This window comes from Oryzias melastigma, linkage group LG14, assembly GCF_002922805.2.
Source record: "Oryzias melastigma strain HK-1 linkage group LG14, ASM292280v2, whole genome shotgun sequence".
Lineage (NCBI taxonomy): Eukaryota > Metazoa > Chordata > Actinopteri > Beloniformes > Adrianichthyidae > Oryzias > Oryzias melastigma.
In genome coordinates this window covers 12,593,526-12,737,704 of record NC_050525.1, presented here as the reverse complement: position 1 = coordinate 12,737,704, position 144,179 = coordinate 12,593,526, and the positions used below count along the sequence as shown (strand labels likewise).

The window sequence follows — 144,179 nt, the reverse complement described above, 5'->3', positions numbered from 1 at the left end:
CTACCACTCTGGAGTTGCCCATGGTGAGAGGCGGCAGGCTGGGGCGGGCTCACTTGTGAGCCCCCAGCTCAGCCACCAAGTGTTGGAGTTCACACCGGTGGACAAGAGGGTTGTGTCCCTTTGCCTTTGGGTGGGGGACAGGTCTCTGACTGTAGACTGACAGGCCAAACAACAGTTCGGAGCACCCGGCCTTCTTGGTGTCTCTTAAAGGGGTACTGGAAGGTGCCCCAACGGGGACTCCGTCGTCCTCCTGGGGGACTTCAATGCCCACGTGGGCAATGACAGTGGCACCTGGAGGGGCATGATTGTTAGGAATGGCCTCCCTGACCTGAACCCGAGCGGTGTTTTGTTGTTGGACTTCTGTGTACGTCATAGTTTGTCCATAACAAACACCATGTTCAAACACAAAGGTGTCCATCATTACACCTGGCTTCAGGACACCCTAGGTAGGAGATTGATGATCGAATTTGTAGTCGTTTCAGGCGATCTCCGGCTGTGTGTTTTGGACACTCGGGTAAAGAGAGGGGCAGAGCTGTCCACTGATCACTACCTGGTGGTGAGTTGGATTCGCTGGCGGGGGAGGAGGCCGGAAAGACTCGGCAGACCTAAACGTACTGTAAGGGTCTTCTGGGAACGTCTGGCTGAGTCCTCCGTCAGGGAGGTCTTTAACTCCCACATCAGGGAAAATTTCAAGCAGGTACCGAGGGAGATTGGTGACATTGAGTCCGAGTGGACCACGTTCTCCACCTCTATTGTCTCTGCTTCTTTCTGGAGCTGCGGTCGCAGGGTCTCTGGTGCCTGTCGTGGTGGCAACCCCTGAACCTAGTGGTAGACACCGGATGTAAGGGATCCCGTCAAGCTGAAGAAGGAGTCCTATCAGGCCTGGTTGGCTTGTGGGATCCCAGAGGCAGCTGACGGGCACCGGCAGTCTAAGCGAGCAGCAGCCCGGGCTGTTTTGGAGGCAAAAACTCGGTCCTGGGAGGAGTTTGGTGAGGCCATGGAGATGGACTATCGGTTGGCATCAAAGAGATTCTGGCAAATCATCCAGCGCCTCAGGAGGGGAAAGCAGGTTTCTGCAGCCACCGTTTTCAGTGCGGGTGGGTTCTGCTGACCTCAACTGGGGACATTGTCGGGCGGTGGAAGGAATACTTTGAGGATCTCCTCAACCCTGCTGACAGGCCTTCCGTTGAGGAAGCAGAGGCTGAGGAAACTGGAGTGGAACTGTCAATCACCCAAGCTGAGGTCACTGAGGTTGTCAATGAGCTCCTCGGTGGTGAGGCTCCGAGGTGGATGAGGTTCACCCTGAATACCTCAAGTCTCTGGATGTTGTGGGAGTGTCTTGGTTGACACGTCTCTGCAGCATTGCGTAGCAGACAGGAACAGTACCACTGGACTGGCAGACTGGGGTGGTGGTTCCCCTTTTCAAGAAGGGGGACCGGAGGGTGTGTTCCAACTACCAGGGAATCACACTCCTCAGCCTTCCTGGGAAAGTCTATGCCAGGGTACTGGAGAGGAGAGTCCATCCGATAGTCGAACCTCAGTTTCAAAAACAACAGTGCGGTTTCCGTTTTGGTCGTTGAACAGTGGACCAGCTCTACACCCTCTTCAGGGGGCTGGAGGGTTCGTGGGAGTTTGCTCATCCAGTCCATATGTGTTTTGTGAATTTGGAGAAGGCGTTTGACTGCGTTCCCCGTGGTGTCCTGTGGAGGGTGCTTTGGGAGTTAGGGCTATCCCATCTCTGTACGACCGGAGCAGGAGCTTGGTTTGCATGGCCGGCAGTAAGTCAGACCTGATCCCGGTGCATGTTGGACTCCGGCAGGGCTGCCCTTTATCACCGGTTCTGTTCATAGTCTTTATGGACAGAATTTCTAGGCACAGCCAGGGGCTGGAGGGGATCTGGTTTGGGGACCACAGGATTTCCTCTCTGCTCTTTGCAGATGATGCTGTTCTGTTGGCTCCATTGAGCCAGGACCTCCAGCATGCATTGGAGCGGTTTGCAGCCGAGTGTGAAGCGTCTGGGATGAGGGTCAGCACCGCTAAATCTGAGATCATGCTTCTTGTCCGGAGAAAGATAGTTTGTCCTCTCTCGGTGGGTGGAGTGCTCCTGCCTCAGGTGGAGGAGTTTAAATATCTTGGGGTCTTGTTCACGAGTGAGGGAAGATCGGAGCGTGAGATCGACAGGCGGATTGGAGCGGCGTCCGCCATTTTGCGGTCGCTGTACTGATCCATTGTGGTGAAAAGAGAGCTGAGCCAGAAGCAAAGCTATCGATTTACCGGTCAGTCTTCGTTCCAGTACTCACCTATGAACATGAGCTCTGGGTCATGACCGAAAGAATGAGATCCCGACTACAAGCGGCTGAAATTAGTTTTCCCCGCGGGTTTCCTGGGCGCTCCCTTAGAGATAGGGTGAGGAGCTCAGTCACCCGGAGAGAGCTCGGAGTAGAGCCGCTTCTCCTCCACATTGAGAGGAGCCAGTTACGGTGGCTTGGGCATCTGGTCCGGATGCCTCCTGGACGCCTCCCTGGAGAGGTGTTCCGGGCATGTCCAACTGGGCGGAGGACCCGAGGAAGACCCAGGACATGCTGGAGAGACTTTGTTTCTCAGCTGGCCTGGGAACGCCTCGGGGTCCCCCAAGAGGAGCTGGAGGGAGTGGCCGGGGAGAGGGAAGTCTTGGCATCTTTGCTTAGACTGCTGCCCCCGCGACCCAGTCCCGGATGAAGCGGAAGAAAATGGATGGATGGATGGATGGAGAGGAACGTTTTTCCAAAATGAAAAGTACAGAAAGTGTTAATCAAATGTATCACTTCAAATGTAAATTCTGGTTTAAATTCTGTTTGAAAGCTGCTTGCTCGTGGGATCCAACAGAGAGGATGGTGTTTAGTTTAAATATTGTTGAAAATGCTCCAATGGAAACAGGGTTCCCATCTCAAAAAGAAATATATTCAGAGCTAAAGTCTCTGTTATGATTTAACGCTGACGATATTGGGCAACCAAAAGGAACAAAATCGAATTCTACTGTTTATTTCTGAACTCTGCTTAGCAACTGCTGACACGTGACAAACCTGTCACCACAGAGCAGAAACTTCAGTGCCGAGGTCATAAAGCACAGAAAAATAAAAGTCTGAAACACATTACTAGAAAAATATGTTTTTTTTTCTTTAGATGATTTCATCTTTTAATTCAGTTTCACTGACACCCATGAGAAAATCTGTAAAAATGTGTAAAACTCACATTAATACCAAATCAGATGATTATAAATATTAGATGAAAATGTTGGAAATGAAAGCTTTGATTGCCTATAAAGCTTAGAAATTTAATTCTAGAGAAGATAAATACATGTCACATAGTTCCATGGATCAGAAGATTTTACAGCCATACTGTAATGGAAGCAACTACTGGCCAATTTGGAGCAATATTGTGTTTTATTATTTCAGTATGTTCAAAATTGAACCAACGTGTTGGCCAAAGTGTAGGTTTATGTGTCAAGAAGTATTTAGTAAGAAATAAAAATGTCTGTGAATCTTTGTACATTAGTTTGGTGAAACCGTTTTTTAAAATTCTGACTCTGCTGTTTGATTCAAGCAAAATTATCAAATATCACTTTTTCTACAAAGAGAATTTGTACTTTAAAGGGATTTCAAAGAAAGCCAAAATCCACTACATGTCTTGATATAAAAAATAACTAACATGGTACATGTATACGTATATATGCACATATAAACCCAGACTTGTAAATAGTTAATGTTGTTACAACAGTAAAAGAAAATTATTAAAATATGTCTTAAAAATCTTTACAACCATCTCCTACTTATCTGACCATGACTCAGTGATTATAGCTGAACACTGTCCCTCTCTGTGTCTTTAGTGAGGCTCTGCAGCAGAGACCTCTGCAGAGCCTCGTCACAGGACTCAGGAATCAGAAACTCCAGCAGCAGGTCACAGATGCAGAAGATCAAATGCCTGCAGATGACAACACGAACAAGAGAGTAGTATTAGGAGTTTAGTTTTAATGAAACTGTACAGGATCTGCATGAAAGAGTGGATAGTTTTTGAGCTCTGATTGTCGATGCTGTTTAAACTCTGACTCACTTGTTGATCTGATGGTCCTGTAAAGATCCTAGCATGGTCTCCAGGCTCATTTTATACTTTTCGTAGCCCAACATTTCAGCGATGAACTCTGCTCAAACAAAAAAAGAGCAAAAAATTAAAGTAAATCTGATTTAAAAACCACCAAGCTAGACTCAATCTAGAGTCTGCGTACCGGGAAGCAGCTGCATCAGACAGTGCAGACACTGTTCTTTGGTTTCCTCTCTTTCGGCAGCACTTCGCTCGGGCTGGGGTTGGGCGGGCAGCATACCACCTGGCCACACAGCTTCCTGCAGCACTTGCAGGTAAATCACCCAGCAGTGTGCACTGGTGAGGTGTGCAGCGCCAACCTCCAACCATCTGGAAAAAAACAGCATTTGAGATCGTGAAAGCCATTTGTTGTAATCTTTGCTATAATCAGCAATGTTTATTGTGCAAATTTTAAAGCTTTTGTTGTGAGCATAAAATATCGAACAAAATTGATTCAGTTTGGAAAAAAAGGGCTCAGTATTGTTAGAGAAAATTTAATTCTGTAAATATTTCCTTGTATTAAATATAATCTGATATCTATGAGCTCTGACATGCTTCCAGTTATTTTTGCAGCAAACATGCATTAGATCTTACTTTTTTCTTTTGTTGTAGGAATAGCTGCAGTAACGTGTGATGTTTATTAGAGAAAAATATGGACTAAGAACTTTTATTAATTAAAAAAACACTAAGAACTATCATACTAATTATAATAGCAGGATATATTGATCCCACTTCCATGTGGGCCCCTTGTTTCCTGTGGAGTGGGTGCTATCAGCTGAGATGAACTCTCACCTCTCAATAAAAGTCCCAAAGAGAAGCCTGATGGCTTTCTGAATGTTCTCAGTACACAGCCAGCTCCACTGGTCCTTCATGAGCAGACACAAGATGTTCAAAGCAACATCTGCCACAGCTGTGTCTGCAGAACAAAAAGAAAATCCATCATTCAGGCTTAGCATGAAGACTAAACACACTAATAGAGGGATAGAATGACTAGCTAACTGGAGTTCTGCTGCCACCAAGTGGTAAAGCTGGGAAACTGCATGTTGTTTTTAAGAGCTGCTACAGTGACACATGATGGTGCTAACACTAATGGTATCAACCTGTCCCATGAGTTCTCCCTGTCAGCTTGCTCTCTTTGCCATGCAGATCCCTGCTCTGCCTGCTTGTTTCTGTCCCACTCAGCCCACAAAGAAGCCTTTCCTGCTCACTGACAAAGCTCTCCAGGCCGGAAAGGGACATGCCGTTCAGAACCTGAACCGGTCACAACGAGGGTCAGATCTGGGGTGAAACTGTCAGTCCTGTCCCGTGTATTTGAACAAGCACTTACAGAGCTGCCATCACTGTAACAGTACGTCACTTTAGGATGGAGGTCAGGGATGTTGAGGGATGGGGAAACTTTGCTTGGGAAGAGTCTCCTGGAGCAAAAACAACGATCGACAAATATTCAGTGATAGAATTTGTTTGTTAACTGTCTCGTGATTTGCTTCATGTGTTTGAGCTATAACACATTTTAGTTGCAGGAAAATGCAAGAACAAAGCTTTCACCTGTACTTCCTGTTATCCATTGTTCTCCCCTCACTGTCGCCTTCAACGTCTTCTACTGGACTGAGGAGTTCAGGGTGGGGGAAAGCCGTCCTCAGAGTGTCTAAAGCATTCTCCATCATCTTTTTTGGGGGGGAAATCGTGAGACAAGCAGAAGAATGGAGTTTGCCTTATTCTGAAGATTATTCCTCCATTTTTCTAACTCAAACAAAACATCTTCACCTTGTCAATCCTTGACTTGCTGAAAGGTTTCCTTTCAAAATATGTGCAAACATCCGAGTTGATGCTCAGAAACTCCTGCATGTCTTCACTGTTGGCAGTCTCGGGAATGCTGCTTAATTGCTAGGAAGAGACAAAACTAGATCTCACAAGAAGACATTGTTTGACAATACAGACAGGATTTATAGTCCGGATACATACTTTGAGAAAAGCATCCAGCTGACTTTTACGAGCTTCTACTTTGTCGCTGTCTGGACTGCCAAACTGGAGGTCAGGAAACATCTTCTTTGGTCCTCTGATATCTGAGATCAACAAAAGAGGCTGAGAATGGCGCAATTTGTCCTGTAGACATATGTTGGGGGGGACATGTTTATTACTCTTGATTATTTTCTTCATTTCAGGCTTTTCCTCTAGACGCGTCTGCAAGTTGAGGAACTCGCTGTATCTGCGGTTGACAGTGTGACATGCTGCAGTTTGTCCGTTTCCATCCGGTAATGTCTCAAACTGTAAATCAGACAGATGGGGTCAATATTTCACATTGAAGAATGAATCGAGTGATGACTAGAGAGGGAGGACGGTGTTACCTTCACAGTGTAGAGGGTATAGGGGTGTGTGCCTGTGCTGCGCTGCTCGCTCGCACTGACAGTTCCAGATATCTGTATGGTCTGGATGTTCAGGGGGGTTGCTGGGTTGCTGGTGGCCTCAAAATTGAAGGGTGCTGGACAAAGCTTTTTCCCGGGACAAGCAGGGCTTTTCTCTTGTGCTATACCTGCTGGCCACTGGGAATCTTCTGGCACAACTGCCTTTGGACCGAGATTTCTAAGAGGAGCGAGGCAACCCAAGAGTTCGTCCTCCTTCATGAGGAACAGGCTGCACAAGTTGGTAGGAGGACTGCATTCACAAAAACCCCCACTGGGGTCGTCTTCTGAGTCTGAAGGAATGAGTGAGTCCATTGAGACTACTTTAGACATGGTGGCGTTGGAGCAGCAGCTCACGTTTAAAGGTGGCCGCAGTCTGGCACGGCAACTGAGAACTTTGTCAGTAGAGTTCAGACTACTCTGGGACAAGTCCATGACGGAGAGGGAACTCTGACTATTTAGATCATCTGCATCCGAAAAGTTTTTGTTGAAGAAACCAGCTTGATCATCAGAAGACAGAGACCTGCAGGTGGTCCAGGACTCCTGCTGCTTCTGGCATTTGTAGAACGCATTGGCAGGGAGGTCCTCCTTGATTTCTTGAGGCTCTTTAGATTTGGTGAACAAATCTACAATGGTCTGGTTGAGCCAGTCTGGATCGGATATTCTGCTTATAAGTGTTAAAAACACGTTGGAGGTGATAAGCTCTGTAACCATGTAACCCCCAGTCCTGGTTTCCATCTGTGGGTACGGAACAAGAACGTGCAACACAAGGTTAACCAGAGCTCTGGAGTAGTTGAGCTCTGCGTCTGCACTGCTCACAGCTGGATGAGGAGACTCCACTTCACTGTAGAGCTGCCAAAGAGCGGTGCTCTCCCTCTGTGTCGACTGGATCTGCCTTACTGCCATGTAGCTCTGCAGGTGACACCCGTAGAGCTCCAGCAGCCGCTGAACCAAAGCCTTTCGGTCCACTCTCTGTGCTCGTTCCTTTAGTTCCATCACTGAGTCCAGCAAGGAATTGCGCACCGCGCGCTCAAACTCTCCCTCCACCTCTGGCAGCAGAGTGCGATACCACGACGACACAAAGTCTCGCACTGCTTTGTGAACGGCGCTGTGGATCTCGTGGTTTAGCCTCCACTCCTGCTCAGGCGAATGCACAGGAGGGTTAATTTTACCCAGGGGCAAAAAGTGCTCCAAGTGGAGAAGGCTGTTTGTGTCCAGAGCGGCCCGGGACCCAAGCCAGCCGCCAAAAACCACCAAGAGACTCGTGAAGATGCAAAGGAGCCAAACGTTGACCAGGAGATGGAAGAGGACGACCCATGCCAGCAGAGCTCCAAGCCCCAGCAGCTTCCGCTGCCCAAACAACTCTGTCACAGACCAATGAACCAAGCCCCTCGAGCAAGGCATTACAGATGCTGGGAGGATTCAATCCTGTAAAAGAAAGCATATGTGGATTCATGACACAATTTTTGAAATGCATAACATATTTTTTCTACAATTTTGTGACAAAAAACAGCAGAAAAATGTAATTTTGTGAAACCTCTATATCTGAAACCCCTGAATCACTGCCCAATAAATACATTTAAAAAAAATAATCATTCTGGGAAATTTTTCAACACAGAGATTGAAATAACTACAGCTAATAATGAAAGGCTACACACAGTATTGATTGAAGGAAACTAAAAAAGTTCCAGCTGACCACATCCAGCAAACAGTGGAGCTCTGCTGGAGCTCAGTGGTAGTTCTGCTATACTGCATGCTGCTTCTAGGGGCTAAAATGACTCTATGTTAGGACTTGAGACTAACAATTAACAAAAACCAAAAAAAAAGAAAAATTTGAATTGTCACTGACCCGAGCTACTATTTTTGCTAACCTTCTGTATTTGATTCACAGGCCCAGTTAAGCAGAATTAACTACCAAACGGCATCTCTGTGAATGGTTAAAATGGAAAAACTCAAAAGAAAACTATTTGCTCTAATTTTGCAAACACGAGAAGCATTAAAACGACTGTTTAAATGCAAGGATATGCAATGTCACAGAAACCTCTAATCACCTACTAAAAAGACAGACTCACAAATAAGAACATACAAATTTCCTGCTGCAAATATTCTAGTTGTCCTTTTTTAGACTTCATAGCTCACACACCTAACTGTAAGAAAACAATATTTGATTGGAGTTGTAATTCAGAAAAATATTAATTAACTTTCAGGGCTTTTCACTTTTACATTTGATTAATATGAACATTCGGATGGTAATTATTCGTTCCCACCTTTTTTTCTGTTATTATAAGAGCTACACAGGTCTTATAATGTGTAGTGGTTCCATCGTGTTATGTACTGCTTGCAAAAGAGTTACAATGTCTTTTGATCAAGAGTAATAATTGAAATATTTTTACAAATTTATGTGAATATATTGATATTTACCTATCAATTTTATGACTAGTTAGGCTTATTTTGATATATATCTCCATATAGAGATATGTTTCTGTTGTTTGTCATGTTTTGCATTATTTTTGTTTCGATTGCTTGAAATTTCCAAATCCAAAATAATTTAAAACGTGCTTCATCTGAAAAATCCTTTAAATTCTCCACAAAAATACATTGTACGTTCTACATAGATAATTATCCAAAACAATCTATTAAAAGTTTGATAAAAACACATAAGCTTCTCCTTCTAAGCTGTATTCCAAATTGCATTTCTTACTTTGAGTAAAAAAAAAAAAAACTAACAAACAAAAATTATTGATATTCCGACATATAGCATGATTAGCATTATCATGCTAACATGAGCCCTCAATGATCCAACACTACTTCTTTACTGCAGCTTATCTAACAATAATAAGCTAGATCAACATGGGTCATCAACAACAGCTCATTTATTACATATTTATCTGTGATATAACTTTGTATATAACATGAAGCATACGGTACCTGGAAGACTTCAGTAGCATATTAGCTTGAATCTAATGTTGTCCTGCACAGGAACAGGCTTTAATCCTCCAGCAAAGATTATCAGGATAGACAAACATGCCCATATGGACAGCTCTCTGCAAGACATGCCTCAATTAACCCGCAGCAGCTACTTAACAGAACAGAACAGAACAGAACAGAATAGAATAGAATAGAATAGAATAGAATAGAATAGAATAGAATAGAATAGAACACCATAAATAAAACATCAAACACGCAGAAAAATTAAATACAAGTGCATCATCAATCTTAAATTTAAAGACTTAGAGCTTTAAAAAATGTGTCCATACATCAAACTATAAATGAGAATTATTAAGAGAGCTTAGAGAAACATCTGCATCGCTGTAGTCTTTTTCATAACCTTTTTAGGGCATCATTATTAAATGTCACCTGCACTAGGTGTACTGTGATAAGTCCATATAAGTGTGCAGTAAAAAGAGTTGAGCAGTGAGATTTAAATTAAAATAATCTTGAACATGAATAAAACTGTGTGCATGAGTGTAGGCCTGCAGTCTGCGATTGTCAAAAGTCATTTTGTTATTAAGTATTTTACTTTTCCACTAAGTAAATTTCATAATTGCAAGAAATGTATTGTCGTATTAAAGTGCTTCACATGCAATTATTTTCAGTTAAGACACTCCCAGGACTGCAAATGTTTAATCAATGAAACGAAAGCTTAAATGTTCCTGTTTTTCTAGACTATAATCATTCACCCCTTTGAGTATTTGTAGATCAAATATAAATATAATGAAATAAAATCAATAGAATACCAAGATCCCAAATTACCTAAATTTATTGGGGAAACAGCAAAGATTTGGTATATTTTACCATTTAAAAATATATTATAATAAAGTGTTAGTAACACTACAGTCCTTTACAAATACAGCTCAAATAGTAGAGAAAACTCCACATTTAAAGTATAAAACGATACCAATTTTACAATAAAACTTCCATAAAACATTGCAGCCTGGGATTTGGGCGTTTGCCCTCTGACTCCAGTAGATTGTGATCAAGTGAACAGGAAGTGAGCAGCCCTCCATCTGTCAGTGTACCGTGAAGGTCTGCCCAGAAAAGAGTTAACGCGTTTGTGTGGTTATATAACAGCTGAGCTCTGCAGTGACGCCCCGTCCCGTCAATGCTGGAAACGTTTGCGCGCTTGTGGTTCCAAACGTGAGCGCAGCACGCGCATCCATCCATCCACCGTCATGCCACCTGAGAAGCAGCAGAGTCCAGGTAAGCTGCTGATTTTTGAACTTAAGTTATTAATCATGGAATCTCAGATATATTTACGCAACATTTGGAGAAGACAGAAAAAACTTAATTAAAGTGTTAATTTATATAGTTCCGCTTGCTCTGTGTCTATACATGTATGTGTACGTGCATGCGCAGCGAAAGCTTTAATGATGAGCTGCTATGACAGTAAGGGGACAAAATGTTCCACGCGCTGCAGACGAAAGGATCAGGTTTCAATTTCACTGCCTGCGATATAAACGGCGCGGGTTTGGGTTCAATGATGGATCAACATCAGCAGTAAAACGTGGATGTCAAATAACCTCTAGTGCGTTCACTCCAATAATAATGTTATACAGTCAGGAATGGGTGGAGGGCTTCATTTCTCTAATGCCATGCTCATTTACAGTAAACTGCATTTTCCAGTCCTTTTACGCAACAGTTGCGCACGCATGGAGTCTGTTTGAAAGCTGCTGTCTTAGAAACTTCCTGCAGCCATGCCTTCATGCGCACTGCTGCACCTGCGCAAACCAACGGAAACCGAAAGCGATGTGGAATGTGTTTAAAAATGTTTGACTCTAAAACTTGAGCTACACTAATACAAAAATAAACTTTGATGGTGTGACTGCGTGCATACTTTCAATAAAGTGTTGATTTTAGAGCTTTGTCTGCTGAAACCACAGCTGCACTTTTTTTTTTGTTTTGCTCCACCTTCTGCCTAAAACTGGATCTGCTTCAAGCCACATGATGCTCTTGGCAGGCCGTTGAGGCAAACCTTTTTTTCCAGAACAATCTTGTGTAAGCTGAAGGAATAAAATCTGTTTTTTATAAAGAAGACATAGAAAAAAAGACCAGTCAGACAGGATAAAGTAAAAGAAGGACCACTTAACAAGTTTGTGTAATATGCCTATGACCAGGGGACGGGGAGGAGAGTCGTGTGACCAGTTGTATGACCAGGTGTTTCTTTGAGTGTTGGGTGACAAGGGAACATCCAGTTCTGTATATAAACCCCTGAGTTTGAACACACGGTGTGGTCACTGCAGTGATGATGACACCACCCAGAGCTCTGTGCAACATTGATCCAATCCTTTATTAAAAGGGTAATTTTGACCTGTGTTTGTTTGCTCTTTTCCTCATCAACCAACTCAAGGAGGTGTTCAGGAGAACCACCTCAACAAAGCTCAGGCCTTTTTCTTATCCTCCAAACTGATTGTCTGATACATAAATGCTTTTATGAGAAATGGAAGAAGCTTGTAGTTTAGATGAGCCCTTTAAAGCTTCAGTTAAACTAAACAGAAACCTTGCATTTTTAGTTAACAAAAGACTATAAATTTAGAACATTGTAGAAACTTTTATCACAAAAACAAACTAAAATGTAACGGTGGAAACTTCACACAGAACTTTCCATAAAAGGCTGTCCCAGTGTGAGAGCTCTGTTTGGACAGGACAAGATTTGTTTAAATTTGTTGTTGGTTAGCGTTTAACTCACTATGGACAGTGGATAAATATTACAGTTTATGTAAGATGTGGGCCGTCCATGGCGGATTTGTGGGAGCAAGGTTACTGCTGACCTGACGGTTTGCAGCTCGTGTACACAATGTGTTGGTCTTTCCCCCCTTTCACAGAATGACACATTTTTAAACCGCTGCAGCTTAGCAAGTGCACAATCTTCACAGCAGTCCACCAACAGTTTTCTTATCTGCTTTTTTTATTTGTTAAATTTGAGATAATTGTGTTTTGTACACATATTTCATGACATGAACGGGTTAAAAGTTATGCACACAAACAGTTTAGCGTCCCAATATGTCATCTACGTAATAAAAAAATTGTTGCACAACTTTTAGCTTGGGAATACATGTTTTAATCAAAATATATAAAAAAAGGACATAATGTTTTCCATGTGTCCGTGGTTAACTCTGGACAGATGTTCAGGAAAATGTTGTATCAGGGTCACGTTCCTCTCAAAGCTGTTGTTCTAAAGTTGAAATGATTTAGCCGTTAATTCTGCTGAGGGAGATGGAAATAGTTTTTAACAAGTTTGCTATCAAAGCATCATTAGATCAGTTCACAAAAAGGAGGAAAGTTGTTTTAATTTGCTTATTGTATCACTTGGAAAAACAAACATTATCTTTGTACTCCTTGTACCCACTTTTATTAAGACTTTTTAGTGTGAATAAATGGTTTAATTTTCAGGATTATCTTAAAATGTGTCAAAAGTGGGTAAATGCTTTATTAATTTCAAAAAAGTTAAAACTATGAAGACTTTTACATTGGAGCTTTAGCTCCAGACCAGTGTTTACATTTGACCGCAGTTAATTATTCTGGCTTTGCACCAGAATATAACACTAGTTAGTGTTGCCGGTTATGTTGGTGCCAGTGTTCGGCAGCAGAGCCACCATCATTGTGTGACTGTGTGTGCGTGGGCGGATTGGACTGTGACTGTAAAGCTCTTTGGTCTCGGAATGCACTTTAGTTTTCAAAGACAACAAAACTATGAAAACAAAGCTAGATTGCTTTAAAGAAAAATAGCATCCTGCCTATAGTCGAATTCATTTAAGTGATGCATGATCACATTGGATGGTGTGGAGTAAAGAAGGAAGGACACCACAACCCCAGAAATAAAGAAAATCCCAGTTTTCCTTAAAGAAAGTGTACAGGTGTTATCTAAAATGCTGTGGGAAAAGTTCAAAACCTCATTTGACTTTTATTTTAGCAATTGTAGATACATATCCAGTCACCGGAACATGTTTAAATCTGTTTGATAAAATAGTTGAAAGCAATAATAATCTAAGTATATCGTGTTAGAAGTCTGCCTATGATTTAATCTTTACACCCCATGTGTTTGTTGCAGATCAAGCTGAAACTGCTGACAATGAAAAAACAAAGGAGCGGAGCCCTACAGCACTGAAGGGACTAGAGACAATCGCGCCTCTTGTTCGCACTGTTGAAGAAACCCCTGAGCCGATCCCTACCACCATAGAAGGAACCATCCCCTCCTGGATCAATGGCTTGTTCCTTCGCAATGGGCCCGGAAAGTTCGAGTTTGGAAATTCACAGTAAGTCTTTCGTGGCACTAACATAAAATGTATCCCAGTCCAAACAAATTGAAGCTGAAAGTTTGTATTTCCTGGCAGCTACAACCACTGGTTTGATGGGATGGCAATGCTTCACCAGTTTAAGATCCTGAAGGGCGAGGTGACGTACATGAGTCGGTTTCTGCAGAGTGACGCCTACAAGAAAAACAGTGAAAAGGACCGGATAGTGATGTCAGAATTTGGTACCCTGGCCATGCCTGATCCATGCAAAAACTTCTTCCAGAGGTTCCTGTCTCGCTTTGAAATGATAGGTAAGTTGGAAAAACGTGACTGTATCTTAAAAAATAACAGGCTACACATTCAAGCCAACGACTTTAAAGAGAGAAATCTTGAAAAAGCGCAAAGTGTCAGAATACTGTTAACACTTTGAAAAGCATTTCTTCTTTTTGTTGCTACAGAACCAACAGACAATGCAAGTGTGAATTTTGTGAAGTACAAAGGGGACTTCTATGTCAGCACGGAGACCAACTTCATGCACAAAGTGAACCTGGAGAACCTGGATACTCTAGAAAAGGTATTACTTTAGCAATCTTTAAAAGTGCTTCTACTAAAATGAGCACAACTATTGTTTCTATTAGGCAAAATTCATACTAAGCAGCCAATTCCTTTAAATCAGGGGTCTGTAACCTGCAGCTCCAGAGCCACATGTGGCTCTTTTATCTCTCTGTGGTGGCTCCTTGTTCTTAGTGCTACATCTCCATTCCACAACAATGCTGATGTTAATGTGGTCTTGTAAGCCTTCCTTTGAACTCTGGCACATACTTTTGAACCACAGAGAAAAGCTGACATTTTCATCCGCTCTGCTAGTTCACTTTTTTTTACTTCTGCTACTTTAACTTTTTTATCACCATTTCTCAACTTTTTCTACTGCTTGAAACTTAACCGTTTTCCTGCTGTCTCTTTCATTTACAGACACACTATGTCTTAATCCCTCTGGTTTTAAATTCTGTCCTCCTTTCCTATGTTTCAAAATAAATCCTAATGTCATCCACAAATGTGATTGTCCAGAGAGATTCCTAATGGATTCATGTTCTGAATAAACTACAAATAAGACCATCTTTACGAACACTTAAGGAGGTTTTGTAAAGAATTTTGCTGCTACCAAATTCCAAATCATCTTATGTATATATTTTAAATGGTAACAAGTGTGAATAAAGCTTTGAGCTATTATTCCTTTCTGTTTTGCAGGTTGATTGGAGCAAGTTCATCGCTGTAAATGGAGCCACTGCTCATCCACACTATGATCCTGATGGAACTTCCTACAATATGGGCAACTCCTATGGAAGAAAAGGTTAAAAAACATACTTAGTATCTCTGAACAATTGTTCCATCTTTGTTCAGACCCTGTTTTAGAGCAACATTTGGTAGAACTCTTACGGTGTTGTGCTGGTTGTTTCAGGAGCCTTGTACAACATCACTAAAGTGCCTTCTGAGAAAGCAGACACCAAAGAGACTCTGCAAGGAGCTGAAGTCCTCTGTTCCATAGCCCCGGCTAACAAGTCCCATCCTTCTTACTACCACAGCTTTGGTAAGACACAATTCCTACAAATCACTTGTTATTTTCGTGAACGAGCTTGCCTCTGCAACTGAAATACTCCACGTTACTCTGTGTCCAGCCATGTCGGAGAACTATGTTGTGTTCATCGAGCAACCAATTAAGATGGACCTGCTGAAGATAGTCACCTGCAACATCAGAGGGAAAGCTCTGAGTCAGGGCATCTACTGGGATCCCAAGCAGGAAACGGTCTTCCACCTCGTTGACAAGCACACAGGCAAGGTGAGATGTGGTTCACAGGGTCAGCGATGAATTAAAACTCTCTCTCTAACAAGACAAAGACAGGGCAGCTCATTTTTGTTTTCTATCCTGCAGGTCAGCCCAGTGAAGTACCACACCAAAGCCCTATCCTCCTTTCATCAGATCAACGCCTTTGAAGAGGACGGATTCCTGATGATTGACATGTGCTGTGCAGATGGCGGCCAAGCTATCAGCAACTACCTCATCCAGAACCTACGCAAGTCAGGAGAAGCCCTGGATGAAGTCAGTAACTTTAAGTCAGGGCTGTGAATAAAACATCCTGTTTGACTTTACTTTCAAAAGATGCAGAAATCCTGATGTGATGATTCTATTTTAGGTGTACAACACCACAGAAAGGTCGTTCCCTCGCCGCTTTGTCCTTCCTCTAAATTTGACCAGCGAAACACCAAACAACCAGAACTTGAACACCCGACCATCCAGTACAGCCTCCTGCACCAAAATCAGCCAAGATACGGTAAATCTGCTTCAGCCTGAAAAAAAAACATTCAGTGGTTTGTATCATTTCAAAACCAGAATAGATGGAGGCCTCTCATTTCATTGCTATCTGGTCCAGAAATGAATTCAAAAGCTACATGATGTACTCCAGGGCTCCATTAGAATCTGTTGCTAGGACATCAAACAGTTGGTTTTGGAGACACCTCTACATTATGTTCAAGGGTTAGAAAATGAGAACACCAGTTCTTGAGAATGTATGTGATTTAAAGTGTTTTCTCCAACTTAACCTGAAGCTGCATTTCTGTAGATTTTCTAACCATTTCCACTTTAATACTTTTTCATGGCCTGTTTGTCTTCAGGTTTTCTGTGAGCATGAGGATCTCCATGGTGACGACTTACATGACTACGGTGGCCTGGAGTTCCCGCAGATCAACTACGGTCGATGTAACACCAAACCGTATCGGTACTTCTATGGATGCGGCTTCAGACACATGGTGGGCGACTCTCTGCTTAAGGTGGACCTGCAGGACAAAAGTTTGAAGGTTTGTGCTTGTGTGGTTTGGGTAATTCCTAGGAGAATTGTCATGTGTGAGATTTGTTTATAACTATATGCAGTCTATGTCACATAAAAGCTACACAGATAACAGACTTTATAGCTAAAAATGTGGTGTAGTTTAGAATAAAGACTAGAAATGGGAAGAAAAATTTAGATTTTCGTCATCTTATATTTGCATAGAAGCTTGGAGATATTTTATCTAACTTTTTGTGTTTTTTTTTAAGTTGTAATTTATTCATTTGTTAGCACTTGTTTGATATTGGAAACCCAGATTATGAATACTTAAATTCACAGTGACATTTGCTGCAAACAGTGACGTTGCGAACCCACATCAGCGCCAACCAATTAAAATGGTGCTTTAGTCTGGCCTGGATCAACCATAAACGCAGCCTGATCACATGACCAGGATTCGTCAGTGTCAAAGGCTCCAAATTATTCCAATTAAAACATGTAAGGAGATACGAAGAGTGCAATCTAACACAAATGAGCTAATTTAACATTTCAGGCATGATTAAATCTGTCCACCTTAAGGATGTGTTCCTGCTTTTACGCTTAAATTTCTTCCAAGAGTTTATATTATTGTTTTTTTTTTTATCTCTTGCCATATATTATGTCAACATCTACAACAGATCATTAGAGCTGCCATGAAATAAAAAAAAATAATTAACATATTAAAATAAAGTTGTAAAATTATGAGAAGAAGGTCACAATTTTATATATATATATATATATATAAATAAAAAAATTAAATAAAATTGGTTGTGTAAGCCTCCATCTGTATAGCGTGCTGACTAAATCCATAAAAACAGCCATTTATGCCAACGCCATAAGGTTTTATTTTATCTTTGGAATCTATAATGCATTTGGACCTCTGCTTATACTGTCCACAGCGTAAACGCTGCGCCTGCAGGAAATCCTTTCCTTGTGTGTCAAGACTCTTCTTCTGAAGAGGGCCAGTTTCCTGCAAATTCTTTTCAATGTCCTTAAACTGACAATAAAACAATGTTGACTCGCTAAGACTTTATTTGTGAAAATATATCTTTCTTATTGTAAAATATTGACTCTTTTGCATGAGTCTACGACTTTTTCTCAGTCTTTTGTCTCTTCTCTTGTAATTTTTTTCCTTTCATATTACTTTGTAAACATAATCTGGAGTGGATGAAGAAAAATATTTTTTAAGAAATATTTTTAGCAACATCTGAAAAGTCTGGGGTTACTTTTGTCTAAATTTAGCTCTGAAAGAGCTTCAATCAAAGAAACAAGCCTCTGAGAAGTTTAGTGACATGTGCTGTCCTGTATATCCTTTTTAATAAGACTTTTTTTCTTGAATGATGAATTTACATGAGTGTCACAACTGCACCTGTTAAATTAGCTGAAGGTTCAATAACTTAAACGATGAGCTGTAATTTGTTAATGTGGAAAATTGCAGGTCTGGCAGCAGAAGGGATTCTATCCGTCGGAGCCCGTTTTTGTGCCAGCACCCGAGGCAGTGGAAGAGGACGAGGGAGTCATCCTGTCTGTGGTTCTCACACCCTCACAGGTATTTATAATAATCCTAATGTCAATGAGAAAGTGACAGTAAAATAAAAAGCTCGCTGACTTGTTTCTGTTTCCAAACTCAGTGGTTTTTAATATTTTCCCTGCAGGATAAAGGAAGTTTCCTCCTGGTGTTGGATGCAAAAACCTTCCAGGAAGTGGGAAGAGCCAATGTGCCTGTTAACATCCCTTATGGCTTCCATGGTATCTTCACCGCCACATCATGAACCTGTTCATGCATTTCTGAAAGTACCCTAATAAAGAACACAGTATTTAATCTTGAAGAAAGAACCACTATATTTCGGTACATGTTTACTTTCTGCAGCATTTCAAGCTAAATCTAACGCAGAAATCAGCTGCTGCTTTTTAATAACTTCATTCAAGAATAGCCTTTGTGTTATTTTAATTTGACAAGTCGTCCATGACGACAATTTAAGGAGCTTTTGCCAAGAACTGAGCTTTCAAAATAAGTATTTTTATGACTAATACTCTTGCATTGAATTTTGTAATTTTTTTTACAAGTTTGTTGTATTTTTATATTCACAATAAAATGTTATCAAAACTTGAAATACTTTTTACTAATTTTCTCAAATATTCAGTCTTTTGTATCTTTTAATAAAAAATATAAAGGGATAAAAACTTTTACTGTATGAAGTACTTAATAAAGATTTGAGATTTAAGTCCTGACATCTTTTAGTTATTTTGTTTGGATATTTGCATTTTAGATGTAAGAATTTGTGTATTCAAAGAGGAAATTTAACGTTCAAATAGGAAAATTAATCAGGACCTTTTTTCCTTAGAAAGGAATGATAAAATAAACTTCATGCAAGTACTATCTTTGCGTAGTTATACCAAAGTAAAATTAACCAAGACATTAATAAATGTGTCTGTCATTTTTAATGCTACTACTACAGCTTTAGTAAACCCTTTTTACTTGGTACAGAATGGAGTTGGTAAGTTGTTATTTTATTAGCATTTGAAAAACAGTCAAAAATGATTCAGATTTACTCTTATATATTTTTAAGATAATAATTGATAAGTATAGATTTTTGAAACCTAATAGCTGTTTTCTGATTTTGGGCCAGTCTCCCAGACAATCACATGTTTAAACATTTTCACAGCTGCAAGAAAGTACAAAAAAATGCACGGGGTCAGGTGAGTTCCACTCAGTAGCCTACTAATTTGATCCTAAAAGACAAGAAAACCGAAGCCAGCAGATTTGCTTCAATCGTATTTTGTTTTATTTATTTATTTTATTTCAGCCACGACCAGGAAGAGTCTTCCAAACAGGAAACAGGAAGAGACCTACAATAAAATAGAAAATCCCACAAACAAATATTGAAATATATATATTTTTAAGCTGTTTTGTTTTGTTTTTTATTTTTTTCACTAATACTAAATATGATGAAGTGCTGGTTTAATTTGTGTCTTTATTGCGTATTTGTTTCCCTATATATCCACTAGAGGTCAGTGTTCAACAGTTTTTTTGTCTTGTGGACTTTTCAGTCTGGTTGGCATCTAAATTAGCTTCCAAATAAATACAAATAATTTAACAAATAAATACATTCGAATATATATGCATTTTAAAATACAAATGTAAAATACAAAAATAATAATTAATAAAAGCTACATGTGCACTGCTGCAGTCCTTTTGGGATCAGGAGTGCTGTTCTGATCCTTTCATATAACTGAACAAAGAGTTTGAAGCAAGGGGGGCATCTTTAAAAGAGGCACACTCTAAAAGGGGCAACCCGGCTAAAAGAGGCATCAAACCATGTGATCCTCCGACAAGGGGACCACCTGAAACCATGGGCCCACCCTGCCTCCCAAAAACACTCAGCAAACACTGGAGGGACCTGGAGCTCAACCTCAGATGTGTTTTTCCGTTGTATGTGACCTTAAGAACAACATTTTTGGGGACACTTAAGACAACTTAAAGAAAAAAAAAAGGTAAGATGGAGAATAAAAAGGTAAAAATATAATGCCAATGTTTAGAAAACAAAAGGATAGGAAAAAAGGAAAATAAAAAGAGGTATAAATGAAATGTAATTTGGAAGAATGTAAGAAGGAATGAAAGAAAGAAGCAGCTCCTCTTGCACTTATTATTTGGGCTGCGTGTGTGGCCAGAAAATAGATGCGAGTTTCTATGGTCTGGTGAACAAAAGACAGAAAGAAAACAAAACTGTGTGTGTGTTTCCCAAAGGCAGTTAAAGCAACACAAACTCAACTTTTTGAAAAGGACACCAAATGAAACAGTTCTTTTCTGGGACAATTCAGAGCAAGCTGATGCTTTCAGCTGCAGCTGCAGGTGATGCTTCAGGACCAGTTTTTCTTCTAAATAAAATAATAAAGGAATTTCAATGTTGCTGCTGACTAACTTTTTTAATAAATCTGACATTTTCAGTCTCCTATTGAGTTCCCATCGATGGCGTGGAATTTTTGACCACTAAACTGCTGCAGAACATGTTAGCAAATCTAGCATCATTACAGAAAAACAAATGCAAACGGCAAAAGTGAATGAAAAAAAAAAACAGCTTTGTTAAATTTGTTTAGATTTTTAAGGGGGTAATGCGACTTAAACAACAAGCTTAAACCTTTAAAGCCGTTTAAGTTAAAAACCTTATCTGATCAGTTTTGCAATTTTTTTTATATCTAGTTGATGCCTCAGTTCACTTGTAATGAATTTGTTTATTCTCTTAAACCCAAAATTAAACTAAACAACAGAGCGTGTTGCAGTATTTAGCTCCAATAATTAGAGATTTCCCTACTGATTTATTGATCTTCTCATATTTAAGATCAAATTACGTCTAAACCTAATGCCTGAATAAAAACAACAACATCGACCTGCAGGCCACAAACAGTGAGATTATTTGAGAAGCTGTTTTAATATACGTATAGAATTAAATGGTGCAAGTAGTGTTTTAGTACTCGCCTTTCTCTCTAATAAAAACTAAAAATTTGTTTTAAATATAGAAATAAGGTACGCGTCAACTTTGCCGCAGAATTTATCTATACAGATTTTTTGATGAATAAATCAGCTTCACAGCTTTTACTCAGGAGAGGTAAGATTCACTTCTTTGCAGCACTAATAAACATTTTTTCGATTGTTAAATAACATTATATCGTGATTAAATGTGGATAAATCTAGTTTGTGCATATTTTAAAAACTGAAAGCATGTTGGAGGTTTTTATTTGATTAGTTTTGGGTTATAGCTCTGTTTTTTTTGGAGGTCTCACAGTCAAGGTGTTGGTTTCTGAAGGTCTGAAGTGAAGACATTTTAAAATGTTTTTTAGAAAAGATGATTTGCGTTTTTCTCTGTTATGGCCTGATATTTCCATTTTTAAAGTAAAAGTAACAAATAACTCTTGAAGTAATTAATAGAGCATGTAAGCCCATGTTAGTGATAGTGCATTAATGTACAATGAACATTTATTCTGAAGTACTTTAGTTTTAAAAAAAAGGTAAAAACCTAAATTTTATCACAGGAAATGCTGAAATTATTGTTTTTTTTGTAAAAGCAATAGGACTTTTTTGATGAACAGTATTATAAAAACTGATGCAATAGCTGTAGTAGTAGTAGTAACAGTAGTAGTGATAGTGGTGTGTTGTACTATGATCAGCAGTCTCCTTAATAGACTTTAGCAATTAAGTTTTTCCCCAGATGTTTGCTCTGGATGTTGCTGTTCCTCATGCTGCCTGTACATCAATGTACAGTAGTGTTGTGTGTGAACACTGAGGAGCATCATTTTCCCTCCGTGCACGGCCTCCCCCAACCCCTGGCACGGCATATCAACACCGCACAAAAAAATCTGCTGCAGCCTTTTCAATATATCCATCCTGATTCATGTTAACCCATAAAACATGTCTGACATATTAATCAGGTCTGCTTGTGGGGGTAGCTCTACTATCGCTGCTGTTCAGGGGAGGCCTCTCATTGGGCCATCTTATGCATCCGAGCGGCCAATAAGAGAAGACTGAATCTTTCCTCTCCTAGCAACAGGACTCGTTTTCCCCTCTGAGACGCACAATCAGCTAACTGAGAGTCTTAATTTTACAATATTAATAAATACATGTTTGCTGCTTTGCAAAACAAAAAAAAATCCTACTCATTCTTCTTCACAATCAGGGAATCACTTAGTGATTCTCTGCTGGCTCCCCCCCCTCCATCTTGTCTGCGAGCTATGTCTCCAAGTGTATTCAGTGGGCTCCTGTATGACCATCTTAAAGGAACAGACCTGCATATTTAAGTTTTTGTGGCTGCGCGTTCACAGACAGTGGGTAATGGTCTGTACTGGCGGGGCAGGGGGGCCTCTCTCAGGAGGGAAAAAGGAATACCTTGGCACAGAAACGTCCTACCAACCCACATCTATGAGCTTCCAAGTCTCTGGGCATATTTTAGGCACAAGGATTAAAATAAAATAAAATACAGGGTTATGTTTCTGAAGGATGCTCCAAACCTTTAAGTGATGAGAAAGAATTTTCCAATTAATTTAAATATAGAAAAATGCACTTGATTGATGTTTTACTCTAACCTTTCATAACTCGTCTCTCACACAACACCTGTAACCAAAAGCGGCTTGTCCGACCCCTGAATCTGAATGCATTCCTTCGCCGTTTGAAAGTTGTGGAGCACATGTTGCATGTCAGACACAGCGTCCACAAATATTCTATTTCTTTTGTTTCACAGTCTTCATACTATCCATCAGAAGCTAAGGTCAAACCCATTCTAATACCCATTCTAAAATATATAAACGTTACTTGTATTTCTTTTCTGTGACCTGCTAAGCAAACGATGCCAAAAGGTCTCCCTGGATGTATTAAAATTAGTCAAGGAAGCAGTGGGAGAGAACATCTGAGGACAGGTTCCCGCTCTCTAAATGAAGAAGTGTCTCGTGGGTCTGTGGAATTTGACATGTGGCATTTTTAGGATCAGCCGAAATTGTGTTTCACTCGCCAGACTCCTGGAATACAGCCCAACGGTGTTTGATGGCCTTCATGGGTCAATTAAAGAGGGATGCAGAAAGCATCTGGCAGGTTGAGATGCAAATAATTAACCACCCACGTGACCTCCTGTCCTTTTCAACGTCTTCTGCTGGGCTTCTGAACAGTCCAACAGCAGGAAGAGAAATCCCCCACAAAGCTCGTTTAGCCCGTTTTCAATAAAGATGGACAAGGAGAAAGTGCTCTCCCTTTGAAGCCTGTTCCCTCCATCCTGGTTCTGCCCCACCTCCTGTCCACCGGATTAAACCGTTACAGTAAGAGCAGCTTTTACACAAAACCGTTGTTCAACCTTAAGCGACCCTTACGCTCGTCGGACTTGCCCTCCTGTGGAAGAATGCCGCTCATGGTAGTTTTCAATATTCCCTGGCCTTGTGTGCCCTCAGATTAGGTGATGCGGTGTTAACACAAGCTGACACCGCAGATTAGCCACAGACACGAGGAATGCCGCGGCCTTTTTGTGCCACGTGGACTCTAGCCAAAATGGCCTTTGGTTCCAATGGCCACAGAGAGCTGTGATAAACGGCTCCATGACAGGGAGGCTGCTCCTCATGGCTGTCTTTGTGTTTAGCAAGCTACTCTTTGACAAGAAAGCACCTCTGTTCATTATACAATTTGATATGAGAACTTAATCTCTAACCCAAGCTTTGACCCCCAGATGTTATGTATTCCAAACTTTTATAGAGAATCTGAGTTACTAAATGTTTACTGATTCCACGCATACAATTTTATTTTTTAATGAACAGAGTTAGCATCTTTGTAAATGTAGAATATAAGTTAGTATCATGTTTAAAAACAAACTATAAACTGCAAAATAAAAATACATTCATGTCCAAAAAAAACAGATTGATGACAACATAAGCATGAGACAACATGACAAAAGTAAAAATGTCTGGGCAAATTCAAAACTATCAAGCACGGTGGTATAGGTATGATAATTTGGACTTTTTCTTAAAATACAGATATTAAAGTATTTTCTTTAGTCTGCTGTAAATGATCCATGAGCTCATCCATCTATTTATAAGGTGGCAAATTCAGGCAGTTATACTGTATGCTTTAACTAAAGTATCTACATAAACTGCAGTAAATATTTAACATTTGTATTAACAGGCTTAATCAGTTCGTATGTTTTACAATTTTATAATTCATTTTTTAGTTTTAAAGATTAAAGTGAATCTGGCTTGGGTGATGCTGAAAAAACATAACAATTTTATAGAGTTTAAATCAGGATTTCTATATTTTAACCTTTTTATGGTGTTTTTATAGATAATATTTTTAGATTACACGTAATATTTTCAACGGTATTCCTATGAATTAACACTGGGTTATAAGAGAGACTTTTTGGACTCTGATACAGTAAAATGAGAGTTGATTCCCATTTTCACATGGACTGGTCTTTATCCCAGTTTCTGCTCATCACTTTTATGGATGGAATTTTTAGGTGCAGCCAGGAGGCGGAGAATCTCCAGTTTGGTCAACAAAAGATTTGATTTAGGATTTTTGCACAGTGAGGTCCTGTTTGCTTCATTGAGCGGGAACCACAGGCAGCCAGTGGGCAGTTTAGAAACAGAGAACAATACGGGCAGGATGAAGATTAGGGGCTCAATTTTGGAGATCATGGTTCCCAGTCAGACAAAGGTTCTGGTGCTTGGGTTAGTAATGAGCTTAAATGAATGAGTTTATGTGTATCAGGGTCATTTTACCAGTAAATGTAAAATCAAGAGACATCGACAAGTGGAGAAGACGTGAGGAACAGCCACCAAGCAGCCACTTTCATACAAAGTCAATGGTTACGCACATAAACTGTCATTTTGGGCTTCCATTTTCAGAACTCTCGCATTACGCAGATTTTTAAGTGTGTTCTCCAGCTCTACGTACAAAACGGACGTCCACTGAATGCATGCTAGAAGTTCAACCAGTTTAACTTCTGATCTCTGAATTGCAAATATGCCAAATTTTAGTCACAGACTTGAATTTTTTCAAAACACGGAAGTGCTGACCGTTGTAAACATGATCATGGAGGAGAAAATAATCATTCCGGTTGGTGCCCAGTCGTTAGTATATGACACCAAGTCTCACATTTACTGGAGTGGAGCAGTAGAAGAAAAATCTTGGAGCAACATTTGCATGATTTGCACCACTTTGACTTGTTGCACCAAAACGAGAGAAAGCCCCTCCCTGCTGCTTCCTTGCTTATATCCGGTGCTGGTGGGCACTACCAGCTGAATGTGTGTTCATGAAACCATGTAGCTCGTTTCTTGAACGTTGCTGAATGTAGCTTGATGCTACATTCACACCAGCTTTGATAACACTTGTTCAAGCGACCGCTACCAATCAAAAGTTTACGCAAATGCATGTTTGGTCCAAACTCTCGCATTCACGCATCTCTATGTAATTTTTTCAGTGTTTGATCTTTATGTATAAAACGCCATTGAACTAAAGTTGAAAGTTAAACCTGTTGAAATTTTTACCGGCCGTTTGAAAAGTGATCATGGAGGAGAAATGAATAATTCCAGAATTATATGACACCAAGTTTATCAGAATAGAGCTGTGAAAGAAAAAGCCTGGAGCAAGATTGTATAGATTTGCACCACATTTTGCACCAAGACTCTTCTAACTGTAGGTACATTGATTACTAACGGGTACTAGCGACAGTCCAGTGTGAACACCGTATGCTAAAATCACATTAAAGAACCCGTGTCCAGTGCTCACTTAAATGTTCAATACATGCCAGGTGTGATAGTAGCATGACAGTCTACTAACCAGTCCAAGAACATACTCTTCTCCATGATTTTGAGTTTTGAATAAGATAAGGTACAAAATAACAAAAATGTCTTAAAATCTGGGCTCATTTTATTGATAAGATAGAGGATAAAGTTTTCACTTCTGCAATAAAGTAACCTAACTGACAACGTTTTACCTACATGCAGGAGTAATCCCTGTAGATTGATAGACTGTAACTCCAAATATTTTAGAAAATGTGCAAATTGTATTTTTAGCTGTGTCTTTTACATGAGTTGCTTGCTAAAAAAAATATCAAAAGAACTTGAGTACATAGAAATGGCAAAAATAGCTGTTATGTTCTCATGTAAATGGATCCCATCACTGAAGACTGAAGAGCCTTAAAACACATGAAACAGCTGAAAAAGAGAAAAAGACTTTGGAGTCTTCTGTCTTTATGCTTCAAAAAAGTCACATGCAGTGCCCTGGTCTCATTTCTATGGCAACCTGAATGCTATTATCATACCTTGCCATTCATTATGAAAGGAGTTCTGTTGATTGGTGCAAGAAGAGGGTGAAGAGAGAATGCAGCTTCTTCTGTGGTCAAAGCTGAAAAACAGGAGGAAAAAGAAATCTCAACCACACACCAAAGTGCAAGTCAGTTTGCTGACATCCACAAGGCAAGAGCTTGTTAAACTTAGTGATTTTCTGTTGACAGTTTCTAAGAAGCAGGAGCCAAGAGATAAAAGTATGGTTTGATATTTGAAATAATAATTGCACTTGTTCGCTACAGGAAACCTGTTGGAAAATAGATGTTTTTTTTTCTTTGCTTCACTGGCCTGTTAAGAAGCACAAATTGCAGCAAGTAGAACATCGTCCACTTGTGATGTTAGGTGATAAAATCCTTTCCTAAAAACGGTGTGATTCAGAACAATAACCAAAATGTTCCTTTTGTGTTTGCATGTGGTAAAAAGTGACCAAACAAGAGGAGAATTATTAATCTATAAAAGAGGTAGAAAATATGAATCTGGTTTACTTTATATTCAAGATCAATTGGAGCAAGATGATGCATCTGAAAACAGTAAAAATAGCTTCTATTTGTTAATAGGTTAAGAGAATTTATACCACAGCGTCATAAACTGTAGTCTTAAGATGGTGATAAAAATGTTGACAGGAAGAGAAGAATGAACTCTGACACCTAATGGACTCCAGCTTTGTCTTGTGTCATGAGCGCAGGCTAAATTATTGATCTGCTTTGTTTCAAAATCTTTTGACGTCACTAATGTTGTCATCACTTCACTTTTAGGAGTGAAAAATCTGTTCCTTAAGTTAAAAACTTTAAGCACAGCCTGACCTAGAGACGATCTGTAAGAGAAAAAAAAGAAACACAAGATGTTTGGCCAGAATAACCCTTAAGCTACATTTACTCTGAGCATGTGTTGCACATTCAGGAATGTCACTGAAGGTGAGTTTTTGAATGCACTTTTAGAATAATTTGTTGCTACCCAACACTGGTGTATGCACCTAATGTTGGCTTGATGTCAAATGTCAAAGTGGGTAAAATCTCAAAAACCTTGCTCAAAATTTTGCTCTATTCCAATGTACGAACGTCTGTAATTCCAGCCAAGCACAAACCTTCTGTGAATTAAAAACATGATTTAAAAGGTTATTACCAAATCCAAGGCCTTGATTGGTCAAAATGTATCTGGTTTAAGTTGTAACGCACATTCATGGACGAAGCTTTTTGTAAGTAGACCCCAAAAACAGACTTGAAAAGTTGCACAGCGATACAAGAGCATGAACGTTTAGAAGCCCAGAAAGTGCATATGCATTGATTGTTCATTGGAATCAAACCACCTGTTAGAACAAACAAACTCCACTGCATCTCCACAAGGGGGGTGCAGTTATAAAATAATTGTTGGGAAGATATTCAGGAATATGAACCTAATTTTAAAAAGTGGTATCATGATCAAAGACAAGATTTCTTCTTCTTTTTTTATTTTTTTTTTAGCTTAAAGTCAATTTGACGACCACACAGTCACACAAGGGATGAGTGTTAGATTCCCAGAGAGTTTATTCCTAAAGTCAAGATTTGCTGTGCAGACTCAAAAGACGACTGGATTGAAACTCTTACAGGTATTGCTGGTTTGAAGCATATGTTTTTAAAAAGAAAAACTAGTTAAAAACCCACTCCAATGAAAATCCTGTTTTTGGTGTTTTAACATATTCTTGTTGCATTTTTCTCATAATGGAGGACATATCAAAATTTAAGACGGCATCTTTGAGTATTTCTTTATTCAAATAAGAATGTATCGGGAGTACATAAAAACTCAGATTGAGAAAGATCGGGTTAGTGAAGCAGCAACTGCCATGGGCGGTCTCCCTACTCTGCTCCAATTCCGATCCATCACTTGCAGACAAATGGATCCATTAACCTCTTCATTTTCCTCGTCTAAACTTCCATCTGGTTCAAAACTGTAAAGCTGCATATCTCTGATAGTTATTATTTTTTTTTTTTGTTACACTAATGTTTGTTTGAGGTTGTGAGGAGCTATAAGCTAACAAGAGAGTGTGTAAACGAAGGAATTCTGGGGTTTTAGGATTTTCAGTGGCGGACTTAGCAGTTTCAAGGCCCCGGCTGGATGATAACATGGCTCCTCTGCAACGATTTTATTACTTTTCTTTTTTAAATCCTTATTGAGGATACAACCTAACTGGTCTTCTTCTAGACAGCATCAGTGTCAAGAATCTAAATGTTTGATAAGCAAAAGCTGAAATCGCACTTAAATGTTCAAAGAAAGTATTTTATATTCATTAATTTTACTTGGAAAAAAACCTTTAATTTATTTAATGCGCTAATTGATCAGTTGCTCTCTTATGGTTGGAAGAAATGGCTAATAGAATTCTTGTACTGACAATACTCTGGAGTCTCTCTGGAGTGTTCCATTGCTGCAGAGGGATGGGGGGAGGGGGGACAAAACACTTTCAGATGATTGTCTTATGCCATCTCAGTGCTTTGAGGTGCTTTTTAATGATATAATATAATTATAATGGTTTTAACATTTATTTGACAAACTTTTATTGTGTTCATTTCGGGGCCCTAGAGTGTTGGGGGGCCTCAGACGATCGCCTACCTTCACCTAAAGGTAAATCCGCCCCTGGGTTTACTTCTGCACCAACAGACCCATCCACAAACCAGCTCCTGCAGCACTGCAGAAAACTTAAAGAAAACACAGACTTTTTGGTTCTTGCTAAAACCTGTGAAATCAAAATTAAAAGACCACTGGGAATGATTTTACAACAGAAAAAAAATTTAGTAGGTAATGACTTTAAATACTTTAGAACCCAGATTACTAAACTTCACTGCTCTTGTTCCTAACTACATCAGAACTACTATTAGTGTGTGTTTAATCCCAGATGGAAGAGAGGGCTCATCTTCCTAAAAAATACATTTTGTTTTCCTTTTCCCCTAATTTACTTGAAATTCCCGTCTGTAATAACCCTGTTCAATAGCTTGCTGTTAGGTTTCATAATTGCACTTTCTAAATACATGACATCATGTGCCCAGATAACCAAGGAGGAGTTTGGTCTTTTCTTCTGCTTTTAAGCAAATTGAGAATTCGGCAGCTTCCACTTCAGTCAGACTTTTCACTTTGGTGATTCCTGCTCCAGAGGTCGCTAAAAGGAAGGATGCAGGGATACATAATGTTTCCAAATGGCCCAAAGGCTTTCAAAGACATTGGGTTTTTTTTTTTTTAGACAATTTTACACTGCTCCCATTTTTCAGGCATAGCTTTTTATAGACATCAAAAAAGAAGACAGTGGCTGTCAGGCAGAGATCACTTCAAAAAGAACCCCTTCTGCTGTGTAAGGACATAATGTTTTCAAATAAATATTTGATCTTTGAGTTGAGCAAATAGAGTTTATATTTTTATGGTATTTTACTTAAGCAAAACCAAATCACAGGAAGTATGAAGGACAATGTGGTCCAGCCTTACTGTTCTTTTTAAAAGGAGGAAGGTAAGGAACAGATGAATCATTGAGCATCTTCAGAGTGAAATCCTCAACGATCTTGAAAGATCGTAAAATTTACTCATCAAGGTCAATTTTGGAGTTTGTTTATATGAGGCCAAAGCAGAAAGACGTCAGCAATGATCTGGTGAAGGAATAAACTGGGAGGTGCTGTTGGAAGCTGCTTTTAAAGCAAGATAAGCCAGAGTTATCAGTAAACCACAATTCACATATCTAGTTATCGCAAAGATCTATGAAATTCATTGACCCAAAGGGTCACAGTGAGAGCAGTTCCAACAGAAACACAGGGATGGAAGGCTTTAGGATTTAGTAAGGAAACGGCTAAAAACCCACTCCACTAAAAATAGAGTTTTTGGTGTTTTTTACATGTTCTTGTGGCATTTTTCAGATGATGGAGGACATATATAAAGTAAATTAAGCTTAAAATTGCATGTCTGAGAATGTATTTATTCAAATCATTTTGAATCAGGGGCAAACGAAAAAGAGCTTATTTGTAATACAGAAAATATGATGTGCGGACCGTAAGCTCCCAACTCTGATTCATTCATCCACTTGTGGCCGAATAGAATCACGAGCGTCTTTGTTTTCCTCGTCTGAGCTGGTATTTACCTCAAAACTCTACGGTTGGTTCGCTCTAAAATTCTTTACGATGCTAATTTTAGGTTGTGGTTGTGAGGGGCTGTAAACTAGCGGGAGAGAGAGTGTAGGCAGATGGGTGATGGGAAATGGGGGTGGACTTGCTCCGATTTTACATTCGTGTAATGTTTTACAATTACAGCTTTACTTTAAGGTACACAACTTTAACTTACAGTTAAGATTAACAACATTCTGACTTTTAAAAATGTCTTATTGTTTGTTTTAAACTACAACTATTGTAAAATATTTTATAAATTACAGGAACAGGATGAAATAAGATTTAATCAGAAGAGATTCTCTAATATTGCTGTTCTAAAAATGTGAACATTTATTATTAGATCTGTTATTTTACACCTGAGATAACAATGAAAAATAGGATTCTGAGGGAAACACTTTATAGGATATACATACATATACGTGGAAATTATTATTAATAAATAGATTTGTATTTTTTGTTGCGATTAAAGCCTCATTTAACCAATATCATTGTTGTTTATTTTGTTCTATATACCCGTCTGTTCAACATGATCAGTAGATTGGACAGTTTACCAGCGCAGTAGTTGCAAAACTTATTTCAAATCAACAAGCTAAATATTGTATAATCCACTTCATTGTAAACTTTTACTCAAATATAAATTGAAAAAAGAAGTAAACAAATAAATAAATAAATTGTGAAATTTATGAAAGCTAGCATAGTGAATTTGTTGAATCTAATTGTCTTTGGTTTACAAAAACCTTTTGAATGTTGGTGTTGTGCAAAAATGAAAAAATTTTTGTCCTAAAAACATTCACAATGGCTTAACATTATTATAAAGCCTATTAAACTGATATTAGTGAAAATACTTATAGTAAAATGTTGACATGATAAACAGAAATCCAGAATATAATTAAATAATTCTTGCAGGTAATTCAAGCTCACATTAAGAATGGTGCTGAGTTTAACGCAGTACCTCCAGTGACCACCAGAGGGACGTTTCAGCAGGTAACAATTCTCTATTAACCCCTTCATGCCATACAGTGCTAATTCTCGAAGAAAGATACTTTTAGGACTCCATTCAATTGTGGCATCACAGATAATATATATTATTGGGAATGAATTCAAGCCTGATGGGGTTAATTAATGCTAAACTTGACACCTAAAACAAACGCATCAGTCTAGTTTCAGTAGCGTTTGTGGTGTTTTGATACTTTACTTAATATTCATGAAAACCTTTCGGGGAGTGATTTATTTTTTTAACATTGTACTGGTTTCCTATTATTAGAGCTCACTGTCAGGGTCTTATTTTGATTGACAGATGGGCAGACACATGGATGAACCCAACAGAAGCTCAAACCGTATTTTGTTCGATACCATTTCCAGAATGTTGCTGAGTTGAGCAACAGAAATTCCAGTCGATGGGCTCATCCCACTTTAGGTTTTGTTTTTTGTTTTTTGTGAAAAATGTAAAGATGTCAGACGTTAATGACCCAGTGTACATACAGGGATGCAAACAAGCATATCTCCAAAAAACAACATTTTTGTTAATAAAGTGTTTTCTGTTAATCAATTCACAAAGTGAAATGTATTTAATAAACAATTGCTAAATGTAGAGTGACACTTCAAGTCTTTATTCTCGCTGTCTGATTGTTATGACTTACAGGTAACAAAAAGCCTAAAAGAATATCAGAAAATGTAAATGTAGTGGACAATACTTTCTTGTTGAGTCATAGAGTGAAACTGAATGGCTAAATATATATTTTTTTTAAATTCTAGGATTTGAAATGGTCTCTCAGTTTAGGCCAGTGAAGAAAATTACTGACTTGACAGATATCCAAAAGACAGTCATCAACACTCTACAAGGAGGATAAACTAAAGGTTAAACTTGTCGTTCAGATTGCTGTATCCAAGTACATGTGGAAGAAAAAAGTAAAAAGAAGGAAAAAAGGTGCCCCAGCAACAGGGATAATTGCAGCATTTAGAAAACTGTCAAGAGAAATTCATTCAAGAATTGGGAATGAATCAGTGCACCAAAAGCAGCCACACACACAGGTTCTCGACAGATTTCATATTCATTGTGTCAAACTGCTCCTGAACCAGAGACGATGGCTAAAGGGTCTCAATGGTCCAACATCCACTTTTCAGATTAAAGTAAATTCTGTGTTTCGTTTGGAAATCAAGCTGTAAAAGTCTTTAAGAAGAACTAAAAGGAGCAGAATCCATGTTGAAGTTCCTCAAGTCAGTGATGGTTTGTAGCTCCATGCCATCTCCCAGTGTTGGTTCACTGTACTTCTTTCTGAGTACAATTTTTACGGGAAAATCCTGCCCTTTCCTCACAAACTGCAAAGAGATGCAGATTTGATTTTCCTGTAGGAATTAGCCCCTGCCTACACAACCACAACTACTAAAAGCTGGTTCAACAACCATGATGATACTATGTTAGATTACCCAGCAGACACACCTGACCTGAACCCAATAGATCTATGGGCTGTTGTCAAAATAAGAGACATTAGACCCAACAATGTAAATGACCTGAAGGTAGCTGCTTCCATTACACCTACACAGTACCACAGGTGGATCGCCTCCATGCCATGGCACATCGATGCAGTAATATGTTCGAAAGGAGGCTCAGCCAACTACTGTGAGTAAAAAATGGAACAGCTTTTAGAAGCTTGACATTTGCACTAAAAACACCTTTTTTTGGTTAGATGGGATTCAAATTCACGATTTAGATTTTAATTTTCCACCGACCATAATAATCAACAACAGAAGAAACAAATGCTTGAAAGATTTATGTAATAATTCTAAATAAAATACAAGTTTCTCTTGTGAACTTGACTGGCAAAAGACATTGGACTTTTTAGTGATAATCTCATTTTTCTGCATGTCTATTGACTAAATATGACATCAAAATTATGGAGCATTAAAACATTTTGAAGTACTTCCAATAAAAGTTAAGATAACCATGAACATCTGCTGATCAAAGAACCTTAATAATCTAGCTAAGGGTTTTGAATTTATACATTTTATGGTCTCTATGGTCCACTCTGCTTCTAGAAAGATTAATATTATAAAGTGGAAAATGTTAAATCTTCCAAAGAGCAGAAAAAAAAACTATTTGTCTATGTGAGGGTGAGCAGAGTCAGATGTGATGGACAATTAGTGAAGGTTTATTAGCTTTACAATCGCAAAAAAATAAGAAAAGGAAGCAGACTGGAACCAAGACAGGACCGAACTGAAAGGAAATAACCTGGTAGGTTGGAGGAGCCAGGGAGAGGCTTTTGAAGGTGCAAAATTTAAAGATGTGAAGCAGGTGTGCAAGGCCACCAGGTAGAGAAGGCCACGCCTCCTGCCCCACGCCACCCTGTAGAAGCACACACAGAAAGAAAAACAACAACTCCAAAACCAATAAAGGAAAACATCAAACCATAACACTCTAGGAGGAATAAGGCAATACTGCGTGGATCTGAAAAAAATAAATAAATTATATTTTCCTATATCAATAAGCTTAATTTATTTTGAAATGATTTCATTCGATTAATAACTTGCCTCAGACACATCAATCTGGATCAGAGGATTATAAATCGATCAATCGATAAATCGATTAATCGTCACATCCCTAATATGAGACCAAACTAAAGAGATATTTTTGGAATTCACATCCCAAACATTGTTTATCTTTCAACAATCACAGGGGGACAGGAATTATGAAAGAACGGACTGTTCACAGTCATTGTCAGTCATGACTTTTTAGCGCACGGAAGTCTTCCAGACTCAAGAATGTATCTGACCACTGACGCTGGGATGAACTTGTGGACCAGAAGGAGGATCCTAACAGATTTCTACACACTTTTTATTTTTAAATTTGTGCATAAGCAAAAACAGTGTTACACATAATTTATTGTTGTCTGTGAAATTTTACAACAAGTTTTGTTATGTCTTCAGAGATTAACCTTAGACTTTACAGTGCATTCATTCTTTATTACTAGTTTGGGATAACAGTTAAAATCATTAAATAAGAGAGTGGTACCTTTAGGTCTTTTTAGGATATCTCTGAATGTGCTAACTGCATGAGAGGAGTTACGGTTGTGCTAGCAGCCACAGTCCATTCTGTGTGTACTCTAGAAGACCAGAGCGGCCATATTAACATTCTACTCTGAACGGCCACAGAATCTGTCTTCAATGCTGTCTGACTCCAAACAAAAGATGGTGTGATTGTGTGTGTGTGCACGTGTGAGACAGTGGGTGTGTAACTGCACAATGGGTAAAAAAAGGGAAGAAAAAAAAAAAGCACGGAAACGGATCAAGGGGAAACAGCCTGAAGTGGGAAGAGATGAGCAGCTCCAGTATGTTTGGCTGCTGGCATGTTTACACACATCTGAACTCGGGGAGACTTTGTCTCTGCAGCAGACTTCTATTGCTATATTCAGACTATGCAGATTTATAGGGTCGCCAGTTCAAAATCAAAGCAAGCTTTCTTGTATTTGTTGTTGGTTAAGTCCTCTTAGTAATATGATTATGAGCTGAAAGATGTAACAACTGAAGTGAAAGCCTCGTTTTGCAGGAACTGAATAATAAATGTAATCAAACTTTTCAACAAGCTGTGATGTTGATGGTTTATTTGTTTTCTTGTGCTAATTTTGAGGTGTTATATTGTTTAGAAAATCTTCATTTGCAAATACCCTTCTTTGTGTTTGCTCTATAAAGCCCAAAATTAAGCTGTCACGTGAACAGACTGTGTTGTGTCGGTTTGTTGCCAGGCGCAAGTCTGAGTCGCTGTTTATAACACAGACTTTGATATCTAAAAGAGATTATCATCAGAAATACTTTCTTGTTACTGTGAATTTTATTTTCATCACCTTAAGCAGAATAATTGACATTTGGGACCAGATTTGTTAGATAGATTCTGAAAAAGTGCACACAAAAGGGTTTGAATGACAGCTAACGGTAACCATCCTCATCTGTGACCCGTTTACCTGTATTCAACGTGTGTCCACAAAAGGTCTTGGAGTTTCTCCCAACAGACCCTTGAATCCTTCATCCAGTAACCCACTGACTTCTCTGAATCCTGAGTCATGGGTAATGCTAAAGGAGCTGTCAAAAGATCTACGGGAAAAGGTAACTGTACAAAACAGAAAAGGGATTCTAGGATATCCAAGAAAGTGAGAATGCCGGTTCACAGTGTTCCAACTTTTACCAAGAAGTGGAAAGAGAGGAGTTTTGTTGAAACCAAGCCACTGTCACAAAAATGTCTTCCACAAGTGCCAGAAAAATCATTAGGGAAGCAAAAAAAAAACACAAATATTTTCAGCTGTGATCCAGGACTCTGAAAATCCACAAAAATGAGGCACCTGAAGAAAAACGGGTTGCATGATTGAGTGACCAGAAGAAAATCATCTTTTTTGCACAAAATGGCTTTCTTGCGATACCCCAAACAGCACAGAGACAAGCCTAAAAACTTCTGGACCAAAGTCATTCGGAACGATGAGACCAAGATTGAACTTTTTGACCACAACCATAAACATTTGGAGAGGAGTCAACAAGGAGGATGATGAAAATAACACTATGTTAAGAACTGGGATTTGTCAACTTTGGAGCAAAGTCATTTGTGAAGTTTCTGTTGTCATTATGATTTAAAAAGTGTTAACACTGTTGCTTGACAATAAATGGCTTAATCCAACCACTATGACTGGGGGAAAAACTGTCTTATCATTCATATTCAAAACTTGAGCATAAGTGTAAAATAACAGAACACTTTAAAAGGGGTTGAAGAAACCATAGTTGTGTCTAAATTCCTTCATTTCTCGTTAGTTCATTATAGTGAGGTTTAAAATTTTGTTGAGCTGTTCGAATCTAACTCCAAAATCAGCGGACAAGAAGTTTCAGAGAAATCTCTACAAAAAATACATCGATGCTCACTAGATTGGTGAATATGGACCACAATTCACTAGATTTGAACAACTTTTAATGAAAAAAAAGTATTTAAATTATTTTTTTATAAATCATACAAGTTTTCATCACCAGAATCCACCGGTTTCAATAATAGTCTTCATAAAATGTTTATGCTTATTAGCTTTTTTTATTTTTTATTTTAAGAAGTTGGTGACTTCTTTTTTGCGCAAAAAAAAGAAAATGTCTGAATTACTTTTAAAAAATTGAAAAATTAATTTCTTTTTAAGTACTCAGAGTATTCAAAACAGAAAGTAAATATTTTTTATTTGTTTAATTTCTTTTAAATTATTATTATGTTTTTAGTACTTTTTATATTTTCAGTTTAAGATCAAATTCTTAATTTTTTTGCATTTAAGCACAAAAATGTGGCATTTTTAGGTTTATAAATGTATTGTTTACTTTCTAATGTGCTACAAACAAACAAAAAAAAGCTTTTTTTAACCCCCTCAAATATAATAAAATATGAAAATGAAATAAAAAAAAGAAAAGCAGGATGTTGGACTTTGAAATTTCAGCTAACAAAAGCAAGCAACAATGGACACAAATTTGATCTTGATGATATTCATCAACACCATTGTAAACTTCACAGTTTGACTGTTTTCTTTATTAAACACTGTGATAGTTGCCATGCAAACTGTAGCCAGGTGACTGATAAGAAAACTCTGCATAACCCCTCCTACTCATAAGCGGTTTCTATTTTTATTTGTGAACTGCTTTTCAGCTGATTCTCTCTGATGACTTTTTCTCAGGGCTGACACACGTGTTGGCTCGATCCAGTCTGAACATGTGAGCCAGCTCTCTAAACTTTGATTGTCAAAACTTGAGCATAGTTTGTTGCTGCATCATTTTGTGCTTTACTCAGTAATAACCATACAGATTTGACTTCAATGGCATAACTCAAGCATCTGGCCTTCATCACAGAGGAGCTGAAATCTTGATGTTTTATGTGCAAACTGCACCATCTCATGCAATCTGTGCCTACTGTGATGCCCTCAGGATCACTGCAGTAAAGTCCTCTTTTTCTTGAACACAGTGCAGCAACAATATAGCGACTGACTTCACAGGGTGTACAAATAACAGTGTGTTCTGATTTAGTTCTGATTTTTAAGTGTGTGAAAATTGAACATTTCATCGGGACAATGTCTACATTCAGATGAAGGCCAGAGAGCGCATGAGGACAAATGTCTGACTTTTATCTCCATGTCTCCAGGTTAAAGAGACTAGCTGAGTGACAGAGTCTCCACATGCACAAAATCACATTTCTTCAGTTAAGCTATGATATAAGCAACACATTATTTCTTAACTAATTCTTCACGTACTAAACATTTTGGTAAAACTTCATAATAGGGGGTCCCTTTCCTAATTTTAGTTGATACATAATTAAGCATCATGCAGCTATTTAAGTGTTAACAGACACTTTTATGCTTTACTTTGTTTTACTAAGTGTAGCCTTGAAAACGTTTGAAGTAATAATTAACAGCGGTTGTTTGTTTAGAGTTAGGAGCAAAAGGTAAGTAAGATTTTACTGAATGTTTCAAGGCTGACATAATCCTTAGTAATTGTAAAACCATAGTTAATAATTACAAAATGATTTTTTATCCCATTGTAGAGTGCAAACAGTTATCACTTTGGAAACACTTAGAGAGTCATTCAAAGGAAAACTGTGTTTTTACCAAGTTCTTGTAGCATTTTTCTCATGATGGAGGACATATAAAAGATAATGTAAGATTAAGACTGTCTTTTTGAGCATTTCTTTATTCAAATCCTGAGGGATCAGGAGCACATGAAAAACTTGCAGTTTAAGAAAACTCAGGTTTGTGATGCAGCAGCTGTAAGAGGAGGGTAAAGTCTACTTGCTCCGCTACAATTCTGAATCATCCACTTGCAGACAGTAGATCCATTAACGTCTTCATTTTCCTCATCTGAACTGCCATCTGGCTCAAAACTGTACAGCAGGATAGCTTCGATATTGCTCGCCATTTTTTTAAAACCCTAATGTTAGCATAAGTTTGTGAGATGCTATGAGCTATTGGGAGAGATTGTAAAGAAAGGGTTGATGGGAAATTAGCTGAGGCTAAGTTCTTCACCAGGACGACTCTGAAGAAAATTTCTGATGAACTCTGCGATGCAGAAAGTATACCCTAAAAGTGACAGGTTTCTTGATGTAGGCTGAAAACAGCATAATCATAATTACAAGACCTCTGGGAATTATTTTAAAATAAAATTTAAAAAAAACATAGCTGGAGTGGACACCTCTGTTATTGTTATAGTATATATTTTTTTGTTTTTTTAAATAGGAGTTTTATTTTAAAGTGTTACCAACTTCCTTTTTGTTTAGTCTTAAGTAGAAGGCCAAAGAAATGTGCAGATCCTCCAAGATTTTATTATAGTGTAAAACATGAAGCAGTAGCTGTATTGCAGCATTTTTGCTGTGTTATAAAGCTGGCAATTCCCAACACAATGAAAATAGAAAAATCATTAATAGAAAAAAAGAAGTTTAAGTCCATAGTTAATACGACAGTCACAAACTGATAGAAGTTGAACAATGGACTCTAATGTGCTAGTGGACATCTGATCAGTACATCTACCCACTTTTCAAATAGTTGTTTTCATGAAATCAGGCTTGATATCATTGTTTTCCTGCAGCAGCAAGGTAAAGCAGATAGGAAGGGTTATTGTGGGCGTCGCATGGGGCTAAATGAAAACACTCTTTCAAGTTTGATTTTGATCTAATTCAAAAGCATGTGCATTTTAAATACAGAAAGTAAAGAGGTGAAAAATTGTGATGCAAATTCTGACAAAGTGAAATGTATTTATTCATTTATGACTCTGTGGGTCTTTTACATTTTTGCAAATAGTGCTTCTGTGTGAAAGAGCAAATAATCCTATCTTTATCTCCTCTTTAAAGCAGAATCTTTAGGAATAACATCAAACAATCTGATTTAGGAGTAAACTCACTTTCTTTTCAACACTTGAAGGAGTTTAAATGCTTCATCCGTTTTATCCAAGAACTGAGCATATTTGTTTTTTATGTTACCGTGTTTCAGATTATTGAGTGCTAGAGAATCTCTGCTCGTCTGCATGCTCACTATACATCTCCATGGTCTGGAGCAGAACACCATGGATCCTCCACCAGTCGATGCAGCAAACAGAGGCCCAGGAAAAATGAACTGAGATCAAACCCTCCAGGGAGGCAAAGACAAGAGGAAGAAAACCATGCACCTCTTCAAACAGCAAAAGATCTGTGGCCGATGAGAACAGACCCAAACCCCCCTGCGATACCAGGAGAAAGGGTTCTGAGAGGGGCTAGCAGAAGCTGGTAACTGCTGGTTTATTCTGTCAAGATCGGCCTTTTAAACATGGATGGAACCTTCAAAAACAGATTTACTGTCACTCCCAGCTAGTGAGCAGACCTCCAGTTCACGTCCAACCAAAACTTAGACCTGAACTGGTGCACACAATGTTCATAAGCAGTGGAGCCAGAAACAATTCTGCAGAAGGATCTTTGTGGTGTCTTTGGCAGAGGGCAGCTACGGCAAGGGAATGAAAGTTATCCTCTGGACAACTGACAAAGCCCCCCTTTGTCCTGGAGGGCAGAGGAGGCAGGAAGCATGGAACCAAGCAATAACTCTCGACCACAGAGCAGCAGGTATAATCAACCAACTTGGGGGACTTCAAGAGGAAGGGGGCATTGAACAGGCTTTGGTATTTAGAATGAATCCGTAATAGTTGAGGTCACAACAGTTACGATAAGACGGATAATCAGCTTTGACATACTTACCTCCTGATTCATACAACAAGGAAAAATAGAAATCGTTAAAATATAAAGACCACCCAGACTGTCTGGTGAACCTTCAACCTCTTAATATAGATTCTCATTTTTCGTGAGCTGAGTAGACCAGAAATGAAGACTTTTTCACCACTTCTCAACGCTCAGTCACTTGCAAGAAGCTCTCAATAGAACCACTGGTAGAAGAATTTCCTTTTCAGAATCAGAACTTTGGGATAGTTTTACTTCAACTTCTTGGTTTGAGGTGTCCTCCACTATAATGAAAGGTTAAGTTTCATTCGGTAGGAGGACATGAGCAGCAGAGGTAAATATGTTTGAGTTTGGTGAATGAGGCCAAGGACGCAGCAGCAGAGAAGCTCACACAACCAAATCCTCCAAATACTAAACCTTTGTAAGAACTTTTATTAATCTGTGAAGTGTTATGTGTTAGCTACTCCATTAAAGTATGATATCAAAGTAAAGATTGGTCCATTGATTGATTGATTCATCTTTGCCTATTTTAAAACAGTGTTGACAGATTATAAATTGTGGCACCAAGGAAGAGCAGGTGTATAGATAAAGATACACTATAAGGATAGTCACATGACCCATTAGTTTACATTAGGATGGTTTAACCCTTTAACTCTAAAGACGTCACTGGCTACACCTTAAAACCAAAAGCTCTTTAACATACCATAACTCTTTGACCATTTACGTGATCAACTTGAATCAGAGGATTACTAACATAAGGTATTCCATATCAGCACAAGTAATTCTCTGGAATTTCTGTGGTGGAAAGAATGTCAACACTGAAGATAAAGCTCTGGTGTAAAAGGGTTAAAGCTTTTCTTTAATTCTTTTCTGGAGCCAGCTATGACATCAACAAACCCCCAACTTTCTATACTGGCCAAAATGTGAGATAAACGAGGCTGACTGTTGTTGGAACACACCCATTAAGGAGCTGAGGCTTCTGTTCCACCTGACATCCAAAGACAACACCCATTTTTGCACGACTTTAGTAGACTTTTAAGTTTGCAATATGTAGCATTTTATTTGTATTTTTTTGCATTTGTTTTGTTCTGCTAAATTTGTGTGGTTGTGAACTGCAATGTTCAGAACTTTGCTTTTTTTATATAAATTGTTTCTTGTGTATTAAAAATAAAACATTGAGGTTCAGGAATGTCAAACCTGGTGGAGTATACATTCTCACTCCTAACTCGTCATCTGTGGACATATGATTTGGGCCCCCTCCCTGTCACTTTTTAATGTTTTGGGTGTCCCCAACTCATCATTTTTTTACATGCTGGCTGTTCATATTAAATCATAGGTCTCCAACCCTTGGGATGTGTTACTGAACATGGTACTGAATGGGGTACGGACATAGAACCGATACTGGGTTAGGGTATCGAGTCCCTGTACCTGTCCATGTCCCGAGGGTTGGGGACCCCTGATTAGTGTCTGTATTTTTCCCTGTCTGTGGCCCGGTACTGGTTCACAGCCTGGAAGTTGGGGATCAGCTTATTTAATGGGAACAACCAGCGCATAAAAAAAAAAAAAAAAAAAAGGAGTTAGGGACACCCAAAATTTAAAAAAAAAAGTGATGGAGAGGGGCCCTATCAGTACATCCATATATAATGAGTTGGAAGTGAGAATGCATTTGATGGGACAACACATTTGGCAACAATAGAGAGAACAACTTTTGGGAGCAGCTGTAATTTCTGTTGTATTTTTTTATTTTGATTACTTTACATTAGAGTGAATAGGAGACGGCAAAAGTCACCAAGCTGTTTCTTTCTGAACTATTGCGGCTCCAAGTCATTTAGTTTTACTGTCTGTTTTAAAGTAAAACGTAGTAGTTTAGCAAATTTAAAATGCTTGTACGTCAAGTATTTCAGATATTGTTTGTGTTATAACAAACTATAAATAATTAACTGTTATTAAAATAACTAACAAATATGCTACTTTTTCTATTAATTAAACATGTTATGCATATGTATATCATGTTACAACAACATTAACGTTAATTATCAACATTTTTCTTACTAACTTAGTGATTTTCTATTTTGTAATGGCTATACTCAAACACTAACAGAAACTTGAAAAGGTAAACAGATAAAAGCTGCTCGATTAAAATACAGCCTTCTTTAACCTTGTCAGTAAAGCGTCTAAGTGGAGCTCCAGTGTCTGTACATTCACACACACAGCACAAATATGAAGCAGCCAACCTCAGATGCAAGGATGTATTGTATAAGGACAGCTTGTTCTTTACAGTCTTTATGATTTCATTAGTATGGTGTCTTCTTGGTGTGGTGTCTGAGAGGATTGAAGACCTCTTGAACTTTCTGCCTTATCATTCTGGCCTCCACCTACTCATATATACGCTTTTACAAAAGCTCAATTCAGTAAAGCTGTTCCATAAGCTGCGATATGCTTTTTTAATCTGTAGCATTTACTTGAATCAAGGGTTTTGTTGCAAAAGAAAAAGAGAAATCATCATTTTTCTGACATAAATGCATCAAAAGTAGCATTCATTATCACTCATGGACTAAAGTGTCTGAAGGTTCATGTAAAAAATCATGTATAGCCAAAAACAAGTATGTGTGTGGTTGTTTTTTCTAAATAATTTATCTTTTTTAAAGTCACAGAAAGTTAAAGTATGCTCCTCTGCTTGTTTTTTCAAACGTAAAATGACTTTTTAAGCTTAAAAAATGTATTGAAATGACCATAGACCACAGGTCTGCAACCTCTAACACTAAAAGAACTATCTGGAACAGTTTCTTGCTGACAAAACCCCAGCAAGAGCTGTATAGTCGCACTTCAGCATTTAGAAAAATAAACTTTAGGTGTCTTTGAGTGTTAGCAATTCATTTGTGACGATTTGTGCTCTAATGCAATTTACAAAAAAAAAAGTGTTACATTTTTTTATACTATTTTAACTTCTTTCATTTTTGACAGCAGAACACACAAGTTCATTTCACAATAAAATACAGTGTTTCAATTAAAATCCTCCTGCTGCAGCAGATTTACTTGAATTAAAGATTCAAGAAAGTGGCATTTTCTATTATTATTATGGCTTTGGTGCATGTTCATCTTTTATTTTCCTTCAATATTAACATGATAGCGTTGGCATAGAATTCCTAAAGAAATCTACACATGTAATTAAAATCATTTAGCCTCTGTGCAACAAAATATAAGAATATATGCTTTAAACTTTTATTCAAATAAAAAAAAAAAACACTGACAAACTTTTTTCTGGCATTTTACAGTTTTAAAAATAAATGACAAATATCAATTAACCAAAACAAATTAATCACAACTACAAAACTCATTATTTAGTCAAATTGTTTGCATTTTTTTAAACCAAAGAGCCACAATGAAGATAGAGAGCTTCATGGACCTCAGGAGCTTCAGGTTGCAGATTCCTGCCATAGACATACAGTATAATCTCTAAAGCATTCACAGGATTCTGAATGGTGAAAAAGTTACCAGAGGTGGGATGGACTCATTGACTGTAGTTAACTCTGCTCAACCCAACAATGTACTGAAAAATGCCAATAAGGTGGGACAAAGTAAAGTTAAGAAATCGTCTCCACAACTCAAATGCAGTAAATCAGGAATCAGATAAGATAATTGGGTTGGGAAAAGAAGAAGAAAGTCAAGCCTTAAATACGTAAAACAATGTATACCATAACAAAAAAATATATACATTTTTTTTTTTTTTTTAAAAAGGAAATATTTTAACTTTTTTCACGTCCACAATTATAATTTTCTGCTCTAGGGGATTTATTAAACTTACAAGAACATTAATGTGAAATATATTTAGAAAGAGAAGAACTGCATTTTCTGAATTATGTTCTACTTGATTTATTATGAAATTAGGAATTTGTTTAACCATGTCATTATTTACTGTCGAAATGGATCAATTCCAATTTTCTCTGGAAATAACTGCAAAAATTTACAACAACTCAATATATAACAGGAATAATCTGAAATCAAACTTGACCAAGGAAACTGGTTCAACCACGAAAAACAACAAAAAAACATAAAAAAAGCAGTTTTATTACAAATATACAACAAATCCATTGGACCAAGCAGGTTAGAAATTGGCAAAAGGGGGACTGGCTTTATCCGCATGATATTATGAAACTTTGAGGGGAAATAGTCAAGATGAACACATCAGATACTATTTTAACTTTCTTCTTAAACAAAAAACCAAGCTGCACAGCCCGGCTCTTATTTAGCAAGTCAGTTAAAGCCATCCCAAGCACTAATTGGCAAATTTGTTAACGCAACCGGAGAAACCGTTGTTACTCACAACCGTCTAATAGGATTCAGGAGATTTGCTTAATTGGGAGAACAATAGTTAATTTTAATGTTCTTTCCACACATTACTTGTTATTTTTTTATCTTTAGATAGAAAAACAAAATAAATGTCCTACTTTTTTGCTTATTTAAAGAAGATTTTCAGACTAATTTCCCATTTGGTCTAAATGCACCATCGATAGCGATAAGAGTTTTACCAGTTAATTATTGGTAGAAACCATAAAAGCTGTGAGTTAAGCACAGTTTATTCTAAGAAGAGCTTCTTACAGTGTATTTGTGCTCATACAGTAAACATGAGCCTCATCATTTGAACCCCTGCAGAGACAGAGGATGGGGAATATTTGTTTAATACACCACTTTAAAAGGGAAATTCTAATTTAATTCTGTTGTGTCATGGTTTGTTCTGTGTATTCAAGTCTAAGATCTGGACATTTGTGCAAGATTTCATTAACTCAGTCAGCTCGAGTGAATTGGAGCTGCACACGCAGTACCCAACCGCCACCGCTCAACACAAAAGTAGAAATTTGTTGTGAGATCTTGACGGGCTGGTCTGCAGCTTTCACTTCAAATTTGCAAGTGTGACCGTTGGCTCTTGTGCAGCAAAGGATGGTGACAAAGTTGTGCAGAAGACAAGAGGAAGAATGAGTGTAAAACGCTGGGTGAGGTGGTTTGAGTGCAGCAGAGGCGGGCAGACTGGCAGCGCAGGCAGTAACAAGATGGCGGCGGTCTGCAGCAGAGAGTGTAGCGAGCTTTGTCTATGGACAAATGGCACACAAAGCCACAAGTGTAACCTGCCCAGGACGCCAAAGTGCCAAGTGTCAGAGTGATTTGGAGCCAGTCCCTTCCACAGGGTGGAGCGAGTTAGAACGACGCCAGCAGCCCCACGAGCGCCGATAGGTGAAGGGGGTGCGAGAACAATGGAATGGCTGCCTCCCAGACAGAGCTGCCGTACTGCAGAGATAAGGGAGCAGGAAAGAGGGGAGGAGGGGCTGCACAGGAGGTAGGTACACCTGCTCCTGCTGCTGGAGCAACAGCAGCGGCTGAGCAGGAAGGAGCTGAAGAGAAACACTGAAGGACAAGAGAGGTCAGAGTTTATCTCAGGACAGTTTAAGTGAGGTCATGGGGAGGGCTTTAAAAACAACAGGTGAAGGAACATTTGGAGCCACAGAGGGATGTAAGGTCATACATCACCAGAAACACCTTAACACTAGAGACAATCATATCATTTCTGGAAAAAAGATATAATGAACTCATCAAAATGTAATAAGCAACCAGGTACTTATTAAAGATAATAACACTAGAATTAATAATTGCCTTTAACTATTAGTTTATGTTGTGATTTTAATAATCTATTCGATTAAATTACTTACTTTTTAGAAAAAAAAATAATTCCACATTAATATTATTATTACCATTTGCAGAATTAGAATTGGAAAGGGCTGGATGGGGATAATGCTGCCTGCTGGGCTGTTATGCATTCACCTCTTTGGTGTTCATTTTTAAAGTCACAGGAAACAGTATAACCATGTTTTATATACATGAAAGCAGCAGGGAATAAAACTATTTATAAATGTTTCCTAATTGGAAGCTCTTGTGAGACTCATTATGGGAGCAGATATGGGCAAATATGAACAAAACTACCCAAACTCAAAAAAACGAGCACTGAAACTGAGCACAAACTAAGACCGGAGGTATTACGTGTGACTAACGCATGATGAGGATTTGGCAGCGGAAGGCGGAAACGAGAGCCATGTTTGCACTGACGGCTAATCAAAGCGAGACGCAGCAGCTGAGTTCATTGGAAGAGAAACCAGGTGTGACCAGTAACAGGAGGGAAACAATACACCACCACAAAAACGTGGAACACAAAAACTAGTGTGAAATATCCAATCATAAAAATAAAGACAAAAAAAAGAAAAAAAACTGCCTAAAGAATAAAATAATTGAAAATAAAACCATCACTGTTAGATGTTTATGCCAATCCAAATGAGGAGAACTTTCATAAAAGTTTTTAGTCATGATTACAAATGTTTAATTTTTGTAATATTTTTAAGTTAAATTAGTGCAGTCCTAATATTCAAAAAAGCTGCAGGCCTTTTCTCTTAAAAAGAAGCATGGATGCAAAACTAATTGGTGACAAAAAAGGAACTAATTTGTTAATAATTGGTGAGCTCAGAGAATTATTGTTCCATTCTTTAATTGATCTTTTAAGTGGTAATTAAGTGTAAGTAATCCACATACCATAAATTATGGAATTATTCCAATATCCTGCATTAATCAATGCACTAAATCCCTATTAGTGAAGCAATAACTAGAGATGTGATTTAGAATGTTAAAGTCAGCCATAAAAAATGGGGTTAGGAGTCACTTAGTACCAGCAATCAAATGCATTAAGTCTGCTTTAAGACTTGGTTTACTAAATTGATGAAAAATAGCATTTTATGATTACATTTCTGATCATGTGCATAAAGAATGATTCAAAAAGAAAAGCATCTTTTTAATTTTTGATTGGTGAAATCATCAAGACTGAACTGGAACACACTGATCTACTCTGAGTTCTTCCAACACTTACACAAAATACAAATATTAGTCTTTTTTCCTGCTTTTCTTGTCCCGCTGCACACAGCTTGCTATTCGATGATAATATTTGGTTTTCTTTTATATCAGTCATTCCCCCCTCCGCTGATGTGAGTACATACCTGACAGTAAATGAGAGGTCGGAATTATGTTTTTATTTAAGTATCACTTTTTATTTTCTTCTTCTTTTTTCCCTTGATTGCCTTTTTCCATTGGTTGTAGCAAACACCTGCAAGGCCTAAAGAAAAAAGCTGAATCTAATAACACTGCATTTGCATGTTAGGTCACGTATAATTAAGAAATCCTAGAATTTGATTTAGGAATGGCGTTTTCTACTCGTAGTTTTCCAGAAGATGTCAAAAATAGAATGAATTACATCTTTAGGAAATACTTACAATTTGGCTTATGGAACATTATTTCAATTCATTTTATGTAATAAACATAACCGGGTTTAAGTGAGTTAAGGTCATGCTTTTGGAGTGTTTTGATTTTATATATTTAAATTCCAAATAAGGAAGGTGAATTTATATCCAGCGATGCTCAAAAAGTCTGTAAATCAAAGTGTAAAAGAACCTGTTCTGGAATCAGACAATCACATTCCATGGAAGCTAATAAAAGAACGAGGACGTCAAACAGCTGTTCCCTGAAAAGATGAGAGAAGATGAAGCCAAAGGAGGAGACAGTGAGACGGGAATGAAGCTGTTTGTCACTGTGATCACAGGCCACCAGGCAGTGAAAGAGGCAGACGTTTGTCTCCATGCACTTTTCAGCGGGGGTGCTTGCAGAGCTCTTGTGATTATGGCAGAGCTCCATAGTGGTACCTTGTCGATGAAGACCTGACATGACCCCGCATGCGGGGCTGCATCAAAAACTTCCACCGCATCCATTAAAGCCCACAGAACTGCCCCCACGAATACAGCAGCTTCGATCTAAAGGTAACAGAAGTACTTGATAAACAGGAAAGATGTTTATTTGATGAGGTCAAACACAAGTGTACTGAGCTGTCAGTGTCACGCTCTAACCAGTACTTTGTGCTGCTCTCAAGATAAAGCCTGAAGATCTGTTGAGAGACTTTTTTTTTTTTAATCAGGGAGATGGCAGATACTAAAGCACCAGCTGTCATTCTTTTATTCTGAGATGTGATTTGGCGCCGTCAGCTGAAGAGTGTATTCCAGACATGCTTCTGCAGAGGCATCACTGCTCACTACAATACTGTCTGACTGAGTTTGTGTGCGACATTACTCACTGTGGGTGTAACCTCGATCATACACTCCCTGGATCGAACCAAAAAACGGATACTGTTGTGCATCATTTTGAAATTAAACAAACCCTTGTGCCTTTTCTATAATGCTAAGCATTTTTGTTTGCATTTTTGGGGGATGAGAGATGTGTGAGTGCCCCTCGCAGCTCCCAAGAACCCAACCCGTGCACATCAGAGCAAAACGTCACAAGTTAGGGTCTCAGGGAATGAGAGAGGTACAGGTTGCTTTACGTCTGGCCTTTCCTATGCAGCATCCAGCAGGGGATTCACTTGCTCAAGAGCTGCTTCCAGGGCTGAGCATTAGTAAGAGCTTCCTCTCTTCCTGGCTTTGTGCTGCTGCCACCACGTCCACTTTTATATGAGTCGATGCACAGTCGGTATTCAGCTCATGAGTCAAATGCTAATGCATTTTGAACATCTGACCCCGTCATGCATGAAGCCTGCAACACCCAATCTGACCGTATAATGTATAATCCTATTGTGAGCATCTATGCAGGTGCTGTAAACACTGCACGGCCATGCACGCTCAGACGTACGGCCATTTACACATGATGTTCAGGGAAACGGCTCACACTCAGCAGATTTCTCTCCACTTAAAATCTTCCAAATCGTGCGCCGTACAGTCACACGAGGACAACAGCAGAGATCAAAAATGGGCCATCGGGGTCTCACGCTGATAAAAATCTCCCCACATACCAAAAAATCTCAAAGCTTTTCCACCCCTCACACCCTCTGAGGCAATGAGATGAGCTAACGCACACTGCGTGCGAGGCCAGCATCTGTCAATCACTCAGCTTTGACTTTACAGAGGGAAAGCTCATTCGTCAGGTCGACGGGACAAAATCTGACTGAGATGATAAAGGGGAGGATTAGGAGGAGTGGTGAGGTGAGATGAAAGGAAAAAAGCAAACTCACCCAGTTGCTGCTGGTGGTGGGGGATGCTGCCGCAGTCCTGTGTGTGTGTCTGCCGCTCAGCCGAGCAGAGAAACAGAGAGGGTGGCCAGGCAAAATGGAAAGAGGGATCTGCAAGGAAACACAAAGAAGGCTAGAGAGGAGAGCAGAAGATTTCAGAGCTGCTTCTCCCGGGCTTTGTTTAGTGAACGCAGTGCACGAGGCTGCTCTGGCAGATTGCTGCTGTCTCGCCGTCTGCTGCTCAGACATGCAAGACTGTACCATGTGCAGCCGGAGAGACGGAAGGAAGGACAGAGAAAGAAGGGAGAGACAGAGTGAGACAGGGAGAGATGAAAGGGAGGGCAGGTGCAGGGATAAAGGGATAAAGTAGGTGAACAAACAACAAAGAAAGGCAGCTAAGAATGAGTGACACAGCGGTGAAAGTAAAAAGAACAAAGGCACAAAGCGCCGGCGTCAGACAGGAAAAGCAAAAACCTACTGTAAGATGGGAAATGCAGAGACACGAAGTTCTTCCAGGTTCTCGGAGGAATAAAAGAGCAGATGAATGGGCCTGTATCGCTGCTGCCTAAACATGCTGACTGCAACAGGAGAGGCAGAGCAACTACTAGAGACTGCAAGAATGAACAGAACAAAAGCTGCATTCACCTGTACTTAAGACCAGTCATTAAAAAAAAGTGCAAATTCTCACCGTGCAAGTTTGGCAAAGATCCATTCTGCAGAAAAAAAAAAAAAAAGCTGTGCCACTAAAGTGAACAGTGCAAATCCCTGCTCGACAGTAAACGAAACTATAATCCTTTTTTTTCTAACAGAAAAGCTTTAAAAATGCAGGATGTCAAATGAACTGCAGGAGTGAATAATAAGAGAATGCTGAACGCCTGTTGCTGTAGTGCTGCAACTCACTCCTCTGTCTCCATGTGCCACTACTGTCTGTCTGTCTGTCTGTCTGTCTGTCTCACATTTTCTTTCTGCCCTTTCTCTTTCTTTTATTCCCACTTTATCACACCTCTCAGCCTGAGTCTGTGCCTCCATAATAGCTTTCCCTTCTCTGTCCTGCATGCTTCACGGTTTGCAGGCTTTAGTCCCCCCCCCCACCCCTCCCTCCCCACAGGCTGACAAACTGTGGAGCTTTTACTTTCTTTCTGTCTTTCTTTCTTTCTTTCTTTCTTTCTTTCTCCGACAACATCGAAACAGAAACAAACCGGTGATACAGAAGCAAACACGTCCCGCTACGGCTGCAATCACATACAAGGCCTGAGATATTCGGGGAAAAGAAAGAGGGAAAGAATGAGAGGAGGAGTGGTGAAGCGAAGACTGCCGTACAGCACGAGCGGAAGGAAGAAGACAAAGCAAGTAACAGATTCGTCTCACAATGTCTGTTTTTCAAGCTCCTCTGATGAGACAAAAACAACAAAAAAACAGAAAAAAACAGAATTCCTCCTCCAGTCGGCAAGTCCAGTTCCTGTCTCCCTCGCCCTCTGTGTCTGAGAGTGACTCTGTATTACAGCGTGCATTTCATGAAGTAAAAAGGAGGGTGGGAACAAGAGAAAAGGAGGGAGCAAGGGAGAGAAAAATGCACCAGTTCAGGGAGCTGTAAGGGAAAATGTAACTGAAGCCCGGTCGTTGGGTTCTTCTGTGTTTTATCGGGTTATAGTGACTGTAAAGAAGCAGCAAAGGCTTGAGAGGAAAGATTAGGTGGAATGAAAGTGAGACAAATGTGTAAGAGAGGGGATTTCTGGAGTAGGGTTTCTCTGACGGACAGTACGCAACAAGCTGAGATCAGTGACAGCAGAGATCACTGCCCAAATCACACTGAAAAATCTTCTTTTAATCACTTTGTAAAGTCTTTTTTTGTTGTGTGTATTTCATGTAAACTGCACAATAAATCAGAACTATGTATAAAAATGATCACTAGGTAGTCTACAGATAAGAGTCAGAGAATTCCTCTCACACAAAAACAAAAAACACCGATAAATCCTCAGTATGTGAATAATTTGCATCCACCAAAGGCCTCTATGCTCATTCTGAGCTAAAGAGTTCCTTCGCACACCTCTGTGAAACCCGGCGGCCTTGGGACAGAGACCAGAGACTTTAAGTGGAAGCAGACTTTATCACTATTCCACTTCCTGCACCACAGAATCATTCGCCCCCATCCAGCACCCTGTACTGTCCAAAAGACTTGGAAAGCACAAAGGAGAGATGAAGATGCTGGAGAAGCAAATGCTTAGTTTCACATGTGTGTTCCCAGCTCGTGGGTGTGCACAAGTGAAACTTTGACGCAGACTTTCACTTGTGTTTGTGACATCTATTCACCCATAGCTGACATTCCAGCATCTGAGAGTGGGAGTTTAAAAAATGTAGTCCCCAGCAGAGATCAAAACTGTGCAGCTTAAATGCATCTGTGATGAGGAGGTAATAGCCACCGGGGTCTGAGACCAAGAACAGGAAATGAATCTGAACGCGGCCCAAATCAAGCATTAAATCTGAGTTTTTTGGGAACACTGCATGATTCTGGAGGTCTGTGGCTTTGTTGGTCCGCAGCGGTGAGAGTTGTGACTGCCTGTTTTATTCACAGCAGAGCCTGCGCCGCACAGCAGAGGAAATATACCGTTTTGATTAAGTAAAAGTGAACTTTGTACATAATTGGCTGCCAGGACCGTGCTCTTCCCCTTGCGGCTGTTTGGTGTTTCCCTTCAGTGGCATCTCTTTCATTACAGCGTCCCACAAACCTCACTGCTCACAGCTCGTTGGGTTTTTTTTTAATTTTTCTTTACCTCCAAAACTGAAAGATTTCTCTCCTCCACCATACTTTCAATTCCTGCTTCAAATAAAGCTGGATAAGAGGTTGTTTTTCATGTTCAAGCTGCATTTTATCTCTGTTTTTTTTAAATCTCCAGTGCTGTATAAACATGTCAAACCTTGCAGGGGGAAAGAAAAAAAATTCTACAATATTAGTTTATGGAAAGATACGAAAACCACCTGATATGAAGACACAACATTTACAGCCGAGAGATAAAACCTCTTATTGTATTGAAGCCGGTGTTTGAAATAGTCCATCAGGGAGTTGTGTTTCCTCAGGGAAAGCTAGGAGGCTGTACAGTTATCTCCTGTGGTGTCACTCTGAACTATACAACCTACTACCTCAACCTGCGGAACACCGGAGGAAGATGCAGATCAAATCTGCCTCTGCAGACATGCTCTCAACGCTGATCCACTATTTTGATAAAGGATGCTGGGAAAAATATATATAAACCTTATTTTTTTTTTTTAAATAAATCCAAAAATTTCCATAAATGTCTAATCAATAGCCTGAAGGACTGTAACTGTTTGTTCGAAGCAGCCCTGGTCGCTGATCTGAAACAATGTCACATCATGCCATCAAACAGCCCAACCCTCCTTCCTCTGGGTGGGGTCATACAGAAAGACTCCTCCCAAATGTTCAATTGTTGTAACACAGAAGACAGACCAGATCTCGTGATCTTAAAATTACTTTTAGTTTAAAAAGAAAAAAAAAAAATGGAAGCATTTTTTTTCACCACAAACATCAGTTAGAAGCTGTATTTGCCAGGAAGACACATACCTATAGATACGAGCTTGCGCAGCCAGTCACCACAAGTTCGGATCTACGGGTTTGTGGCAGCTGGCGTTACCCGTTTCAGAGCAAAACGAAACCCACATTTTGTTAAAAAAAATATATTTTTTCCATTTCCTTTTCACTGAGCATTCCTTTCCCACTAAGAGCTGAAAGCAGGATTTGGTCTTAAAACAGATAACAACTGTAGTCTTATGCATGATAGCGTTCAAACAGTGACATAAAATCTTATTTTTTTTTCTAATGTTTTTATTACGACTACTTCATGTGGTTACAAGCAATCCAACAGATAGGAGCACTAAAGTTACACCATGGTACAGTGAACAGGCCAGAACACATGACTGAGGTGTTTGTGCAACCCACTGATCACATTCTTCTGAGGTCAACATTCATTTTCAAATGTCACACAGGGTAATCTATTGTACATTGTTTAAAATCCTGAAATGCCAGCTAACAAATCACTGTACAAATTATTTTCACAAAACCTCATTTCGTTTAAGTTAATTTTGAAATTGAAATAAAAAAATATGAAAGAATTGCTATAAGATATTTTGAAAAATTGCATTGGAAAAGAAATTAGTGCAAATAAAAACAAATAGCAGAGCAAATCCTTGTAAAGATATTATTTTAGCGCATTTTGGAAAATGAATATTTTCTTCGTATTTAAAAAGTATTTTTCAAAACACAATTCACTCTTAAATTAAAGCGGTAATTTGAATGACATATTTTGCCGTTTATTCAAATAAATCTAAACATTATTAGCGAAATTATCAAAATTTAAATAAAACATAAAAGCAAAAAATGTTTCGTTAAAAAAAAATAAAAATAAAAAATACATGCACTGACATTAAATTAATCAGGTTTGTGTTCTAAAAGAAAAGAGTTTAACACACAGAGAACTGTTAGTATTCCAAATGGCCAACATACCAGTGTGGCACAGGCTGGACCTGGTGGTCCAGGGTCCTCTAGATTTGGATGAAGTCAGGCATGAGGAGGACTGCAGGCCGGGGCTTTCAGCGCAAATCAACAAACCTACAAAAGAAAAGGTGTAAATGATCATAAAGGGACTGTAAACAGAGCAGCGTTCTCTGACATTCAATAGGAAGACGTCCATTTACGGGCTAATCCACACACTTCCAAACACGTGGTCGTCCAAACACACCCTTACAGTAAAACACACAAGCAAACAAATTCTACAATCAACAAACAGTTCAGAAATAGTAGCAGCATTAAAAAAAAAATAAAAAAAAGTAAAAATAAAATCCACAAATAACCCGAAAGTATGAAGATAACATCTCCTTGTTCGTTTCTGTTAACTCCTTGTTCAGTCCCCTTTTTCCAGCTTACAAAAACCTCAATTCGGCTTTAAAAAAAGGTACGGCAAGAGAGAAATGGCAAAAGGTTGAATGCGGTAAGATGTGGATGAGGAGGAGGCGTAGCGCAGGGCTGGCTACAGAGGAAAGTGGAATTTGTGACCAAGCAAAGGAAAGGGTGGTGGTTTTTTTTTCTTTTTTTTTCGGTGCTTCTTTCTGCTTGGCTTTTTGGGATCACAGCAGGATCCTTGGCTGCAGCTCAGTCTTTTCTTAACGCTGCCTAAATTTGGACATATTCGTTTGTCTTTAACTCTATAGAGAGAAATGAAATATAGAGATAAGAAAAGATATGGCTTAACAGAGACAAGATCTGAAGAACTGTAAAACAAATTGGAGCAAAAGTTGTGTAAGAAAAGAGAGGAGGCAACTTCCGTAGCTTATTACAAAGAAAACAAAAAAATCATGTAAAAAAATCAAGATAAAAGCAGTTTTTCAGGTTAGAATTTTTCCCATGAATACATATAATTTCCGATGTGCTAGCAGCAAAGTGAGCCTTCTCTGCTGCTACAACACAGCAGCCGAAACCTTTTCAATCTCTGCCACGTAGTGAGAGAGGGAGAGAGCACAGCCACTTTTTCCTCCCTCCAAAATGGCTGAGGGCCGGGAGAAAGCAGCTCCGAGCAGAGAGAGGTGCTCCCTGTCCCGCTACGGCGAGCACCCTTCCCCTCAATTCACCCCGACTCTTTCGAGCCTCCTTTTTTTCCCCCCGTAAGCCGTCTTTTTCGAATGGACGAATGGCGTACAGCTGCGGGTCTATTCGACACGACTCGGCCCACCGTGCAGAAGAAAGAAGGGTACACAAGGCTCTCGCCGCTTATTCTGTGACAAACAAATGCTTACAACTTAATGCTCTGAACACCCCGCATTGTCCTGTTTTACTTTTTAATTCTTGGTGTTTGTATGACATTTTTTACTGTTTTTTACCTTTTTTTCAAATTTTAAAGAGTTATAACTAAATTTCCACTGTAAAATGTTTTTTCTCTGTGAAATTATGAGATATAGAATTTTTTTTCATCAATCTTTAACAATGTATTTGCGTAAAGCAGATCTTGATAATAATATCCACATTTCGTTTGTGATGCCAAGCAGTCGTCATCTAAAATAATAAAATATTGATCAGGACCATAGATTTTACTTGAATGGACTTGTTTCTATTCCTGTCCACTGTACAACTTCTGACGTCACAGCCGTGTGCGTATTTAAAGGGATATTTCATTTTTTTCTAAGTGGGCTGGTCTGAGTAGGCAGTATCTCACCTGCTGCTCATAGTAGTAAAACCTGAAATATTTAGGAAAATCTGAGGCAGTTTATATTTTGCACCATGAAAAACACTTATTTCACCATCCAGATAAAAAATGTAACCTGAAACATGCCATTGTAAGAGAAGAGAATCCCAAATTTGAAAGCTATTTTTGCAGCAGTTATAAAATAAAGTAGCACTTAGTTGATGTTTTTAATTCGTATTCTTTTAAATTGTGATAATATGAAATCAGACATTAGGAAAAAATCTCCTTGTTCTGATTTTAACACAAAAAAATAGTAGCAGCATTTTTGCATTGGTATTTTTAAAGGGAGGTACCCCAGGGCTCTTTCCTTGAGCCCTGTTTTGTTTAATTTAGGAATTATATATTAATCTGTAAATTTATGAACAAAACAAATGGTCTCAAGACTTTTTTTTTTTTCACAGACTCTTCTTGACAAAAAAGCTAAGCTTTATATTTTAACTTATCTTAGTATTAGTATTTATGCAAATATCTTAATATTCTTCACACTTTAGAAACCCAATTTTGGTTCAATTTACACTAAAACAACATGAAATGACAAAAATAAATCTTCCTGTCTTCAATTTATTGCCACAAGCACACCACAACCTTATTTTACTGTACTATCTTTGCATATCTCATGTATTTCGTTTTTTTTTCTGTTTTAAAAGCTAAAATAAAAGGCTGTTCTTCAGAATGGTTGTTGTTCAGCTTTTGCTTAGACTCGTCACCGGTAAACAGCTGCTCTTCATGAGTGCTGCTAAGAAAGACAAATGACGTACAGCAGCTTGATTTGGCCTTGACATGTAGCTGCAAAGGAAAAACTAAAATATGCAAACGATTCTTACAAATTAAAAATATGGGGGAAAGAAAATCACCTCTTAGATCCAAGACCGTCATATCAGCTTGTTGGTGTTATTAAAAGGGAGACAAATGCTAGGGTTCAGGATATTAAGCACCCTGGATACCAGCTTTACCACAGCATGCCAATGGGCTGCTGTCTGCTCCATGGTCACCACTTGAATCTAAATGAACAGATTTGACTTTCAGGATATTGCCAAGAACTCTGTCACGATGCCGACACAGAGATGGGCCTCTCCAGAAACAGAAGGTTGAAGAAAGCACATGGGCATGACCCGAAAAACCTCAAACAAGGTAACCCCCTTAAAGCTGCCCTAAGAGCCTGGGAAAACACTGAAGATAAAGATCACTGCCAACAGCAGGCAAAAATCATTACAGGGATTTTTTTTAACCGGGGGATGCAGAAAACACAGAGCTAAAGAGCCCGGGACTGACAAACAAACATCTTTTATAGTTTTTTTCTTTTAAGAAATCTATGTTATATCTTTCTACATACATCCACCAAGTTGTTCTTTGATTTTCCAACAAGTTTAAGCAGAAACTTGGAAGTTTTCAAGAGTTGATCTACAAAAAGATTTTTTTCTAGCAGTCAATTTATATCGCAACTTATTTTAACACCTGTTTATCTAGTAGCATTGTCCTGCAGGAGTCCTGTTAAGGACTATTAAAGCAGAACAGGTTAGCCATGGATTTTAATTTTATAGCAAACACAGGAATGGTCAAAAAAGATTTGATTTTATTAAAAAATACATAAAAAAGCATGCTGTGACTCAATTAATGTGTGGAGTTAAAATATAAAAGGAACACATTTTTAAAAATAGTGCAAATACAACTGAAGGACTTATAAAAGCCAGTAAAACTAAAGATGTACAGCAATGCTTGCAACTATCAAAACTAAGTGTGTTGTAAGTAAATTATTGTCATATTTGATTTTATTTTATTAACCTTTACAATATTTTTATAAACATTTATTGAAGTTCTTTTGAAACCCTTCAGCTTAATAGCTTTAGGAATTTACATAAAAAACATTTATCTGTTTCTGAAAAGAATCACAAATTCACACTTTAGGGCTACAAAGTATCAGGTTGTCGTAAAATACTCGACTTTGTGTCCTCCCGAGAAAAAAAGTTTTAAAAAATTTGTATTTTTTGCCAGTGAAAAAATACCTGTACATGTAAACCGTTTATGCAGCTGGAGTCAAGAACACTCCAGATGATGAGTTATGAGTCTGAGATTTTGTCTGCTGTGAATGAGTGATACAAAATTATACACTAAGATAATATTTTTTCAGCCCTTTTTTGCCAACTGTTGAAATGCTTTTGCCACAGTGGAAATACCCCAGAAATATCAGGCATTTAAGAAATGTGTCAGAGTTAAAAAAGCCGTCATTGAGGCATTCACATGTTGGGACTCTTTTATGCCAAATCTGGGGTTTTTTGAGGGCAAATTTCCAAATGAGTTAGCAATTTAAAAATTGGGCCAAACTTGTGACCCAGTGCTTGAAAACGACAGCAGACTATACAACTTTGAAAACTGTCTGTTTTGCATGTAAAATGCCCGTCTGTTCACAACAAGTGACCTCTTGAAGCAGTGTCAGCTTGTTGCATTTCATCTGTTTCTTGATTGGTTCAGGGTTTATGATGTAGGGCTACTTCAGCTTGATGAGGACGACAGTCAAAAAGATTTCACCTTGACTGCGTCTGTGTGAGATCACCCCTGTTGAATTCATGTTCTCTTGAGGGTCTGGGCTCTTGTTAGGACACACACTGAACATCCACAGTACAGCATGAACCCAGTGAAATGTGTTTTCTGAGTTTGTCATAAGATGATTTTGTCACTTGTGACACATAGTTAGTAAGCCTTTATCTGTTCTTATAAACTCATTTTTAAGAAGATTTTTTACTTGAAATTGAAATTCCACTTGATCAAAAAAAAAAATAAAGTTTTTATTTAAAAAAAAAAATAATGAATGCAGCACTACTTTCCCTTTTTTCTGTGATAAACACATATTTGTGTTTCTTCAAATGTTGAAGTGGATTTTGTCCTTTAGGGCTGGATTTCACTACTTAAAAGTTTATGGTTTGATATTGATTTATTTGTCAGATTTTCCTTAATTTTATTTGGACACTTTTTTATTATTAACTCAACAAGGGCGGAGGTTTTTCTCAAAAGTAAGAATTTTAAGTTAAAAAAACTACTGAGAAACAGTTTTGTGCATAAAAAAAATACAAGAATGAACATGTCTTTTCCTCATTTAGATTTTTGAATAGTGAACTCTTGATGCATGGTGCTGCTGTTATGGTCAAGCAATTCCAGGAAGGATTTTTGTCTGCTGGGAGTTTTTTTTTTTTTTTTAAACCTTCCTCATTACTACTAGAAGTGCTGCAGATGACAGGCCCTGCAAGTGGCAGATTTTAATTGTTTGGCTCCATCAGTCAAGACATGAAATCACCACCCACTGTTCAGCCTGTCTGCATTACGTCTCTGGAACACGCACAAATAACTTAACCCAACAGTAACATCTGTGAAATCCCACTGAGCGCACAAGCTTAAAAAACCCACGTACACATGAAAAGTATCTTTACTTCTTGTGAAGTACAAGAGGCAAACTCAGTAGGAGCTGCAAGGATCCTAAAAAGGAAGAAAAAAAAAATCCAAAATATTGAAGCTACAATATCACTGAAGTGATTTAGCTCACATTCCGATCCTTGAATAAAAACAACCAAAACTGAAATCTTTCAACAACATTTTTCAACTGAAATGCTTTTGCTGCTTAATAATACACAGCTAAGTTCAACAAAGCAGACCGTCCATTTAGTAGACGAGCTGAGATATGAAAAAAACGACAAAAGAATATTAAAAACAAACTTTTTTTTGTTACAGAATTGCCTGAATCTCCAAGGAAATCTTATCTGATGAGTTGAAAATGGGACTAAATGCACACCATCAATTAAGACTGATGCACACTAAACGGCTTTGTTGTGATTCCTTTTGGCTCCATTGGGTATTATATATCCATGATCATATCTCAGTTGTTTGTAAATAAGTCAAAACTGTTTTTTTTGTGAATAATCAGCCTTGTTCGTCCAGACAGACAGGAGTAATTACTTTACATTTTCATTCACAATCATACATCTTTACTATTTGATGTTTCAGTCTATTCTCACCCCCCCACCCCCCAAGCTCTCATCAAACTCATCTCTCGATCTTGCTTGTCCCTCACTGTTCCCTCCTCTGGCTTCCTCCATCAAATATTCAGCTCACGCACAACTGCGGCACCCTTTCTCCAGTCCTCCCCATTAATCCACACCACAGACATTTTGGCCCACTGTTTCGTCTCTGTGTTTGTGTGCACTCTGTAGCCTTAAAGTCCAGACCGTTTCAGAAGAGACAGTCTGAAGATTTTTCCAGGCCAATGCTACTCAACATGCCTTTCACACACACGCACACATAAAACACAACGTAGAGGCTGAAGAACTCCGTATGACGACGTATGACTGACAATGACCCCTCTCCTCTAAAGAAAAATCTAACTAATCATGTGACGTGACTATTCAAAATTTCTTAACATTTCCAAGCATATTTTTTTTCACAATATATAATAAAAGTTGAGTATCCCAGATTTGAGTATCCCAAAACGGTCATAGAAAATGTCATTTAAAAAAATTTTTTTTTTTCTTTTGAAAACCTCTGGAATTGACTTTTTTGCTCCAGAAGTTATTGCTTGATTTAAACAAAAAAGTTCCATTATGGCACGTGGCTTAAAAAAAAATAAATAAAAATTAGTAGAAAGTCCTGCAAAGACAACATCATAGTTGCTACTGTAAGACAGAAAAAACGAGATCTAATTATAATATTGATTATTTCACTTCTTATGTGAAGCATCCATTGGATGGCACTAATCACCTCAAGAATGCAGGCAAATGCTCAGTATTAACACATCTTCCATGACAGGAGGTACAGAGTAGGGTCGAGGAGGAGGGAAAGGAAATTTACAAATGTGGGCATCAAACAGGAAAAACAGGGAGTCAAATTTTTCTTCCTTTGACATGAGTTCTTCTGCTTTCCTTAAATGCCCCCCTATTAACTGGTTATGTACAGTAACAAACTGGGGATGGAAATAGTAGTTTCAGAGATTCACTGTGGATGAATCTTGGCTCACCCCCTCCATTTTCCTTTTTCTCAAATGAGGGCTCAAGTTCCATTTTACAGCACAGCTTAGAAATAGTCCACAGAGCCTCATCAACCACCCTCCTCTTTTTCTTTCTTTTTTTTTCTTCTCACCCTCCACTCATGCAGACCCTTATTTCCCTGCCCTCCTTCCCCTGCCTCCTTTCTCTCTCATTCATTCAGTTTAATTTTGAACTCTGCACTTGTAGACGGGCAAAGAGGGTAGCTCCATGGTTACCTGGCACAAGGCCATCTCATTACACTGCCAATTGATTCTGGCCTGCCGCCATGTCCGCTGCCCCCCCTCACCCCCCACCCCACCTTCCCCGTCTTTGCACCCCAAACTGTCTGCAGCAAAGCAGATTTCAGAACACACAGGATGGAGGCAAACAACTTCCTATAAGTACATCTAACTTTGTGTGTCTCCATGCACCGCTGCATAAGCCCCATATATGTGGCTATATATATTTTCTCTTATTACGTTATTTCATCCTTGTGCAATAATCGACATCTGCATTAGATGCTCTTCATTGTGTATCACATTGATACTTCTTTCATATTCATACTATAATTCTGCACTTTAACAGTTGGTCTTGGACCAGAGATGCAAATTTTATTCCATTCCTGTAGTGAAATGGAAATAAAGAATCCTTGAATCCTTGAAAGAAACCAGCTTCAAGAGTATAAATCCACAAATATATTCAATATTTTTTTTTTATCATCATAGACACTCTAAGTGTCAAAGTACCACCAAGGTGTAAAAATTCATCTAATTTTTTACTCTTATTTGTTTAAAAAACAAGAAAACACACTTTAAGATTAAAAAAATAAGTCAAATTTATCATAAATAGATTAATTCAAGACCTACGTATGAGATGGGAGATTTTCATTAGTCACATAAACATAATATGTATGCATTCACCTGAATCTCTTGGCAAGTTCTCCATACAATACATGTTTTGTTTATTTTAAGAAATGGCCAAAATCTGAGCAAAAATGATGCTTCAGAGCATTTGTAAAGCCTGGAGCCAGCTTCCTTACTCACTATTCAGTTTTGAATTTTTCAAGGTTTCATGCAGAGAGTTGCATTTTTAAAGTCCTGCTGCACAAAGCCTGGAGTTCTCCTCCTTCCATTGGTGACACGCGTCAGCTACATTTTATTGTCTCCACTTTAATATTGAGGCCAAAAGAGGCAAAATCCACAAATCACATCACAAGCTCCGAAATCAGAACAAACACTGTGGTGTGTTTGTAGTCCTGACAGGGAGTGAAGACCATAAGATGTGCTTCCAGGTCCTGGATTGGTCTCAGTGACACCATTTTGATATCTGGACAGATTTCTGTTGCTACCTCAATTCAAAATTAGGCTTTAAACTCCTTCTAAAAAAAAAAAAAAAAACCTTTAACACCAGAGCTCCAGTGTCTATGTTCTTTGATTTGCTGTAACTTTTCAACCATTAACACAATCAACATTCCAGCAGATTCTGAAGGAGAAAAGCGTCTCGAACGGCTGAAAAGTTACAGTATGTTAAAGAATTTGTGTTTAACCGTCACAGACGATGCCTCATGTGTTTAAGGGTTAATATAGACAACATCTTTAAATTTAGCAATTTCAATCGATAATTAAGATTTTAACTTTGTGGTGAGGATTCCTTTTCTTCTATATATTTGCCTCATGTTTTATGTCCTTTATTAGGTTCATTTCTGACTTTCTTTAATTTATGGCATCATTGTTCATGTCTGATCTTAGCAACACAACCCAACTACTTCTATAACTGACCACCTCCAGTTACTCATCAAACCTGAACAGAGTCAAGTTCTTTTGCTTCTCCGTGTGGGCCGTCTGATGTCAAGAGGAAATCTTTTACGATTGAAATGAATAATACTTAAAATTACTACTAGATAAACACGCTAAACTTATCAGAACCTTTCCAATCTTCATTGCCACGTCCCACCTTGGTTACACATTCCATAAAAAGAAGCAGGCCAAATCTAATCAGGTCAGCACACCCAAAACAACTGAAATAAAACCCAAACAAATGTTGTTTTTTCTTTGCTTTAAAAAGTTCACACACATAATTTGCTACGTAGCCTTGAGAGGTGATTCAACCATTGTTTTAAGTCTAGTTGTGCTGAATGAGAGAATCCTGTGATATCATGATCTGGATGACACTTTAATGACAGACAGGAATATATGGTGCAATTGAAAAGGTTATTTAAAATTAAAATTCAGGTCCTTTCTCTAAACTATTCTCTTACAAAAAAGAATAACAAAACCCATACAAAATCCAAAGACATGCAGCTAAACATGCAGCTAAACGTCTTTTAAGTTCATCATATAAGTTTCAAGGTCAAACCAGCAGAATGACCTTGGTTATTTACTCCCTTGCTTTAACCTTTCAAAGGTTTATTAATTTCAAAGGCCCATAGAAATTCATTAAGTAAAGACGAATAAAGGTATCTCACTGACACAGAGCTAAAACTAATGCTGTGCATTTCAGCAGAACTTAAAGCTTCAGATGAAACTTTCAGACTCCAATTGGAAAACGCAACAGGATTTATGCAGACAATAATTATATGGCAAATACATACAGAAGAGGAAAAAAAAAGGGGAACAGAGGAGGAAAATTGATCATTACAAACAAAAAAATGTGGTTTTCTGTCTACAGATGAAACATAAACTGGTGAAAAAATATTTTTCAGTCACATAGTTCTGGGATATGTGTGCAAAACCTGTGTATAGTGAATCAAAGATTACTAGAAGTCACATCTGTGGGAGGATCAGACTTCATTTTGTGACCCAAGAAAAAGAAAATGTAATCTTCTCTACTTATTAAAAAAAGGACGGCATATAATTAACATCCACATGTTTAAATTTAATTGTAAACCATTGTTTAACCCGATGGCTTATTGTTTATTTAATGGGGACACTAATTAGCTGTTAGACATTCTGTGTATAACCACATGTATTCCGGGAGATTAAATCATTATGGAGGAGAACTAAAACCCTTAAGTAAGTTATCTAAAACGAAGTCAGAACAGAGACTGCTCAGTGCGAGTTTCTCTTAAAAAACGGAGGATTAGAGATGGGCCTCCCCGCGGTGGGGCCCCTTTTCCTGTACATGCAGAAGGGTTGTTTGAGGACACAGTGAACCGGGCTACCCGATCTGGGGAAGGGGCCGTTCAGGGGGAACAGTGACAGGACGGCCAAGTGGAATAAACTCTCACAGAATTCTAAGGGATCCAGCTGCTGGCTTAAAGCAGGGCGAAGATAGAGGAGGGCGCGGATTGGCTGGTGTAAAGGGGGAGGGCGGGGACTGTTCTCCAGGAGGAGAGAGTGAGCCGGATTTATGGCCTCTGTCGGCAGCAAGAAAAAAAAAGAACAAAGGTGGAGATTAGGGCGGGTTGTGCGAGTGTTTTTTCGATGTGAAAGTTTTTTACAGTGAAGTTATAATTTAAAACATAACAATGAAAGAGATAACAGTTGGTTTTATCACAAACCTCAACGGCGTAGATTTGATTCGTTTTCAATGACAACCTGCCACACCTGCACTCTGCAGCAGCGGCGCATTCTACCCTCACCCCCTCCGGCCCCTTCTCCTTTTTTCTCTCCCCTTGTTACCTTTCTCCTTCTCCCTTGTGCTTCTCTTCTTCTGTTGCTCCCCTTACTGTGTGAGTGAGTCTGGGTCCTGATGGAGCGGCTTTGTCTGTGAACACTGGAGCCCTGACTGGCCTATTGGGGCCCAATCCATGAATACCCACACTGTGAGAGCCGCTCTTTCACTTCACACCACTTTCTCTTCGGGAATGCCTGAATAATGAGGTAAGAAACTCCTGCACACACTGTTATGTGCATGCGCTACCACACACATGCAGACAATATGAGTGCACGCGCGCATTTTCTCACTTTACTTGCTGTATATGCATGCACGAAAGCACATCCACATCGTACTTTACACACAAATTGAGTGAGTCAAGCAGTGATGAAAAGCCAGTGTTTTGTGTGTGAACCTTCTCACCCAGGACTAACATCCTGAGAGCCTTTCCCCTCCACCAGTCCCTGCCAATCTCTTGCTCTAATTAAAGACCCTCGGGTCCAATAGCATTGGCCCCGCTTCTTCCAGACCATACCCCGTCCCGAGTTATAGAGGTCCCGAGCAGACCCTGAGTGGAATGTGAACTACTGTGGTGATTAACAACTTCTCAGGACTTCTAATTCCCTACTAAATGTGGTGCTTGGCCACAGAACTAATACCAGTTTCACAGAGGAGCTGCAGTAAAAGATAGACTTCAGCTGACAAATGATCGTCTGCGGAATGATTTCAGTAGACACTAACAGCTCCTGCCTGACATTTGCATACGTTAATCATGGACTGTAATGTCAGAGCTTGAAATGGGCAGTACGTTTTTTTTTATTTAATTTTAACTACTCTTTGTCAGAGGCAGAAGCTGATACCCTTACTGTTCCAACACAAGTTTTTTTGCGGCACTCATTAGTCTCATGGCACAGCAGGAAAGGCCCAAATCTCTTTGCAGCTCTACGGATCACAATTTTCAACAAGTACAAGTTCCAGCATCACTCATTCAAATGTTTTTTAAGTCCCTGAAATGTGTCCATGCTGCAAACGGCACTGGAAGAAGACTCCAACCGAAACTTTTAGCTCAAAATGAGGTGGTTAGAATGAAACAACCCAGGAGTCATCGTAGTGTAAAGTCTGAAATATCAGCATCACTCTCCAGTGCTCTAATATTCTGTCATTTTACTGGACTAAATAGCTGTCATCCAAGAAAGAAGCCCATCTTTCAAAGTAAACTCTTTGGAGCTGATCAAGTTGTCATGGATACAAAAGACAAGACCAATGTTTCCTGTCAGATGATACACAGGTTTATAAAAACACAACAGATTTAGGGTTCTGCATTAAACCAATGTGTTCCCCCAACTGAGGACCCTAAGGCGAACCTGTTAGAGGCCCTGAGGTTGATAAGAACGAGTCTAATGCTGCATTTCCTGTGAAATGTTTCCCAAGGTTGGCAGATAACTGAAGGGATACTGGAGAACAGAACAAGCAAGAACATTGCATGTTTAAGTTTTTCTCTTGCAATTAAATGTCCCAAATTTGAAAGATTAAAAGGGTAGAAACAATAGTGGGGCTTGATATGTAAAATGTCCTTTCATAGGGTCTATATCAGCCAAGCTTAAAGGTAACAGTACGGCTACAGTTATCTAATGTAAATAATAAAAGCAACTGGGGGAGGTTTACTAAAATGCAAAAGACAAACTTCCTATAAGTGAGTCTGTGGTGATAATGAACCACCAGTGCTCTAAAAACCATTAAAAGCGGAACCCAAGAGCTTCATCTGAATGTGGTGAGAATCTTCCTTTGCTTTTCTACCTCAATTAGTAACCTATCTAATTTGTGTTTTTGCAGCAGACACTGTTTGTGTGTCACCTTGAATACAAATGACAACTAATGCTGGCTAAGTGTAGAAGCAAATGTATTTCTAAATGAAGTGACAGTAGATACAGATGTCTTATCAATCAATTCAGTTCATCAGTTGTAATTTTAGATGATAAAAATGAAACCTTGAAGTGATGAAATAATTCAAATGTTTTCATAGTAAAAACTGATCTAACATATGGTTTTCTCTTTTGGTGGTTTAATAGCTTCTTTTTCAAGCTCCTCTATTATTTTAGATGCTCAGTTTGAATAAATCATCAATTTAAAGTAAAAATAAAATCAATTCCCATCATATTTGTTTTATTATGTATGTATTGATTATTTTTTCTCACATTTTGAAGCAATCAGTTTACATATTTTTTTTCTTTCAGTATCACTATATAACAGTTTTTCACATAAGCAATAGCTCAAACTTAAAATTTTGTTACTCAAAAAAATTTTCTCACATTAAAATCTGTTAGTTTTTACTTAAAAAGGAATGAATTTGATTCGATTGTTCATAACATCCATAGAACAAATACATATGTATTGCATCTTTAAAGTGATGATAATCTAGTTTGTTTAAGAGATTTTTAAGCATAACCCTGGGATAACATATACAGTATTTTGTTGCTACAAAAATGAAATAATTGTAAATTAAGAAACATCTTTTTAAAATTGCTTTTAATCTTTAATTGTATTTCATGATTTGCATTTCCATCTTTAAATTTAATGTTTCTCATTACTGCTTTTGTTAGTGTAATTTTGTTTGTTTTGTAAGCGTCTTTGAGTATGTTTTAAAAGCGCTATGTAAATAAAATGTATTATTATTATAAATTATAACAATTCACTGTAGTTTAATGGCTAAAGTTTAGTTGTTTTGCTTTTAATATATTATAGAAAATATATATAAATATCAAAATTATGTTTAATTCTAATAGAGTTGTCATATGATTTTTGCTTTTTTCCTTTAAAAAAAAGCAGCCATATAAATGTAATGTGCAAACTAAAAATACTTTCAAACTTCTTTGTTTTATCACTCTTAAAAAAATAAATGTCTTTATTTTTTATGCTGTAAAAGTAAACCTTTTAACCCTTCTCTGTAAAAAAAAAAAAAAAACAAAAAAAAAAAACATTTTAATGATAATGTCAAAATGTCCATAATCCACATCACTTCCTTATTCCTATTGGTGATGGTTTTATGTTCCTAAACAAGCTTCTTTCACCCTAAAGCATCAAAACTGCTGTAAAATATTATTCTAAAGTTGTTAAGTAACAGAGTTCAGATAAAGGCAGTTATGTAAAAGACTTTTTAGAAATCTGGGAATATTTTTACTGGTTTTCCAGTATTTTGTAAACTTGCACTCTAACCCACACCCAGAGTTACTTTTACCAGAATGTGTACTTTGTAATGATGCAATTTGCAGATGTTCAGTGAAATACTTGGAAATGACAACACAACTTTCCTCCTCAGTGCGAGAAGCCACGATCTTGTGTCTGAGTCAAAGGCTCACTTCTGGAATTGTTTCGTCATTATCCAGTATCTGAGTTACACCAGCCCAAATACGGTTGGAAATCAAACTCAAACTTGGGGGCTAACAGCTTGAAAAAGTAGTTCAGTTTCTGTACAGATACTTTACAATCCAAAGTGTGCCAAATAGGTATTTTTTTTGAGTAAGTAATATTTTATAATTAGTACAATCATTGATTAGCCTTTCAGAGAAATATAAACTGATAATATCCTGAGCGGCGAGGTTCTCTTAATCACATTAACACATATTTCTAGGTGAAGCATAAGACGTTTTAGGATGAGATCATTAAAAGTACATGCCTGTCAACCCTAATCTATTTGTTATGATCATTTCAATTACCATCAATCATGTCTAATTCACAACTGGATCATTTTAAAGTATATGTTTTAATACGTTGATAATTGAGTAATTTATGGTTTCAGAGTCTGACAGCATTTTTTCATGCAACTCATGATCATTTATATTTCTTGTGAGTGCTGCTTCTCCCCCGAGGCGGGTGAGGCGAGCCCTGACCATGAACAGAAACCCTCCCTTGACAAACCTGAGGGTGATGTCACAGCCTCGTCACATTAGCTGTGTGTGGTCACTATTTTCTCCAACCTCAAACAAGTTACTCTTTTACATTTTGGCCTTCGCTCTCTGGAAACTGCGTCACCCAGTCGTTTTAATAAACAACTAACAGAGCCCTCTAGTTTGGAAAGCGTCAACATTACGCAGACATTACCAGACGATTACACATGACTGCAACGCAGGAGAAATAGAAGAGATGATGATCTGAATCCATGAGAAGGGAATTATGGGTCAGAGGGACTCAGTGTCAGGGAACGACAGTAAACAAATAGCAATTAATTTCCACAACAAGCCCATCCAAAATATCTGTTGACTAAACATCCCAAAGATGTGACCTGGTCTACTATGTCTGCTCTCAACTATTAATAGCAAGCTTGTAAGCTCTGCTAACAACTCTTTCAGAATTAATGGGATTTTCTTCTTAAATTGTAATTAAAGCTAAATATACATTACAGAGATTCTGACTGAGGAGGAGACCAGACCCCGATTCATTAAAAGCATGTGCCAGAAGAAACAGCTTCCATCCAACAGCAGACTTTCTGTTACACTTACGTTTTGACTGATTATAACTTCAAGGAGTAATGTTTTTTATCAGAGTGAAAGAAAGTTTAATGTTGCCACCTGGAGTATTGATGATGTCTGTGCTTGCGTGTCTGTGTTTATGTCTCATGGGGAAGCTGTGAGCAAATCACCTTTGTAAGAAAGTAGCTGTTGAACAGACCAAGTCAAGCCTTAACGTTATGGGAAGAAAAATGCTGTAAAAGTTAGTAAAAAAAAAAAAAAATAGAAACACTTCAATGTAGTTTGAATGCAACTATGTTAATGATAATATGAGGTCTGTTTGAAGAGTGCAGAATGTAACTGTCAAAGGTCAAAGGGCTTGTTGCTCATAATGAAAAGTTGCTGTGATGGACTGGCGACCTGTCCAGGATGTACATTGTATTCACCTAACAGTAGCTGGGATAGGCTCCAGCAGCCACGTGACCACAAGAAGGATTCTGTGGGTTTAAAATATAGAAAGATGGCTATTTTAAAAATCAGAGTTTCCATCAGAGTGTGTAAACAACTATTTAAAACAAAGTGTTTTACCGCTTTGATATCTATCTGTTATAACAACTTAAAACAATGTTAAAGATATGAAACATTTTACTGCAGCATCATTTTAATTTTAGGACAGAAACATGGACCTGTCGCAAAATACTTGTTTAAAAAGTGAAATTTCAGAAACATTAACTGCTGTGATGAAAACATATAGAGCACCTTTTATAACCAGAATTGAATTAATGTGGACAGAAGAAAATGCTTACAAGCAAATACATGTCCAGGAATTCTAGTAAAAGCCAAAGGAAGCTAAAATGTCCCATGCACCCTTATGGGGGGTGGGTGGGTGACCTGTACAGATGGTGCAGGTTTTGAGTTTTCCAGACCCGTGGAGGGTCATAGACAGGAAGGGCTGCATCTATAAATCATCCCAGTTTGCCTATTTTTTGCCCGCAGACAGCCTGTATTCACCCGTAAGGGCATTTGTGACCAAAGCTTAAACCATTCCCTGATATGCTGCTAACATTGTCTCCCTGGAAGCCTCAACTCCGGACGGGTTAAAACGTTGAGTTAGCAAGTTCAACAAAATCTGGAAAAAATAAGACATCTTTAATTTTTGTATTTTCAGTGTTTGACACATATTCCTCAAGTTTTTATATCCTTTGCCTTTCCTCCCTCCCATCTTAAACTTCACAGAGGCTTAAGTGCTTCCACGAGGAGCCTTTAATGCAGTGAGTGCCAAGTAGATTTCTCGCTCAGCCATCTTGCGTCTTAGTTTTGTTTAGCCCACACTCTGAGAACTTCACTTCTGCTTTTTCCCCTTTTGCCCTCCATCTATGCTACATTATCAAAGATCCTCTGGCAAATGAATTTACATTTCTGACTAAATTATTCCCTATCAAAAAAAAATGAAACACATTTTTACAAATAAACACATCAGTGTGTAGCTGTAGCACACAAAAATAACCCTTGCTAGTTTAGTGAAATCCCAAGTTGCTATACGTTTTAATCCTTAGAAAAGTCACTCTTTTATTTACCAACCACCTCAAAAAAAGTGCTTGTGTCCAGCAAAGGGTCAGTATTTCAGATCAATGGCTTAACGCTGGCTGTGTCTTCCATTATCTTTTGAGACATGGAAAGAAGTACTCAATTTCAGAAAACGAGAAAATCAATGGTGTGTTGAAATGCCTGTGGTTTCCTTACCCATTGTGTTTCTGTTAGTCTGATGATTCAGATGAACTTTCCCTTGCGGAGAGCGGTTAAAACAAAGTTATATTGAACCACCTTTTTATGACTAAACTACAGTCTGAATCACATCCTAAATGACACACGCGTTTACACAGAGAGCCTCTATCTGAAGCAGGCAGACGTGCCACGCCAAGTTCTTAGCAATTCAATTTAGATGACTAATGAAAAACGGAATGTTTCTTTTTCAAATAAATAGCACTTATCGTCCACCCCCCACCCACCCCATCCTTGCCAAAAATACTGTTTCAAATCAATGGGAGTAAACACCAGATAAAAAAAAAAAAACTAAACTAAAAATTACAAGATGGGTAAAAAGTATTCAAATATCAAAATAGTAAAACAGAATAAATTGTAGTGATTGGTTTATTTATGGTAGAAAAAATTTATTGTATACTTATGATTAAAATTATATCACTGGGTGTATTCAGACAGGAAAAGTATATTGGTCCAGATTAGGGATCCAACAATATGAGCGTCACGGTTCGATGTGTATTGAGCAAGCAAAAAATAAACCCTGAAGTCCTACAATTCCACAGATCATGATTTATTTTCCAAAGAGAAATACCATAACAAAAATTTCAGATTTTTTCAAGTGCACAGTTCTTAGCACCTATTGAAGAATCACATTTAAATAGAATTCTTGTATACTTCTAAACATTACAACTTATAGGAACTGCATATATTTAAGCAGTTCTCTTAATTTTTGACAGCTGGATGTCAGACACAATCTAAACTGAACCAATTTAAAATATTTAGAACTGACTTACTCGTCCAAATAAACAACAGCAACACAGGTAAAGAGCAGTATCCATTAGCAGTCAGTCCTTTATTCATGTACCTTTACATTTTTTTGCAAAAAAAAAAAAAAATAAGCATATCGGTTGTTTTTATAATTTAGCTAAACTTTTATTATCCCACTACCTAGGAGGGTCAAGGTAGTTTCTGGAAGTGAGGGGGAGAGTGGGCGGGGATTTTTTGAAGCCGACACCCTTAAGGCATCTCAGACTGGTACTGAATAAATACATTCGTATTGTGAAAAATGTATTGAATTCTCGAACACGTATTGAACGATTCGGTTTTATAATGAATATTGCTGCATCCCTAGTCTGGATTGAGTCAGCTGAATTTGGTCCAGATCGAGTCCTGAACCTTGCGTTTGGTCTGTATTCAGATTGCCGCCAAGAGGACAATTCTGTTCTGGACCAAAGCTTGTAACAAAAAACCACATGACGGAAGATCTCTTCACTCATTGGCCAGTTGTTCAGTTGAGCACAGAGCCTATTCAGACTAAGAAAATTCAGAGTAAACCAGATCTCTGTCTGTTTTGAAATTAACTGAGACCACCTCGAAAGGTGGGTCCAAGAGTGGTTCCTGGTCCCGGACCGTGGTCCATTTGCGTGGATTCAGACTGAAAATTTGTTCTGGATCATCAGAGGGAACGAACTCTGGTTCACTTTAAGTGAACAAAAATGTGTCCAGTCTGAATACACCCTTTGATAAGAGTTTTACATGATTTTTTAGCAGTAATGTGAATAACAGAGCAATTGATTAATTGTTTTACAGTGTAAACTGAAACATAACAAGTTTATTCGCATGAGTGTCAGGCAGTTCACCCATATTTATGGAACCTTGCTGTAAAAGAGGAGGGAGTTTGTTTGAGTTTTGGTTAACTTTGAGCAACAAAAATGTTGACAGAAAAAAGTTGATGCAAGCTTTATAGATAATACTGAATTAAAAATAGACAAAAGCTAACACGTTAACTCAGAACAAAAACAAGCATTTCAAGCTAAACATACACAACAAGAAACGATCTAAAGTCCTTTGAGGGGTTGTTAAGAAGGCAAATTTGAGTTTTTCAGTTTTTCAGAGAAGCTTTACTAAAAGAACAATCAAACAGATTGAAATCTCAAAATGCACATATTACAAATAGGAAGATCTCAAATAGTAACACTTGTAGTGTTGACAGTCTCCTACTTCTCTTAACAAAGATCAAATGTATTCCAGCACGTGCTGAATGTTTAAACCTGAGGAGATTGTCAAGATGGTATAAATTAGTTGAATGTGAAGAAGAGCTGCATAAAGATCATTTTTTGAAAGTTTGTTAAGTAATTTTTGGGCCATCAAAGTCTTTTGTTTGATATAACAGAAGATATCTGTAAAGGGCTAACAGGCTTCACACAGATAATGTATATATCTACACAACATAGAGAAGTTATGATGGACAACCAGAGGGAGGTATTTCTTTTCAAATTAAGAGTCTTTACTATATCCTTCAAAACAGTTTTTGAAGTTACTCTGGACTTTTTCCACAACACATTGAAAATAGAGAATTTCATTAATAAATAAATGTACAGTATAAGAAATATTTCAAAATCCCTTCTCAGAATACATTTCAACTTAAAACACTCAGCAATAATTACCTTGTAAATTGAAGAGAGAGCTACATAATTATTAAAAAAAAATGTATACGAAGTATTTCTTGCTATTTCTGAACAGGCTGGAGCAGGGGAAGCAGCTCCAGGCTCTGCATGAGCAGACTGTCAACCGAATGGATAACCTGGATAAACGAATGGATAACTAAACCAATAGATTCCAATGGAAGAACATTTATTACACCTCATGTAATAGTCAGTTTTATTAGTCTCAATAACGAGAAAATAGTTACAATAGTTCACATTATAAATGGGAATCAAAAGTTTAACAAACTTAGGTTTAAGGGCTTTGTCCAGTTGTTTACTTTTTGAAATAAAGATGTAAAAAATTTACCTCATTTTAACACAACTGATGGCACATATCTGACTTTTTTTGTAATTATCTTAATTTTCGATGAAGAAATTCCCAGTTTTAGCTCCCAACAAAAGATTACTGTGTCTCATTGGACAACTTTGACATTAATTTGTAACAGGTTTCCTATTTTCCAACCTGGCCTTTTCTTTAATGAGAGAAGTTTTCCAAACAGCCATGAGTTTGGTTTTCACCACCTCTCTTGGTGATAATGCAGAGTCCCTCATTTGTGAAAATAAATGTGAGATATCCGTTTTTAAGGAGATGTGCTCATTAGGGGTAACTTTACCCTGAGAAGACCTCTGGTCTTACAGTAGATGAAAAAGAAAAGCAGCTAAACATCATAATGAGTTGGACACGGCCCCAAGGCAAAAAGCTGACCGCGGCGCTATAACATCAATACAGACATGAATCAAAAAAGAAAAAGTAAAAATCAGACTTAAAAAAGAAATATTCATTAAACAGTCAACTACAGTAAGCAGTTTTGAGCTGTATCTGATAACCCTAAATGATATACTTCTCATTACTGTAAGCAAAGTGCTAACTTCTGATCTGTTAATGAGATATTTGCTTTACTGCCTTGGATGAGCAAAAGTTACTAATTCATTTAGACGTCTAAAATGAACTACATCACTGAGTGTGGATGGAGTTGCACATAACATTTGCAATCCATTTGCTAAAAATCTGGTCACATTTTTGTAGAATATTTTTGACAGAGCATGTCTAATGAACCATGCTAACACAAAAACGGAAAGGTTATATGTGTAATACAGAAGGAATATGCTTTGACCACAAGGGTCATGAGCATGAGGATCTTTGTCTGAGAACTGAGGTCTTCTTTAGCTTCAGGGGGCTCTAAGCTCAGCAAACTAGTGTAGAGATCTTCAAACACTGATCATCTGAACCCACTCATAGTTCAAGACTAGCTTCAGCTACAACCTGTAGCCTATAACTTCCAAGTCTTTTTCTGCCCCACTATTAGAAATCCCCATCTTCCTACTTCTTTATGTCGTAATTGTACACCCTTCTCCTTGTTGCTAAGTCATAATCCTAGTGCGGTCATAATTTTGCTTCGGTTCAATATGTGATTTGTGTATTACAAAACAACAAAAAACTAAAAATTCTGGGAAAAAAAAACTTTTTTTTTTTTATAATGTGCAAGTAACAATGAAGAAAAGTCGTTCAGTTGGCTCATACTAGATTTGCTGTAATGTAATAAACAACAAATAATTAATACTTATTAGATTTAGCAGAATAGATTCAGCAGGTGTTTGATACTTTCAACATAGACCTAATGGTATGCAGTAGGAATGCAACGATTCACTTTCCCATGATTCCATTCAATGGTGTAACATATGATTCGGTTTTAAAATGAGAACTGTGTCAGAGTTAGAAAATAAAATTAGGAAAAATTAAGTGATACGTCTAAATTATTTAGATTCTTATGCAACATGTTTTATTTTTCATTCGAATTGAATCATTATAAAACACTTATTTTAAAAAGCGGGTTTAAAGAAGTCCTTGATTTGCAAAGAAGTCTGTCTAACTTTGACTGCAGGATTTATAAAGGATAAATTATTATTATTATTTATTTTTGCTATTATTGTTTTAAGACCCCTTTAGACAACATAGTAGTTTACATAAATGGAATTCTTGTAGATAAAAAAAATATTGGTGTAAAATGCAGATAAAAAAATCTCTCAGTAAATTCCTTTTATAAATAGGTTAACACAGTAGTTCATTTTAATCTCTGTACAGATATTGAATTAATTCATACATCAGAACATGCTGATAAAACACTAATAATTGATCAAGTAGGTTGGAATCTCAAATCTTTCAATTCTTAACTTGATATCAATTTGCAACAAGTCTATTTCACAATTTTAAACAGATACAATGTGATGCCCAGGAAGGTTCAAACTTCTTTCTCCAAAAGGTTTGACGTGTTTTTCATGGTCACCTTCGTCTTTTAAATATGAAAAGACAAATGACTTTTTTTTTTACTTCCTTAATCATATTATCAAGTGTGAGGAAATTAAGTAGCATTGAAAAACAAAGCTTTTAAAAAAAAAAAAAAAAAAATTGATTTAAAACTGAAATAAAAATTCTTAGATTCTGACAATGAACTTACAAGGACGTGTTAATGCAACATTTCTTTATTCTTATACTATAGACTGTAAATTAAATATTTTAAAAAGGTGGAATTTGACATAATACTGCTGTAAAAACAGTTGTTGACCACACATTAAAGAATGAATTAATATGGAGCTCCATATAGAGGAGAAGTTACCCGTATTGTCTCCTAAAGACATTGTTGAACATTTTTAATTAAATTTCTTCTTGCTTACAAAAGTCCAGGTTTGGCAATAAACATTTTGAAGTGGACATGAACTAATATTTCTTTTACACAAGAATTTCATAAAAACAACTTCAGCTTAAGAGGGAATCCAGCAAACAGTCCTCTTTTATCAAACATTATACAGCGAGTATTGATCATTTGCCTGCGAAAGGAGTAAACGCCACAAAGACGAATGACCACGCGTCCAGCAAAACGCCTGCTCACCGAGAGAACCACAGCCGACTGGTCACTGGTATCTAAAATGTTTCAGCAGCTGTTGAAGACAGCACTGCCACGCTGTGTCAGGCAAGGTAACACACATTGAGAAGGAATGTGATGAACCATGTACGCTGGCTTGAGTCCCCACCACCTGACCAAGACTGAAGGTGAAACAGTAAAGCAACAGCATTGAAGCAGTAACGACCAAGAATCTAGACAACATGAAAGGAGTTAAAAAACAATATGAGAGACATTTAAAGAAAAATAAACATAACTAAAATACATATTTTCCCAGATATTAGTGTGTTTTTATTAGTCTTTTGCTATAACAAAATTAATATGCAAGTTCAAGGCAAAGCCAATGAGAGACAATAATCCAGCGTTCAAGAAAAAACATTTGGAAAAATCTGAGATTATTTCTCCACACTTTAACAAAAATGATTTACAATAATATATTAATTGCACTTTGAAAAACTATTTCACTTGAATCGTGTCCATTTTTTCCCCGATTTTTGTGTTATTTGTAATACCTGAAGACTGTAAACCCCACAAAAAAATCTGTCTGAATTCATTCCTCTCCCTCTTTTTTTACGCCTGCTGTGTGTACCCTGTGATTGGTTGAACAAGAGTCAAGTCACATCGCAACTGGCCAATTAAGAACAGCCATTGGCTGGTGATCCAACTTCACTCCACCGCTGCCAATCACCTACCTCTCCAGGTCAAGACGGAGATGAGTAGGCAAGCACGCCAGAGCATCGTGTGGGGCTGCACTCCTAAGAGGAGAAGGAGGCACTCTGGGCCTCAGCGCAGCGTCTGAATGTGTACCACTACCCTTAAAAGGGAGTTTTTCTGAAACGCAGTTGTGCAAAGTCATTCTAAGTAGCCTTATTCGAAGAAGGCAGGATCAGAGAAGACTCCGTTTGGGAGTAATTCTTTCCATCTGAAACAACACACTAACGCCCTGCAGCTGCATTTTTGAATCTAAACACAAAACGACTTTAGCGTCTTTATTATCAATTCCATTTCTTCTTCTTATCACCAAAAATATGAGATCCCCCCCAAATAAAAAAAATAGCTCATATCATGCAAAACCCTAATATTTCTCCCTTCTGCAAAGCAAGCAAGTTTTTCAAAGTATTTTTTTTATAAATATAAAAAACAGAAGCTTTATTAGTGTTGAACTGTATTCTATTATGTTATTATGCAGATTTCATCTACACAACATCAGAGTTTGGTCTGCTGACATCTTTGAGCAAAAACAACTGTTTCACTTTGTCATGAGATAATCAAGCATCTCTGAGGTTTGCAGAAATTAATAAATGCATCACATCTTGATTAATGTGGCAGAAAACATAATGCAAGATAGAATACATGCTTCCTCTTTTGAATTATTGGTCACTTTTATTAAATGTTTGTTATCAGACCGTAGCAGCCCTGCAGAGAACCAAGTTTTTGAATCCCGACATTTTTCCTTTTCTTTGTATTTTTTAAAACTTTTGTTTAATATAATTGCACTTTATGCATACAAAAAACACCCTTTTAATATGTCAGAAATCACAAAATATAAGCATGCTGAGGAGGATTTCTGCAGCTTTTTCAAAAACAGCTTAAAAGAAGCATCAACACATTCAAACTAGGTCACATGAAGGTAAAGCACTTTTTTTTTTAAATACTTGTTGGAAAAGTTGTGCCTTAAACTGACAGTAACTTCTACATAATGATAATCTCCAAACAGAAGCAGCACTTTCAAACAGTGCAAGGGGCTGTTGGGTTTAATCTGTTTCACACGCATATGTCAAGTCACGGCCTCTTGAGTCTTTTCAGCCGTCTGAATCTCACTCCGCTGCATCAAAGCTCAACAGTATTAACCGAGCTGGCATCGAACTTTGACATCACAACGACACCAAAGTACAAAAAAAGAAAGATTAGGGTCATGCCAGTGTGAGGAGTTCTTCCAAGCTACACTCATGTCACAGAAATAGCAGCTACAGCACACAGACAAAACAAAAACACACACACACTCCCACTCGCATTTTTTGGTGCTGAGGTGAAGTGGCCATCAGCAATCTGTCCCTTTGTCAGAGCACACCAAACTGGACAGATAGGGCTAATGAAAAGTGGTTTTATCAACAGGGCTGCAGCTAATTTTGTGTTGTCTGACTAGCACTGAAGTAGGTGTGACTCCCATCTGCAGGCAAGCCCGGGAAATAAGGCTCTGAAAGAATTCGTCTTACCATGCGGGAAATGGATGCAGCTCTCGGTCCAGGACAGAAGATCTACAGCGACCTAAGACAGAGCGAGAGAATGATGAATAGATCACAATCGCAGAGGTCACTGTCCAAACGTTTCAACGCCGGCCAACGAGGCTGTAATGTACTGGCAAGATTCAAATGTGGCACTGCACATACATCAGTGCTGATGTGGAACCATTTTCAGATCAGAGCAAGAGTGACTGTTTTGCAGATTGAGGTCAGGATTTTGCATGGGATGTTATGTAATCTGGAATATGGGCCAGAATTATAGTATTGCATAAGAGGCTGCAGTTCAAGTAGGAGTCACGGTGGTTGAAGGCAGGCTGATGCAGACGGCAGCGATGTCTGTGCCATCAGGCCCTGTGCTCTCACCGGAGAGACACGTCCCAGAAAGTCATTTCAGTCTGCAGCCTCGTCAATCTCTCCCCCATTCTCCAACGTTCCGTTTGTGTCTTTAAATATCCTAAAGTCACCATTTCTTTTTTTTTTTTTTTTTTTTTTTTAGCTTAAATGCTTTCATTTTCCCATTTAGTGTCAGACAGACAGATAGATGTCATTGCCACTTCTGCTTTTTTTTCTCCTCTCTTGCTCCAAAAGGGTGGGATATCTGCAATGGTTGCTATGGCACCAGACAGCTCCTCGTTTCCTCAGCCAACGGCTATCTCCGATTATGTGTCTGCGTGTGCACAAGTGTCTGCGCACGCACTTTTTGGGTTCATGCACCTCAGCATTTCTACTTGAGTGCACAAACACTGCATGGCATATGCCTGTCAGGCCACCTGTGTTTATCCTCACTACTGATGGAAACCTCTGTCAGATTCCTAATTGTAAAATTCTATTCATATTCATAATCAATATTTAAACAGCTGCGACTTGACTTTAACAAACACAACTAATGCTTTTTGCAATTTTAGTTCTAAAAATGATTCTAACGCCTCAGTCTCAATATATTTGTGAGTCTGTACATCTTCTCAAAAAAAGCATCTGTCCTTGTTGACCTGTTCAATCTCTTTTTAGACTCCAGCAGATGGCAGTGTCTTCATGACACTCCGCTGAGCCTCTCCAAGACGACAACGTCTACCGAGTGTGCAGAGCTTTAAGAGTTCCCTTTTTTAGAAAAACACAAAACATCTATGCTTTTCTTTCTTAAAATGTCTTTCTTGACTTATTTTTCTCATATGGTTAGTTAGGCGCAAAGAATTAATTGCTTTTCTTTTTCTTTTTTTGCAATTAACTAAAACTGCTGCGTTTAAAGGAAAGTACCAGACTCACAACATAACCAGATTTGCAGTAAGTTTTTGCATTAGCCAAACTTCCAAACAAAGGCAGTCTGAATGTGCCAAAACTGCAAGAACTTGCTGCTCCCGCTGCAGAGTTGAGGTGCTAAAGAAAGGAAGCACTTGTCAGTCAATACGTGTGTGCATGTTCATGTATGTGTATGTGGTGTTAGGTAAAGCAGGCGGTGTGTGTTTTCCACCCAGAGGGGCCTCAGGCTGGGGTAGAGCGAGGCGGAGCTGAGGGGAGGCGCAGGCTGCTTCAGCTGAACTCAGTGCACTGTAACAGCACTCGGGGCGGGAGGTCAAAGAGTCCAGCATTCCTCCGGAGCGCTGTCTGTTTACATGACTGCTGCTGTGCCTGGAGGAGGTGGCAGCTCTGCATAACTACACCATCAGATAAAACCATTGCTTGCTTTCATGTTCATCCACCAAGAAGATAAGAATCCTTTATTTATTGTTTCAAATACTCAAAACTGTTCATGCTGATAACTTTAATTAATTCATTTATTCTGACTTTAAATAAATCCTAAAAGCCACACAGGCTTTGCGGTGAACTTAAGTCCTTGTTTATCCAGTGAAAGAAACACAGTATTATAAGGAAAGCTTCTTCGTTTCTGTTTAATCTTTCATGTTCTTAAAAACATAAACACAATTGTACAGAAAGAACTTAGCATTAGCTAAACCTTGCATACCATGAAGCAATTTATGGTACACACGCATGTTTTGCTTCCTAAACCACTGTCACCCCTCTCATACAGTACGCTGCAATAGAACCAAGTTAAAGTTAAAACTAGCATTTCTCTGCTTGACAGAACATATAAATACTAATTTAGGCATAAAAAGTTTTAGTGAAATTTAAAAAAAGCTTAGAATTTAACGATTTTAGCCTCCGATCTTTATTTGTTTTGTGGTGTTCAGCAAGTAATAAGTTAGTATTGTATTGCTCTCTGCCTCCTAAATAGCAATTCATTCTAATTACTGCTCATTGGTTAAATTTTATTTAAAAAAATATGAAAACAATTTTTTTAATAGGTTTGAAAGAAAATGGGACATTGTGACTTTTTTTTTTACACATTCTCTTCAGAAATTAATCTTTACAAGCAATTGACGGTTTAAAGCTGCAATTAAAACAGTTAAAGTAAACTCATTTGATAATTTTTTGTTAAATTTTAATTTCCACCATTTCAGATTAGTCCTAAACCCAAATGTTGGGTCAGAATTCTCTCCCTTCTCCTTAACTATTCAAAAAATGATGTAATGTGGGACTATCTAGTGCCCTGGATTTAAAAGGTATTCAGAAGTCATACTAACTATTTATTTTTTTTATTTCATGTCAAATACGTTTTCTCAGTAATTTCACAAAATGAAAGTCAAAAAAGTTGGAAAATTTTACAAAAAGTATCTATGAATCTACTGTGTTACGATGAAGAAAATTTTGATGATTTATATAATAATTCAAATACTTTTTTTTTTAAACAGCGGATATAACATCACTGATTTCACGAAGTAAAAATGTAATCAATACAAACATTTTAAGACCACTTTTTGTGAATCCCCTGTGTTCTGATGATGAAAATGTGGATGGTTTATTAAAATATAACATCTAAACGTGTTTTTTTTTTTTTTTTTTGCAAAAATTGTTCAACCACAATGCATTAAGGGTTTTTATTTGCAAATGTAGTGAGCATCAAAGCACACTGGTTTTTTGCAAAGACTTCTGGGAAATTTCTAGTGCACTCGATTTTGGAATTGTAAATTCAGACAGCACTACAAAAAGGCGAACGCACTATATAGTGAATAGTGAAGGAATTAGGGTGTAGCGTTGGTGTGCATCAATGTTCATTGGAGAAATAAAAGCCTAAAAAATATGAATATTTTACAAAGACTATGAATTCACTGTATTCTGATAAAGAACACTTGGATGATTTATAAAAAAAATTCTTTTTTTTTTTTCCCACTTGGAAAAATAATTCAAACGCAATGCACTGTAGTCTATATTTCCCAATCTAGTGGGCGTCATTGCACTCCAGTTTTTTGTAGAGACTTCTGGGAAATTTCTAGGGCACTCAAACTTAGAATTGTAGAGTCAGACAGCTCTACAAACTGGTGAACATATATGGTGCAATAAGTAGTGAAGGAATTTGGACACAATCATAGTTATTTAGAACAAATGTAAATTTATTTAGATAAATCCTCTATTCATTCCCTCAGCTCAGTTTGCACCTCAAATAAGAAGTAAAATCAGAAGTAATCTATGAGGAACAAAATATGTGTTTTTGTAATCCAAAAAACGAAATGGCACGTCGTTTTATCTTAAGCCCTAATTTTTCAGTTTTTCCTTTTTTTTACCATGACCAAACTTCATTCTTGTTCTTTTTGTCCATTTTGGTGTGACTGGTCAAACTCTGTAAGTGGGTCTGGCCATTGCAGACAGCAGAGTATTGTGTAGGGGTGCCTGCTCTGGGCATGGGGAGCGACAAAGCAGCTTATCTGACCAAACGCCAGCAGATATCTCTTTTCCCTCATTTTCTTCATTTCCTCAACAAACACGTGGAGCCACATCTGCTTCCTCTGCCTTAAACGTGTAAAGCATTAATAATAAAAAAGACATTTCTTTTAGTACGTCCATACTGTTGCTGTACTGTTGTGTTCTTGTTTTGTTTTTGGAACCAAGTGTGGTTTCAGATAGCTAATGGACCACCAGCAGTCTGTTACTCATTTAGCGTCCTAATGTAAAGTGTAGAGTTTCAGCAGCAGGCTGGACAAGCTCAACACTCATACACACAATGCAAGTCTAACTGCCGCTGGCTGAACTACAGAGGAGGAAATTGCCAAATGTTGTGGAAATAAATCTTCCAATGAGGCTAATAAAATAAGTCCTTTGTGCATTTTGGCTGGTTTGCTGTGATATAATGCTGAAACAGGTATAAACTTCCACAAAAATACAAAAGTGACAAGCAGTTTGATCAGCTTGAATGCGATGGTTTCCAGAAAGCATTTTTCCATTAGTGTGTAGTCGTATGAGCCTGGTTTGCTGCGTGCACCATTGTCAGCTCTCCGACTAGCTATTGTACGCTTTCTAACGCAGTAATAACACAATTTTATGGTTACTAAATGTAATTGATGTCTAAATGTATGTTTCCATGGTCACACAGAGCTGTACAAATAATGTCAAAAGACATAAACTGCATGGAAAAAGAGGTTGGAGTGGTTCACTCTGTCCTCTGAAACCATCAGCTTTGAACAGAAGTGGAAAAACGCGTTTGCAAAGGGACCTGTTCTGATGTAAAAATAAGCATAACACATCACTTTTCAAGTCAAAAATATCTCTAAGCAAAAATGGGATGTCAAACCAAAATTGGTATACCGGTACATTTATTTATGCGGGAACATCTTAGTCTGAGTTACCGCTGGCTAATCTGGGGTGAACTTTGACTAACGCCTCTGTAATGCTGCTTTCACTTCCCAGCACTGAGAGGCCAGCTGGTAAGCTCCGGGGGAGCACAACAGAGATGGGGAGTGACATCCAAGCCCTGGAGAGACAGTGCTCTGACTGTACTGGGGCCTGGGCAGGAGGGGAGGGCGGGTGCTGTCAAAGGCTTCATTGTTTGACAGGCCAGCATGGTTTCACGTGCAGTGCATGATTCTCACTGCATGTCTGAACTATAGCCCAGTCCGATCTTTACTGTCCAGGACGGTGTGGCTGAGGCCTCCCGGTGCAGGTTAAAGTGTAACTGTGTCCGTGTTTTCTCAGGGAAAGTGTGTTTATCTAGAGGACCAACATGGAGGCCCTTTTGTTTAACTAAGTAAGGCTCGCCCTTAAAGTAAAGCTCTCTGAAACACACAGGAACCCCGTGGCCCTTCTGTGTTCCATTTACTGCTCGTTAAGAACAATCTGTATGACCGAGTGTTTGTTTACATGTGTGGGAAAAAAAGAAAAAACCCGAAGGGAACTTAAAGACAGATCCATGTTCGACAAATGTGCATGATTTACAGAATTACATAAAATGAGATCTTCATCTGGTCCAGTACAAACAGGATGCAGTGGAAGTCCACACATTTCAGAGGCACCTATCTCCTGTTGAGCACAAAACAGCTGCAGCCAATTAAATTCAAACAGCGAGGCTGTGTTAGGTGGAAACACGGGTATTTTTAACTAGTGTCTTTTCTCTACATTTGAACTCAGTAATTTGACTTCAAATTAAAAGAAATGGGTAAGTACGACTGAAGATTGCTGTTCTAACAAGGCAGGAAGTATGACAACGGGGGATTTATCTTATATTTTAAAAGAAATTAGGTTTTCAAAAAAGTATTTAGTTAAAATACTTTTTTAAAGGTAAACTGGGGATAAACTTAAAAGTTTTAAAAAACCTCAAAGATACAGATTTTTTTTTTTTTTAAGTAATGGTCAGATGTCAGACAGATATTCTAACAAGTTCAGTAAAAATAGAATTACTCAAAGATTTAATATCAGTTTTGTGTGTGTTCAAAATATGAAATTAGAGAAACTTTGCCACAAAAGATTTGCAATCAACATGACAATGAAGAGTAGCAATAATAAACTTTTTTTTCAACTACTATTTTAGCTAGCTACTATATCTAAAAATCCATTTGGCATGAATTATACCAGAGACCATAATACTTCCATGGTTAAATACAATCATACCTGATCTTCACATGGACGTCTGGAAAGCTCTCGCCCGATCAGCGAGTGTGTCCCACTACTGTTAAAGCTCATTTCTCAAACCCAGCAAACTTCAACATGACATCATTTCCAGCATCTGACTTCTTAGAAAACCAAATCCAGAATAAGTTCTCAAAAACATCCCCCACCCCTCCAACTCTCTTGTGTTTTTCGCAAAAACTCAAGCTGAAAAGGGTTCAGTATTTCACAATAAGATTCTAACAGGCAGTCTCTAGTGGCTATTCAGCTCAGTGTAATTCAGTTTGGTTAGAATGAACTGATTCACTTCCAAGGCCGTCATAAGGTGTTGCGCAGCAAATGTTAGAAAAGCTTAAAGATTGGATTCTTGGCTCTCCGCCTTATCTCATATTTAACCTTGGAAGCTTTTTTTTTCCTGGAAAAAAAAATGGCCTACTTCTTGACTCGAACAAAGCCAGTGATCAAAAAAGTTTGCTATACTTGTAATTAAATTTGCTTAAGAATGTTTATAAGAACATTAGAGCACAGAGAGGGGGTTCTTTGGAGAAAAATGCCACCAAGCTGTGGCATTTACCATAGGTCCCTGCTGCTGATTGCAAACAGGTTTACAGAAAGTCATTCCGACTGAACAAAGATCATTTTAAATTAAAAGAATGACTACATTTGTTTGCAATTAGAGTGTCAAACAAAAGCAGTCAAACAAAACTGCATATCAGGCCAGCTTGAAATCAGAGATGAATCAAATTTTAAAAAGTTAACAATTTTGACCATAACAGTAATTGTGTGGTTCCTGCATCACCTGCAAGTTAACAGTCATTTTGATGCATTCTATGTCAAAATGATTATTTGAATATACTATAAATAGTTTTAAAGCTTTAAAGTTACACAATTATCACAGTTTTTGGGAGAACACAGGAGAGATTCAGGAGTTTTTCTCAATAGTAAAAGAGGAGCGGAAGTCCATAAACTTAAATAAAAGTATCTACTAAAATTGACATTAGAGAAAGAGTTAAGCATGCCATTTTTTAATAAACCAAGTAATATCTGTAACTTGAATCTGATTTTCCATCAAAAATATATATAAATATATATATTTTTTAAATGTGACGCTACCTTTATTTTTGTTAAGCTCAGTGACGATTAAGCTCACATTTTACTTTCAGGGTCATCATTCTGTGTCTCTGTGGAGAGTTACTGGAAACTGAGGCCTGTGAAATAAACATTAATAGAAGGTGTTTTGTCTGTGTTTCAATCTTTCAGTAAATACAGCCAAAGATGGTAAGCTATTAAACATTTTTTCATGCATTGTATGTGACGTTAAAAAGTAGTGTCTGCAATTCTATGTAAAGTTTCAAATGTTGAATTTCCAGATGAAAATGGCTTTGATCTGTGTGCAATGGTACTACCTTGAAGGTAGCATATGTCGTTCCTTGTAAATCCTCTAATATAAACTAACCAAAATGTTAGTGTGCTTTAGCAGCAGCTATGACATAACCCTATACCAACAAAGAATTTGAGAATTTTGCTGCAGTCTGGATATAGTTTTACTGTTTGGTCCACAACATATGGTTTCCTTAAGGCCCGTTTCCATTGTTTGATAGTCTGTCCACATGCCACCAAATTCTGAAAAGTCAATGCCATTTTAGTATTGGGTTCGTGGAAACCTTTCTTTTAACAGTGAAAACATTCCTGTAGGATGTGTGATCACAGATGTTTTTCCTAAGAGTAAATATTTGATTTCATCTTAAGAAATAAAATCATGTATGACAATACAATTGACAGACTTCACAGCATCTGTAAAAATGTAGCTTATTAAATTCCACATTTTAAAAAACTGTTAAAGAAATGCTAACAAAATAGTTGTCTTTATATGTGAGGAAAAAAAGGACACATTCAGTCAATTTGTAAGAAAAAAGCGTGTTCATAAATCATCACTGAGCATCTTGTTCAAGTATAGCCAAACTTTTTGACTCGTGGGCCACAAAGAATTCTAAAATTGATAGAAGGCCAGAGTAGGAGTAGATGCATGGAGTGTTTTGGTAATCCACCTGATAAGAGAAAGAAATAACATGGAATTTGAACAAAAACATGTGTTCATTTTGATTAAAAATGTATTATTTCCAAACTTTTCTCATGTGAGGGTCAAATAACTTTTTTTTCTCTTTTGTGTGTAATTTGTCTTAAATTGTCTTTCTTTTGTTGTGAAGCTTTTTGGTACCCAGATGGAGTGCTATAAGAATAAAGTTTCATTAATTGATTCGTTCATTCATTATTTTTCTTTTAGTTGAATAAACAACACTATTTGTTAAAAAATATATATAACAAAAGAACTATTTGTGATCTTCACAGATAAAATCTTCACAAATAAAATTGAGCAGTTGCACTGTGTCCTGCACATCTGTGAAGTCAAATTCTCTCATCTTCTGCTAAAACTGGACATACTTTACCTTTTCATCAGTAGTGCTCCCTGATTTATTGCGGGGGTTACACTCTAAAAATAACTCTTAATAAGTAAAATCTGTGAAATCCTCCCTACACTCGTTATTCACTTTTCAGTTTTCAAACTTTTCTCTTATTTAAACTCTCAAAGTTCGCACCATCATAGAGTATAAGTCCAATATTATAGAAAGAAAACAAAGATCTTATTGGGATCAAACATTTATGCTCAAATGAGTACAGGATCCGGATCCACCCTGAAGGCCGTAGTTTGCCCACCCCTTGTTTAGTTATTCAAACATCAGTATAAACAAATTAGATGGTCTTTGTCATTTGCATGTGGGCCAATATGGGGTTAGAAGTTCATCTAAGCTACACAGAGGTGCATCTACAATGCAGTAATGTTTTTTTAATGAACAGAAATCACCATGTAATGTTGTACATTCAAAACTCACCAGACCCACTTTGCTTTCTTCTTTCAATTTCCTCCCTGTAAGATGTGCACTGTGTAGACTGGCGTAGATTGGAATTTCTCAGCAGTGGCAATTCGTGATAGTTAGTTAGCTGATGGTTTTTTTCCCCTTTACTGATTATATATTTCAAAATTGGATAAAAAATTACAATGTGTTTATTTTTTTATGCAAAGTTTCCCTCTTCCAACTTAAACAACATAGGAGTAGTTAAAATTAAAAAAAAATCCATGTTAAGTACATTTTTGATGAAAGTAATTTGAAATATGAAAAATCTTCTACAGAGGACAGAAAGAAACATGTTTGTCAAGAGAATATATAGTTATTTTAGCTTGGCTTATCAAAAGTCTCAGTTGGTGACAGACTTCATGATAAAGATTTTGTTTTTTGTATTTACTTATTTTTGAGCAGCCTGTTTATATCTTTTGTTTTATTTTACACTTGTAAATAGTGTACCGTTTTAATATAATATTGTAGAGAGGTTGGTATTTACTGGCTTTAATAAATGTAGATGTGATTTGGTAACCTGTATAAAATAATCTAAGACAAAGTAACTTTAAACACCTGAACAAGTTTGAAGTGGCAGTGTTTGTAATAACGGTATTTAAAGTAATGGCATTACTTAACACCATTATAACAATGTACTAATGTAATCAAGATAATTATTGTCTTTGTTTTTACTTTTTTGTCTTTCTTTTTACGACATTGTTACTGTTGCTGAACGTAGAACTTGTGTAATTATAAATAGATTTAGTACATGTTGCACCACCAACTGTTTTTATGCCATTAAGTGTCTTTCTGTCAGGTGGGATTACAATGAGATAAGTGATTATGATTGACTAAAGCCAGTGTCATGTTCCATGGTAGCTCGTCTGAGCCCATGTTGATTTACACACAAGCCAGGACATTCGACACACACACAAACTCTGAACAGGTGGAAGAAGCAGCAGAAACTGTGAGTCTGCCCAATAAGACGATATTGTCTTAAGTTGTGAGAGTTTTATATATTTAATTAGCTAATGTTACAGCAAGAATAATTCATATCGTTTACCTGTTAACTATAAAGAAAATATGTACAAAATATGTATCTTTGTCTGTTTAATTTTGTTACAGAGGCAACACTTGAAGTGTAGAATAAACCTTCAGCAGGTTCTTGATAAGCAGGAAGTATTGGAGAAATAAATATATATATATAAGTACAAGTGTATTTTACCCTTTTCAATAACCTTGTAAAAAGTCACAAACCAAGTGCATATTTTGTAGGGGTGTAATGATTAATCAATGTAATCAATTAATCAATTTATATTGCTATGATCCAACCAGTTCCGTCTGTCTGAGGCAAGTTGTTAATTTAATCGGCCTATACCATTATGAAATCGCTTCAAAATTAAATAAACTGATTAGTCTGCTGTGATTAGCGCATGACAGCAGACAACACACATGTGATGGCAAAAAAAAATTATCAAGCCATCATTACAGTCCAATGAGTGGAAACACTGAATTTAGCAAAGACATGTGACCATACAGTGTGGTAGAGAGTTTTAATAATGTTCTTTGTTGTATTTTGATTTGGAAAAACAACAGTGGGCTAAACTTTATGAAACTGAAATGTGAAGGGATTTGGAATTGAATAATGTTTATTTGTTTGTACGCATATTTAATTTATTATCTTGCAACAAATACAAGGGATCTGGTAAACCTTACCTTTGCTGTTCAGTGCCCAGGTGTTCATCTCTGAGTCACTCTGGTTGAAGTTTTGGCTAAAGATGTCTTAGATCATATGTGTTAAAGTCAAGGCCCGCGGGCCAGATTTGGCCCTCCGGGTAATTATATCCGGCCCTCTAGATCATTTTATTTTATTGTTATTAATGGCCTGATGTTGTTTTGTGCTCATTTCTATCTCGTATAATTTGTAGAAAATATATTTTTACGAAGAGTAAAAAACTGAAAGTTATTTAAGGTTTAAGTTGATTTATTCTGGAAGGATATTCCTACCAGTTTTTATTCATAGTAATGTTAAAAAGATTAGTTTTTAAAATGTTCAAAATGTTGTTTTAGTGTGCTCAGTAAATTTTTATTCTGTTTGGTCCGAGCCCTAAGGTGTGTTTTGGATTTTGGCCCCCTGTGCGATTGCGTTTGACACCCCTGTCCAAGAGTGATTTCAGGTCAGTGAATCGGATGTTCAAAATAAACCAATGTTGACTGAATTGTATCTGTAACCGAAAATTAAGATATGAATCAAACTGTTGTTAAAATGAATCATTATAACCCTAATAGTTTTACGTACAGCAACTTTTTCCACAGTAACTCAAATAGTTACTTTTTTCTGTTCACTAGATACTTTTATGATCATAGGGTACTAACTCATCTACATTTCAGATTAAGTACTGAGTGACTAACAACTCTGGTAAAGAGACATGAATAGGACTAACCTAAGTCAATTAAGTTTGTCATACTGGATTTGTACTTACATCCCATAATCATTAAGACTACTTTGCTACACTGCTGCAAAATGTATTTAGCATCAGTACTATTAAGGGAGCATCCACTTGTAGGACATAAGTAGAGCAGATTCTGCTCCACTGAAGAAAAAAAAAGAAAACTTTGCTTATGGATCTTGTATGTTACCTTGTGAGAAAACTCCTGATATCATAAATCATGGCACAAGGTCAGTACTTTGAATGTGAAAAAGAAACCTGTTTAAGGGTTTAAAGATGCCCCCCAAGAATGACTGTATTTTAACTTAATTTTTGTCTGAACAGTTTCAAAGCTTTTGTTACTGTTGTACTGTAAATGGTGGAGGTGCTGCCGCATTTCTTTTGTGCCATTTTGTTCAGTACTCTTGTTCTTCTCCCTTAACAATTTTACAGCACTGCCATGGATCATCCATCTTCAAGATAAAATATTTCACTATAAAAAAAAAGAAAAATCTGTTTTCCCCCAATTTGTCAAAACAAAATCACCAAGAGACATTGAACCAGCTGCCTACAGCAAAGTCTTCATCTTGTTTAATCTATTTGTTCCACAAAATGCCGTCCAGTGCGCCGCAGCTTGGTCACGTGTGTTACCTGAGGAGAAGAGAGGCAACATCTGGATATGTTCTGAGGGCTGTAATTTTAGAATCTCTCCAACACCCTTAATCCCCTCACGGTATGTTGTTTATTTTAGTACTGTTCTCTGGTCAATAGCCAGATTTCTTAGAAGCAGCCAACAGGTTACTGGGACTGAAGAGATGAGGCCCCTCAACCTGAAAAGGATTAACGGATAGCAAACAGAAATCTATGAAGATAAGAGTTTTTATAAAAGCAAAAATAATATTCTGATGGAGGATTTTAAGCGTCCACACTAATATATAAATGTATATTTCATTACTTTATCTTTGATTTTTTTTATATATATATTTATTTGGGATGATGTCAGGATGCCTTTGAATATATTTTGCTATTCTTATGTCTTTCGGAGTAAACTATATCCGTATACATGATCATATATTACCTTTGGCACACTAAAGAACAAATCGTTTATGAAATATGAGTTATTTTCACGAGTAAGACAACTTGATCACTGAGGCTCTGCCTTTCGCTCCTTCATGACGTCAGCCTAGTGCCGGCCTCGGTAGTGTGTCTGTGTGTCATCCATGCAAACAAACAACATCCGAACTTTTGCAAAGATGGATGTTGTGCATTTCAAATAAAAGTGTTTTGCCGATCACCTCTAGCTCCATGGAGAAAGTAGGTGTTTGTGTTAGCCTGGGGGCGGTGCTGGCAGTGCAGACTCTTCCTGGAAGGGGCTGCTCCTCACTTGTCTGTCACAATGTGAGGACACGCTAATTTTTTGGATCGGGAGGCTTGAATTTATCAAAATACTGCTTTGGGGTTGTTTTTCGTGATTAATTAACATTATAATACACATAAAAGCTCAAAAAGTTGTTTTTGCTTGAAATAGGCCCTTTAAAGATGCAGTTAATAGAATAAAAACAGTTCAAACTCCACTCTACTAGTTTGTACACTGGTTTTAATGCGTAACTGAAGCATAGTACAGAGCCGCAAGGAAGTCTGTAAAAATAATTGAATTACAGTTTATTACGCTGCCTTCAAACTGACTTTTTATTTAACGAGACTCTATTGGAGAATTTTAACTTTAACAATTTCTAATGACAATCCTAAAAATATATATTATAATATGTTATTGTTGGCAACATAGCTCTGACGCTGCTCACCATTTTTTGGGTACACTAATGTTAGCTTGGGGTTGGGAGGGTCAGTAAGCTGCAGGAGAGAGTGTAAAACAAAGGAATGCTGGGATATTAACGAAGGGTTACTTATGTGCAAGAGTCCATGCACAACCTAGTGAATTTCTGATGAACTCCTGCTGCAATGCAAAACATATGTCTTAAAAATGACATAGCCGTTTTAATTTTGTCTAAAAACTGCATTATCATAATTAAAAGACTACATTAAACAATTTTTCTATTGATAAAAAAATACAGTTGGAGCGAGACTTAAAACTTGATGACATAAGCAAAGAGAGTCCAAAAAAATTAGTTGGCCATTAAAAGACTAAATACAAATGTGTCTAAAGGCTTCAAGACAGCAGTAAGAAGAGAGGAAAGGCGTGCAGACAGGTCATATTTTATGGCCGATGGCAGGCGTGTAGTTCTGCAGGACCAAAAGGTCTTTAGTTTATTAGACTTTTTCATTTTACGAGAATTTCTTCTGCAAGGAGGACAGAAGAGGCAAGTTAAAACTAGTCTGCCCTGTCCAGGCCTTGACATCGGAGTATAAAGTATAACCATTTTGTCACGTCATCTTTCTATGTGTAACCAAAAACACTCATCAATCTTACACTGCACATTACAAACTGAGATATAACTCAAAATACAAAGCATTCAGCAAGCACGTGCTTTTGAAGTGTTTACATATTATCTGTCAATTCTGAACTCTAACAGTTCTACTGTTCCCTCTATGTCAATGTGTTCTTATAACTGTTAGCACAATGTAGTAGCTTGTTTGTGCTGCAGGTGTGGGAGGGAGTTTCTGAGGTACAGGACATAGAAACCAGCTATTCTCCTGCTGTAGCAGTGAAGTCACATACGGTAAAGATCTGCAAAGGGGTAAAGTATAAACAACAAATGAGATAAGTAGTTAATAGTAAAACACTACCTCAAAACCCTATAAAATACAGAGTGCAAGAAACTTTGTGAGACTTTGGTGTTTCATTTATGACCAGTTCCTTGTATCTTGGTGTCTTTCTCAATGAAGGAGATAATACGGGCAACAATTAAAAAACCAACAATTAGAAAAGTTTGGAAGTAAAAAAAAAAAAAGAAATTGGTGTCCTTCAACAAAATGACATCCGTCTCAATCCTTTCATCCAATAAAGGCATCAGTCCTTCTTTGGATGATGCTTCTCTCGTTTCTTGACAGGTGGACCCAAACAACCCAAATTTTTGACAAAGCAAAGCTAAGATAAGGAAGTACAACTGTAATCATCTGCAGCCATTTGTCCAGCTGCCCATTTCAACTCTCTGCTTTCAAATTCTGAAAACTAAAAATAGCATCATAAAAGGATGACTTATAGAATAATGATATCAAAAAGCTATGTAAAAATGTAGTCTAATAAATTACACCTCATAAGAACATAAAACTAATAAATGTGGCTCATTAAATGATAGTTTTTTATTTTTAAAGTATTTTTTGGCAAACTATTCGACAAAAAAACGGAATTGTAGTAGAAAGATTGTCTTACCATTAACAAGTTTCACTCTTAACATCCTCTACCATTCATTGAAATGTGTTTACTAGATAAAGTTACAGGTCAGGTAAAGAATGTTGGCAGAGTCTGCAGAAGACACTAAAAAGCCTGTATTACAGATGATAGAATTTACTGATATATTCTTTTGGCAGTACAGAAACTTATTTAAATTGGTTTAAATTAAAAGATTCTAATAGATTCCCACTAGTTAATGTAAAGGATATGTCTTATTTAACCACCAGTTTGTCACGGAGTACACCTTGGCACTCGATTTGGTCCAGCTCTATTTAGCCTTTGCTTTTAATAGACAATAATGTTCTGCCCTGCATGCACTTTTACTTCCATGCTGATAATACTAAGATATATTAATCTATTAGATAGAAAGATTGCAATCTGTTAACAAGACTATTTATGATTCCAAGATACAAAGTAAGAAAAACTTCTTGTTTTGCTACTAAATGAGATAAGATTGATGAAGGGGACCTGACCTCACTTAGAAATTCACTCTGTAACAAATATAATTATTCTGGATGGCATTACTTTAGTCATTACTCATTTGCTGACGCCTTGCTGTGGTGACCTTGAGAGTAATTTTAGACGAGGACATGTTTTTAAACTCCTTAATACATTAGGTTTTTAAAAATATTGGTTTTATAAACAAGTAACAATGCTGAAACCAGGTCCAATTGTGTATAATAGCACAATTCTTCAGTGATGCAAAGAAACTAGCCCTGACATTTAGTATTGTGAGACTGAGCAAATATTTTTTTAATAACTAATCTGATTCAACTCCTTCCTTTAAAAGTAGTGATGGCATTATTTTATTTAGCTGTTATTTATTTCAGTTTGTTAAAGCATTTTGTTCAAAGTAAGAAAAGAAAACAAGCCCAGAAACAGCTTCTATAATTATTGTTAGAATGTCTACATTAATAAAGCTTATGCTGTATTTTTCTGACTATTAGTCACTCCAGAATATAAACAAAAAAATGCATAATAAAGAAGAAAATTAATTTTATATAAGTCGCACTCCCAGCAAGAAACATAACATATACTCCAAAAAGCCTTAGTTAAGGTTGACCTGTGCTAAAGGTCTGAGCTGTAGGAGTATTTTGAGAATGAACTAAGCATCATTCCAAACAGTTCCTCACATTGTTCTCTGAACGCATATATCACTTGTTAACTTGTCTTTATGTCTCACAACAGATGTTCTGGTTTTTATGCGTTTGTCTGCCTCTTTCCTGTCTCCTCTGACTACAACCAGGCAGATGGCCCCCCTTAGATGGTTCTGCGAGAGTTTCTTTTTGTTAAACTTTTTCTTTGTACAGCCGCCCAAAAGCATGCTCAGTTATACACTGAAGCACTTGAGAAGGGAGAGAGAAGCAGAAAGCAGAAGAAGCAGATGTGATAAAGGCTGCTACGGACAGATGGGAAGTCATTTGATCTGCTAGGTGACAGAATACGAGGTCAAATGAGAAACAGAGAGGACCCTGTCAATTCCAGGAATATTTTTCTAAAAAAAATTTCTCTGTAGCATTCCAAGAAAACTAAGAATCATACAGTTTTGCTTTCATACAATATATATATATTTTTTATCTCTAAAAGACTAAGACATAGTTAAACAAAAAAAAAAAACTAAACTAAAATTTACCTTCTAGCCTAATGAACTATAAATGTGTTGTTTCTGTTGATCTTTAGAAACTGGGTATGACTATCATAATTCCATATCTAATTTATCACATTGGAATAAATGGTGTTTTGTCACATTTTTATTAAAAAAATGTTTTTACACAACTCGTAATTCAACTAAACTATGAGTGAAAGCTTTATGAACAAAATTATGAAATCTTACACGAAAAACTAACAAAACTTTATTTTGGGGGGGGGAATAACAGCAACAACAGAATAATGGCTTGAATAGAAAATGAAAAAAAAATATTTGATGAATGAAAATGCACATTTTTCAGTTGAAATCAAATTCGACAAATAAAATGTTTAACTCAAATTCTTAGAATTGAAAAAATGTTAGATTAATTTAAAAAATAGAATTTTAACACTGAAAATAATGAATTTGTTGACAACATGTAGCTCCTGCGTCCTTCATCTGATACTGCAAAAATAAATAAATACATGAATAAGAGCAAATAAATATTTTTAAATGAGTACTTACTGGTTTATATCATTTTATGTCGCCAAAGTTAATCTATAAAGATTTTTTTTAAACCTAAAGTATTCGCGGCGGGCCTAAGCCCCCAGTGATTCAAGGTTTTTGAACACCCCTGCTTTGAAAATGTTTTGCAGTCTTGTTAGTCTTTTGTTGTTTTTGGTTTTTTTTTTTTTTTTGCTTGTAATTTTAGAGCTTTGGTACAGTAGTATAATCACCTGCATTTTCCTGTCCTTCACAAAAGCACAAATCATACATTTTTTAGGAAGACGGGAAAAATAAAAGAGAAAATTGGATGAAAGGTCACAGAGAAACCACACTGACAGCAAATGCTGCCTTGACAGACATAAAGGCTCATCAAAGTTTAAATGTTCACAACAGTGATCATTACCTTTCATAATAACTCTGCTCCCCACGTGGTTGTTAGTCTTACTGTGGTGAACACTAAAGCAACACATCTGACTGTGCTCCGGCAGCTCTTGAAATGTAATTATGGAAATGCAAACACCAAGCCACAAATCTCCAAATGTATATGGGGGGTACATGTACTTTGGCTGAACTTCATCTTGTGGTTGCCTCATCAAAAAGAGCCTGTTTGTTTTTTTTCCCACATCATTCTGTCATTTGCAATGAGCCAAAAAACAAAGGTTTTTCTTCCTGGGACACCTACCCAATACAGTTTAGAGCCTTTCTTTGCACTGTTTCGTGCTGTATAATCAATGTGTTGATCGAATACTTTTTTAATCTCAACAAGCAAGTAGGTTTCTACAGGGAAATTAACTATCTTTTAACTTTAGTTCTCTTTTTATCTGAGGGTAACTTTAAATGAGAAAATAACACCCTCACCACTATAGAAACATCGCCATGAGCAGAGCAGATACTTCCTGATTAATTAATCATTTATGAGTATTTCAGAGACATTCATCAAGTCAGATACATAACTTAATATCAGCTTTGCTCTGACAAGTCTTCTCCTCTTATGTAATGTGATTACAGAACTGAGCAGCCCCGAGTTTGCAAACAGTAAGTCAGGTACCAGTAACGGGTCAGCCTCAGCCACCAGCTACAGCAGTGTGACCCTCAGGCCCGGCTGTTTTTATTTTCCATAGAGGTCAGCAGCGAAGAATGTGAAGCATGCGGAGCCCGAAACACATCTTTCTCTTCACAACAACCCCCACAATCTTTATTTTAAATATGAATAACTGTACTTGCTTCTCTGCACTTTTGACAGTACACTGAATTTGGTTAGTGTGAAGTTAACGATATGCAGCAAACTGTAACATAATCCCGTCATCCCAGATGTCCCATCTGGTCTTTTACCACCCCAAAGACCCTCAGGTTTGCAGTCTTCACATTTATGAAGACTTAAATGCTTTCTAAAATGCAGTGGTGGAAGCAGAAACCAATGCTGAGACACTGAGAAATGCGGTAGGATAGCTAATTTAATCTGTTTTCCTGCAGGATATCCTGGGACAGCTTGTAGATTTTCGAGCAGAATAACCCACAATAGAACAAGTTCGGCTATTCTCAGTGCGCTTATCCTCATGGCCATTTACTCCGCTAAAGTATACACAAGCTGACACTGAAGACTGGAGCGAAAAACCATTCGCTTCTTATTACCATCAAGAGTTTTTTCATGGACAGTTTTGGGAAAATAAGGATTTCGAGAATTGTGCTGCATGTAAAACGATGTATGGTGTGAATACACAAGCAGGATGCTCTACACTGATGTAAAACTGCACTGTTAAGCATTTCTACATATAAAAAGCATACCAGAATAATATTATACAGTGGAGAAATGTTTGGTTTTGGGGTTTTAAATGATGAGATCCAGATGAGGAACTTCCTGAGACAAAAACACTTTACTTGAACTTGAGGATCTTTTGCAAACTACAAATACTGTTCGGATATTCAGTAAAGAGGATTTATAGCCAGTGGATGAGAACTGGACCTTTCCAGCAACAAAAGTCAATTGAAAGCTTTCCTGCCACGTCCCATTATGAAATTATGATGGTGACACAGCAATTTCCACAATCTGAGTCATGAGGCTACAGTATTAGAGAGGATGTGTTTTTGATTTATTTTTATTTTCCTCAATGCACTGTAGAACACACCCCAAACTTTATGTAAGTGACAGGTGATGCAGAGCTTACTATATATGATTTTTTTTTTTTACATTTTTTTGGGGTATTTTTGTATTGTTTTAAATCTTTTCCAACAGTTTGCCTAAAAAGTGTCTAGTAGTAACACTGGTCAGAAAAACACAATTTGATTCCGTAACCCAGATGTAACAATGAACATTCATACAAGAAAAGATTAAAGCTACAGTCTTAATTACATATGGCTTTTGCTCAAACGGCTTCAACACAAGCCGCTGGATTATTTCTATGATTAGGAGACTGAATATTAACCTCAAACTGCCCTCAGAGTGCGTGTACGGTAGAATGCAAAACACTTGTACATCATGTCCTTTAGGCGCACTTCAGCGATGCATACTATGGGGGGCAGGAAACATTTTTTCTAAAACTTGCAAAAAATTTTAAAACAAAAAAAAAAGTGTTTTTTTGTTTCAAGTTTGTTAAAACGTATTCAGTGCAAACGTAACAAAGTTTTAATATTTAAACTGAAAAAGTTGATCAAGAGAGGAAAACTAAGTAGCAACTGAACCAGCATCCTGTCTGCTCCAAAGTGAAGACATCACACTGTCCTCTGTGTGTGTGTGAGCGTGTGTTCATTTATTTCTGGACTTGCAACACGTCTGAATAAAAACAGAACCAGATCTACCCTGTAAGAAGCGGAGCAGCTGAGTCTAAGGTAACAAACAAAATCACAGAGTAAAGTCACAATTCAAATAAATCTGTTACTGTTTCTATAGTGCACTCTGTACCAACACGTAATAACACATTTCACAAGTAGGTAGAAACTTTTGGATTGATCTTGGCTGAAACGAGACAACCTGGAGTGACTTCAGCTGTTTGTGAGTAACTTACCCACACACGTCTGCTTGTTGTCAATCCTTCAACTCCAGCGAGACATCTTTGTTCCTCAGAGTTCTTGCATCTGAGTGCGGAGACAAAAAACTCTCCAAACACGGCTTCTTTGCTACGACTTTTTCTTTTTTTTTTTGTTATTGTGAGTCTGCCAAGTCCAGTTGAGTCCCCCCTCCCTCCCTCTCCTGCTGGCTGCTGCACGAGCGACTAACAAGACAACAGCCGACAAACAACCAGCGAGGAAGCGGGAGTGCAGGAACACACAGGTGCACGCAGACTCCCGGGGAAGAACACAGAGAGAGGCATGGAGAGCTCACAGGAGAACAGAATAAAAACGCTCCTTTGCCAGTGGTTTCCCTTGTGTGGGACTTCAACCTTACTCCACCTACCCCCTCCTCCCTCCACCTCCCTCCCTCCCTCGCAGCTCAAAGACGAAACAGAGGAAAACTCAGAAGTTCCTGCTTCAGCACGCTTAAGTTTTCCAGCTTCAAGAACGATGCATCTTTAGACACGCACGACTCAAGACATACAAGAGCAGCTCATTACACAAATTAATGCGGTGCACTCCCTGCCTGACGTAAAAACATCTCACAGGTTAAGACTATAGTTTTTGCCAAACTGTGTTTGAACGTATTACATCGCTGCTCTAAAACGTTCAATCCAAATCAAATCTAATCACAAGTCCCTTTTTGGTTCAAACGTTTGCACAAGTTTGCTGTAAACTCCAAAAGTTTGCACCTTATTGTTCGTTTATTTTCAACAGCTTGTTTTTTTTTTTTTTTTTTTTTTCTGAAAATCCAAAAAACGAAATAATTCAGCACACGCAGTTTCATCCAGTCGGGACTTTATCAGCACGCCTGCCTCACAGGTATTTACTGACAGCAGCATTTCTTGTACTCTGAAAGCACTTAAGCCTTGATAATATGTAGAGGCCTCACGAACTCGTGACAGCTGTGTCCAACCTTGTTACTGGTCAGGACAACTTGCTCTGCTTAAAGGCAATGGAGGGGGGGCACTAATCTTCAGAGATGTGTTCATATTTAAGAAAACTAGCGTGAATATTAACTGATTTGAGGAAATCCTGACCAAAAACAACTATACGAGACAAATCCTTTCTTTTTTTATTAATTGATTCATCCATCATTTTGTGTTGTCCAAAAATTAAATTTATCTTTTATTTAAAAACATAGCAGATGTTATTTTTTGCACTCAAAAAAAAAAGGCAGAGCGCCCTTTCTGCAAAGAGAAAACAGACAAACACAGCCACGTGACTGAATTTGTTTAAAGTAATGATCACATCACTCTGTCGTCACCTGATTCAGAGTGGCTTCTACGTGTCTCATCCAGGTCACAGCTTCTCTATTAATACCTCCTTTAAGTTCGAGGTTTTGCCACATCTCGTCTCGGGGCTTCAGAAATCAAGGCCAACACCTCGGACTTCTTTCACACTGGCTTCGAGTATTCCCGAGATTTCAGCTCCCTGAGCATTCCTGGCTTCTGTTGCTGCCAGCGCGGAGTCTGATCCACAGCTTCAGCTGCAGACACTTTCACTTATAGATAGATCGCCTGTCAGAACTTGTAAAGAGGGAATTCATGTCCCGACTTAGGAGAAAAATTTGCTTATATTGAAATTTGGGTGCATTATTGGCTCAGAATGTAATTTAAGAAATTCTTAAGTAAGGAAAGTAGAATTTCAACACTAAGAAAACATCAATCAAAAAGCTGAAACTCGGAGAGACTGATCATCTACAGCACTGTGGAACACTATGTTGTTTACCATTTGTTATGCAGCTATTAAATCACTTTCCATCACACTTATCAGACTTCTTATCTAACAATATTTTTGGACCGTATAATCAGGTAAGATATTATATTTTTATAACAAATGAAGATAAGGAAAAAAGTAAAAAACACAGCAAACATCTGGGATTTTATTTACAAAAACAAGCTTTTGACAATAATGATGGTGTACAGTAAAAAAGTTAATTTATATAAAAAAACAAGAAAATATTATTAATGTTTATTTAACTGAGAGTCACTTCCTACATTTAAATGTGAGTAAAAAAAAGGTCAAAAACATTCTGCTCTTAGAGGAAAAGTCTAACTTTGGCTTAGCATTTAATGTGGTAAAATTTAATTTGTTTTGATTAAATGAGGCCTTTTTTAGCATCCATAGTAAATGCATTTTTTCACTGTTAAAGATGAAAGAAAAAAGATAAATCTGTTTCAGGACGCTCTGCTGCATTTTCTTGTTCCATTTATAAGCGGATAATGTTAAAGTCTTTTCCTTTTTGTGCAGAGAAATATGACAGTTTCTGGAAAATGCTAAACCACATGGCTAACCATGTGGTTATTTTGAAAAAAAAATTACTTGAAATGCATTAGAAATATGAAGAACGACTGATGACACACGCTTTTGGTGTGAATGATGGAGGGTCCGTGTTGGCCAACAGCACCATCTAGTGATGATCTTTCACATGTTTGAGTGTGCTGGGGTGCACTTGGGTTGAACAGTTTGTTCAGTTCGAATCTTTACGGGTGTGATTAAAACAAGGACAGTAAGAGGATAAATAAAAATGGAGTATCTAAGAAGTTGTGTTTGTAAACTGTAACTGATGCAATATAAACCAAGTTTATTAGACTAATGATATAAGTTATTAGTATTATTAATTTGCTAAATGTGTCACGTCTGGGTTTGCCAGTAAACTCAATCAAGTGTAGATAGAAAATATGGACTCTATGCTTTTTTTGCAACCTTTCAAAATAACTTTTTTTTTAACAATCATTTCATTTTCTGTTAAGAAAAAACAACTTTAAAAGCTTTAAAGACCCATTCTAATGAAGATTGTGTTTTTAACATGTTCTTGTAGCAGTTTTATCATGGAGGAAAATATATTAAATCATTAAAGATTAGATTTCTGATTCTTTCTTTATTTAAATCATAATGGATCAGGAGCAGATAAAAACCAGAGGTTTGAAAAAGTTCAGGTTTGTGACACAGCAATTGGGCAGACCAAAGTCTCCATTCTCAGCTAAAATTATGTTACATCTACTTGCAGACAAATAGATCCGTTAACGTCTTCATTTCTCCCATGTGAGCAGTTATCTGGCTCTAAACTGTACATCTGGATGGCTCAGATTTTGCTCACTGTTTTCTTTTTTTGCTAGCTAGTGTTAGTTTGGGCTTGTGAGATGCTATAAGCTAGCAGGATATATTGTAAACCAAGGATATATGGGAAAATAGCAGAGGCCAACTTCTGCACCAACAATCCCATCCAGAACTCAGAGGCAAATTTCTAATGAGCTGCTGCTCAGCAGAAAAAAGTTCTTAAAAAAAACAACGCAGGCTTTTTGATTTTGGCTAAAAACTGCATAATTATAATTAAAATACCGCTGGGAGCGAATTTAAATTATATTTAGAGTGGGGCTCCAAGGGGGTATTTTGATGGAAATTACATTGTCAAAACTCTAGGAGCTGCAAACAGTAAATTTATGGTTTGGTCCACTTATCTCTGGCAAATTAAGTAGTTATCTCAAAATATTTTGAATTCCTTTAAAAGTTTTGGAACAAAAAAAAGATAATGGGGACTCTTGAAGATTAAAGACATACTTTTAAAGAAATGTGTGTCATGAAAAAAAGATATTACCAAGATTTTACATTTTCTACCAAAACAAAATGCCCCAGCTGACCCAATATGGATGAGCATTTTTTAATGAAACTTCTAATTCTGTCACTATTCCTGTCTTTTACAGTTTTTAAAAAAATCAAATCGATGTTCTTTTCAAATGCAAACATGTGGTGCCATTTATGAACAGTGTAATTTGTTTCACAGCATTTCCGTATTGATTCATCATTTTGAGTTAGCTGTGGTTTATCTATTTTTCATTATTTGATCAGCAGCTGAAACTAAATATTAACCCAAACAGAAAGATTTTCTTGAAAAAATGGACAGCAGTGAGCTGGCATTCTGTAATAAGAGCTAGATTTAATATACATTTTATCTTTTCGTTTCATATTTAGCTAGTAGATGTGATAAATTTACTGTATTTTAAACTGGCTTATGTTCTATAATATTTATCAATTGTTTCTGTTATATTTTTTGTAGTAAGCTACAATATAAGCACAAATAAGTATGTTTATAAGTACAATTTTTCGGTTATATTTTGTAAATTTGCACTTTTATATACTTATATATATATATAAGTATAACACTATCATGGGTGAGCGTTTATATTTTAAGTGTGTTTGAGTAATCAGTCTCACCTGCGGCAGAAAGCGGTCAGTTTTCCGGGTCACGTGCGCGTGAGAAACTAAGCTAACGACACAAAATTAGGAAGTCACAAAACCAACGCTTTAGCCATAAAAATAACTCAAATATCCAAGATTTTGTGCTTATTATGATGTAAATACTTACATGCTTTTATTTTTGATTTGAGCAGTGTGTCTTTGCCCGCTTGTAAAAACAAACGTCATGCTTTTAGGGATTTGCGAGTATTGTATCTTCTGCGCAATGTGCGCATGCTCAGATACCAATGGCTTCGAGGTATTTGAAAATTCCCAAAAAGTTCTTAATTCAACAAATATAAAGCATACCGCATTCAAAATTTGATTAATACCATAAAATAGTTAGGTAATCCTATAAAATACGCCCACTTTTTTAAAAATCTTTTTTGAATGTTTGTATTCAATAGCATTTTATTTCATATGATGATTGTGTCCTCGCAGTTCTCTGGAAATGCCAAATACGTGTTTGTTGTTTACCATCTTTTTACCTGTTTTAACAGCATCTGTTTGAACCAGTTCTCCAGGTGGTCAAATGTTTCACGCATTTCAGCTCTTTCCTTTGATTTTTTTTTCCCATCAAGTAAATGTAACCCATTTTCAATCTACATTCTACAGTGAGGCAAAAATGTATTAAACAAAGATGTAAGAAAGCTGTAGTGTTCATCATACACTTATGTGAAAAGCTGAATGTAAGGAAGAATCCAGAAAATCCCATCATATAACTTTTTAAGAATGTCTTTGTATAATGCAGAAAATACGTATTTAGCTCATACAAACTGGTAGGAATTCTGTCCCTCTCAGACCTGTTACTTCTTCAAGAAGCTCTTTTATCCTCCATATGTTACCTGTATTGGCACCTTTTTGAACAAGTTATGTATAAGAAAAAATAAATAAATAAAATAAAACTTGTCCACACTCTTAAACAATCAGACTTGACTGGGTTTGCAGGAGAAAAAATGCAGAGTTGCATCCAAAGAATACACCCACTGTGAAGCATGGGGTTGAAACATCATGCTTTGGGGCTGCTTTTCTCCAAAGAACACAGGAACTCTGATCTGTATTAAAGAAAGATTGATTAGAGCCATGCCTGGTGAGATTTTGTGGAAAAAAACTCTTTCCAGCGAGAGCATCGAGGATGAAACATGACTGTGTTTTTAAGCATGATAAACACATTGCCAGGGCAATGAAGAAATTGCAAGACAAAAAGCATTTGAAGCTTCTGGCCCCGTCTCTGGACCTCAATCCAATAGAGAATTGGGAGGGAGTTCAAAGTCTGTTGCCCAGCAACAGCCCCAAAACATCACAGCTCTTGAGAAGAGCTGCATGAATGAATGGACCAAAATAGCAACTCCAATGTGTACAAACCTTCAGAAAACGATTTATTTCTGTTACTGCCAATCAGGGTTACATTTCCATGTACTGAGGTGAACTTTTGTTTTTGACCAAATAATTAATGATCAGATTGATGAGAAGCCAAGAGTTAAAGCAGAGTTTTTTGGTTTTTTTTTTTAATCACATGAATATGGAGGCTATAGTGAGCCCCAAAGGCAGCACTTGAAATGTAAAGAAGACATACAGGCTAACACGTGCAGGGGTTCCTTACGCCACAATTTGGCTTTATTCATTTTTAGAATATCAACAAATTTGCAGTCATACAGGAAATAACTGGTAAAAGCAATGTGAACTTCAACCATAATGCGGCCAAAAAGAAATGAAATGCACCAAGCATCTGAACAGCAATGAGATTATGAGGCTGCAGTGCGTCAGGATCATTATAAATACAGCTAAACTTTAAGCTGAGGCTCATAGACATAATCTGACACCATCTTATTCATTTTATTGTGGTTAAATGATCTCCTTCTGGTAAACTCTCATGACTTACATGAGTTAAAATACTAATTTGGCTGGAAGAGTATAGATAAAGTAGGCAGAAGACAATGATATGACATTTACAAGAATATTAAACATGGTAATAAATTTGCCTTCTTACCATCAAGAAACAATGTAGATCAGTGCTCCCTTGTCTGATTGTCTACCTTTCTTTGTGCTTTAATACAAGGGGACTTGTCGCTACAAGTTTAATGATCGTTTGTGATACCTGGAAAAACTATTATGAGGTCTTTCTCCGCCCACTCTCACAGTGAGAAGGCACCCCTCGCTTCCTGAGCAGGGGCCACAGACTGACCTCCAGAGATTCATCACCTCTCAAGATACATATCCAAATCTGCAGCTCCTATTGCTGAAATATCTCCATGCAAAATCTATTTTCCTCTTCCTGAGCAGAATTTTTGTATACATTTATCAATGCTTTATTTCTTTACTCTTTTTTGCACAATGTCTTTAATGGAAGCTGAACTGTCTTTTTTTTTTTGTCCGTTTGGTGGTTAGATTGGAATTCTAGCGATGTAGAAGAAAAAAAAATAAATAAATGTTCAGCAGTCCAGGCTGAGAATAAAGGAGCGGACAGCATGTCCTTCAGTCTTGCATTAGCATTTCTCTCCAGTTGAAACTGTGATTTGGTCCATGTGTCAGAGGCAGGATGGGTGGGTCGACCAGCTGCCACACCCCTGTCTCTCCCAGCTCCTCACAAGCACAAAACCCCAAGTAAGGAATCTGTAAAAAGAGGAGACAGATGTTCTTCCAATCAAAGGGGAATTTGTGAAAACTGAAGGGGATTGAGTGGAAATGAAAGCACCACTGGAGCTGAAGCAAAGAGCTGACCTTTCTGACAACTTGGACGAAGTCCTTGGAGTTTTGGGGGGTGAGGCCTTGGATCTGACGCGTGCAGGCCTCTAGGGAGGAAGCGTGGGCCACAATCAGGACCGTGTTTCCTGTGTGAAAGAGGTAGAGAATTTAGAAACACATACCATGAATGCTGCCAGCATACTTCAGAGTGTGGAGTCAGCAGCTGCTGACATGAAGAGCTTATATAGTTCAAAATAAGAAGACATTTATCATAGTCGATACAGGCCGGGTTACATTTTTTCAAGCTTTTTAGCAGCACATTAAGACAATAACATTTAGAGCAATGCTCATAAAAGACAATAACGCATATTTAAAAAATAAATAAATAAATAAATTACATTTTCAGTGTCATACTCACCCAGATTTTTGCACTCTGTCAAGATTTCTCGGGTCACTTGGAAGCTCCTGCTGATATAGGTGTCATAGGACTCGGATACTGCCAATTTACTTATGGAGATGTGAGGTCTAAAAGCAGACAGGCGGTTACAAGTAAAGAAAGTTGTGGTCTTCAGATAAAGATGCTGCCCATCAGAGTTGCTCAATACCTGTATGTTGTGTCAACACTCAGGTTTGCAGCGGTCAGATCAGCCGGAGGGATCCAGGTGGGTAAACACGTGCCTGAAACCCATTTGGTCCATTCAAACAAGCCAGGCTCCACACGGATCTTTGTCTTTCCCTCCTGCTGGAGACCTGACACAGAGAAAGAAGGTGTGTGTAAAGAGCTGCTCTTTCAGATATTCTTTTTACTGTTGTCACACTGTCCGCTAATTCAAAATCACAGATTTCATGTGTTTAAAGGTTTAGAGAAATTAAATATTTTCTTCCACTTGTAGAAACTGAATGGGAAAAAACACATGTAAAAAACAGAAGAGGATGGGAAAAAAATGTGCAACCACAGAGCAGTGAACAAACAAAAACATTTACACATCTGGGCGCAAATGATCATGATGGGAAGGGAAGCAGGAAGACAGGCCAAGTGCAGGACTCTTGAGGCACTGCAAACATTATGATTAGCTTTTTTTAATTTAAAATACACAAAGAGAAGAAGAAAAAAACATTTAAGCACCAAAAGTTTAAAAATCTTAAATAACATTTAGATTACATCTAAATAGATGGATCTATAATACAGAAAAAGGTAAACAAACATGGGCTGCACGGTGGCGCTGTGGTTAGCGCTCTTGCCTCACAGCGAAAAGGCCCCGGTTCGACTCCCGGCTGGGACCTTTCTGTGTGGAGTTTGCATGTTCTCCCCGTGCATGCGTGGGTTTTCACCGGGGACTCCGGCTTCCTCCCACCATCCAAAAAAACATGCTTCATGGGTTAATTGGTGACTCTAAATTGCCCCTAGGTGTGGATGTGAGAGTGAATGTGTGTGTGATTGAGGCCCTGCGACAGACTGGCGACCTGTCCAGGGTGTACCCCGCCTTCGCCCATCAGTAGCCGGGATAGGCTCCGGCACCCCTGCGACCCCGAAAGGGAAGAAGCGGTCAAGAAGATGGATGGATGGATGGTAAACAAACATAAAATAAGTAACAAAAACATGAGCAAGCAGTAAAACAGATTTTCATGTAGAAAATTCTCAAGAACTGATATTTTACTAATATTTTGCTAAAATACATAGGTAGGTGGGGTTATATCGTAAAGGGAGCGCAGGTACCTACACATTCTCACTCCCAGCTCGTCATATATTGATGTATGGCTCAGGCCCCTTCCATGTCACTTTTTGGGAGTCACCAACTTGTCGATTTTTGACGTGCTGGCTGTTCCCATTAACTCACAGGTTGGGGTACCTGTTATCTGTCTGCGTCCCAAAGGTTGGGGACCTGTGACTCGCACATGCAATTTTTCCCTTTCTGTGGCCCGGAAACAAGCAGCACTCGGACTGGTATGTGTTCGTGGCCTGGAGTTTGGGGACCCTTGATTTAATGGGAACAACCAGCTCATCAAAAAACAACAAGTCGGGGATGCCAAAAACTTCAAAAAGTATACCGGAGGGGTCGCAAACCAAACTTCCATTTATGACAAGTTGGGAATAAGAATGCGTTGGTCTTGCTGTTCCCTTGTAGCTCATGCAGTCACATTAAGAGACGACATGAAACTAAAATTTAACATTGGGGTGCGTGTGGTAAGTGTATTGTGAAGTATTTGTAAGAATAATGTAAGTTTCATGCACTTATGACGAACAGGTGAAGGTGTCTTTCGGTGGCCTTATTCCAAACTCCAGTCTTTAGTAAGGTGTGAGTACTGGTCCCTTACTGATGGCACTCAAATAATGCCCGAATGCGGTGTGCATGTGATACTCAAGTGCCTGTAGGACACCTGTAAACTACCCACACTAACTACACTGTCTAATTTACTTATTTCTAACAGTTGGAGCGCAAGTATGGAACGCGCATAGAACCTGCACTTATCACCTGAACAGCACTAATCTGACCCTTGTGCAATGTCAGGGTTTGAGGGGCTTGAAAGAAAACAGGCCTGCGTCTCAGTTAATTCAACATGTTACACATGTGTTTGCTATGGCTTGACCTAAAAACATGTGATGAACATCTTCCCTATCATCGAGTGCTCCACGATTTTAAAATTGCAATTTTTTGACCTGTATCCTACCGTAAGGGTAGTTGTGACAAAGTTGTAAGGAAGATTTCAAACATACAACTAGAAAAATTGCATTACATGTGATAATGCTAGTGTGAATACTTTTTGTTGAAAGTAGTCGCTGGAGATGCCAAAGCTTTTACTGAAAATAGTGAAACTGTTTGCAAATTATTACATTTGCTAAAAGACTGGAACTTTGAAAGAGTGCTTAAGTTGACCTAAATTTCTGAAAATTTAGTTGCAAAATTGCTTAACAATCCCTAATATATGACAATTTTGATATTAGTGTGTATATTTAGTGTGCTGCTTAAATATGAGCTAAACTCCAAATTAGCCCAAAAAAGCTAGCTTCTTGCTTTAAAACTAGCTAAACTCCAAAATAGTCTAAAATTTCTTTGTACACTAAATTAGTCAGAAACGTTAACCTGTGGCCAAAATATTAGATAAACTCCAAATTAGCATAAAAAAACCTCAATAGATGCCAAATTAGCAAAAACAACAACAAACAAAAAGAAGCTAGCACATTGCTAACTTACTAGCTAAACTCCAAAACTGCCTAAAACTCCTCAGTAAGCCAAATCAGCCAAAAACGTTAGCCTGTTGCTAAAATATTAGGGTAAACTCCAAAATTTTTGAAAATTAATATTAAAGATTAAAACATAGCCCATGAATATATTTAAAGGCTTGTTGCTAATCTACTTAAATTTTTTTGAAATTTCAAGACTTTCTCGTTCGTTTCCTATGGGGCATATTTTGCTTAATATAATTTAAAAACTCTAAAGTAATGAATATCTAAAATACAAGCAGTAATGTCCTGAATAAGATGAATGTTTCCAAGATTGCTGGAATTGCCAAAAGTGTGATTGAGTTTTTACGAGCCAAAAAATTTACAGAAAGGAGCAGGAGAGTCACCACAGTGTGAATGCTTACTAGCATTCATACTATTACAACCTTGAAAGCATTGAAGCAGCTAAACTTTACCTGACTCTTCACATCAACTTATGATCAGAAGGTAAGTTCTCACCCTGCAGGATGTGCTGAGCAGTTTGGATGCAGCGAAGAGAAGGAGAGCAGTAAACAAAGTCTATGTTGGTGTGGCTCTCAAGCAGGGCTTCACCTGAGACACGCAAAAGCACAAGGTGAATCTGCAGGTAAATCAAAACCTCTCCACTGTATTTTGTGAACTTCACAAGAAGTGTCCATACTGACCTACGAGACGTGCCTGGGTGGAGCCAAAGACAGTGATGGGGCAGTCTTTCTCATAGTCTTTGTGTCCATTGCTTCTTGCTGGCAGGCTGACCGGCATGTTGAGATTAGAGCGGATGTATCGACCTGCATGTCACAGATGAGAGCCTTACGCAGGAAGAACAGATCAAAGTCATCAAAAGTAATCTGCTCTGCTTGCTGACCTTTGGAGTCAAAGCACTGAGTGACCCAGTGTTTGCCAAACACCACGTCCATCCTTTCACCGTGGCGACACACAAACAGCCTCATCTTGGACAAGGAGGGCTGACAACCTGGTCTTGACACCTAAGATTGATTTTAAAACCATGAAGCGACTGCAGAAAGTCTATTCAGTAGATTGTATTTTTCATGATGTACCTGTAAAGGAGGACAGAGGCCTGAGAGGCCGGAAGGATCCATTAAACTGTCGAACAGGCTGTCATTTAGGTGTCCGTCGAATAACAGCCCACTCACAGTGGTACCAGAGGTAGATGGAGAGGCACAGTTGAGAAAGGAGTGAGACCTGTCAATCAAATGGAGCTTTTTTCAGCTTTAAATGTGACTCAGCCATGGTCTGTACTTGCTCTGAGTGCTGCCATTTTTTTTTTTCTTACCCATGGACAACCCACGTGTCGGACTCATCGGCACGACTAACGTAGTTCTCGGGGAGTAGACCAGACAGCCCTGTGCCTAGCGAAGTGCCATACACCCAGCCCTCACTGGCAGTGCTCTGCTCCACCGGAGACATAAAGATGAAGTCTCCCTGCAACAGCTCCAACTCGTCATCGTTCTGAGGCACATACGGGTACATGACTTGCAGCGTCTACAGGGAGCAGATGGAAAACAGCATTTAAAAGAGGATTTTCCTACAGCGAGCAGACTGTAGAGAACAGGTAATGTTTACCTCATGGTTGGCAAAGCGGATGTCCCTGGACAGGAGCACAGCCAGCCAGTCACAGCCTGCAGACGCATCCACGTTTTTGGCCAACTTCTCCAAAGCCGGGAGGTGACTGGCTTGAAAGTGGTACGCCAACGTGACGTGAAGTTGCTTCTTATGCGGCTCCACATGAACATCTGGATGAGGTTGGAGAACAAATGTTTACATATTTCATATTTGTTTTTTTTCCAAATGACAGTATTCACAAACTATCAATAAATGATAACCACAAATGCCTTATTCAGCTGCTTCACTGGCCTCAGTTTTGCCCCTAATGACCTCCTACGCACCACTCCAGTGGTTACTAATCTTTAGTTTCTACACAAACACACTCGCCAAACTGACTAATATGACAATAATTTAGAAGGATTGTTTTTTTTTTTATATTAAATGAATTCTTGATCAAATTTGAGATTTTTTTGTGTCGTCCTGCTGAATGTCCAGTCATGCCAGAGTTTGAGCTCCCTCACAGATGGCACAGCGTTTTCCTCTTGGCTTTCCTCACACATGGCTGACTCCATCTCCCTCCTCACACTGCTGGTTTCTAGCGCCAAAGGAAGCAAAGCAGCAGGGTGTTCTTCTCAGCATATTCTTCAGTCTTCCTTTTCCAGACACATCACATATCCAGAGGCCTGAGAAATCCCAGTTTTGTTACATGGTTCCATGAGCTTTGAGTTTACAGGAGCAGACTTGTCTTTTTATTAAGCTCAGTAGTGTTGTGTGACTTGGAGATTAGTTTGGGATGTCTCTTTGTCCAACTACAGACATTTTTCCAATCACTAAAGCATTTTTGTCCACTAGCCTTTTTGGGAACTATTAGCTGCTTTCACACCACCACTTGCCCTGCCTCTGAGGCATCTGTACTCATCACTGCTGCAATGAGGGCAACAGCTCCACAACTGCACGACATTTTGTTGCTCGTCTTATTCAGTGTTGATCACAGAGTTGAAAGGACGACGAAGACCAACAAACAATCACAGTTCTTCTCACCTGATACCATTCTTAAAAACAAATCAGATAACTGATTAAAGCATGCAGATCTGGATTTTCTGAGGACCACACTTCCCAAATCTGTTTTAGGTATTTTCTTTTTCCCAGTTTTCTGATTTTTGTGGACATTTAAAGGGCAGATTATTACAGTCCAGATCACACAGCAGTTTTTCTGTGTAAAGTTGTATTCAAACTTAAGCATTCAATCAACCTTGTTGCTAAAGCCCTTTCACACTAATGTGTTTCACAAATACTCGTCCTTTATCATTAAACCAGACTTCCAGCTGTTGAGAGCATTTAATATCAATGCAAAGCCTGAATACTTTAAACTATTCTATTAATTTTTGCTTGATTAATGTAAAACAAAGACTACAATATACTGTTGATCATTTATTAAATGAATCTAAAAGAGGTACAAAAAAAAAATACTCATGAAAATGTTTACAGTGTATTTTTATTACAGTAAATAAATTAATATAGTCTTAATTTAGGTAATGTAGATATTCACATACCTGATATTGTATGCGTTTGTTTCTGTTTTAGCATTTTTGTTTAAGTTGCTTGAAATGAAGCAATTCCAAATCCAATTGCATGCAAGATTAAATGAAAATAATCTAAAAATATTTTTATTTTAAAACTATATTTAAAAAATGTGTTCCTGAAACTGGACAACTATGTTTTACCAAGCAGACTCAAATAAATATTTTAATTGAAGATGTCTGAATTTTCCTTAATGTAAATGTATATATATATATATATATATTATGTGTGAAGATAATGTTGTAGGAATTCCCTGTAGCATGTAGACCCAACAGCATCAACGCGTCTGAAAGCCTAACCTGCTTTGGAAGCTGCTTCAGTGGCAAAATCAGCAGCGAAAGTCTTCAGCATCTCAGCAATCTGCTCCTCCACAAACAGGCCGATGAAGGTGGAGGAGGTGTAGAGCTCCAGGGGGAGGGGCATACGTATGCGACCCTTCCACTTGGTCACGGTGTTCTGGAGGGCGTCGGACAGAGCGTCCACTTTCTCGTCAGCGCACTGAAGGAGGCAGAGACCGCAAAACAAGAAGGTAAGCTTAATTACTGGAACCGAGAATGCTGCAAAATGAGGGACCTCGTTTTGGTCTCTCATCACACAACTAACCATGAAGAACTGACAGAGGGTGATGTGAGGAAAGATGTTGTGAGCCTTGTTCTTGCCACAGGAAAGGCGAGATTGCTTCCAGAAGTTGTTGAGCTGCTGAAGCAGCGGCCCACTGGGTCGCAAGTAGAGCACATACTCTCTTGGCAGAGTGTCATCCAGGAAAGGGTCGTCCAAGTGTGAGAATAGCCTGAAGGAGTCAAAGGGGAAATGACAAAAAAAACAAAAAAATCATTACCACAACTGTCCAGCAGAGGGCAGAGATGCTACAACTGCAGTGACATCAAAATAACCTAAAACAAGGTTAGTTTATGTTTACCATAAAAATACCTAGCATCCGGTTTCCTGTTAGCAATTAACTAGGAGGAAGAGTGTGAGTGGATGTTGCTCTCACCAGTCGCAGGCAGCCTGGACATTTTTGCCTCCTGTTGAAACTAAAGCTTTCAGGCTGCAAAAAAAAGGAAGAGAAAAGGAGATCATAGCTCAGTCACAAAATCAATACGCTCTCTTCCGGACTCGGTTCATGTTGAGGAGGCTGTAGTTCTGCCACGTGACAGAGAACAAAGACGAAATATGTTGAGGAAGCTCTGAAAACTGAGCACACAAAAATTCCCGACAGATGTTCATTCATAAGTAAAGCTTGCACTGTCCATCTGAAACAGGATAAATATTAGAAATGACAAAGAAATGTGACTCCTCTTCTAATCTGTTTTTGTAGACAAAAACTCACTGAATCCGAGCCAGATTTTAATACAAGAAGCTCCATGCATAATTTAAGGATGACCACTGTGGTGAATGACAAACACGTTTTGGAGCAGACCAGCTCACAGATTACCTTAATAATTCATTTTCTCAGCAGTCATGCATCATGAAATATACACCATCTGCCTATATGATGCTGGAGGACGTTTTTTTTTTAAAGTACATGAATCCAAAAAAAAAACGTTTTTGGTTTTTCTTGGTCATTCTCTCAGATCCTGAGAACATAGGAGAAGAACATCTCCCCCCCCCACAGAAATCCTCCACTCATAATGATACTACCATTGCCGTGTTCGGAGGCTGGGATGGCTGTATTAGCACTCATCCTTGCATAACAGAGTAGTGTTTACTTTTTTTGGTCTGATTTTTCATCTTAAAGTTCAGAAAGCAACAAAAGGAGCATCAGGAAAAAATAAACAGATTTCATTTAAACTTGATGGTATTTTTATTATTTCAATAGTTCTGTATGAAACGGGCCTCCCAAGTCTTTCATTATGACAGTTTTATCTCAGTTCCATCAAGTCATGAAGAAGTATCACCTGACCTTTAAAATACACGCCAATACACTCCTGTGAGTAAAACTTTACCAAATATTTAATGGCGAACCCAGATAGATACACACAGTATACATGTTTAATTAAACTCCACCAGCTCGCCCCAGCATGCTCCAGTTCCCACACTTGATGTTGACCCAGAAAAAAACAAAAGGAGCTGGGAACATAAAGGAATAAACTCAATGGATGGCATCCGGACAGTGTGTACAAAAAAAACTTTTCATTTTTTTAAGCCTGTGAATAAGCTACAAGGTACCAGAGGTGAACACACCAAAATAAATTGATTTAATTTAAGTACATGGACAGCAGCTGCTGGATTTACAAACCAAACTGGGTTTTACTAAAGCGTAGATGAGCTGCAAGAGAAAAAGACTAAAAGATGAACAAAAAAAATAATAATCAAAAGCAAAACTATTTTTGAATTCTACCAGGTGTGAAAATACTGAAGAACAAAGTCAATGAAGCAATTGTCAAAATATAGTCATCATAAAAACCCCAACATTTAGACAGATAGTACATTCTAGTTTTCATAAAAACAAATTAAATTATTATTTTTTTTTAATTGAATGCTCTTTTTTATTTGGAAAAAAAAGAAAATTTTCATATCTTATCTGTGTCATTTCATTATTTCTGACTTCTTCACTTTTACTTTTGAAAAAAAAGAGGGCCTTCAAAATTCCTCTCGAGTGCTCAAAATCTAATTAGTGTCTTTTTATAAAACTCTCACAGTGAAGACGGTCTCTGAGGGGAATTGCACGCTGAAGTCACAGACCGACTTCTTTCTGTCAACCTTTGACACTTGCAGTTTTCCAAATATTGTGCACAACAGAAGGACAAACCTTTCATTTACAGTCTCATCTACTTTTGCTCTATAGTGACTGGATCTTTGGTGAATAATGAAAGACAGTGTCATGTGTTGTTATTTGGCTTACTTTGCTTTATGTGGAGTTTAACTCTAAACCAAACAACTCCATCTCCTTTCAGTTTAAGAGCATTATGTGGAAACAAAGCACAGCCTGGAGCCGACCAATCACCCATTCACTGACTATCCAAAGAAAGCCTTCAAAATAAAACCATGCTCTTTCTGAAGGATAATTGCACTGATGGAGATTTGTCTAAAAACAAGACTAAATATCAATAAGTTAACTGATCAAAATGAATGAGAAGTTCTGTGTCAGTGGAAAAAGCCATGATTAGGCTTCATTCAAAGTGTGAGGCAGCATTTCCATGTGTGACAACGCTGACAGTCATCACTGTGCAGCTCCAGTTCTCAGACTCAAGAGTTGTTTCTATATTTGCCCCACTGAGAGGGTTCAAGATCTGGCAGAGGCTCGGACCCCGACGAGGCCAAGAGGAGAGCCAAACCTGCTCCGTCCTAACAGATGGTTGATCTCCTACAGCGAGCCCACGGACACGTGCCTGAATTCATCCACAGCACATCAAACCTGCAGCGTCCTGTTCCCTCACACATTATTTCTAAATGGCCCTGTTACACAAAATCTTAATCCAAAAGCCATTTGTTGGCTCCAATCGTCTTATCCAAAGACTCCACCTTGTGCATGTGGAGGAGGGAGGAACAGGGATTTCTTCTGAGCAAGCACGGTGGGATTACAAGCAGATGTGACTGAGGTATTACTAAATCTAGTGCAAGCTAGAACACTGGACAGCTTACTTCGTATTTATGCGAGCTAACCTTTAGTGACACGAAATGATCAAAGTAGATCTAGAGCTGAAAGCCAAAAGATGAAACTGATGTAGATAAAGCAGCTATGCTGGACTGCAGCTTGTCTCTCAGGCTCAAAGTTAGCATTAACCTCATTCAGAGCACGAGCATTTCAGATGAAAAATGCTGCTTTTTTCAGGTTAGCCTTTCCCTCACATTGTGGTGTGCAGATCTTAACAGATATGACAATAGCAGAGATCAAAGGATAAAATAGTTATCAGGCAGTGCAGAGTGTCACAGCAAAACCGCTGTGAACTGGCAACTGCTAACGAACTATCAAAAAAAATATATATAAAAACTTTGTCTTTGGTAAAATGTAATATATTGAGTGGAGAGAAAGTTTCAGTGAAGTCATTTTTAAGGTCTGGAGTCATGCAAGACTTTTTCAGGCAAAAAATACAAACTATGTTTCTTGATGCAACAGTTACTGACCACTTTACACATGTCCAACTGCTCGCTAATGTAAATTTCTAATCAGCCAATCACATGGCAGTAACTCAATGCATTTAGGCATGGTCGAGACGATCTACTGCAGTTCAAACTGAGCATCAGAATGAGGAAGAACAATGATTCAAGTGACTTTGAATGTGGTGTGGTTGTTGGTGTCAGATGGGCTGGTCTGAGTATTTTAGAAACTGCTGATCTGCTGGGATTTTCACCCACAACCATCTAGAGTTTACAGAGAATAGTCAGACTGGTTCCAGCTGACAGAGAGTCAACAATAACTCAAATAACCACTGGTTATAACTGATGTCTGCAGAAGAGCATCTCTAAATGCACAACACGTTCAACCTTGAGGTAGATGGAATACAGCAGCAGAAAACCACACAAGGTGTCACTTCTGTCAGCTAAGAACAGGAAACTGAGGCTACATTTCACACAGGCTCACACGGATGAGTCTCTATTTCTGCTCCAACATTCAGATGCTAGTGTCAGAATTTAGCGTCAACAACTTGAAAACATGGATCCATCCTGCCTTGTGTCAACGGCAGGTAGTGGTATAATGGTGTGGGTGGTAATTTCTTGGCACACTTTGGGCCCTTTAGTACCAATTGAGCATCATTACAACACCACAGCCTACCCAAGTATTGCTGTTGACCATGTCCATCCCTTTATGAGCACTGTATACCATCTTCTGGTGCTACTTCCACCAGGAGAAAGCCCATTTCATAAAGCTGGAATCGTCCCAGACTAGTTTCCTGAACATGACAATCTGTTCACTAGACTCAAATGACCTCCACAGTCACCAGATCTCAACCCAATAGATCACCTTTAAGATGAAGTGGAACGGGAGATCGGCATCATGGATGTTCAGCCGACAAATCCCTAGCAACTGTGTGATGCTCTCATGTTAATATGGACCAAACTCTGAGGAATGTTTCAAGTACCTTGTTGAATCTATACCACCAAGGACTAAGGCAGTTCTGAAGGCTAAAGGGGGTCGAACCCAGTACTAACAAGGTATACCTGATAAATCGGCCGGTAAGTGTATTAAGTTTAATATACATGGAACGCCCCAATTATTGAAAACTGACATCGACCACAGGAAACCGTTTGTTAACTTCCGACGATATTATTATTAATAGTATTTGAAGTTGTAGTGATGATAGTCAAGGTTGGCTTACACAGAGTGTTGTTAGCCTGCATGCCATCTGTGTCTGCTGTGTACCAGAGGTTCAAGAGTTTCATTCAGTAAAATATCAGATAGATGGAGAGCAGTGGTAACCAAGCAGCACAGACCGCCTGCTGCACAACTCAGGCAGCTTCAGCCATTTTCCATCTGCCAAATAATGACTCCGTTCATCAGTTTCCTTCTTAATGTGTGAATAATTAGATGTTCAAAAGTTTGATCTCTTTAAAAGGGAACAGAGCAGGACGCCTGAACTGAGAGTTCACCCTGGTTTCCAAGATTTTGTCCATAATGCCATCTATGTGAAAAGCTTATTCTAAGCTGAGCCTGCAGTATATTGCAGCTAAATCCAAACAACACATCTGTCACAACAGCATCAAGTCTCTCCATCTTACTGGAAGTACTCAAGGCCAGAAATGGTCAGTGAGTCGCAACTTTTTGAGCGGCAAGTTTTGGAATAATATGTACAGAAGGACAGCAAGTGAGAAGAACAAACAGCAGTCCCAGAGCGGGCTCGGGCATTTGGGATCGCCCAGAGGCTCATGCTCGTCATGCATTCATGGTGCAGTGGGATCACAAGTCAGCTTAACTCGTGAACTTGCTCATTTGTGCGAATCCGACTGAAACTGAGCAACAGCCAGTGCTCACTGATTAATAATTCTGCGGAGCACAAAGAAACGGACAGTTTGTATCCACCCAGTGCTCACAGAATGCAAAACAAAGACTGAATTAGTCTTTGTTTCTACTAGTGTGACAACCCAAACACCCAAGGGTGTGCAGCACAGCAGTATTACGCAAAACTACACTTACTACTGCTGCTGGATGACATGCTTCTTTTGTATTAATGATTTTTGCAATGATCAAACTCAAGGTTAAAGTTAGTGTGCGGCTGTTGAGATAAAGCTGCTCGCTCTTTAACCGTCTGCAATACAAACCATCTACTGTCTGTTGTGAGCTGACACCAAATACTCAAAAGCACATTCAAATCTTGATCGAGTCTGATTATCTAAATGTAAATCCAGCATTCCAACTGTTTAACTCGTGACCCTTGTTGCTCTGCTGATCTGACCTGCACTTTCATATTTAGATAAATGAGCTCAGAACATGTTGTAACCAGGAGAAAAAAACAAAAACCCAACTCCTCATGTGTATTCAAGTGTTGTAAGGAATTTGACTGTAAATGCAAAGTGTTGAATTTAACTTTTTGTTTTATAGTTTTTATTGCAAATTCTAGTTTTAGAAATAAACCTCAACTATTGAAAAATGAAGTTAAAAGTTACACTAAAAGTCAAAAAGCTATATTATGTTTCTCAGCGAGAGCTTTGTTGTTAAACTGCCTTTATTATTGAAAAGATAAAAGAAACTGCTAAAAAGTGTGAAATAGAGAAGCTTCTTTGGACAAAGAGGGTTTCTATCAGGAATACTGATAGTGGATGTTATTAGATGAGGGCTTTTACTTTATTTTCACGGGCGCTGGAGCTGCTGCAGGCGATATTGGAGGCAGCGTTCGAGTTCACCCACATACAGCGAGCATTCAGTTCCTCTTTTCCATATTTGACCCCATAACAGAGCAACATTCAGTCTGCCTCTTGCATGTTTGGCTGTCATACGTGTAAATAGTTCAGGCGGCTACAAAAATGAGATTTAACAGCGGGGGGTTTGAAAAAGTCGCATGTTTTTCATCAGTTAAAGAAAAGAGGAAACCATAAATTAACACAAATGCACACAAATGTATACACATGCTTTAAACATCTTACAGCTATGCTCTCCCAGGGGCCCTCCCCGACTGAGCTCTACACGCATGTCAACATTTCCGGTTTACAAGCCAATGGCCAGCCCACATTTTCAACTGCTTATCAACTAGCAGCACGGAGTAGGCTGTTCCTGCTCAACGCTTCACAGGACCAGAAAAAGAGCCCCCGTCAGCTGATCAAAGCCGCCGCAGGACTAAAACGTCCAGCACTGCTCACCCTAGCATGAGTATCAAACTTCACTCCTCAAGCTTTAGTGGTTTTGGGTCAAATCTACTCAAAATAGTAGTTAGTTTGACACCACAAGCATGGTCGGAGGTGTCTGCAAAACCTTAGTCCATTACAGCTGAAAGTCTTCCATTTGTACATGTAAATTTGACTTTTAATCGAGTTCTTTTTCCAATTTTTTCTTTTAATTCGACCTTCTTGATGTACCTGGTTGGTATTTTTTTCTGTAAAGTACTTTGAATTGTCTTCTGTCCATGTGGGAACATATTTTTTCATTTTTCCTTGAAGTTCCACTCCAGCTATATCTTGATTTATTGTGAATGTGCTCCCAGTGGTCTTTTGATTATGATTATGCTGTTTTAGGCTAAATCTAATAGCCTGTGTTGCTGATATCCCATCATCCTTGTGTTTACATTCACTCCTGCTAGTTTACAGCCCCTTACAAGCCTAAGATAACATTAGTGGTGCAACAAAAACAGCAAGCAATGTTGAAGCGATTCAGTTCTACAGTTTTGAGCCAGATGCCAACTCAGACGTTAACAGATCTATTTGTCTTCAAGTGGATGCATCAGAATTAGAGCAGTGTAGGGAGATTTTTGCCTGTCCATTTCAGTTTGTGTCACAACCGAGAGCTTTTTCCAAACAGCAGGATTTCATCTGCTCCTGATCCATTACGATTTGAATAAAGAAATTCTCAGAAAAGCAGTTTTAATCCTAAATTGTTTTTCATATGCCCTCCATCCTAAGAAAAATGCTACAATAACATGCTAAAAACACCATTTTCATTGGAGTGGGTCTTTAAGAAATAAAAACGTAAATATTGTAATATCTGTGGGTACCAGATGAGCCAACTTTTAATGTAAACATGCGTAGGACAGAACAAGGCTTCAGTATTTCTCTTATTTAGTAGAAACTGCCGTCTTTGACAGAAGGCCCTGCAATGACGTGATTGTCACAGGACCCTTTATGTCACTAAATATAGGAGAGAAGTACCACACAGAATGCAAAAATATTCGTCTAGATTAATGCCAAATTTCACAGCTTTTTTATTTTATTTTCTCAGCTGTTACTGCTTCAAGTACTTGAGTCAGATTTTAGTTACTTTATAGGCTTTTACTGTGACTTTGAAACAAGAAAACAGATGAAAAAAGTTAATTTTCTTTCTTCTAAACTATTTCCTGTATAAAGAATTGCTCTTTTAAAGACCCACTCTGATGAAAAACATGTTTTTGGAGTTTTTAACATGTTATTGTGGCATTTTTCAGATGATAGAGAAAAATTGACAAATTTAACAATTACAAATTTTAAGAAAATTTAGCTTAAAATTACATTTCTGAGTGTTTAAATTGATGTGAATCAAGAGCAGTTGAAAAAACTGTGTGAAAAAGAGCATATTTGTGACAATTCACTGGGGGGATCATTCTGATGTATTCATTTGTAGACTACTAGATCCTTGTACATCTTTGTTTTCCTCATCAGAGCTGGCTTGCTTTTGTTGACCGATAATGTGGGGTTGGGGGTTTTTAGGAGCTGTAAGCTAGTGGGAGAGTAACTAAACAGGAAGCTCTCAACAACAGGGAGGGCAAGGAGGGAGCAGAGTTGCTCCATGCCAAAAGGTCCTGCCCACAATTCAGAGGCAAATTTCAAATTAACTACTGATGCTCTATTAATAACAGGTTTCTTAATATTGGCTAAAAACTACATAACCCTAATTAAAAGACCACTGGGAATACTTTTAAAATAACTATGAGTGGGTTATTAAAGCTTATTCAAATTCAGAGGATGTTTTTCTGCCTGGTTTTATTATTGCGAGAGCCTACAAAGCGAAGGCCCGTCTGTTCTAGCATACATCTTCATGGGTTGGTTTTCAGTCAATATTCATCTTCGTTTTCCAACAACAGAAATTCAGAGTTGGTTGGTATTAAATATGTGGCGGTAATGAAGTCCTCAGTGAAATGTGGAGCAAACTCTTTAGAGGAGGAGTGAAACTAATGTAAGATATGTTTCTTTCAGCATGACCACTGAAGCCCAAAACCAGATAAGCAAAAACATCATAAATATGTAAATTTGCTGCCTCATCTGGCAGCGCTTGCAGATGATCGCAGTTGGTTTTGCACTGATAAAGAAAACTCTTAAGTTATAAACAGTCCAAATCTAAAGAAGCTCTTCAGACCTGTAAAGATGGACGGTAACTTTGGTAATGTGGTACATTTTGGATTGGATCACAGACTTGTGTTTTGGAACCGTCTTCTTTTCTTACACACTGATTTCCAGAGACACTTTTCCGGAGTTGATTTGTGCTCAGTCAGGACTGTGGAAGGGCGTGTGTCAAAATAAAAGCTGCTCGTGATAGCAGCCACTGAACTTCTGTGTGTGCGAGTAGAGGAAAAGGACGCTATTTTAGAATTATTTTTAGCACTTTGTGACATCAATGAAACGAGTCGGGAAAGCACAGGGCAAATGATTCACCATGAATACTGTATTTGGGGCAAAGTGTCCAAAGCATGATTCATCATGGAGCAAAGCAACAAAAACCAGGAGAAACACCTTATGGTTCTGGAATGGGAGAATCTTTTGAAATGCAGAATATTTTCATTGCGCTTCAGAGCTATTATTATAGGAAATGAGGTAACGAACATCAGAAACTCAGTATAGTATAAGTCACAGTTTTTTTTCATAGTTTAGCCAGGGGTTCGACTTACTAAAGAGCAACTTATTTGTGATTTTGTTTAGTTTTTTACATAAGTAGGCTCAAATATCCATTATTTTCCCCAATAAAAAACTGTTGCCGTTTAGCAAGGTGTATAATATCAGTATTTGCTACAGACAGTGCCAGAAGAAGAAGTGTGGTCCAAAAAAACATGGAGGAGAATCTGATGTTTTCCTCCTAAGCGTTGATAATTTTCTTATTTGCATCGGAACATTATTATTTTTGTTTTTATTTTTGTGCCCTCGAACTAATGCAGAACAGAAAGTCATCCAACTGGGTCACAGGAGAGATGAAAGAACAGGTTAAAGTGCCATCATTTAGCCACACCTCCTGCAGTATAAAAAGTAACGATTGCTATAAAAACAGAAAAGACTAAAGGATCTCATCAGCCAGATATGAAGACATGAAAAACAATGATTTTTAGAACTTTTTAAAATAAATAAACCTGATGTCTCAATATCATCTGTGCCTTCTGTGCATTATAAATGAGACATACAGTCAATGCTTCCAAGTAGAGATGAGGCAAAAAACTTGATGGAAGCTTCTCCCACATGACAGGTTTTATGAAAACCACTGAGCATCCAATTTGACCTAAGTCAAAAGAGGGAGTGGACCCAAATTTGATTCGTGTCAAAAAAATAAAAAAAAATGCAGTAGTCTGATGTGTGACTTACATTCAGTGTGAACGCAGTATTATGTTTAGATTGGTGGATTTGTTCTGAAACGTCAGACAACTTATACTCCTGAGCGACCTATGGTTTTCTTCTTTTGGATTAGACATTTTTCGCTCTTGCAACTTCTACTCCGCTGCAATTTATACTCCGGAAAATACAGTAACAGTCTATGTAAACATGCGTCAATGCGCATTTCAGGCTTCAGCGTTCAAAACTCTTGCATTCACGTGCCGCTACATAAGTTTTAAAGTCATTTTTTTGCACTCCACGCACAAAACGCACATCCATTGAATGAATCCATGTTAAAAGTTAAACCAGGTGAACTTTGACCCATCAGGGACTTGGACTTGGTAGTGACATATGGGTAACATCCTTTACAAAATGCTGAGGAGCCAACCTTTTGAAAATGGATTATTGATCATCATTGATTGGAATTACATGACCACAAGTCTTTCATATCAGACAAGAGCCATTAAAGAAAAAGCCTGGAGCATCACTTCAACATTTGAGCCTCCTCAACTGTGAGCACATGCGCTTGAATCGGGTAGCAATAGTCCAAGTGTGACCACCATATGATCAAAGTTCAAAAATGCCTTTTAAGCATGTTCTTGACATCACATTAGAACAGAATTAGAAATGGTTTATTTCAAGCAATCAAAAGAAAAAAGTAAATTCATGTGCAATACAATCAATAAACAGAAGTGTACATCTATAAAGACATGTCAAACACAGGATAGACACTAAGAAATTGCCTAAAAGGGGAGTGGGAGGAAACAAACATACATATATATATATATATATATATATATATATATATATATATAGAACCTATAACCTATATCCCACCATAGCTCGACCGGAGTGGGATTATATAAACTTGCGTACATTTCTATAATTCAAAGCAAATTAAATAAAATAAAATGTTGTGATCCCTTAAATGATGACTAGAAGCTCCTTTCAAAAAGGCCCAACTTCCTATTCAGTGCCAGTTAGTTAAAAAGTCCAACTTTAGACAAAAAAAGAAACCCATGTCCAGTCTGGTGTCCAAGCTTGTCTTTACACGTATTTCTTTGTCTCTGTTTGACTGAAACCCAGCAGCTTGAAGCAGAAATTCATCCAAAATACAAAAGATTAAATCAGTTTTAAGAAGCCTAATGAAGTTCAAAACATCAGCTTTCAGGTGTTTTTATTTACCCATTGAGCAAAGCAGCAGAAGTCTGAATGTCTAAGCCAAAAAAAATGTACTGCTTTGTTTGCTAAAAATCAGTCAGACAGCATCAGCGTAGTGTGAACTACCTTCTCAACTGACCACACGATAAAGGTCACAAGCAACCTCCGGAAATAAGCAACTTCCTCTTTGCAGTCTTGAACACTGGCTGGAAGTTTGCACTTTTTCTAGAGAATCAACATCTCATATTTTATGAAGAGATTAATGGAGACGTCACACCAATATATTCATTTGTGTAGAGTTTGAGCGTGTGTCACGTTTCTGCTGAGAAAGGGGTTATGAAACCCATGCAGGTATGGAAACAATGTACCACAGGCATCGCGAGCGCTCACTTCCTCCTAAGCTCATGAAAGCCTTCGCAGGCAAACAAAGTTTCAAGCTTAGCACTTATGAGTTTAGATAAGTTAGAAGAGTAACTGCAGAGAAACCACGGTGCCTTTGAAGTCTCTGGTTGAGAAGCATACTGGAAACATGGCGGCCGTTAGAGGAAGTTTTATCTCTATTGAAACGTGACAGACAGGGAACAAAGACAAATCTAAAATTACCCCAAATACTGAGAGTGTAAAGTCTGACTAGCACTTTCAACTCGGATCAATATTTTGGATTTGTTTAGGTTCTTAAACCTCTAAACAGAATAAGTTATCATTAACATTGTAAGACAAAAAAATAGTTTTTTTAGGACATCAAAGAGAACTTATTTTTCTTTCTTATACTGTTTTTTTTCTCAAAAGAGAAGAGAATTTTCCAAAGAAAAGCAAATTTTGAATGTATTTGCATGACCAAACTATTTGTCTGTAGATGTTGTTCACAAAGCCAATACAACCCTTCATTCTCCTTGTCTTTTATCTTCACTGTCACTACAATTTGCTTATAAAATTTCCGCTTCCCTCACTCATAACTGCAACCGTATGCCTGAGAGTAGATAACAATAATCTACAAGCATAGGTCCACATTCTGGATCACATTTAAATGAGCTTCCTTTACCGCCGCTCTTCTCATTTTATGCATGGCTGACTTGAAAAAAACCACAGACACAAAGGTGCTTCAAAATGTAAAAAAAAGTTTCTGAAAACATCATCCGTGTAGAAGAAATACAAAAAAGCCCTTATTAGGACAAGAAAGAAGCTCTTATTTCTCTGTGTTCAGCAAACAAAAAAATCATTTCACTGAAATTTGGTTTTACATGTCAGATAATGAAGCAACAACCCACTTCATACTGATTTTTACCACAGAAATGCCCCACAAAGACAATTATATTTGTAGTGAACGATACCGCCTTAAATCCTACAGCAGAATGGAGGAATGAGCTAGAAAAGAGGCTTTAAGTATTAATGCATCTATACTACAGGCAAAAGAGAAAACAGTCTTATAGACCCACTTGAATAAATATGGAGTGTTTTTGTGGCATTTCTTCTCATGATGGAGGACATACTGTATGTCCAAAAAAAAATGACAATCATGGGGATGTATTCAGACTGGACACATTTGTTTTTTTTTTAAAGTGAACCAGTTTAATTTTCCTGATTATCCAAAACAAAGTTTCAGTCCTGGGACCAGGAACCGCTCTCGGACCCTTCTTTAGAGGTGGTCTCACTTCGTTTCCAACCGGACTGAATTCGGAACGCTCTGAAATTTCTTAGTCTAAAAACAAAGCGGTCCAACAGCGAAGTACGTGGACCAAAATGGTCACCGTAGCCGGTTATTAGCAGACAAACGTGGAGCAACGATGCAACAGCAACTCATTCAAATATGGTTGGATGAATGCAGGCTCATTAAAACAACTTTTAACGTTATGACTCTGTTTTCCAGACAATTTATGTGTCATAACCACTTATTAACGGACCTTGTAGCTGTAGCGTCCCAAGCACCGCCTTGCAGTAGCCTATGCTTTCACCATATCAGAGCAGCAGTAAAAAAAATGTCGAACCTGACGTTCATACAGACATTCAAAATTAATCAGCAAAATAAAAAGTTTGAATAAGTGAGCAATCCTGGCAAACCGCAGCACCTCCATCTTTCTCTCTTTTTGTTTTGACCTGCCCCTGTAACTGCTGGCCAATGACAGAAGAGATATTTAGTCACGTGGTCTAGTTTACAAGTTTTGGTCCGGAACAGAAATCTCAGGTAGGCCATAGTCCAAATACAGACCAAATGTAAGGTTTAGGACTCGATCCAGAACAAATTAAGTGGACCCGGTCCGGAACAAAACAACATTTAATGAGAAAAACAGACGTGACTCTAGAAAAAGAAGGTTTTGATCCCAAACCAACAATTAACATCAACACCTGCCACCACTCTGACTTTCAGACTGAACCAGGTTTACAAAGATTATATTATCAGATCCAAACCAGCTCACAGCTTCAGATTAAAGGGCAGAAAAGGACAAAGGTGACCCGGCAAAAGTGACGGCGGTCTCTCAGACGGATCGGTTTCCAAAGATTGCTTCTGACCATCAGACGTAATCGGTGCGGAGAGACACTGCTGTCCATTCCCTGCCTATCTGGTTACTGCCGTCAGTTCTCGGACAGGTCAGCAGCAAACTTCCTTCAAATTTAAGCAGAAAGGTCATTTCTCTGTGTGCATGTGATTCATGCTTTCAGCTGCCTGAAAAACAAACCCTGAAACACAATGAATACTTTGTTCCCCGAGGCAGATCACTGATTTCACCATTATTCATTCTTGCTCACACACCACCAACATCTCGGAAGAAGTCTGACAACCGATTCCTCCATGTATCAGAAACTCAAAAGGGAAGCTACAGAAAAGTGACTAAGAACTAAAATGATTTGTGCATCATGGTCTTTTCTAAGTTGACCTCAAAGAGTTTCACTATTAAAGATAGAAGCAAAAAAAAACCTGCATCTGTCAGGTTAAAAGACTTCAATTGTTTTCCAGAGTTTGAAAAACTTCTAAATTACCATCTAATGTTTTTACAAAGGGGAATTAAAACAAAGAAGGTGAAACATGGTGCTCCAAAGCTAAAACAAAAGACAGTTGCTTCGTCTTTTATTTTAATACCACGGGAAACATTTTTTTTTAAACTGCACAACCAAAAAGGCTTTGGTGTTATTTAAACAACTGATGCTGTCCCGGACATTAAGAGGAGGAAAAGGTGAAATAAATGGATAACCAAATAGCAGATGTCTGAAACTTTCACATGAACTAACCCCCAAACAGATAAAAGGCTTGAGTCAAAAATACACTGATGAAGACACGATTTGCGCACCAATAAACACGACAGGCTGCAGAGTTACTGGTTAGAGATTACAGGGGTTAAAGAATCTCTTTCTATCTTTGAACAATGTCTGCATTTCAGACATAAAGTGAGATATTTTTACAGCCACTTTCAATTAGAGAACTAGAAATAGGATTTGCTTTTGAATATTGGACTCCTCTGCTTGTGGTAAAAATATCTGGGGCTGCCAGTAAATATAATAATAACTTAGAATAATTTTCACAAAAATGATGATAATCTCAATTATTTTTGCTAAATAACGAACTTGCTTCCATTACATGGGTGCATGTAGAGACTTATTTGACAGTTTTAATATGGTTAAAGGTATTCCCTTCTGTCCAAAAAGGTTAAAAACTGTAAAATTCAGAACACTTTAAGTTGTGGTAAATGGTGTATACTTATATAGCATTACTACCTTCTTAGAAGGCCCATAGTGCTCTACAGTTCCATTTTAATCGTGTTTTTTTGCTATAATAAGAGCTACTAGACTGCACAAAAAATGATCCACATTTGTGTATAAAAATTATTGTTAAAAAAATAAATAGTAATTCTGGGCCGCTATTGATACTGAAATGGTTTAATTGCTATTTGTTCTAGGTACAAAAAAAAAGGCCCACAGCAAATTATTACAAAACCTTGTGGTGTAAAGTGTACTTCTATACAGAAGTTATTACATTTTTAATAATTAGCTCTGACCAATAAATACTAGAAACAGGAAGAAAACACTGCCTTCTACTATTTTTTTTTTCTAATCATCAAATGTCCCACAGGCTTCAGGCAGGGGTCTGCAATGCTCGTTTCCTGGCAACTTCTTTGCTTGAGGATAGATGAAAGTGAGCACAGTCAGAAAACAAGGCCCACGCGAATAGGTTTTCATTAAAAAAATGAGAAAGAATCCACGAGAAGAAAACCATTCAGACCTTTTCTGTATTCACATCTACAGACAGTGTTTTGACTTGCAGTTATGCAACTCAGAGACCCAGTGATGAAAATCAAATACGGACAGTTTTGATTCCAATTAGTTTAGTTGTTTTTATAGTGAGAAATGAAAAGCCAAGTGAATTCAACTTTTAAGTTGAAATGCGTAAGCATATTTTAGGGTGGTCTGCACATAAGAAAAAAAGAAATGATCAATTTTATTTTAAATATTTTAAGAGACTTGGTGTTTGATGACTAAGCTTTTAAACAGCCTCCAAACATAAAAAACACAATTATTTCTGATTAATTTTTGCATAATTTGTGACTTTTAGAGAAACCCATCTTAAATGTTTTTACAGGCTTGTCAAAAGCTGATAAATAAAAGCTACAAGTATTTAATAGATACAAGTAATATTTTAAGTGGGACTCATGACAGAAGACTATCAGGTGAGCATCAGCTGTTGAAACATAGCCGACCGGAGAACACTCTGATCGGCAGAGGGTTTTTAAAGGATGAAGTGTGTGTTTGTGTTGGGACAGCTGTGCACTCACGCCCTGGTCTTGGGGAAGCCCATGGACAGCAGCACGTCCAGAGTAGACCCATGTTTGATGGTACTTGGCCGGTTCTGCCGCTGCCTCCGAGGAGTCACTTTGGCATACAGTTCCTCCTTCGCTGCCATGCCTCAATGCTCCATCCAAGCCTCGCCGCTTCTTTGATGTATTCTCATGTGTTAGAAATATCAAAAATAAAAATAAAGAAGTCGAACGGAAGCGGAAAACTATTTATCCAAGGTGACTCGGGATAAGCGGAAGCGCGCACAGTTCGTCAGACGCAGCGGGGAAACGAGCATGTTTGGGCTCCGGGATGGACGGCGCTGCCTTCTGCTGCTGCTGACGGCTCGCTCATGAAGTCACAGCACCGCGAGGCTCAGCCATGGAAGAAGTGACTTCTGCGCTCTCCGTCGACTTCCAGGCCGAGCTGAACCTATCCGGCTCCTGCCCGCCCCTCGCATTGGGTCCACTGAATGAGGAGGGGAAGAAAAAAAAATCAAATGCGGCGAACCATGTTTCGTTTATGAATGAACAAACGAGTTAACGGAGGTTTTAACTGGAAGACGTAAGGGCTCCAGCTGCGCGGGCGCCCCCTTCCGTTAAAGAGACAGTGCACTGTTTGAGTCTGGACAGGAAACTCGGGTGGGGTTTTAAAAAATGAAGAACGAAACTTAAAACAACGAGCTTGTTTTACGGGTAACCGTAATAATGAAAAAGTTCGTAATTAAATTGCGTGAGAGTTCGGAGGGAAAAGCACAACGGTGGGACAAAAAGTGCTCAGTGGAAATACTTGTTCACACTTCCGGTTTGTGAGGACGACGACATGCTGCGCATGCGCATTGCAGCGCAGCATCCGTTACCCCAGCAACGTGAAGTCATCTTGTTAAAGCATCTACTAGTACATTTAAGAATGAAATTAGATACATTTACGTTGTTACATTAATTTAAAAAATCTAAATAACATAAAAGGCCTACAACATTTTATTTTTTTAATCAAAATTTGTTCCAATTTGTTCTTATAATACAAAATATTTACCAGTGTGTAAACATAGGCAGACAATTGCTTAATAAGCTGCTTATTTAAACACATTAACTTCAAAATGTTATCTCCTTTGTTAAAAAAACTAAATGTTGTCACATTTGACTACAAATAGCTATCACTCTGCTATCCACATTTACATATCTGCATTAAGACGCAATGGGCTTTTACCAACATCTTTCAAGTTCACGCCCAAAACCGAACATTTTTAAGCACCTCCTTTATAAAAAATAAATAAATAAGAAAATCCCATGACACATTTGTACTGAAGTATTACAGCAAGTTTTATTTTATTTGTGTAGCTATATACAGTAAAAGTTACAACCAAGTTCAACTTTTATTTAAAAGGAAAAACTATGTAGAAAAAAACTGTTTCTAAATTTAGGCATAAAATATCACACATTACATGTACTGTCTGACTACATCAAACCACTCCAAGCAAAAACCTGAGAATTTGTGCACAAAAAAACAAAACTTACATTTTTTTTTAGGTAAAATCTAAAACCTCTACATGAAAAAAATATTTAAGTGAGAAAGGCTTATGTAGAAATGACAAAAGTGTACATTTTAAACACACAACTGAAAAGCAAAATTAAAACACTAAAGTTTAAAGTTAGACAAGAGGGTTAAAGGTATGAGTTTAAAATCTTATAAAAGTAAAATTTAATTTAACAAAGGAAAATATGCAATTTGTATAATGTAAAACAGTGATGAAGATATTAAAAACATTTTTACATTTTTTGAAAATGTTTTATCTGTTGTAGTAGTCAACGCCAAGATCTTTTTATGAATTAGGTGTAAATACAAAATATTGTCTTGCATTAACATTCTGAATGGTTTGTAACAATCAACTTGCATTTGATATTTTAAACTCTACAGTTACAGCCTAAACTACTGAATTTATAACAGACAGTACAGAGGGTTAATTTAACATCTGATAATCTGTTAAGGAATAGCATTTAAATAACTCCTCTTAAATGGTCCAAATGCTAAAAGTTAGCAAAAATTTAGGTTAAATCCAAACTGCCATTAGAATGAATTAAGTGTCTCTTACCCCTATTTTTTAAGTAAAATTCAAATTACAAGTAAATCAAAACTGTTTAAGCATTGATGCTCATGTGTTAAAAGGCAGTTAAATTTTATTGAAGTGTAAAATTCTTGCCACATTGCTGTTATTGTTGTTCAAGTTTTGTGGAACTGATTGTTCATAGTTTTGAATCTGCTGTTCAATTGGCATAAAAGTGCAGAAAACTAACTTTAACGTCCTTTATTTTACAGTTTTGATTTGTTCATCATACACTGTGCAAATTCCCATTTAAATGTAGTAAATTGAGTTTTACATCTAAAGCAACGTACTCTCAAATACTTTAAAAAAGATTCACGTTCTTTAAGTTTGGATAGAATAACTACATTTTAATAAAAAAAAAAATAGATCTGGGAACATTGATGAAACATATAAGGCTGTTTGGAAAGACTAACCTAAGATGTGAAAATTATAAATGTTGTGTCAATGGGCCTTTAATTTGATATTAAAATATATTTATATTCAATGATACGCGAGTGGCCAAATTGTGGTAAAAGAAAAATGAAGAGTTTTTGCCCTTTACAAATTTTAGATCGTTTTAATGTACTGTGACTAAGATGACAGTTGACGTAATTAGGGATTAGAAATTAAATAACTTAAAAACTTAATTTACATGTAGAGACCCATGGGAATCAGAAATGGGGGAACTAGGAACCAATGATAGTTTAGCTGAAACCCCTGATAAGTAGTAGAAATTCTTCACATATCTGCTCAAAAGAAAAAGACTTAAACCAGTGGGTAAAGATTTAAAAACGTGAAAATAAAACATGAAAAAAAAAAATCAAATGGGTGTGTAGTAAAAGTTAAGGACGTGAGATTGAAAAAAAAGTCAAGTGAAGGCCAGCGTTCATGCCAGCAGGCGACCGCCTACACCACAAATGACGACTTCTGTCTGAATCCCTGAAAACAGAACAAACAAGAAATCGCTTAAAAATAGTTAATGTTGCTTCGTATGATTCTAGATTTTAAATAAATAACATAAGCCAAAAAATGTGTTACAGATGTAGTCCAGTAATATTTGAAAAACACTAGAAGTGTACTTACATCATCACCCTCATCGTCTTTGTATGCTGGAGCCTGGTAGACCGAGCTGGCCTTCTGTTTGCTGCTGAAACTAAAAAGGAAAAATGAAAACAAAAACTATTTTTCAAAAACGAAAACTCTCATGATCAATCAAGAGTATACTTTCATTACTTTAACAAATGTGATAAAGCTGATATTAAGAATTTAATTGGATAAAAATCATTGTACACCTTTTTTATCCATCATAAATACACTAAGCATTCCCCCAACCGTAACTCTAGACTGTACAGGTTGAGGTAAATAAGTACGATAATATGAAAGAAGTGAAGCAGCATCTACTCACCGTTCAGTCACACCTGAAAGAAAAATGAGAGAAACAATGCAATTAGAAAAGAATCTTTAGTACAAAAAAAAGCATAGCTAACTGGTTTGATTATTCATGTGTTGTAGTTGGTAAGCAGTGGGGAATTTTACGCTTCAGATGCATTAACAGAAAGGTCAGAGCAAGTTCTCTAGAAACTGAGACGATACTTCAAAATGATAACAGTGGAATTTATGAGTCAGAAAAAGAAAGGAGGAGTGGCGGCTCACTCATCAAATCAGGTGCTTCATTTTGATTATCTTTAAGGAGATTTCTCAGAATAGTCTTAATTATTTTTCAATGAATGATATTAAGGAAGCACTAATACCAATGAAGGGGGAAGAAAATAGTCCAACTTGTCCAAGCTCAAAAATACCTTTAGGCTAAATCTTTAAAGTACCACTCCAATCGTCTTTGGATGAACAGCGTTTAAATACTCTTAAATGTGATTGTTTTAATTTTTTTAACTGTCATTTTCTCTGACATATTTTCTGCAGAGCGGCAGCAGTTCATTAAAAATTTGCCTCTGAGGTGTGGAGCAAGTCCACCCCCTTCTTATCATTGACCTGTTTACATGCTCCCCTGCTAGCTTACAGCCCCTCACATCACCAACCTAACATTACCAAGTGCAACAAAAATGGCGAGCAATGACCGCAATATCCAGCCATACAGATGTGAGCCAGATAGGAGCTAAGACGGGGAAAAAGAGATGCACTTGGATGTATTTGTCTGCAAGAGGATGCATCAAAATGGAGTGGAGCAGGGAACTTGTGGCTTACAGTAGTAGCTTCTATGTCCCAACTTCAAGCTTTTTCAAACTTCATTTTTTTGTATGCTACTGATTCACAATGATTTAAATACAGAAATGTTGAATTTTAATTACATATGCCCCCCAATTATAAGAAAAGGGCCACTAGAAACATGCTAAAAACACAATTTTCATCAGGATGGGTCTTTACTCACATCAACTTTATCTGTAAACTACAAAAAAAACTGGAAAATGGATTCAGAGAAACAGCAGAAAACTTACTGTCCAGATAGCCTTTCTTTTTGGCAAACCAAACACCGACTATCAGCAATGCCACAATCAGCAGAGCCACTATCACTCCTGCAACAATGCCTCCAGTGTTCAAGTCACCTTGAAAATACAAAATGACACATTTTTATTCAGAGAAATCACAGAAACATAATTTTGAATGTAGATTTTCTGTATTTCTTCAATAGAAAAACAAAAGAGTTTTCTTTTAGTGTACTTACGAACTTCCATTCTCACAGCCCGGCATTTCTGAGCAGGACCAGCGATGTTGAAAGCTTCACAGTAATATTCACCATTATCTGCCGGGGAAGCTTTGACAAATTCCTGAAGCCACAAGGATGACATTAGTGTACACACAATAAAAGGTGCAGTAAAATGAATGATGTAACTCAAATAGCTGTAGCTAACCAGTGTGCCCTTTGCTTCATCAAGCCTGTAGGTGGCGTTCCTGAAGTTAGAATTCTTGCTGGGGTCAGAAGGCAGGAGGGTGTTGTCTTTGTACCACCGGTACGTAGGAGCTGGGGACCCGATGGGATCATGACACACCAACGTGGCCGGGTTACCAGTCGTCACCGATGTTGGGATGTTACAAATAGGCACAGAGGGGGCCACTGCAGGACATGATATAGATATGATGTTGGTTTGGCTTGTTGTGCTTCAAACATCACTCCACCGATGTTTCCAAATCCACTTCTTACCCAGAACAGTCAGCATGACAGAGACTTCTCCAAACTGCTTGTTGCCGGACACCTCGCATTTATATGTCCCATTATCGGCGCGCGTCACTTTGGAAATTCTCAAACTAGAACCAGAATATAGAGTCGCACGACTAGCATAGGGATCTGTGGGAAAAACAACAACAAATCAGTGGTCTTGATTATATTTACTTTATATCTTCCAATGGTGGCCGGTATCTAATAAACAGCAGGTTTAACAGGCATTCGTTACTTTAGACGCCGCTCTGCAATAGTGGCTGGGCTCCTTTAATGTCATCTGCTCCTGATCATTCCGATTTGAATAAAGAAATACTCAGAAAAGCAGTTTTAATCCTAAATTATTTTTATACATTTTCCACCCTGAGAAAAATGCAACAATAACGTGATAAAAAACGCAATTTTCATTGGAGTGGGTCTCTAAGAAATAAAAGCATGTAGATATTGTGCTCTCTTATGGGGTCCAGATGACCCTCCCTGTATGATCCCTCCCATGACAAAAGGGGACGGGATTTTATGTCTGCCAAATACATCAGTAAAGATAAAAAAATGCTCTACTGCTAGCAGGAAGCTTGTGGTCCATCCTGTGTGTTTTTCTTTTTTTGTAACAAATACAAGGTTTTTCAAATTGCCTTTTTTCGTCTGCTCCCGATTCACGATATGACTAAAGAATTAGTCAGAAATGCTATTTGAGCTTAACTTTCGTAATATACATCCTCCATCACTAGAAAAAAAGCAACAATTTAAAAAAAAAACCTAAATGATAGTTAAAGTTTATTGGTTTAGTTTTCCATTTGTACAGTAAACACAAACAATTAAAACAAACAACCCATAAAAAAGGAATAGACAAGCTTATGAAGCTTATTCAATGCCTTTCCAGTAGTACATTTAAATAGTTACTTTAAATATTTTTAATATACCAGAGTGAATTTCTTAAAGTTTAAAAATGCTTTGAATCCAAACATCTTACAATAAAAATGTAGAAACAGCAAACAATGAAAAAAAAAACTAACTAAAACAGCTATTTGTCACATTTCCTCACAACTTTCCAACAGCACCATGCTGGAGTTTTAGCTGATTCTTGAATTGAAAATACTTTTTAAGTGGTATAATATAACTTTTAGATCATTTTATGAGTATCAAAAGCATAATAAGCACTTAAAATGTAAAAATGAAAACACAAAACGTGTCAATCATATTAATTCGTCTTAAAAGACAGCCTTTTTGTGGCAGTGCTCTTACCTGTTATCGTCTTATCATAATACACGTATGTTTGAGATCCTTTGTTGTCTTTAAACTTCCACTCAAGCCTGGGATCTGTACCAAAGTCTGCCGAGTAGGAGCAGGTCAGGTCTGCCTCTAGAGATCAAACAGCACAAAACATTTCACCTTCATGGTATAGCTGGTACTGAACAACAACTAAACATTTTTTTTATTTGTAGTCAGCTAAACCGAAATCACAAATCAGCTATGTGAATAATTTGAATGCTTTAAAGTAACTAACTAAAACTTCCTCGGTGCGACTCTGGACTCACCTTGATTCTCCTTCACCTGAACATTATTATTTTGGGTGGTGACAGAGAATCCACTCACACCTGGAATTGTAAGAAAGAGGAAATAAGTTACTTGATAAGACGTTCAAAAGAGAAAATGTTAGATTTTAAGACAGAGAAAACTCAGACTGCTGACAGAGACCACAGGGACTGTGCTGCTTTCAATCTGACTCATCTAGTTAATAAAACAAGACTGTCAATATCATTATATCATGACTTTGAAAGCATGTGGAATTGCTGTGCTTCACTAATATACCAGATCTTCCATACATAGAGCTCCAGTGAAGCATCTAAGAACTACGGTATTTGCAGGCAAGTTGAAAATTATAGGCATGCTTTTGTAGTCTACTTCAGTGTTTCCCAACCCTGGTCCTCAGGGCACACTGTCCGGCATTTTTTTAATCCAACCCTGCTCAAACACACCTGCCTTTGATGACCGTCATTGTCAGGCTTCTGCTGAGCCTGATGATGAGCTGAATCAGGTGTGCATCATGAAAAAAATTCAGGACAGTGTGCCCCGAGGACCAGGGTTGGGAAACACTGGTCTACTTCTCTGTACTTGCAGTCTAGCAAGTAACTCTTTATTTATATAGCGTTTTTCACTGAGGGCAACTGAACCAGTCTATATGAACTGAAGAAAAAAGGAATTATTTCAGCTAACGCTACAATCACACCGGGCTCGGCTATGTGCACTCAAGCGACCACTTCCAATGAAAGGTGCAACTAAACAGTTAAATGCGCATTTCAGGTTTCTGCATTGAAATCTCCTCTTCGTCCATTGCCAAGCAGCATTTTAAGTCCATTTTTGGGCTCTACATACATAGTGTGTGACCTCTGAACCTGTGTCAAAAGTTAAACCAGTTAAACTATGAACAAGCAGGGACTCAAATTAGGTATATGGGTGGCGTCCTTTTCAAAACACGCAAGTACCACCAACCAATTGGAAATTGATCAGGAAAGAGGAGTTATTAATTGTGGTCAAAATACTATGATAAAAAGTCTTTCATATATCAGAAAAGAGCTGTGAAAAAAAAAAGGCTGGAGCAAGATATGCGCTTCTTTGACATTTCACAATAAGACTCCTCCAGCTGTAGTTACAGAAACTCAGAACTCCTCATAGTTTCTTTAAAATGCTCTTCAAAAAAATTTACAAAATTAAAAACCAGAAATATTCTTGTTTAAATCCTTTGTTCAACTTTGAAAAACTTTTAAAGACTCAAGAAAGAACAAACAGATCAACTTCAATGTCTTCCTGTGCTGTGAGGCAACAAATGGGGGGAAAAAAGTCAGGTCTCCTCTTTTTCTTTATCGTATGGTGTAACCCTTGAAAAAGTCGACTGTATAGACGAGGGGTAGGCAACTCCAGGCCTCAAAGGCTGCGTTACTGCATGTTTTCCAACATATTCCAATTGGCTGGACACACCTGAACCAGGTAATCAGTCATGAGTAGGGCTTAGATATCTGGAGTTTGTATAGTCCTGGTATAGACTGCTACTGCGCACGTCTTTTACTTTCGTTGTTTTTCCTCCAGAATGATCGTTGATTTCAGACTGAGCATGCTCTAAGGCGGGGCGGACCAACCCTGGTCCTCAAGAGCCTCAACCCTGCCTGTTTTCCAGTTCTCCCTGATGTTAATTAGCTGACACAACTGATTCCACATCCTGATTGACTGAACACACCTGATTTAAGTTGTAAGCATAAAAGTACAAAACACAAACTATATTAAGCTTTCCACATAAATCCTTTCAATGAATTAAAAATGCAATTATCTGATCTCCATTTAAATCCAACACATTAATTGATTAGTTCTCCATCAACCACACAGAAACAAGAACTCACAGCTACTCTGTTTCGTTTCTACCAAATATGGACAGAAATAACATTTTCTGCTGAGTACACTAGCACTTTGCACACAATAGCCTTACAGAGTCAGGAAAACAGGAAGCAAAAAGACATTAGAATGGAAACCGTTTTCTATGACTTCATGTGAGGTAATAAGAAGGTGTGACCATGCAACCATTACATGATCTTAAGTTTTCAGTAACAATCACGCTCTAGTTTGTTTGCAGATTCTACATCAAACAATTAAAAAAAAAAAACAGAGAAATTCAGTAACATTGAAGTTGATAAAAAGTGTTATATCGTGAAAGCAAAAATTGTGTTTATTTTTAATGGAGTGTTATGATTTCTATTAAAGACTACCATCTAGATACCAGTTGCCTGGTAAACCGTGCAAGTTCAAATCTTTCTTTCTTTGAAGTCAATGAGTTTCAGATGAGGGTGGATTTGCTTTACGACCGTTGTGAAAATGAACTCGCATGGAGCTTTCAACATTGTTTGAGCTTCTGACATTAACACTAGGAAATAAAAACAGAACCTCACAGATAACCAGCATCTTTAAATGTGTCTAAATGTCATAATTTTTATGTCCCGAATTAAAATGTATAAAAGGCATTTGGGAACATCTATAATTGTAATGTTAGAACAAAATATTTAGGCATCCATCAAAAAATCTATATCTTTTTACCGACCAATCTTTAACTTTATTTTTAAAATTAGACTCAATAACTTTAAAAAAAAGCTACCATATGAAACAAGAATGAAACCTTTTAACACAGGCTGTTAAGTCAGAAAACATATGAAAAAGGAGCCGTTAAAACCCACTCTCATGAAAATCTGAGTTTTGGGTGTTTTAAACAGTCATTCTTTCTGATAGAAGACATATATAAAGAAATTAGGCTTAAAAATTACCTTTCTGAGACTTTCTTTATAAAAACTGTTGTAAATAACAGTTTGAAAAAGAGCTTATTTGTCAGAAAACATGCTGGGCTCTCCATAGGCTACAAGCTCCCTGCTCTGGTCCACATCTGCTTGCAAACAAATAGATTCGTGTACATCTTCATTTGTCTTGCCTGAATTCCATCTGGTTTAAAACTGTATGGCCTGATATCGCCAACATTGCTCGCCATTTTCATTTCGCTGGTAATGTTAGGATGGGGGTGTAAGAGGTTGTAAGCTTTTGGGAGACTGTGTAAACGGATGGATGATGGGAAATGGGGACGGGGTTACTTTGTAAGAACAGTCCCACCAGCCATTTAGAGGGAAATTTCTAATGAACTACTGGAGCTCTGCAGAAACTATGTCCTAGAAAATGATTGATTTAGGCTAAAAACAGCATAAACAGATCAGATGAAGGGAGTAGGACTTTATACCACGGGGAATTGAGGTAAATTCCACTCATAAAAACTTATCTTAACAATAAAAACTATGAAAGTTTTTGAATAGGGAGAAAATTAAAACTATTCTCAGATTTACAGAGACACAAACATTTCTAAATATCATCAAAAATAAATTGTAAAATTCATTTGCGACTCAATGACATAAGAAGTGACACACTGGGCGGTTTCACTCTACTGAGACAAGACAGGCTGTAGCAGCTTATAGTGCTGACCATGAACTACCACACCTAGTCACCCACGTGGTGCACGCTCCTCCCTGTGCTGTCAGATCCTGGAGGACGAAAAACCAGTGGCTCATTCCTTTCAGCTGAGCCAGAAAGCATTCGGCGAAACTGGTGTAACTAGGTCTGTGTGCTCACTGGTTCACTGATAAGACAAACATTCTTGAAGTGCAGTTCTGTTTACAGGAAACTAACACCTTTAAAGTCACCCTCCGATGAAAATCATGTTTCTTTGAGTTTTTAACACTAGTAAAAAGTGTTTTTCTTAATTGTTTAAACTGGAAAGCAGAATGCAGGTCAGCTCCACTGTTACTTATTAACAGACTGCAGGGTCACAAAGTCGACGAAGAGATAGCTGTGATGAAAATAAACATTCATAGTTCGTCCATACATAAAACAACTTAATCTGTTTCATTAAAAAACTTCACAGGATTTTTTTCCCTCAATACCAGCTGACAAAGTCCCCTCCCTTTTAGCATTAGTTTCGTGGAAAGATGTCATTTATTCTGCAAGTTGTAACACGAGCAATGGAGCACTTCCTTGTGAGTTTCAGTGTACAAATTATAAATAACTTTCAAAATAAAGGCCTGGTGCGGCAGGTGTCCAACAGAAGGTGCATTCAGAGCCTAAAATGAAGGTGTCAGTTTCTAATCCCGTGCTCGGGCTCACAGAAACTGACGGCTTGTAATCGGAATGGCACGTTAAATGGTGAAAACTAAAACCAGAAGGGAAAACAACTGGAAGATGTTAAAATACAGTAAGTACAACAGAGACTACTTAATAAGGGAGTGTACTTCCTTTTTTTAACTCATCTGCAAACATAAATACCATATATTTTAGCTTCCATAGATTTTGTTGTGGAAAACTGTGTTTACAAGGGGTAAGAATAAAAAAAATAAAATAAAACATACTTGAAAGTAAGCTCAGACAGATGGGATTGTCTTTACAGTCTTAGATAATGCTGCATTTATTGCTTTCTAAAATTCATTTTCCCCCTACAGCCTATAGGAAATAATAAAAAGCATGCTTCATTATTCAAAATTCTTTTATCCACAAATAATAAAAAATACCCAAATCCTTAAAAAAACCTAATAAAAAATTTAAGCTTTAGACAGATTGAGAGAATAGTTAATAAAATATAAGGTACAATTAAATAACGCCATAAAAATATTTAGTTGACTTGTTAAAGTTTAATTTTATTTCTGGAAAGATGGGTTTGGAATCACTATTAATAATTAAGTATTATTAATACATGTTTTGTGAACAAAAAGTGAATAATAGAATCAATATTGTTATGGGTTACAAAAGCCTCAAGTAAAGATTTGAACCGTCTTATCTTAATTTATAAAGCAAATTATTGTGTAAAAACAGATTTATTTATATAATAGTGTATTCTCCTGCCGCCACCCTACTTTTTTGCCCAATTTTTATCTCCAAATACACAGGACAGACTTCAAACGTCAAGAACTTTACTTTTAGGAGCAAATGTAAAAGTTTAGTCGATTAAAGTTAGATTTTTCTTACATTTAAAAGCTGTTTTTCCATATTGGAAAGACGAACAGAGGAATAGGCCGCAGCCGCTCACCTGTTGCTGCGCAGAACAACAGCACCGAAACAAAGCCGTTCATGTCGGGCTCCTGCTCCTCGTTCGTCCCGTTCCACTAAACCTCCTGAAAACACGACAGAAAAAGCCTCAGAACTACTCTGTCGGTCGAACTAATCGCCAAATTCCTTTTCTTTGGAGGTCTCTGTCGACTTTTCCCGACAAAAAGCGGCGAGTTGCTTCTCACACCTGTAGTAACCAGGTAAACGCCTGCACGCGCGTCCACTTCCGGTATCGGCGTCCTTTATAAAAGGCCGCCAAGGAGAGGAAAAACGAGTTTGGCAAGAACCGGCAACTGTGTGGAGAGAGAAAAGGAGCGGATAGATGCAGGTCTGTCAGGAGGCTCTCCGCCGCTCTGGTGCTCAGTCATACATTTGTGTTTATGTGCTCAGTTTGCTGAACTTCCTTCCTCCTCCTCCTCCTCCTCCTTTACCCGCACTGTTCCTGCGGAGGAGCTGGAAGAATGAACAATGAGAGAGTGGTCCACCACTCCACTTAATGCACATTTCTGACGGGGAGCTCATAACACAAGCTGAGCAGCAGTTTCACTCTGAGGAAATCTCCCTCTTCCATTTCTTTTGGCCATATCATAGTGATTGCATCACACACCTGCCCAGCTTATGGCTCCAAAATAGCTCATTTGTTCAGGTACATGAAGCAACTTTTTCATTTTAAACAAACATAAATAAAAATGACACAAATGACCATTTTGTGGGCACATACACATTTTGTTGGGAGTTATTTTGATTTTATGGGCACAAATTAGTATTTTGTGGGTGCAAATAAGCATTTTGTAAGCAATAATTAGTATTTTGTGGGCAAAAATGAGCATTTTGAGGGAAATAATTTGTATTTTGTAGGCATAAATTCATATTTTGTGGGCAAAAGTAGCTTTTCGTTGGCTCAAATTCGAATTTATATGTTGTGTGCACAAGTCAGAATTTTGTGATCAGAAAGCTAGCACAAATTAGGATTTTTTTTGTACAAATTAAAATTTTGTGGGCAATGAATTGTTTTTTGTGTGCAAACATTAACACTTAGTTCACGCAAAATAGTATTTTGTGCACTTTTGGAGACATATTAACATGTTTTTGAGGCACAAATTTAAATGTTGTAATTTTAGCAAACTGTCTGCAATAATTTGTATATTGTGGGCACATTAACAACTTCGTTATTTTTGCCCACAAAAAACTAAATGTGGGGAACAAAATTAGCATTTTGTGAGCAATTAGGATTTTTTGCTAACAAATTTGTATTTTGTGGGGAAAAAATAGCATTTTGAGGGGAAAGTCGTAGGAGTTGATCATTGTAAAATACTAATCTGTGTGAACAGATTGCTCACAAAATACTAATTTTTTGCATAAAGTGCTAACTTGTCCCTGCAAATTGCTAATAAAATGTTAACTTATGGTCATGTTTGTTTGTTTTTATGTTTGAACCAACATTGGGGGAAGAAGGCTTAAAGCTGCTTACAAAATAACAGCTATTTGTGTACTGTGCATATTAGATGTAAACATGAAAAATTGTAGATGACTTTTAGAGGACAGCACTGGGAATTTCATTGTGATGTCAATATAATAATTTAGTGTAAAGATTTGTGTTCCTATCATTGCTTTTCAGTATTTTCTCAAAAAATTTAGTTTCTGCTAGATTCAGTCCTCACTCTGTAGGTTTGTTTCATACACAAATATTTAAACAAAAATTCCAGGCTCATTTAAAAAATAATTAATATATATTTCTTTTGTCTTTTTTATTGTTTTTTTTGTTTGTTTTTGCTTGAAATTAACCAATTCCCAAACCATAGATGACTCATTTTCTAAAGAAGCTCCTACTAACCACTAAAGACTCCCTAACCTTCATTATTTTGCTGTTTCATTATTTTTTGTCACATCACTTTGACACAATCCTATTCAAAGATAGTGTCGTTTTTTTTTTCCACTGAGCTCTGTTTTTTGATGAAAAAGTGGCTAATCAGAGTTGATCTTAATTTTTTTTTTTTGCATAAATACATTTACAGTTTATATTCTAAACATGCCTGTGCTTGTGTGGTCGTTTGCTCCAGTACCTAAAAAGGTATCCTTGAAATTTTCCAGGCGTCACCAGTATCTTTCCAAAGAGCCGACCACACCGTTAGTTAAATTAAGGTTTGTCTTTAGTCTAGTCCAGGAGTCTGCAACCCCTAGGATCTGTGGCTTTTTTACCTTCCATTGTGGCTCTCTGGTTTTGAAGAATAAAAAAGTTTGTAAATTCAAAATATAACTATAGTACAGCTATAAACTAACTCCAACGTGATTAAACTCATTTACATTCACAGAGAGCATCAAGCCCTGCTAAAATGGTTTGAAAGATTTTTGTGGGCTGCGTACCACAGAAAATCAATTGGAGGTGCACTGAATTATAAGGCATATTCTTTAATCAAAAGTTTTAAGTGTGCCTTATGGTTTGGAAAATACAGCAAGGGTCACTCAATTAGTTGTGATTTCATTTTAGAGTTAGAAAGAATTACGCCTGACTCAGGGAAATAACAGATGAACTGCATGTACACAAGAGAGTTCTCACTTCCCACGCAGTCATGCGCTTACTCGACTACCCAACACAGCTGCTGAATTCTGTCGACTTCGATAAAATTTTAAATGATTCATTCTTGACCCAACATGAGAACCACCGACTGTATATGAGAACTGGACTGAGTTACCCCTCCCCCCCTAGTGTTTCAAACAGGAAGTATCAACCAAAATCTCACAGACTTTTATTGAGAAATGAACCGCTATTACTCAGTCATTCCATTTGTCAGAATAACAGTTCTTGCTCTATCTTTTGCTAATTCTATTTTTTCATGATAGTTTTTTCTTTTTTTCCTAGTTTTTCATGTTACAAACTGGCCAATCAGATGCCTCCATCGTGTAGCCCGCTTTGAAGTGGTAGGTGGTGTGGACTTCCAACAAGCTAACTCCTAATTGGTGAGAGTGGTTGCCATAGAAACATTGACTCAAACCAATCACTGCTTACTGACGTCATCTGGTGGTTTCAACATGGCGAACGTCAATATCGCAAAAAACATTTGGCGACTGATTCACCTGCATTTGGTTGGAGCAGGAGGTAAGCCATTTTCCATGGGTGATGTCATACTCACTTAGTCCAGACCTCATATACAGACAACGATTAGAGTTCTTGTGTTCACACGTTTTAAAACAACAACTTTGTTTCACTTAGATCTGTTTTGTCTAAGTTGATGTATTTGAAATAGAAACCAAAATAATTGTAAAATAAAAAATAGTATAATACAAACCCTGACTAAAAAGCAGAATAAAACTGTCTAGCTAGTGCGCCAAAAACAGTTTATTGACAGATTATCTCCACTTGTTTTGCAGGTTCTAATGGCATAGATCTGAAAATAACTAATTTATTGAAAACAAATACACTTTTCAGCAACACTGCAGTCAAATGTGGCCCAGATCTGTCCCACCCCACCACATTCGGGATACACAAATATACTCTCCACTGTTTAATTGGTTAATTAGAGAGGAATTCATGGAACAAAATGCCTCTTTGTTACATTGAGTCAGTTCAGTTTATTGTCATGATACAGTACATAACACAGCAGTGCTTTCAGTCTATGTGATTGTGCTTGTGCTACATAATCACCTATAGAACTATACATTTTTCTTAAGAAAATCCTCTTTATAATCAGAGAAAACCCTGCAATTTTAAAATCATATTCCGAGTACATTTCTAAGTAGAACTGTCACACCCTGGATTTTATTCATAGCTTTGAAGGAGCAAGCCTGAACATGACGGCGTCAGGCACAAGTGAAAGGCAAAATCAGATCACAAGGTGTTTTGGTTTCCTGTATATCATCCGTATGTAATATTGCAGTAAGACTTTGCAGCTCATGCATGTGGGTTTGTGCTCTCTAAGGATTGTTTCTGAAAGTTACACTCAATTGCATTCTTTGTAACTATTCCAAATCTTATTAAGAAAAAAAAACACAGCCGGTCTTTGAGTGGACTTGTGTGCCCTGTGTCACAGCGCTCCTCTCCTCATGACTTGATGAGCAGCCAGGAAAAGACACAAGGGACAGATTTCCGTCCAGCAAAATAGATTGCTTGTCTTAAATAGTGCTGGAACTCAGTAATAACTCACGCTGTGGGGAGCAATGTTGCATCATTATTAGAAGTTTGCTGATCACCTTGCAGAAACAGATACGATCTGTCGTGAATACGTAATATTCATAATAGTTTAGACTACAATTGCTAAAACTGGGTGTATATAGTGAACAGCATACAGACTCTCAGATTTAGAGCTGAGTCACATTCATGCTTTTAAAGTTGTAAGCAAATCTGTCCGGAATTTGATTTAATCCCGGGAGATTATTACTACCGCTTAAACAGCTGCTTGTATTTGTGAGTACAAAGAGTACGCAGCCATATCTGTGCTCATAATTGAATGCATATTGTAGATAATTCAGCCCTATGACATACCAAATATATAGTAATAAATACATTCAGTTTCGATTATTGCACCTTGTGCATACACACAACTTGAGGGAGAGTCCAGCATTCGTCACCAGAGGATGCAGTGTGAACATATGCGGTTGCTCCTGCCTCACAGCCAGTGGGTTTCCAGCAGCACAGGTAGTGTCATCAAGGTCAGCAGCAGGCCACTGCAGCTTTGGAATAGGACACTCC

At 37.8% G+C, this 144,179-nt stretch overlaps 6 protein-coding genes across 10 annotated transcripts in view; 1 reads left to right on the top strand and 5 right to left on the bottom strand.

Moving 5' to 3' along the window:
* Positions 1 to 3,297: 3,297 nt before the first annotated feature.
* Positions 3,298 to 10,446, bottom strand: snx19a (sorting nexin 19a). The gene is given in 12 exon segments (XM_036215261.1): positions 3,298 to 3,960; positions 4,090 to 4,177; positions 4,262 to 4,446; positions 4,909 to 5,032; positions 5,444 to 5,447; positions 5,450 to 5,531; positions 5,662 to 5,780; positions 5,881 to 6,000; positions 6,079 to 6,179; positions 6,255 to 6,381; positions 6,462 to 7,943; positions 9,444 to 10,446. Coding segments are annotated over 11 exon segments (2,538 nt in total). The 5' UTR covers positions 7,920 to 7,943; positions 9,444 to 10,446; the 3' UTR covers positions 3,298 to 3,830.
* Positions 10,447 to 10,532: 86 nt separating this feature from the next.
* Positions 10,533 to 18,441, top strand: bco2a (beta-carotene oxygenase 2a). The gene is made up of 12 exons (XM_024266240.1): positions 10,533 to 10,715; positions 13,564 to 13,768; positions 13,847 to 14,058; positions 14,206 to 14,321; positions 14,996 to 15,098; positions 15,207 to 15,335; positions 15,424 to 15,584; positions 15,678 to 15,845; positions 15,940 to 16,077; positions 16,418 to 16,600; positions 18,044 to 18,154; positions 18,261 to 18,441. The coding sequence occupies exons 1-12, from the start codon at positions 10,688 to 10,690 to the stop codon at positions 18,375 to 18,377; spliced, it is 1,671 nt and encodes a 556-aa protein (XP_024122008.1). The 5' UTR covers positions 10,533 to 10,687; the 3' UTR covers positions 18,378 to 18,441.
* Positions 18,442 to 26,314: 7,873 nt separating this feature from the next.
* Positions 26,315 to 102,242, bottom strand: LOC118599628. 3 transcript variants are annotated; one of them, XM_036215216.1, is made up of 7 exons: positions 102,153 to 102,242; positions 102,002 to 102,053; positions 77,969 to 78,020; positions 53,826 to 53,930; positions 49,313 to 49,420; positions 33,766 to 33,879; positions 26,315 to 26,479 (listed from the first exon to the last, which is right to left on the bottom strand). In XM_036215216.1, exons 1-6 carry the CDS (start codon positions 102,209 to 102,211, stop codon positions 33,812 to 33,814), a joined length of 444 nt encoding a protein of 147 aa, XP_036071109.1. In that variant the 5' UTR covers positions 102,212 to 102,242; the 3' UTR covers positions 26,315 to 26,479; positions 33,766 to 33,811. The 3 variants fall into 3 exon arrangements, 2 of the variants coding, with proteins under 2 accessions (XP_036071109.1, XP_036071107.1); XM_036215214.1 differs by lacking the exons at positions 26,315 to 26,479; positions 33,766 to 33,879 and having other exon boundaries at positions 43,325 to 49,420; XR_004949057.1 differs by lacking the exons at positions 26,315 to 26,479; positions 33,766 to 33,879; positions 49,313 to 49,420; positions 102,002 to 102,053; positions 102,153 to 102,242 and adding an exon at positions 97,738 to 100,487 and having other exon boundaries at positions 53,130 to 53,930.
* Positions 102,243 to 103,609: 1,367 nt separating this feature from the next.
* Positions 103,610 to 128,436, bottom strand: ubash3ba (ubiquitin associated and SH3 domain containing Ba). Its single transcript, XM_024266364.2, has 14 exons — positions 127,619 to 128,436; positions 112,051 to 112,104; positions 111,660 to 111,846; positions 111,356 to 111,554; positions 109,494 to 109,663; positions 109,204 to 109,412; positions 108,968 to 109,112; positions 108,775 to 108,895; positions 108,575 to 108,697; positions 108,390 to 108,482; positions 105,313 to 105,457; positions 105,126 to 105,232; positions 104,744 to 104,853; positions 103,610 to 104,635 (listed from the first exon to the last, which is right to left on the bottom strand). The coding sequence occupies exons 1-14, from the start codon at positions 127,744 to 127,746 to the stop codon at positions 104,498 to 104,500; spliced, it is 1,929 nt and encodes a 642-aa protein (XP_024122132.1). The 5' UTR covers positions 127,747 to 128,436; the 3' UTR covers positions 103,610 to 104,497.
* Positions 128,437 to 128,923: 487 nt separating this feature from the next.
* On the bottom strand, positions 128,924 to 139,944 carry f11r.1 (F11 receptor, tandem duplicate 1). Of its 2 annotated transcripts, XM_024266165.2 has the most exons (11): positions 139,680 to 139,944; positions 139,473 to 139,557; positions 134,410 to 134,469; positions 134,117 to 134,233; positions 132,860 to 133,003; positions 132,570 to 132,772; positions 132,383 to 132,485; positions 132,156 to 132,263; positions 131,108 to 131,120; positions 130,786 to 130,855; positions 128,924 to 130,641 (listed from the first exon to the last, which is right to left on the bottom strand). In XM_024266165.2, exons 2-11 carry the CDS (start codon positions 139,513 to 139,515, stop codon positions 130,609 to 130,611), a joined length of 894 nt encoding a protein of 297 aa, XP_024121933.1. In that variant the 5' UTR covers positions 139,516 to 139,557; positions 139,680 to 139,944; the 3' UTR covers positions 128,924 to 130,608. The 2 variants fall into 2 exon arrangements, with proteins under 2 accessions (XP_024121933.1, XP_036071031.1); XM_036215138.1 differs by having other exon boundaries at positions 139,473 to 139,943.
* A 3,038-nt stretch (positions 139,945 to 142,982) lies between these two features.
* LOC118599609 overlaps positions 142,983 to 144,179 on the bottom strand; it is a 2,939-nt gene continuing 1,742 nt past the window's right edge. For both annotated transcript variants that reach the window (XM_036215139.1, XM_036215140.1), the window contains one exon: positions 142,983 to 144,179. This exon is cut by the window's right edge and continues 24 nt beyond it. In XM_036215139.1, the coding sequence (XP_036071032.1) occupies positions 144,097 to 144,179 (83 nt within the window). In that variant the 3' untranslated portion in view covers positions 142,983 to 144,096.

Bases quoted from the DNA above. Each gene is read 5' to 3' on its own strand.
- ubash3ba (XM_024266364.2), bottom strand. From the start codon at position 127,746: ATGGCAGCGAAGGAGGAACTGTATGCCAAAGTGACTCCTCGGAGGCAG. The intron at 109,413-109,493 runs GTAAACATTACC...TGCTCCCTGTAG, and splicing joins TCCGCTTTGCCAACCATGAG to ACGCTGCAAGTCATGTACCC. The intron at 104,636-104,743 runs GTCAGCTCTTTG...CTCTTTTTACAG, and splicing joins TCGTCCAAGTTGTCAGAAAG to ATTCCTTACTTGGGGTTTTG.
- bco2a (XM_024266240.1), top strand. From the start codon at position 10,688: ATGCCACCTGAGAAGCAGCAGAGTCCAG. The intron at 15,336-15,423 runs GTAAGACACAAT...CTCTGTGTCCAG, and splicing joins TTCTTACTACCACAGCTTTG to CCATGTCGGAGAACTATGTT. The intron at 15,846-15,939 runs GTCAGTAACTTT...ATTCTATTTTAG, and splicing joins CAGGAGAAGCCCTGGATGAA to GTGTACAACACCACAGAAAG.
- f11r.1 (XM_024266165.2), bottom strand. From the start codon at position 139,515: ATGAACGGCTTTGTTTCGGTGCTGTTGTTCTGCGCAGCAACAG. The intron at 134,234-134,409 runs GTGAGTCCAGAG...TTTGATCTCTAG, and splicing joins TCAGGTGAAGGAGAATCAAG to AGGCAGACCTGACCTGCTCC. The intron at 132,264-132,382 runs GTAAGTACACTA...TGTATTTTCAAG, and splicing joins GGCTGTGAGAATGGAAGTTC to GTGACTTGAACACTGGAGGC.
- LOC118599628 (XM_036215214.1), bottom strand. From the start codon at position 102,211: ATGACGTTTGTTTTTACAAGCGGGCAAAGACACACTGCTCAAATCAAA. The intron at 102,054-102,152 runs GTAAGTATTTAC...TTGTGTCGTTAG, and splicing joins CAAATCAAAAATAAAAGCAT to CTTAGTTTCTCACGCGCACG. The intron at 78,021-102,001 runs GTGAGACTGATT...GCTCTGTCTTAG, and splicing joins CTGACCGCTTTCTGCCGCAG to GTCGCTGTAGATCTTCTGTC.